At 49.5% G+C, this 112,172-nt stretch overlaps 1 protein-coding gene across 3 annotated transcripts; it reads right to left on the bottom strand.

The window, feature by feature from the left end:
* Positions 1–9,732: 9,732 nt before the first annotated feature.
* P3H2 (prolyl 3-hydroxylase 2) lies at positions 9,733–81,109 on the bottom strand. 3 transcript variants are annotated; one of them, XM_088131744.1, is made up of 16 exons: positions 80,307–81,109; positions 35,931–36,077; positions 34,572–34,761; positions 31,889–32,020; positions 28,469–28,611; positions 27,427–27,516; positions 26,669–26,709; positions 25,063–25,157; positions 21,521–21,648; positions 20,769–20,864; positions 19,758–19,908; positions 17,439–17,556; positions 15,575–15,650; positions 14,124–14,264; positions 11,729–11,791; positions 9,733–9,774 (listed from the first exon to the last, which is right to left on the bottom strand). In XM_088131744.1, exons 1-16 carry the CDS (start codon positions 80,733–80,735, stop codon positions 9,748–9,750), a joined length of 2,067 nt encoding a protein of 688 aa, XP_087987870.1. In that variant the 5' UTR covers positions 80,736–81,109; the 3' UTR covers positions 9,733–9,747. The 3 variants fall into 3 exon arrangements, with proteins under 3 accessions (XP_087987870.1, XP_087987868.1, XP_087987869.1); XM_088131742.1 differs by lacking the exon at positions 9,733–9,774 and adding an exon at positions 10,298–10,515; XM_088131743.1 differs by lacking the exon at positions 9,733–9,774 and having other exon boundaries at positions 10,563–11,791.
* Positions 81,110–112,172: the final 31,063 nt, after the last annotated feature.

Here is a 112,172-nt window from a genome sequence, read left to right as displayed (position 1 = left end):
GGGTGAAAAAGAAGTCAAATGGACAGACATACAATGGGGAAGGCTGGATTCTTGGTGTTCTTTGAGCTTGTTTTCCTGCAGACATGTCACTACCAGCGCACTGATGATGTTATCTAGCCTGGCAACAAAATGTCTGCGAGAAGCTAACCGAGCTCAGGGCACACCAAGAACCCAACAGCAAAACCCTGAGCTCCAGATAGTCTCAACTGTTGAAAACGGGGAATACTTGCATTGCTAATTGTCTGCGTGAAAAGGATCCGGGAATTGTAGCTGTGAGCCAGGAAGGTGTCCGGGCTGCTCAAAATGCAAAGACAAGGTGAGGCTCCTTAGTAGAAAGATCATTTTCAAATCACGGGAAGTAACTCTTCCACTATAACCAGACCCCAACCGTAACGGCTGTATTCCACTCGGGTTACCCTATTTTAAGAAAGAGGAGAGCAGCGTCAGGGAAGGGCAGTGAGGATGACCCGGGGACTAGAAACTCGAACTAGGGGGACTGAAGGAGCTGGAAATGTTTAGAAAAACTTGGGCCAAGTTGGGGGTGCGGTAGCCTTTTTCAGGACGCAGAGAAGACCACCCCCTATTCTTTCTCACTCCAGACTAGGGATTGAAGTCACAGGAAAGCAGATCCTGTTGGAATGTTGGAAGAAACGTCCCCAGAGTAAGGGTCTTTTGACAGCAGAACTGACGGCCTGATGCAGCGGTGCCCACCCCCCCACCCCAGGATGGGCCCAAGCAGAGCCTGGGAGTTGTCCCTCTGGGACAGAACATTGGGTTGCATGACTTCTGTGCCCCTTTGTGTTCCCACAAGGGGGACCCCAGCCAAGCCACCCTTCCCCGGAACCTGGCAGTCTTGGAGAGAAAAGGAGGGGCTGACAGGTGCCCGGCTAGCTGGCTCCTCTTGCTGACTTAGCCAAGCACTGTTCCGAGACGAGCTGCTCTTTTCCTTGGTCTCACTGCTCACTGCCATGGGTGAGGACGCTGTGAGAACAAGGCCGCCCATCGGACGGCCTCTGTCTCCCCCTCTGACAGGCTCTTGTCAGCTGGAGGCTGAGCTGCAGAGACAGAACGTCTTCTAGGTTGGCACCAAAGTGGCAGCTGGCAAGGGAACATTCCTGGCAGCCGTGCCAGAGCCAAACAGCGGCTGATCCCAGCAGGTAGAACTTGGAGACCACTTCAAAGGCATCGGTGGTGGGAGGTGGGAAGGACCACCGGTGTGCTGGAACGCGGGCTGCCCAGCTGCTCCGCCCAGCTGCGCTTCTGCTCCAGCCCCAGCGTGTGTGCCAGATCAGCCAAGCTGCTTGCCTCCTCTTCACCCTCTTGCGATGTGATTGCACAGGACATGTCACGTTATGAGGTCAGCCATGATTGCAAAGGAGTTCATATTGATAGGTGTGCCTACACAGAAGGGTGTCCACAGGTGGTGCAGCTGAAGCTCTGCTGTTTTTTTATGGGCTTTTTTGACCCTCCCTGCTGCATTTAGAAAATATGCTTATCCTGGTTATGGAATTAGCCTGTTTTCTAGGTTTGCACAATACAGTGAACCATCAACTCATAAAATGGGCAGGATTAGCATGACATGCTAAGTCACACTCAGAAGCAGCAACAACAAAATGTTACTCGTTGGTTCAAGGGCTATGGCACGTCGCAACATCGCCATAGCAGGCGTCTTTGTGAAGTGTGACTCTATTATTTTCGCACAAGTACGTCAATGGGGTTTGGAGTTTTCCAAGCAGTTTGTGTCCTCCCAAGCGCCGGCCACTCTTCCCACCCCACATTCGCAGTGCTAAGGAAGGTGGAAACTCCGAGGTCTTCATGCAGGGTGGCCTTCAGATGAGAGCTCAGAGTCTGGGCCATGGAACTCACCCTGCAATAGCCAGGATCCAAAATCGCAAGGGGCCAAGTTGGCCCCCTCTTCTGAGAGCCACCAGTGCTGAAGAACCCAATTCACAGAGGAGCAAAGATCAGAGCATCTGCATGGAAACAGGCAATACATCGACAGCCAGTGGGAACATGGAAGGGAGTATTGCAATCAAAAAGGGGGAAGAAGGATGTCCAGGTTGGTGGGGGGGGAGAGAGAGAGAGAGAAACAAAGCAATTTTGGAATCAGTGGAGTGAAACCCAGTATAGTAGTCAAAACCTGGGAATTTTTAATTTTGCACCTGGATCACAAGTGAACAATCAAAACCTTTCTTCTCTGACAGGGAAGAGGAACACAAACGACCTTCCATGGCCACAGAAAGTAAAACCAGAAAGAATGGGTGTGAGTTGCAGCCACGTAGATTTTCTGTAAACATAAGGAAAAATGTGGGTACAGAGGAAGAGTCTATCTATGGGGATTGTGGGTTCCCCATCTCTGGGAGTCTCAACGGTCCCCTCTTGAGGGTGGTTTAAATGGTTTTCCTGCCCATTGCAGAGGGTTGGACTAGAAGGGCCCTGGAGTTCCTTCCACCTCTGCATTTCTAGGTTCCACGACTCTGGAACGGCTGGTGCTTCTGGCCAGTCTCCTTCTCATTCCCTTCAGCCATTCACACCCCCGTTCTCCGCAAAGAAATGCTGCTGTTTTTGTTCAGATATTCTGGGCAAATGGAATTTCTGGGACGGAGCAAAAGCAGAGGAGGACCTTTTGGGCTCGGAGAACTGACTCAGCCCATGGAGGGATGCTGATTTTTTTAAAAAAAAGTTAAATTAAAAAAAGAGGTGAGGTGTTCTGTGGCCACTCCATACTGAGAGGCATGTAATACATGCAATGGACAGAGAGGCAGCATTCTGCAAACGCCCCCTCTGGCCCTCCAGCTGCAACCAGCACAAGAGTCTTAGACCAGAAACCAGAAAAAAAAAGGACCCATTGCATGCAAACGATGTGTCTGGATCATATACATACATCCATATAGTTTGCCCCATACTGTATATCTGGGTTAATCAAAACTGTCCAGGGACCTTTTTAAGGCCATTCTTGTTCGTGTAGGTAGAATTTTGCAGCTCAAGAAGTGACTACAGGATTTTGATTTCCCCACTCCTATTGAACATTTGAGGGATCGCCTCTCCCTGGTTACATCTACCCACCCCATCAGGTCTGGCAGGAGGGTTATGTTAAGGGCCTGCTGGCTGGGGAATTCTGGGAATTGAAGTCCACACATCTTAAATGTGCCAAGGTTGGGAAACACTGCTCAGGATGGCTGTATTGAGGGATGCCTGACTTGCATTTTCCCACTGATGATGTTTTAACTGGGTTTTTAATGGGTTGTTTTATTTTCACCTGTATATTGTTTATTGTCTTTTGCAGTTGCTTTAATTATGTGAGCTGCTCAGAGTCATGAATGTGAGATAAGCGGCTATACAAACTTGAATAAATAGATAAATAAATGATAAACATTTACGTGAAGCTGTTGGGAGAAGTCAAGGGATGGCATGGGTCAAGGTGCCATCAGCAGGGTGATGCTGTATGTTTCCATCTCAGGCTGGCCCAGGGATGCTGCAGATGGGCAAGAACAAGCTTCAACCCAACCCAAGCCAGACCGAGGGGCTCTGGGTTCAAGTGCCTCCTGGATCCAGCGATTTTCCATGTCTAGTTCTGCCTGGGGTTGCACTGTCCCAGAAAGAATCAGTGCACAATCTGGGGGTTGTCTTGGACTCACAGCTCATTCTAGGAGCTGATGGCAGTGCTGGCCAGAGGGCTTTTGCACAACTCGGTGTTGCATATCAATTGTGTGATTTTCCTGGATCCAGAAGCACTGAGCACAGCCACTCATGCTCTGGTCCCTGTGGGGTGGATCACTGCAACCCAGTCTCCATGGGGCTACCCTGGAAGAACACCTGAAAGTTACATGTGGTCCAGAATGTAGCCACGCGTGCAATTCTGGTTGTGCCTTTGCTCTCCAGAGGCTTCTTGGTGCAATTCAAGATGCTGGGGGTCCCTATCAAGTCCTCCAAAGCACGGGGCCGGGTTATTTGCAGGACCCCTCTTCCCAGGACCTGAGGATCTCTACCCACCCTCAGGTCTGGCAGAAGAGCATGCTCCAGGCCCCACTGATTAGCAAGTGTCGCCTGCTGGGACCCAGAAAGTGGGCCTTCTCTAATGATGGGCAGCCATACAAACCCAAGAAATAAATGGCAAAGAGATGATGTGAAACGCAGATGACTAGGCAATTTTTTCTTAATTAAAGGGAGAAGCCTTAATCTCAAACCTGGGGAAAATGTACAGTATAGCAAATATTCAACAGACTCGTTTTCATGGCTGCTCATGGACAGAGTCCAGGTGACGCTGAGAATCTATTGAATCTCTTCTGCAAGATTTTCGGGGGGCTGCATTAAAAGGGACTGCAAGAAAGACCCCAGCAATTCTTAGAGCAGAGGGGGAAGAAGCTGTCTCCTGAACAGGTGATGGACACTTTAGAGCTTGACTCAACTCCTTTGGAACCAGATTTGGATGTTACATACAGCAAATGACATGGCATTGGTTTACAACATGTTTATTTACCGTCACCAGAAAGAACACCGTTTATGCCTCTAACACACAGCTAGAGGGCACCATTCTGCTGAACTTGGGTGAGCTTGAAAAGGATTGGAGCCAACAGGATAGGTGACCACCAGGTGATCCCAGGACTATAGGCTAGATTAGGAAAGGGGAAAAGGCTTCCTGGAAGAACGCAATGGCAAACTCTTCCATATGGTGGCTAATTCTACTGAAATGCAAGATGGAGGTGGGATGTTGGGGACAAACTGCAGCTTCTACTCCATCCTGATTCAACCTGGATGGTATGTGAACAATGCCCTCAGCAGAATTAGAGCCTGGAGGTCAGGATTAAGTACTGATTGTTTTGTGGGGTGGGGAGGGGAGGGTATTATTTTTGCACTTCCTCAGTGGGCAAATCAACAGATCATTGAGCAAATCTGCCCAGAGTTCTCCCTTGAGGCACAGATGACCAGGCAAAATGATCCTCCTTCGGACACATGATGAGAAGACCCAGCTCTCTGGAGGAGGCTCTGATGCTGGGAAAGGGGGAAGGAAGGAGAAGAGGAGGATGACCAGCAGCAAGGGGGAGGGACCTAGGGACAGCAGTGATGGGAGCACCACTGGAAGACCTGAAGGACCAGGTTAGGGGCAGATTCTCCTGGAAAAGATCTATCTGTGTGGCTGCTAAGAGTCAACACTGACTTGATAGCATATAATCAATCCATCAATCAGTACAAAGACCCAGCTCCTCTGAGAGGTCCATAATGCTGGAAAAGGTGGAAGGAAAGAGAAGAAGAGGAGGACCAGCAGCAAGATGGACGGACTCAGTGACAGGGGTGATGGGGGCACCGTTGGAAGACCTGAAGGACCAGGTTCAGGACAGATCCTTGTGGAGAAAATCTATCTAAATGATCACTAAGAGTTGACGCTGACTTGATAGCACATCAATCAATCAATCAATCAATCAATCAATCAATCAATCAATCTGTATGCTCCACTGGAAGAATATATGCACAGTAGGAAGCATGGCTGAATAAGGTGGCTTCATACAGGCAGTTTGAAAAAGGTGTCGGCCAAGTTCGCAGAAGCAGCAAAGGCTACTGAAGGCTACTAGCAGTCATGAGGGCCGTTGGGTGCCTCTAGCATCAAAGGCAAGAAACGTCTCCGGGCCAGTGACTGGCTGGAGGACATAATGTTCTCCTCTTGCTGCTTTTCCAGTGGCAACTGAGTGGGAACAGTCATGCTGGAGAGCAGGGAGGCTCTGGTCCAGATGCAAGGCTGTTTGGATGTTCTTAAATGGTGCAAAGCGGGCTGCACACACCGATACAGTAGAAGACTGCAGAAGCCAACCTAGCAAGCTCCAATTCTGGGTCTCCTACCGAGTCTCCCATCTCTCGTGTGTCCCAAACCGGCACCTCAGTAGAGGCCACATTTTTCAGTGACCCAAACAGGGCCTGCTTCAGATGATGCCAGAGTTGGCCTTCTAAGGAGCACAGCATCCATGTCCCTTGACAGAGTCAAGTTGCTTGGTCCCACAGCTGAAACCTTCAGCCCTATCACCGGGCGTCCATATTTTAATCAGCCAACATCCCCCCCATGTTTCACTGAGTGGGTTTGCACAACGCACTTAACCTGGTTGCTAAATGAACCCATGTTCTGAGTTCACACAATATCGTGAATCATAAATGAACCAAATGATATACTGTAGATTCATCCAGCACATTAAGCCACACAAAACTAACCGAGTTCGAAAAGACTCAAGCTTAGCGTAGTCTACTCATGGAGCCAGGAGGCTTTTCTCAGCCTGCTGAATCATGTCGCGTGCACACAGCCAATAAATTACTGGATGGAGCTGAGCCTCCTTGATGGACGTTCAGAATATTATTCTGCCAGTGGATTTTCTGGGTTAAGCAGTGAGCAACTGTAATCAGTTTATCACTAGGATTTATCACCGCTCGGGGCAACGGCTTTGTGCTCATTGCCTGCATTCCCACAAGATGCTCAAACAGGTCACTTTGGCCAATGGCTGAATTGGCAAAACATAAAGAGTTTGGTTGGTTTAAACTTGCTTAGCCCAGTTTGTGGTTCAATGTGCCTGTGAACTCGGCCTGTTGGATCAGTTTATGGTTCACTGGATTGTGTGTGCTCAGAAAACGAGTGACTTCTGCAACCAAGAGAAGGGTGTGGGTGAATGAGAGCACCCATGGATGCGAAGCCGCAGCACGGGGACAGCCAAGCACAATGTCCGTCCCTACGCTCTCAAGACGTGTGGCAGAAGAGATGGAAGAAAAGTTGCACATCATCATGAAATCGTAAGAACCCAACAGCTCCATCCTGACATTCAAGTTGTGTGAGGATTCAGGCTGCTGGAGATGATGGGGGACAGAGTTCCCAGGAGAAAGTATTTCTCACCAAGCTGGAAATATTAGAAGGGAGGTTGCAACTCTCCTGATGAAGTGAACAAACTTGTTTCCCTTGGCAACAAGTCAGGATGTGATCTGATCCTCCCACCCTTTCAGAGCCATTTTTCTTCTGTCAAGAATCATCTCTTCGCCCTGGTTCTGCCACCAAACAGGGACAGGCAAGACAGGACTTTGGCTTGGGGGCCGCACATGCTGGTGTGCAAATTCAGGAGCCCCGGGTCTGCTGGGGGTCTGCAAAAGCCATGGAAAGAAAGGAGAGAGGGTGGTTTTCTGCTGACTGCTGAATGGCTCGACCAAACCACCTTCCTTAGCGAAGGTCAACGAAGACCTGCTCAGGAGGGTGGCTGCACCAAGATCCGAGCTGCTGCTGAGGATTGTGGAAGTGCAAACGTGCAAGGGAAGGGTTGATGTAGATCCTCTGGCAGAAGAGCTGAGCTTCTCCAGCGTGCAGAGCAGACTCCTCTCTGGCCAGCCCCTGGAGAACCTCAAAGGGCGAGAGGCTGGGACGCGTTACTCCTGAGATCCTTCGCTTCATCTCCGTTCCCGTTGGTGTTCCCAAGCCTCCCAAATGTGGTGGTTTTCCAGGAGCAGTACGATAGTTACCCAACCACTTTGGGTCCCACCCTGCCCCGTTTTCAGCCCAGGGTGGGGCAGTGTGTGGGATAAACTGGATTCCTGCAGCGCTGGGTAGTCCACCTCCCAGGGATAGATTTAATAATCCGTTGCCTTCAATCTCAAAGCTCCGTACTGTAAATAAATCTTTCATCCTCACAAGGTGTGGTAGACAATTCGGTAGGTTTCCCAACCCCAGCGTGAAGGTTGCTTTCCTCATCCTGAGCCTTCAGGGCTTTCGGCCTGGGGGCTCGGTTCACCAGGCAGCCCCGGTGCTCTGATCCCATCACGGGTTTAGCAAACACGCCCCCCCCCCCCCATGCACACAACATGCAGAGCGAGCCTGCCCTTCCTGTCCTCACAGACACCTCACCACCACAGCAACAACTATGGCAAGATCCCCACCTGCTGACCGCTCGGGGAAAACACACACACAGCCCTGGGAGGCCCTTTAGTGTGGTTCACTTAAGTACAAGGCACATTTCACGGATCGCTCCCAAAAGTGGGAGCCTGAAGCCTACGGGAGACCTCTCTACCAGGAAAAGCTTAGGGCAAGTATTGTTTTGCACTTGGAAGGGCTGATGTTAAAGAAAAGGAAAGTGAAGGAAAACGTCTCTGCACCTCCCACCTGAGACAGACCCACCTTGTTCTTCCCAGGTTTTCCTCCTCGTCCCTTGGGTCAGAGTTCTGCCACGTATCTTCCCCAATAGGCTTCCCAAATGGCCGTTTCGGGGTTCAGCCCTGCTAACTTCCTCTCTCCGTGATGAACGCTAATCATCGCGTTCTTCCAATTGTCGGGCACAGAGGTAGCCATCTCTCTCTCTCTCACACACACACACACACAAAAGCCGCTCAGCCGCTCCCGAAACAAACCATATCCTTTTCAAAATGTCTCCAGTTACGCCATCTACCCCTGAAGCCTCAGCGCTTGTTGCAACATTCTCACAGCATTTCCAACTTCCTTCTCATCCTTTGCTTTCTTGGAGCACCTCTACGCCCATCGTTCCCATGCAGATCTCTAAAATGCTCCCGCCAGCCTGCCTCTGCTCCAGCTTCCTCCTCTCCCTTGCACCCTCAACCATTCCTTTGGGTCTCATAAGGGGTGTGTAAGGAGGAAAAAAACCCTGGGGTTTGATTGCATTGTCACAACTGCCCTCTTGTGTTGACAACCCCCCCCCCAGCAGATACTCCACCAATCTGACTGTTCCCTCTTTCCCATCCTAGAGCCTTTCACGCCATACCCTTTCTCCTACTTTCTACGAATCTTATCTTCGCATGTATCTGGGGCGCTTGGAAACCTATTTTTTTATTCTATTCCAAGCAGCGCGCATGTTGCCTCCCCAACTCAGATACACGTCGGATTTTATCCCACAATTCTCAAGGTGGGGAAGACAAAGGCACGATTGGATGCTTCTCTTCCGGGTCTAGAAGTCTCCCTCCAAGCTTGGAAGGGAATTTTGCCCAGAATGATAGGCCTGCAAGGCCAGAGAGGTACGGAAGGTACAAGAGCATCTCAAGTTGCACACATCTGGTGAGTAGGCACGAGAAGATGATTTGGGAAGCACAACCTCCTTCAGGGACGTTTGCTGCTCAAAACCCACTGAAACAAATAGTGACTAATTCCAGTTAAATCCAAATGTCAACATCTGACATGAAATCTGGATCAAAAAGTACAGGAAGCTTTTTATAAGGACCCTGTAGGAAGAGATAAGAAAAAATCAGCTTGACTTAAATATAAATATTTCTAATTTGGTTGTTCTAAACCCATGCCCTGGAGGGAAAGAGGAGAAGAGGATGACCAGCAGCAAGGGGGATGGACTCAGCTGAAGTGGCAATGGGGGCGCTGTGGAAGAGCTGAAGGACCAGGCTGGGGGCAGATCCTCCTGGAGAAAATCTATCTGTGTGGTCACGAAGAGTCGATGGCAACCTGATAGCACATAATCAATCAGTTGATCAATGCAAAGACTCAGCTCTCTTGAGGAGTCTATAAAGTTAGGAAAGGAGGAAGGAAAGAAGACGACGACCAGCAGCAAGACAGATGAACTCAGTTACAATGGTGATGGGGGCACTGTCTGAAGGACCAAATTGAGGACAGGCCAACCCGGAGAAAATCTATCTATGTGGTCGCTAAGAGCTGACAACTTGATGGCACATAGTCAATCAATCAAACTGGTGCACAAGCTGAAATGCAGCTATACTCTGAAATCTGTGCTCCGATGTTTGTAGCTTGAAATTTTGCAACCTGCGGGTTGCCCATCAAGAACCATATCCACATTTTGGAATCTGTTTAGAAAAGAAGCATAAAATGCATATCAATATCAGACTTTTTGCGGCTTTTTTTTATGGTAATGCAGAAAAGAACCTAAGTTTGGGAAAAAAATAGAGCTGAAAATGGGGACGTTTGCCCTGGCTCAAGAAGTCTGTTCACAGAAGGCTTTTAACAGAAGGTCTCCTTGGTTGGCCAGAGGTCATTCTAATGTTTCCTGCTACAGGATGGCAACATTCATCCAAGTTTAATCTGAGTTAACCCACTTTCCAGATTCACACAATAGAACTGAACCCCGAACAAAGAGGCTGTTCTTCACAACCTCCTGAGGTCAAATGTAAACATCCACCAAGCGTCGCATGTTGTGTGAACGCAGCCGTGGGGTCTTTAACTCTAGTTACGTTTGCTGCGTGGATACAGTGGGTTGGCCAGCAGAGCTACAGAAGACGACCGACTGCCTATTTCTAGTCTTTTCCAGCTAATTTGATAAGAACAGAAAGGACAACATAGTAGAGGAGAAGCAGAACACAAAGACGGGTTTTGTTTTCTGAGTTTAGTTTATTCCTCCTGGGCTGAGACACAGTTCTGTGGCTAACATCCAACCCCCTCTGCACCCTTTCTATGCAATGCACCTGGTATTCCACCTGGAGGTATTGTCTCCTCGTAGACCCAAATCCCGTTCAGATGCTTCTCTATTTTCAAAGGCTGGGAAAAATCAAGAATGTGAATTTCCAGCATATTTGCACCAGGGGCCTGTTCTGCAGAGAGAATCAAGGAGGCGGCTTCAGGAATACAGAAATGGGGGGGGGGGGGGCAAAACACAGACAGTTGGTCCTGGAAGGATAATCCACTCCCCCTCTCCCCCCCCGTTTCCTGTTTTCCATGAAGCTTCTGCAGAAAATCATTCCAGATCAAAGCAATGCGGTGCTTAATGCGTTTTGATATTAATTTTGTATTAATGTATTTAGTGTGTATGTCGCATACATGTAGAAAAGGGGAGGGCTTGGATTGCCATGCTGTGACCACCATCTTTGACTCCCCCCCTCCTGGCCCCAGAGACTAACATTCAGGTGAGACTATCCAGAGTGAAATACCTTGTGGATTGAGGTAGGACCGATCTTTTGTCCTGATGCAAATTCTTCAAATCAGTTCAATTTGTGGGCAAGTGGCCAGTTGGGGAAACAGCTTTCCACCAGCCCTGACATAAACAGGGCCAAAACTACAGGCAACTTATAAAATAATTGAATTGCTCAGCCTGGAAGTCTCCAAAGACAAAGCTTTGAAGCCCACAAAACTCATTTTTAAAATCTTTTTCCCTTGATGGGGGTGGTGATGGTGGTGATGGGGAAATCTTCCTGCCTGCTCCAGGGTGGCTTAAATTTCGCCCCGTCTTTAGAGAAGCTGGGGGAAGGCTGCATTTGCCCTCCCTGGCAAGCATCTTTGGGGACTCTCCGTGTGCCAACATCGGAGCAAAGCAGTTTCCAAGGCTTGGGAATCAGAGTTTGCTCCAAAGGCTGGGGTCTTCCCTCCAGCACGGGAGCGGGAAATCCACGCCATCCAAGAATTCCTAGAATGTTTTTCAGCAGTGGGGACTCAGCCTGGCACGTGGAAAGCTCAAGCAGGTCTTTGGAGTTGGGAAAAGAGGCCACCGGGCCACCTGCCCGGCAGATTCTCATGGCAAAGGAAAATGGCTTTCTTGGGCTGCAGCTTAGAAGGAGGATCCAGAAAGTCCTGGAGAACCTCATCTGAAGGCTCTGGACGGGAGAACCGTCCCCCACGCAGGAGGAGATGGAGCAGGTGAACATGGAGGGGCCCCTCTGCCCGTCCTGTGCCACCCCTTCTTTAAATTATACCAAGACTCTGTACAAAAATAAAAAAGGTTCTCATAAGATTTACAACAAATATTAAATAAATATTCTGACAGAGAGTCCTTCGCCTGGTTCATAGCTCGTCCTTGGGGTTGATGCCCACCTTGATGGGTCCGAAGTACTCCTGGTCCAAAGCCGCAATGACTTCGTCGGCTTGGATTCGCTCCTGGAGGAAAAAGAGAAGAGACAAGCGCTGAAGGCCCAGCCAGCAGAGGAGACAAAAAGGAAGGTCATCCACAGAGTTTTCAGGGCCAGAAACTCTGACCGGGTCTGGAAGATGACCCTTGGGTTTGTGCCAGGAATAGGAAATTTCTTCTCTTCCCTTGTTCAGGGGATAGGAGAGCACATGACCCTTCCTTCGTTATTTCCTAAGGAAGTCTGCATTAATTATAATTAAAGTATCTCAGTGAGAGGTTTTCAGTGGCCGTTAAGCAGAGTTTTGAAGCCTTAGCAGCTTTTTCTCCCAACCATGGATGTCCCTGTCTTGAATCATCCAGGGCAGCGAAGAGCCTGGATTAATTGTCATTATTTTGTGGAGCTGATGAGAGAGGTTATCACAGTCTTAAGACCGACTCCAGCTGAAAAGAGACCCTGGGGAGCCTGTTCCTGGTTAATTCAACTGCTCAGAAACTGGGCCCAGAATCCCAACATTTCAGATGATGCCCACCTTCATGACTGGGGAGACGGGCATCAAATCCCGCTGGCTCACAGGTTCTGCCTCTTGCCAGTCTTATGAAAGATCTAGTTCCTTGTTTGGTTTATTCACACCCAAAATGGACCTCAGGATGTCGGGTTCCTCTTCTGTAGACTCATGAGGATCAAGGTCATAAGTATCCAGTAGAAGCCACAATGATGTCATGCCCAATGACGTCATTCCCAGAATGATGTCATGTGTGACTTCATCATGGGTTCCACTGTGGTACGCCCTTGAGCTGGGTCATAGCTGGCAGGCAGGAAAAACTGGACAATCGGACACTGTGTGGCCAAGGTTAATTTTGGGTTTAAAAGTTGAGTTGTAGCAATGTTTATATAGATGCAACTATTACATCTATATTGCAGCAAAGAATAGCAATTCAAATGTCCTTTCCTTTTTCTTTTTCTTCTTCTTTTTCTCTTCCTATTGGCTGGTTGGTTGGTTTTGCTCTATTTAGATTTCTATATTTTGTTTTGTCTGAACAGTATTCCCAAGTTGGGTTGTTTTATTTCCATTGGCAACTGTAAGAAAATACAATCACAATTTTTTTTTTTTAAATCGCCACCTCTGACAGCAAAATAAGTCAAAGAAACTCTCAAGCACCCCGAGAGTAAGACAGAAAAACAGAACTTCCTCTTACAGGGGAAGAAAACTTGATATATTGCAAGACAGATTTTGCGAAGGGTGTTGATTTTTAATCATCTTGCCTTGCGGAGGCTTCACTATCTTGAAGATGTTGAGCTGCTTCTGTGGAGCTCCTTTGCTCTATGTAAACCTTGAGTGGATCTAATAAAAACATTGCTCCGGACGGTTTCTTTCCCACCTCCATCGCTGCAAATCTGCTTTGCTTTTCCTTCCCCCTTTAGTCAACGCGTGCAGGGAAAAAAAATCCTGCTTAGTTTTTCAGACTGAAGAGGGGGAAGAACTTTTCATCCTGACCTTCCTTCACAATTGGTGCAGCTGTGAGAAGAGGCGGTGGAGGGAATCCCACCTTACAACCCCAACGGCCTGACGCCAGGTCCATGCCAGTTTCGCTGGGCTGGCATTGTTGCAGGCGGAATCTCTGCTGGCAGAGAGAAATCTCGTGGCTAGCTGCTGGAAGGAGCCTTCTTTCCAGCTTCTCTCACGCCTCTGAACCCCTGGGAATCTTCAACGTGCTTTTCTTCCCACAGCAACGTCCCAGGATTGTCCTGGCCATCATTCCATTTTCTGGAATAGTGTTCCCAAACTGGCACTAGCCAGATACATCTGGCAGCCATCCCCAAATCATCCAGGCTGGAGGACTAGCTGTCAGCTTGGGAGAGTTAATCTGGTTTTTTTGGAATTCCCTAGAAATCCTTTACAGGATGGCAGATGCTGGGTGCTCTGGGGGTATCGTGAGGACACCCCCAAACTGAACATTGGAGTGAAAATGAGGTCAGCCAAACGTCCGCATGTCTTAGCAGCCCCATGGTCAGAGATGCACACCAGTTTTTCACGGGTTCCCTTGGTGTGTGCTTTTACCACTTGGGGGCGCTCTTCTACAGCGGATATTTCCGCGTCCTCCTAATTATGATAAAAAGTCAGAAGTAGCCGTGACTGCAGCTGTTTATAAATATCATATATGTGTACGCTAAACATCAGAAGACGTCTAGGAGCATCTTTTCAGACAAACACACATTATTCAGAGGCATCAGATGCAAAAGCTTCCGCCTTGAGATAAAATGGGTTCGCCCGGAAAGCTGCTCCCGGACTCCTGATGTTTGGCTAACGCGGACGAAGCCGGCTCTCTTCCTACAGTGCGTCCCGTTGCAGTCCAACTTACAAGTTCCCGGTAAAGAGGGTTGAGGGTGAACCACAAAGCCACTGCGCATCGTTGACCTCTGGTGACGGCCTTTACGCCATGCGGATTCTCTCCACCAGAGGAAAAGCTGATCATCCGCCCGCATTTGGGCTTGATTGAGGCCTGGGAAGAAGACAAAAACGGTAAGAGGAGCTTGGGTTGGATCAGGCCCCAGCTGAGCAACCTGTTTCCTATCAGGTATGAATGGAGGGGTGGAATCTACAGACCTCCTTTCCATTAAAATACTGAAAAAGTTGAGCATAGGCCTCCGATAGAAGCTTTGATGACGTTACATGCATCATGATATCATGCAAATGCGTGATGACATCAGTACGCATATGATATCACTTGCCCCCTTTCTGTAGAGCAGTGTTTCTCAACCTTGGCCACTTTAAGAGGTGTGGACTTCAACTCCCAGAATTCCCCAGCCAGCTTTCAATTCTGGGAGTTGAAGTCCAACCTCTTAAAGTGGCCAAGGTTGAGAAACACTGCTCTAGACAACCATGTGGTTAAGGTGGCTGACAACAAAACACATAAACTTTATGTATTTTAAATCAAACGTAAATCAAAAGATTAGAATTCAAGCATAGAACGAGGAAACAAAATAACCTCACCCGGATTTCAACCATCTTCAACAGCTGGTCTGTTTGCACATGAAGAGTCTCTACACAAGAGCAGGGCTATTCCAGAAAAGATGGCTTTTCTGGGCTGGGAGCACGTCTGGGAAGGCCCTCTCTGGCGTCCCCACCAAATGGCTGACTTCACACCAGAGATTTAATCTGCTTCTTGAATTAACCCATTTTCTGGGTTGGCGCAATACGCTGAAGCCAGGATAAACTGAAGGAGCTGGGTTCAGACAACAGACTAAGCCTCTTCCCCATTAGAGGAAGCTTAACACAAACTAATCCGAGCATGTTGTGGGAAAGCAGCTGCTACCTCTTAAACTCCCCTCTCTGCAAAACATGCTTTTCCAGGCTAAGAAAAGACCTAGAGGCTCCATTCACACAACATTTGAGGATTGGTTAGTGATAACCGTGCTTTGCATTCCTGCATTCTTGTCACTTGCACCCTTGTCTGTTAGCAGCTTTCCAGGTGAACCTGTTTTATTTCAACACACAAAATCAGCATCTGTGTGTATGTGTGTGTATAGGGGGGAGTTCCACAAAACACCTGGCCATCAACATCTGGCAACTGACGCACCAGGTTGAGCTCATCACCTTTACACCAACATGGAAGGCAACCATCCCAGGGACCAATAACGGATAAATGTGTGTGAACATAATCATATCATCATATCATATCATATCATATCATATCATATCATATCATATCATATCATATCATATCATATCATATCATATCATATCTAATATAGGTATATTGTATAACTAGCCATGATACTTCTATGAAGATGATTTCAGATGTCTGCTCACCGTCACCGTCTTGGCATCCATTTCAGTGAAAATAAATTCGCCACCTTCAAAATCGCCGTTCATGTACAGAAGAGCACTACAAAGGAGAAGTAGAACAGTTGCAGGAAGGGGTGTCCATGGGAGGGTGTCCAGAAGGTCAAGATGATGACCATGACCTGGCAATCAAAACCCTGCCCTTTTTTACGGGTGCTGTGGATGCCATCTTGACTTTGACTCCCCCCACTCCTGTGGACGCTCAAGTTAAGGGGTGGCACCCACTGGGAAGTTCACTCGGTCTTCTCACTGTAGTGAGAAGAACAGTGGAGAAGCAAAGTCTCCAGTGGATTCAGGGGCACCAGAACCAGATCAGAGAAGATGGTCTGAGGAAGAGCAACTAAGCCCTAGGAAGATGGAAGCCTCTTGAGAAAAGATTACTTGGGGGTGGGGTGGAAGTGGGGGTAGGAGAGCAGTCTTGAAATATCTAAAGGAGCATCACGCAGAACCAGCCCTGTCCTCCCTCATTTCAAAGTGCAGAAGAAGAACAATGGCTGTAAGTCCCTGGAAGGCAGATTCTGACCAAACGCTAGGATGTTTTCTAAGAGCGAGAGCAGGAGGCAGGGGACCAATGGCACACACGGGGGGGGCGGGGGGGGCGTCTCCTTCCTGGGATGCAGTCAAGCGATCATCTGCCAGGGATGCTTGAATTTGGGTTCCCTCACTGAGCAGGGAGTTAGACTGGATGGCCTTGAGGCTCTGTCCTCTTCAAGGATCCAAGGATCCTTATGAAGGTAGAAGTTGCTGAGCCTCCATCCTTCTCCCTATCCAGTCCTTGGAGTTGGAGAACAAACATCTGCAGGAGGGGGGTTGTTGTACTTATAGGGAACCCTAATCCTGCATAATACAGCAGCCAGATCTTTTGGGGCCCCAGAGCATTTCCACAGAAGGCTTTGGGGCCACTTCTGAATCAATGATAGGCCCCTTGGCTCTCCCACTATGATCCAGCAGATTTCCTTCCTCCTTGGCTGCCCAAAATCTCATAGAATCATAGGATCTTGGAGATCAAGTCCAATCACAAATGATAAAACTTCAGTTTGGTGATCTGAGTACCTAAAGCTCTGAAGGCCCACAGGTTCCCCACTGGCAGAATTCACCCCATGGCTGCCTTTGGGCTCACTATTGTTCCATATCTCCATCTCAGATGACTTCAGAGGCCACACTGCTGTTAGGCCAAGCTACAGATCTTGGTTTTCTGTTTATTGTCCTTATTTCCTCAGGTGGTCAGGCACAAAACCTTGGGGCGGGGGGCAGGTGCTGCTGGAGGCCAGGTTTTGTGCTGTCCTCTTGGTCAACTGGAGGAATGGAGGTTTGGCCATTCACACAACATGGCTGCAGTGAGTCCTGTCACAGACTTGCAAAAATGGCCCTGAGGAGTGTTTAAAGCGAGTGTTGAGAGGTGAAAGACTGCGTGAGAGGAGGAATCCTTACAAAGGGAGAGGATGTGCACTGAAGGAGCAGAGGGAACCCATGGGCGCTGTCACAGAAGAAACTGGGTGGTCTCTTCTCTTGGGAGGTGCAATCAACTTCTGCACTAACACATATGAACAAGAAATTTAACCAAGCTGGATGAGAGATGGAGTGCTGCAGATGGGAGATGAAAAGATTATCCCAAGGTGCAGGCAGATAGGCTTCTGCTCCCACCTGAGAACTTGGGTGAGACTTGTGTAAAGAGGTGTGCATTGTACACTGGGGTGGAGGTCATACAGCAAGGCCTGGTGGTCCTTACAACTTCTCTTCAGTAGCATCATCTGGAGCGGGGGAGACCAAGCTCTCGGCTGGAGCACCTGAAGTTCCTTCTTACATTCAGGGTCATGAGTGACCAACCCACCTGTAATCTCGGAAGGTATAAGCAGGGGGCTCTTTCCAACACTCGTTGGCTTCTGGGTCCAGGAGACAATTGTCCGCATGGATTGGATGGCTCAGATCATTCCTCCGTTCCTGCTGACCTGAACAGGCCAAGAAAAAATGTGATATTCAGTCAGCAGCCTGTTCCTTCAGAAGAAGGTAGACCACAAAGGATTGTTTTCCAGACCAATTCCAAATCTCTAAGAGGGGCTGTGGTAGCTCCAGAGGTGCAGTCAAGAATGTTCCAGGGGGATAGAAGAGTCTGCAGTTGAACCAAACCAGAATGTTTTCGGGGCCCTAGAAGTCTGGCCAATGCCCAGAGGCAGAAGTCTTGGTGGACCAGAGGAAGATACCTTCTGCTCCACTTGAAGGGCAGGGAAGAGAATCAACCTCATTGTGCATGGAGGCCAAATTTGTCTGTTTGCAGTGAATCGATTGCCAGTTTCTAGAGCAGTGTTTCTCAACCTTGGCCCCTTGAAGATGTGTGGACTGCAACTCCCAGAACTCCCCAGCCAGCATGGCTGGCTGGGGAGTTCTGGGAGTTGAAGTCCACACATCTTCAAGGGATCAAGGTTGAGAAACACTGTTCTAGAGTAACTCTGTTGCTCCATTATCTTCTTCCCCAAACCTTTGAGAGCTGTATTGGCTGGGAAGAAGGAAGCAACACTCTGAATTGGAATTAGGGACCTTGTGTGGTAGAGACCAAGCCATGGCTTTATAAGACTGTATAAAATAAGCCAACGCCTGGAGCCATCCTGTTAGTTTTATCCTATTTCTGTCTGGGCATGCCAAGTCACATCACTGTAGCCACGAGGGTTGGTTTCCTGCCACGGAGGGTCTGGTATTCGCATCAACACGGTGTACAGTCATTGGAAAGGAGAACATCAGGTTGTTCATGTCTGAACGATGAATGGGACTCCCTCTGACCAAGGTGCTTACCATCAGCTGCTCAGCTGGAATCTTGGGACCATCCTGAACCATCCAGCAGGTGAAATGGCTATGGGGGTATTTGGCTGGCTGTTGCCCTTTTTGGGTGCAGACCAACTGGGTTCACCCAACACTCTATGCCAGTGTTTCCCAACCTCAGCAACTTTAAGAGGTGTGGACTTCAACTCCAGGCTGGCTGGGGAATTCAGGGAGTTGAAGTCCACACCTCTTAAAGTTCTTGAGGTTGAGGAACCCTGATCTAAGGGAAACTATTGGGTTCAACATACATACAGCTTAATCCCACAAGCAATTGAGTGAAACAGTCTTCTGCAACTCTCGCGGCTGCAAATTAATCCTTTCTCTTTCTCTCTGTCATTCCCATTATTTTGGATATCTGGTGGTCTTTATTTTTCTTTCCTAAATGGAACACCTTTGGTGTTCTCCGGTTCCTGAAACCACAAGAACATTAAAAGGCAAAGCCAAGAAGGGAGACCACTTTGGTTATGTGGGTTGAGTTCCTTGTTGATACCGTTTTGTGGCTGCTGCGGCTTCCTAAGCCACCTCTAGGTGGTAGATCCCCAAATAAGGCATAACCCTTATCTTCCTTCTCGGTCTAAACCCTTATTGCCTGTTCCTATTAGCAGTCATTCTCCAGCCCTCCACGAAAGAGAAGCAGCTGCCTTCTCACCCTAGGCTTTCCCTGGATTGGAATTAAACCATGTCTTGGTACACACTGGAATCACTGGGTTTGCTCCGCTCAACAAGCCAAGGTTAACATTTGCCAGTCCTTTGCCAAGAAGCAGATCCTCCAAGGATTCCACAAATGCTACTTCGCTGTTGTAGGGTATTATAACAGGAATTTGGAAACCTGCCAGCGTACCCCTCTGCCCTCTCTCATACCAAAGAGAATCAAGGAGGCATTATCTTGAGTCTCTTTCTCATACCTTCCCTTTTCCCAGGACTGAGTCATCTCTTATTTTCCTTTAACTGCTCTTGCACACCTTCATCAAGGTTCTCCCCCCATTCCTCTACCCCAGCGTTTCTCAACCTCGGCTACTTTAAGCGGTCTGGACTTCAACTCCCAGAATTCCCCAGCCAGCAATTTCATGAGTTGAAGCCCGGACCTCTTAAAGTGACCAAGGTTGAGAAAACCTGATCTACCCCAACTTACGCTGATTGGATGAGAGCTTACAGCTCTGTCCTTGGTCTGCTTAAGCGGGTTGGGTGAACCAAGTCCAAGGGAAGGACCCAGCTGCACTTCTGACCCAGAGTGGGGAGACCCAGCGTGCCAAGGCAGAAGGTTGTAGCAGGAGGGGTGGGGATCCTCCCAGCAAAAAGGCTGAAATCTGGGGCTGCCTTCTCACTCCAGCCTTACCTGAGAGGGCCGTCCGGCACACCAGATGTGTGTAAGAGAAATATAGGGTGGAATTGAGTCTGAAATAGGACTCCACTATCTTCCGGGCTTTCTCGCTGACATCGTAGAAGAGGCGGGCACTTTTCAAAGGGATCCTCCCCTCGTAGCCAAACTGCGGGCAAACCGAATAATGGAGTTATTTCTCTCTTTCTCCCTCTCTTTGCACCACCAACATTGTGGCGAGGAGCAAGCCTGGTATTGTTGGAAGGGAAGCACCCTTGCTAATGGCAACCAGGGGTGGGGTGGAGAGACAATGAAAGAGTGGGGCAAAGGGCTGGTCATAAAGGGGACAATGGGAAACAAGGGGGAAGGATCAGTGCTTTGGGTCTGAAGGGGAAAGGTGCTTTGGAGCATTTGGGGGACCACACGGAGAGTGTTTGGCAGTTCCTTAGAGCAGTGTTTCTCAGCCTTCAGAACTTTAAGACGTGTGGACTTCAACTCCCAGAATTCCCCAGCCAGCAAGGGTTGTGTTACACAAACCTGGCCAGGTTGGCTACTTGGGGGTTCAGTGTAGTCTGAAAACATGAAAATGGTTCAGGCAAGGACCAGGACAGGAGTGTTTTGCAAAGTGGAGACAAATTAAGCTCCAGCCTTGAGAAGGAGGAGGATGAGGGAGCAGGGAAACAGTGACTTAACCCTGGGGAATGTAGAAGGTGTGAGAAAGAAGCTCAGAACAGCCGCACCTGGTTCTTGCTGTCCGAAAAGCAGGAAGAAAAGGTCTGGGATGGCGTCTGAGATTCTGCTTTTCCACCTTACTCCAATAAAGAACATTCCTGGAATCTCTGCCATGCCAGTGTCTCAACCTGGCCTGCCTCAAAGGGCTAACCCAAAGCAAGCCGATGCTGGGATATATGAAGAGAGGTTCCTCCATCCACGACTTGCTGATGGACTTGACCTAAACTAGTTTTGGGGCTCTCCAGTTGTTCTTACCCCACAGGAGAACAAATCTAGCCTGGCACAGCAAATTCATACCTTTAGCGCTTTGAGGACAGTTGCTCCTTCAAACCTCTCATTGGGGGTGTGGGGTGAGGTTTTCCCCCTGTATCCATCACCAGCCATGAGAATGTGCTGCAAGAGAAGAAGATGGGCCCAGATTAGAGAGGACTGCTGTTAGACCCAGACTGAAATATGTACGTGGGGCAGGAGGAGGAACAATCTGGCGAGTGTCAAGATCTCTTCTTTCGTATTCCAGAGGGCAAGGGACGGGATGCTAGATTAAAGGGACAGGAAGGACCCTTCCAACAGGAAAGGAATAAAAGATCCTATGTGGAAAAGCAGTTCGTCAGCAGAATCAGTCCCCTTTCTTGCTGTGTTCAGACAGAGGCTGGAGTGACTTCTCCAGGGGTGCTGGAATTCGGGTTCCTGCCCTCAATGGCCTCTACAGCCCATTCCGCCTCCAGGGGTTATAATTCTATATAATTCATGCCTTTCCTGGCCTGATAGTTTTCAGAGGCATAGGGGCATCTCTGGCCCCAGAACAGCCAAGATTGCTAGGAATTATCAGAGAAATAATCCAAGCACTTTGTGGGGCCTCTGGTTGAGGATGTCTGGCTTCTGCTTCAACACGACACCTCCCAGGGGTTGGTCTTTAAGATGCCAGAGGATTCATGCTGATTTTCACTCCCAGAGATGGACAAGGCAGCTCTTTTGGAACTCAAATTGTTCCTAGTCACCTGCGCGGAGGTGTCCTCTGCTTTGGCACCCCCAGGTGGGCGGTTACTCACATTGGCAACGTGCTGCAGCTCCTGGCACTCTCCCTGCGAGATGACGTTGTCCAGTAGCACCCGCTGTGTCCCATTCAGCTGCTTGGAATTGTAGACAAACTGCACTTCGTTGAAGAGAAGGGGGCCTCCTGGACCGAGAGGAAAGGAAGGAGAGAAATCGCTTTTAGAAGGCCTCCCCGGTGATGCCCCCTGCGGGAAGAGGACCAGAGATGGCACCCCCTAAGACATATGCCCAAGAAAGTCCAGGATTCCAGATGGCATGGAAACAGGGCATCTTGCAAAGAGACAGCCATCCCCTTGCTGGGGTCCCACCTTCTCTGGGATATGGGATGTGAACAGGCATCCTGGAACAGAAATGGGGAGTCAGGTGGGCCAGGCCTGAACTTTGCTGCTAAGTCTGCACCAGCACTGCAGAAAGCAGCTATAGGAAAGCCAGGGCACACGGTGGCGGCATTCACACAACACATTTAACCTGGGTATTATATTAAAGCACCTTCTGGGCCATATTGAGCTTGAACTTTCCAAATGGGTTGGGTTCACACAACATGCTAAATCCGAATAATACCTCCAAGGTCCCTTCCAACCCTGTGATTCTATGAAAACTAGTCAGTGCTATTCAAATGATTCTGCTAGGTCTTTCCTTGATGTGGGTAAGCATGTTGCAAGAACCCAGCCCTGTCACTGTCCAAAGTCAAGTGACCAAGACTGGGCATTCACGAAGGGACAGACTTTTCCACACCCTGGAGAGGGAAAGGGTGGCCTTCAGACCGCCTGCAACGAACAGCACTCAAAAGCCAGGGGAGCAGGAAAGCTCTTATCTAAACATGTCGCCTTCAAGAGGGGAAAGCGGATCGTTCAAATATTTCTTCATTTCAAAGATGTGATGGGTAGGAGAGAAAATCATCTCTGCCCGTAGAAGAGTCAAAAGGAGAATAAAACTTTTTGCAGCTTTGAGACCCTAACCCTAAAATCCCCATGCAAAACTCTCCAATCGGTACTGTTTCACCCTGCAGAGCTTCACCCACTGGTCCTCCTTGAAGCTCTTCAGATGGCACCGAAGGGCGGAGTTGGGTGGACAAACCGGGGGTTCGCTCCCCACACAACAGCTCTTCTCAGGCCATTTCAACTGGCAATTTTTGACAGATCTCCCGGCTGTTAAAAGATCCGGGGAACTGCACAACATCCTCAGGGGCTGAGTGCAGAATTTCAGCATAAAGGGACAGTGTCTTCTTACAAGAAAGCTGGTGAAAAACAGGCTAGTTATTTTAGCAGATCCAGACACTTGAAGGAGGTGGATTGTGGAGGAAGGCAAGAGGTTGGCTAAACTTCAATCATTGCAGGTAATCATAGGGTTGGGGCTAGGGAAGAACCAGCCCTGTGTTTTTCTGACCACCGAGGGAATCCAGGGTTGGCACTGACCATCTTTGTCCCCTGGTGGGATTTCCAAGCACAGCCAAGTGAAGAAGCCGCCGGCCATCCCAAATGCAGAAAGAACCACCCCTTTTTCCCCTGACACTTTGAGGGCAAGAACAATGCAGAAGTTGAAGCAAATCCATCTGAGGGAGGAAGACAGAAACCAGGCCGCTGGAAGTGCCCGGCTGCCCGTGCTGGATGGCGCCGACAGAAAGCAAACCAGATGGAAAGCAGAAGAAATGGCTTTACGATACGGCACGGGCAATTTCTCTGCCATTGCAAAACAATAACGTTTTTTTAAGAGCGTGCGTGTGGGAGGGAGGGAAACAGACGAAAAAGAAGGCATCTGTGAAAATGGAGTTTCTACAGAACGCTTCTGTGAAAATTGCTCTGGCTCTGGCAACTCCGTTTCACTCTGAAGCCAGCAGAAGACTAATTCTCCAAGGCCTCCAATGGTCTGAGATCTTGTCTCCAAAGCTTACCCTTTGCAGGTTACGTATAATAAATGTTTTTACAGAGCTCTCAGATGCTCACGGAGGAGGGAGTTTTACCCATTTGTTTTTCTCCTGTCTCCTTCTGCTGGGAGGGCCGTGCCCAGCCTTTCCCTCCTGTCCTCCACGCCACCACTTCCACGCCCTCTGAGAAGGTGTGCTGTGGCCAAGCCAAAGCAGGAGAGCCCCCAAACCTTCACACCTCCTGGGTGCATTCACACAGCACACTTAACCTGATTCTTGAATTAACCCATTTTCTGGGTTTGCACAATACACCGAACCATAAACTGACTCAACGGGCTGGATTTGCTCACCATGCTAAGCCACTCACCACCCCTCATCCAAGCTTAGCATTAACCAAGCTTAGCAAAGTTACTTTGATGAAGCTAGGACTTTAAGGGGCCTGGTTAAGTGGGTTGTGTGAATGCAGGCACAAAATACTGGGATTTGAGGCAGGTCATGGGAGGGGCGGGGAACATTTCAGCCCCACAACTGTGCATTACAAGGTGTCCTGGATGAAGTTCTGCTTAAGGTCTCAGGGGCCCGACCTGGTAGAGGTCACCAGGGAAAGGACACAAGGTATATCTTGTGTCATGCGCATGATGATGTCATGTTCCATGAGGTCACTTCCCCCCCCCCCCGCCCCCAGCAGCTTTGCAGACGCTTGGCTACCACTTGGGGGTCTGCATCCTCGGCGGCTTTCTCCCTCTGAGCAAAATCATCTCTTCCTGCTCTTGATGCCAGAGCAAAAGGGGTGCTTTGCCCTTAAACCTCATCCCTTCATTCATTTAATGGACCCATGTGGCTGCCCATCTTGTAAAGGGCAGCTAACAACACATTAAAAGCAACAGGAAAAAACAACATAGGCAGAGAATAAAAGCCCGCAGATTTGCCAGGGGTAAATCCAAACAAATACGATCAAGAGAAACCTCTCAATGGGCCATCCTGTGTCACCAGAAAACAAAGGGCAACTGGTTTAATTTTCACTGAGGCTGTACAACTTCCTGCCACTCCTTCTGAGTCACTAAACTCTGCAGGAATTTAGATGGCCTTTCAATGCTCTGGATAAGTGCCTTAAAAACTGAGATTTTTTTGACCCCTTTGATGTCCTTCATACATTAAAGTAGGAGTTGGAGGAGTTTCCTTCCATTGGAGGGGGGGAGAGGGGAATTTGCAAACAATCATAATTTATAGGTAGAAAGAAGGGGTCAGCAAAGCCAGGAGTCGTCCAGGTTTAATTCCAGAACTCACCCGTTCAAAGTCAAGGCAGGCATGCTTCTTAACATGTGCAGAGGGCCTTAAGCGTCATTAAGACTCCACCACCCCTTGCCTAGTTCACGCGAGGGTGGGGGCAAGGCTTAAACTATGGCCCCCAAAGACTTTTATGCAGAAATGTGGAACAGGTGCCCAGGGGAAATGGGGAGAAGTGATGTCATGCACATCACCACTATGTTATGGAAATGATGCAATTTTGCAATGTGTGCAATGACATCACGGGTCATGGGTGGGTATGACAGCATTTTAAGGTCATCCCTTTTTCTAAGGGATGGCTATGCAGCTCGTGGTGATGGCGCTTCCTTCAGCCCCACTTGGGCACGTTGACCACAAAGCAGCCCCGGGCTGTGGATGGAGGCTTACCTTCCTGCAGCTGGTGGCCCACTTTGGCCAAATCCTTCTGGGCAGGCGTACTCCCAGGGCCATCCGCTTGGTTGCCCTGCGGCCCGGAAGAAGCCCTGCGGAAGACAAGCCAGGCGCCATTGGTTGGGTCCCCACAACACGCTGAACCCCAAGCTGAGGTTACGGAAGCACAACTGGATTTTGACTGAACAAGCCACACCAAAAATAAGTCAAAGAATTTTGGACAGCACATTATTTTGGTTCAGAAAAGAGGTGCGGGCCCCACCACACAGTTCATGAGGTCCGGTCATGGCCACGTTAGTGTTTTTGAGTCGTGAGGAAGGCCCATCAGCCTCAACTGCTGCCCTCCCCTCCCATCCTTCTCTGTGCCTCGGCCATGAGGTGAACCAGTGCTGTTGCCCACATGCAATTTAACCTGGGTTAGTTTCAGGGCCGAAATGGGTGGATTTCCCACTGTCCTTTCCACAGCCCTCCCTCTATCATCCAGCAGCAGGAAAACCAGCCCCTGATCCCCCTCCTGAACATGGACAGCGGGATGGACTTGGGGGTCCCATCTTTAATTGGCATTACTGATTGACTTAGCTTTAATTTTTAGAACTTTTTGCGTGCTTCTCTAGCCTGTCCACGGGGGGTAACTTGGGCATCCTCTAAAGAGCACCTCTGAAATGCTTCCCAGGAGATGAACCATCAAACAACTCCTCCCACCATGCAAAAGTCTGCTTGACTGATGGGGAAACCTGCTTTAAAAAGCAGTGGAGACCCCTGAACAAGAGCGAGAGGGTCTCCGTGCCCCCAGGCCTCTGGGACCAGCATCTGCATGTCACCCTAAGCTTGGTTAGCCTGACCTCTGATCAGGCCTTTGGTGCTTAGTGAGGAACAGTTTCATGAAACCAGGCCCTGAAGCTCAGCTGGGCTTCAGCCATCTGAGAAATGAAGCTCGAGGCACCTTCGAGCTGTGCTCAGCAATGGGCCCAGCCAGGTCATCTTCCCGGCTGCAATCCTGGATTGGTGTACCATTGTCCTGGGACTTCTTCTTCACCCCCCCCCGCCCCCGGTCTAGCCCACAGCCCTCCCATCCAAGCACTAACCAGAACGGACCGTCGTTGGCCCACAGAAGGACACCCCGTTTTCCCCTTTGGGGCTTTGAAAGAACCAGAAATCTCCCCGAGAAAGGAACCCGGAAAGCCCTGTGGGCGCATCAGGAGTGGTCCTTAGGGGTGGGGCCGTGGCACTCTTGCAAACCCCAGTGGGGTTGCGTAAGAAGCGTTTTTCTTTCGGCGAGATGGAAGGAAGGCCGTGAGAAAGACGGTGGTGCATTTTCAGCATCCGTTTTATCGCACGGACCAGGGGCATCTGCAGTCAAGGTGGTGTCTGTGACTGAAGCCCCCTCCCTTTTACACACACCTAAAAAGGGGAGGGGCTTTGATGGTGTGGTCACAACCACCGTCTCGACTTTTTGTCCCCTCCTGCAGACACCCCTGGCGCCAATGTAATTACCTTTCAAACATTCACAAACCGCACTGAGATTTCTGCCCCACACCAGACCCCGAACTGTTGTGCTTCAGTGTGACACAGTTTTCTTTCCCCGGCATTAGGTTTGCCTTACCTCTGGCCATCCTGCCGAGACCCAGAGATGCTCCAATAGCTCTGAAACAAGGAGGGGCTGGTTGGTTGAGGTGAAAAAGGAGAAAGAGAAAGAGAAGAAGAGAAAGAACCTTTCTCTCCCCCACATCCCCCCAGCGAAGAAGCATCTCCTTTTAACTGCATGCACTGAGTTGGAAAATGCATGCACTGAGTTCCCACTAAATCAGTGTTGTCCAAACTTGGCCACTTTAAGATGAGTGGACTTCAACTCCCAGAATTCCCCAGCCAGCATGGCTGGCTGGGGAATTCTGGGAGTTGAAGTCCACTCATCTTAAAGTGGCCAAGTTTGGACAACACTGCACTAAATCATAAATGCAGGTTAAGAATGTGCAATTGGTATATACATACAGCATGCAACGCTTAAACAGCGCACCGCGCTAGCACAAAGCCCTAGTCTGTATAAGGGACTCTGTATTAAGAGAGCAGCTAGCTTGTGACACCAGAAGGCACCCAACCCCATTTCAGCTGAGCCTACCGGGCTGTGTGAAGGCAGCCACACGTTGCTTGCACCGTAAGAGTTCCTACCACCTCCTTCACCTAGCTGGCCTCTCCATGCGTGCAAGGCCTTGCCAAAGCCGGGTTTATTTCATCCCCACCAGCACCCTGGACAGGATGCATGGCTGAAAGGGACGGTCCTCCAAGCGGCGCCCAGCAGAGCCAGGCCTGAGCTACAATTCTCGGCTCCGTCTGTCCTCCTGGATCCCAGCAGCGCATTCTCACCGGCTCTGTGTATAAGAAGCCCAGGTTGGCAGCTGCGGCCTCTAGCAAGTCTGCTTCCAACTTATGTCGCCTCAGGAACGTCGCAGCTTCCTGAAAACACAAAAGGAAAGTCCCTTGAATCTGCCGGTGGTGGAAAATGTCATTCAGGCTGACCCAGAGCTGCCTCCAAAATCCGGGAAGCCCCACGCTCCCTCCCCAGGAGGAGACCAAGGCCAGGCTCACACAACACACTTCACCAAGTTAATGAAAGACCTACCAGTTGCATTTACACGACAGGCCAAACTTAGTGTTAATCTTTGTTCGGCTTTCCATGGCTTTGCACATACTGCAAGCCCGGTCTGTTTGGGGCGCTCATGGTCTAATCAATGTGCAAACCCAGATAATGGGTTAATTCAGGAACCAGGTTCAATGCATTGGGTGAATGCAGTCAATAAAAATGCCACAGACTTGATGAAACACACACGAGTCACAGAGCCAATCCAATTATTGCCTTTTTAATGCATTTTCCTGGGAAACCTATGCACGCAAGCAACTTTATGAGAGCACACGTAGCAGATGTTATGTTCCTAGAAAACAGAGGTATGAATGGACAGACATGCCCGATCTAAAAATAAAATACAAATGGTAAGTTGAAAATGACTCTAGATTCCACTTGGGAAACTAGAATACTGATGACGGCTCCATGACTGAGAGGGTGATGGGTCTCAGCACGGCCCTGGGGAAGGGATGCTGTTGGGCTCCAAAAGCATCGGTCCCAACTCTGCTGTGAAGGCCCTGGTGTCCCCACTGCTTGTCCTCCTTAGGTGACTTCCCCACCCTCCTAAAAGACACCCTCAGAAACTGACAATGCAAACTCTGCCACGAGTGCCCTTCTTGGGGCCACAGCAGAGGAGTGTGCATGCGTGTGGAAAAAGGCTGCAGGCCGCTTCAGCCCTTGGGTTCTCCACCCTGACCTAGGCACTGGTGGAAGATGGCTGGCACCTCGCCCTGGCAAAGGATCCAACCTACCACGAAGCACCCCTTCCATGTCTCAGCCACTTACCTCTCTGGGTTTGATGGCCCGCAGGTCCACAAATCCTTCTAAGAGGCTCTTATAATAATCCTCATTCTCCAAGACAGCTTCGTCCTCTGGGTGGAACAGGAGGTACGTCTTGGTGCACTCCAGCGCTTGGACGTAGTCGCCCACTGCAACAAGATGGAGAACCACAGCTCAGGGTTTCACTTCCTTCTGCTGCAGCCTCGCTGATGAAGTCTCAAGGGAAGCAAACCAGAAGCTGCCAGAAGAGGTTGGCGCGAGCGGAACCTGTGGCACCCGGCCATTGCAGCCCAAAGCAGAGAGGTTGCTTTCACCCAACACTATTAAGTCCCCCTCCTCTACCCCGGTCAACATCCCATCCCATAACTTTGGAGCAGGCTCAGTTCCTCCCAGCGGTTCTTTGAGCCCCCCCCGCCCTCCCCCCCCCAACTGCTCTCTGCTGCTTCTACTTAGATTCTATATTTGGGCAAGAGCTGATGGCCAAACTCTGGATGGGTTCTCCGTGTGGGGAGGTGCAGGGCGTGTGTGTCTCATTTTGCTTTCCTAAGAGAACGCATTTCTTGTACTCGCCGGTACCCGGGATTGTATTTTTCAAAGCGCGTACTCTGGAAAAGGGTTCGGAGGGCATCGGTCTGGACTGAAAGATAGACCTGTATGAAGATGGAAGCCGAGCAAGTACATTTTGGCTCATGAAACTCGGACTGGGGAGAAACTTGCTTAGCTTCCGTTTTCAAACAAACCGATGGAAACAGCCCTTGCTATTCCTAAGGTGCTGGAAGCTGTGCCGTTCTGGGTATTGCGGATTTACGGGGAGGAAAGTAGGAATCTGCAGCTCAGTGAAACTCTCGATGACTAGAGATTGTCTGCCTCTGATTCGTTGGATTAGAGACACGCTGTACGGTCCTCCTGGGATGAAACTTCCACATCCTCCTTCTGCCTCCACATCTTTTTTCTTCTAGGTGCAGGCTGGAGTTCCATTATTTAATTTACAATATGCATATTGTTAACTTCCTTCCCTCCCTCCCTCGCTCCCTCCTTCTTTGTCTTACATTTCTGAAGTCTCTTAGCAGCCTAAATTAACAACCTAAAATTAAAACAGAAAACCAACGACGTAACCCAAATGACAAGAAAGCTCTGACGCAGTGTTTCTCAACCTTGGCCACTTTAAGAGGTGTGGACTTCAACTCCTGGCTGGGGAATTCTGGGAGTTGAAGTCCACTCCTCTTAAAGTTGCAAAGGTTGAGAAACGCTGCTCTGATCTATTGCCCTTTTGCAGCAAAATTTTCAGGGGTTCCCAAATGCCTTGCCTTAAAAATATAATAGGTGGAAGACATGACTACGTCATTATCCTTTGGGTTCACAGTTCTCCAACAGTTTTAGCCCAGATTGAAAAAGGCATATCAGAATTCATACAAAAGGCATTAAGTCTTTGGCAAGAAAAACACACACATTCTTGCAAGAATGCATGTGGAGGCACAAAAAAGGAGGGGAAAATGTGCATTTTCACCTGGACTACACGGGGGCAGACTCAGAAACGAGTGAAGGCGTATTTGGAAAATCGAGCACATGATAGAAAGCCAAGCCCATTTGGCGATCTGCGGCTAAACTTTCTAGCAGCCTTCCAATTCGCTCCACTAAATGCAGATACCAAGCTTAGCTTTTACAGGGACCCCTTCTCACCAAAACAAGAGCGGTCACTCCTCTTCTTCCAGCTGGTTTGCCCGGCTACCATTTTTCCCTCTCCTGCCCCCAACCGCTTGGCAAGCAGGACAAAGGACTTGTTGACTCAGAAACACAACCTTGAGGTTTCAAATGTTGTGGAGTGCAGCCCCAGGATGTTCTCCCTTCTAAAAACACAGCTCCTGCTAGGGCCAGAATAATAAAGTTGAACAGCTGCTTTGGAAGAACAGCTGCCTCTGGCAGAAGAGCAGAGAGGGCAGCTGTGTGTCCTGGTTGGTGAGACAGCCTGACTCTGGCTCGGTGTCCAAGGTTCTTGGACCAAGGACATTATCTCTGCCCTGAACCAGCTATCGGGGAAGCAACACCAGCTGTTCCTGAGTCCAGACACCCACTCCATACGTACGTGTGTGTGTGTGTATTTCTTGCAAAAGGCTTAATCTATGGCTTTTGCATGAATTTTGATTGCCTTTTTCAATCTGCTCTGGAAACCAACAGGCTTCAGTCACACAGGGCTGTTTTGCTCCCCATCTAACGCTTAACACATGTCCGTTTCCTAACATCAACAGCTGTCTTCTTTTTACATGAGCTGTTCGGATGATATCACTTTTCTATACAATTTCAGGGTTGTTGTTTTTTTAACAGAGATTTCATGAAACGGACCTTACGGAGAGTTTTTACCCAATTGGGCAGAAAAAGTGCAAATGGGTGAAATGACCCTAGCACAGATTATGCAGAGGTTAAAGAGTTGTTTTTTTAAAAAAACCAGTTATTTCCCAGAGATACTGAGTTGATAAGGGTATGAACATAACCTCAGCTCTGTCAGACCCTCCACATGAATAATCATTGGTGGAAATTAGAGCTCCCATATATAATAATTTTTAGTAGGATTTGCTATGTGCAATATTACAGACATTGGATCAGAGCAATGTTTCTCAACTTTAAGAGGTGTGGACTTCAACTCCCAGAATTCCCTAGCCAGCATAGCTTTAAGAGGTGTGGACTTCAACTCCCAGAATTCCCCAGCCAGCATAGCTGGCTGGGGAATTCTGGGAGTTGAAGTCCACACCTCTTAAAGTGACTAAGGTTGAGAAACACTGGATTAGAGTAATTATTCTCAGAGCCGAGCTGTTGCTCTATACAGCAAAGGGCACAGTTATTTTATCCAAAATAATGAACTAGAGTTAAACCGTGTCTGTGGATATCAGGCTATTAACACGTGGTGTCTGCAGAGGAATGGTCAAGTCCAACTGTGTGATTCAAGTCCTGCTCCTTTTTAATGTGCATCACAACGTAAGAACATTGATCCTGGCGTGCTCTGAAGTAGCCTCAGCAAAGTGGGCATTTCTTTTGGACAGGGGTGCCAAAATCATACGCCACTTCCATGACTTAGGGCACCACAAGAGGCACCTCCACAAGATGTGTCAGGGCATTGATTAGACTGGCTTTAAAGGAGACTGAATACGTTCATGGAGGAAAGGTCTCCTGAGGGCTCCTGGTCCTGAAGACTCCAGGTTGGGGGCCACCTGCCTCCAAATCCCACCGGCAGAGCATAAAGGTGGGAGAGGAGAAGGTCTCCCATCATCTCGTTGGCCACTATGGGGAAAAAGGAGGTGGGACTACGATGGGCTTGGCCTGACCCAGCAGGACTGTTCTTGCATTCCTAGACCAGTGCAGGGTTTAGCTTTTGGAGGACAACACCTTCCCTGATCTCCGTGCAGCAAAGGAGCCCAGAAAAACAAGACCCACCTCTGTAGTAGGCAAACTGCAAGAAGTCATAATGCAGGGGCAGGAAGTTCTCGATGGGCGAGAGTCGCCCAGGCCGCGTGGCGAGTTCCCGCACGCACTCGTGTTGACACAGCAGGACCTGCATGTAATGCTCTGCAAGGAGGCAGAAGGGGAGAAAACTCAAATTGCGCAGCAGAGAAAGAACCGATTCATTTCACTGGACAGGACCCAGATCCCTAGCACCCCGAGCCTGTGAAAGACCTTCCTCCACAGGAAAGAATAAAACCGAATCAGAACAATAATTTAGGAAGGGCTGAGTTCTACGCAAAGAACTTCAAAGGACCCTGCCACTGGTGCCTGCAGGGAGAGTCACAGGCTGTTTTGTAATTCAGCGTGCCGTGTCAGCACATCCCATTGTCTGGAATGTTAGGGTTCAACGTATTATGCAACCCCAGACGCTAGGAATGCCCAATCTCCGGGGAAGCGTGCCAGCACGGTGGCGCGAGTCACGAGACTTCCTCACCTGCCACCTTGGAGTCTGACAGCAGAGGATAAACGCTGCTCTTGGGTTTCGGAAGATTTGGTTTTGGTGTTTAAGGCGCAGCAAGAAGGGGTTGCAGTTAAAGTCAGCTGTGGCTCTGAGCTTTCTTCCTGGGTCACGATGCAGACCTATCAGCAGGAGCACGTGCAGAGGGCACCCTGGACAAATTGCCCATCACAGACAGTGCCATCACTGCCTCTGTACTGGACCCTGCCCAGCTTTCTCCCCACTTCTGCTCTTTGGCTGAGCTTTTTATCACTTCCATTCCTGCACACTTTCTATCTTTTCTCCATCTAAAGGGGTTTCTCAACCTTGGCAACTTTAAGACGTGTGGACTTCAATTCCCAGAATTCCCCTGGCTGGGGAATTCTGGGAGTTGAAGTCCACACCTCTTAAAGTTGCCAAGGTTGAGAAACCCTGATTTAATATTTACCCAGCATCAGCTGAGAAGCAAAGGGCCACCCACAGCCTTTCCCCCCACCTTAAACCCTTTCTGGGACTGAATTAATTTCGCAATTCTCAATTCCTGCTGCTGTGGTGACTTCAAGAGGAATTACTGACTCTGCTGCACTAAGATCTTTTTTGGCACCCTCATAGGAGGAGGGTGAGCTGAAGGCTTTTCATTTTAATTGAAGCTTTTTCGATTGCAAAAGAAAAGAAAACATAAACATGGAAGCAAGTGAGGAAGATCAGTCATGAGCCGATGAACAAAAGGAGGGGTTCCTTGGATTGTAGAATAAAGGAATGATAATAATAATAAAAAAGATTTGCACTAGGACTGGAGTTTTATACTTCTCAGCTGTTTGCCTTTTCTGTTGGTTGAACAAGATGGAAAACCCACAGGGGGGAGGGGGTCCATGAGAGGGCTCAAAAAAGGCAAGATGGTAGCCCTGCCTTCTTAGGACCATCAACAGTAAGGAACCAGCAGTCAAGAAATATGCCACAGACTAGCACTTGGTAGAGCAGCCATGAAGGCCTTGGAGAAGATATTCAGATGTCTACACAGATCAGAATTGTGCAAGCCTGTGACCCTCTGTGGAAGTGAAAGTTGGACTTTGAAGGAGCAGAAGAGGAAGAGTATTGATCCCTTTGAACTTTGATGTGGGAGAAGACTCCTGAGAAGACCATGGACAGCCAAGAAAACAAAGTGATGGATCATCAAACAAATCAACCCGGAGTTGTCACTCAAGGCACAAATGAGCAGGCTCAATTTATCCTACTTCAGATACATTATCCCAAGACCCAGCTCTCTGGAGAAGAACCTGATGCTGGGAAAGGTGGAAAGAAGAAGAAGAGGATGACTAGAGCAAGGTGGATGGACTCAGTTACAGAGGCGACAGGGGGACCATTGGAAGACCTGAGGGACCAGGTTAGGAACAGAAAGAAAATCTATCTGTGTAGTTGCTTAGAGTCAACAACAACTTGATGGTACATAATCATCATCAAAATAAACAACCAACAATTTCTACAGGATCCTGCAGGATCAAAGTGGCTGGGCAGATGCTATGGAGACAGCTGGTCCCTCAGAATCATGCAGCAATGGTATTTCCTGTGAAAATCAATTAATCAATGAGTAAACCTAGCTCCCTCAAGAAGTCCATAACACTGGGAATGGTGGAAGGAAAGAGAAGTAGAGGACCCCCAGCAGCAAGGGAGATAGACTCAGTGACAGCAGTGATGGGGGCACCATGGGAAGACCTGAAGGACCAGGTTGGGGACAGATCATCATGGAGAAAATCCAACTATGAGGTCACTAAGAGTTGATACTGATTTGATGGCACAAAATCAACCAATCAATTGATCATCCAGAAGTATAGTCACAGCAACTTTGTTCCCAGGCCTTGATGACATAACCAAGCCTTCACTGACTTTCTGAAGTATTTTCAGATAGTCTGTATCACAACATCATAACACACATGACATGAATTATATCATCTGTTCAGTTGTATGATGTCATGGTGAAAGTGATGTCATGGTGGCTTCAGCTGAACATTTCTGTATACAGGAAAGAAATTTTGCCTGTATTAACCTCAATCTTAGATAATAGGAAATTTTCTTGCTATTTAAAATGACCCTTTTGAATCTAACCAAGACATAATATTCTACCTCATTAGTTCAGAGACCATGTAAGTAATCTGCATCAATTTAATCCTAGGGGCTTACCTGCAATGGCTTCGTAGAGGGTGGCCTTATAATCCAGATATTCATATTCCTCAAACCTCTGGGGTCCTTCACACAAGACCCGGCACTCGGCGTCAGCCACACCGTATTCCTTCAGCGCCCGCTCTAGGAAGTCAATGGCCAAGTGATATTCCTCTTTATCGTAGTATCGAACTCCCGAGAGATAGTCCTCCTGGAAAAGGCCAGAAGACATCTCAGCCGAGGCTGGGTGGCCGCCTGTCCAAGTCCCTTCACTGAGCAGGGGGTGGGCTCGATGGCCCCAAGGATCCCTTCCAACCTGAGGATTGTTGGACTGTATGCAGACAACGTTGGAAGTTACACAGTAACTGCACTTTGATCTGCTTTGGCCAGACTTCATCTCAAGGATGGTGTCCAACGTATCACACCGACGGGGTGTAATTCTAAGATTTTATGACGCCGTGGGCCATGTCAGATGCTTCTATTGGACCCCCCTTACTTGCTTTCTTCCTAAGCTAAAGCCCCTGGCACTGGGGACTGGGGACCTGAAGCAGACTCTGCTGATTGCTGGTTTCTCTGGGTGGCCGGACCAGGCGCAGGCAGGCGCTCCCTTCCGCCTTTCAGTGCCCTTCAGAGGCAGGTGCCCTCAAGATGGCGTCTTTCTCCAAAACAGTCGCAACGCTGTATTCTAATAGCCTGAGCCCAGAGAAAGAACAGGGGCTGCGCCAACTCCCAACTGGCCAGCGCACCTTCGATGAAAGAGGGGGAAGCCGATCAGAGACTTCACCCCCACCCCTTCAAGACTTCCAGAGCATTCAGCCCAGCACTCCAAAGCTGCAAGGAGGTCTACCTAAATCAGGGAAAGGCCAACAGGTTGCATTCACGCAACACACTAAGTGTGATGAGAGTTCACTTGTGTGCCGTATCCTGGCTCGGCATGTTCTGCAAACCCGGCCTCTTTGATTGATGCCACGATATTACATGTGAACTCAGAAAATAGTTACAAATCAGTGTCTGGGTTAAAGGGCATTGAATCAACATGCCAATTTTTAGCAGGAGGCAAGAGAAAAAAATAGCTCGCTCATCACGGCGTCGTAGGCGCTTGGTAGAAACAAGATTGCATCATGGGTGTTATTTGTATGATGAGGTCACAAGGCACGTGATGTCACTGGCCTCCCTTTTGCCTCCCCAGCAGACACCCACACAGGGGACGATGCCAGCGGCCATGATAGTCTCTTCACCTGATTTAAAACCTGGGTAATTCTCCAAGGTTTGCTTTCATGTAAATGGGGGTGGGGAGAGGGAGACTGGGTTGTATCTACTTCTGCTCCATCGTAAGCCATTCCACACACACACACACACACACACACACACACCCTTTACCATGTGGGGCCGAGCCTCCCGGTCAACCAAGTCCACCTTCCCTGCCATTGTCTTATAATCGTCGAGGTCTTGCTGGATCTCCATGTGTTCTGGGTTGGCCAAAAAGAAGGTGTGCGCGGCGTCGGCTGCCTTGTCCAGCTCATTCAGCTGGGAGGGGGGAAGGAAAGAAAGAGGGCATTTAGTTCGGTATCTATAACAGCTTTTTAAAATCATCACAAAACAATCCAAAATACAAGAAGAATTCAAAAAGTACTTGATCTCAAATGAAACCACAGAGGAACGCAAAGAGAAGCTACTTGGGCCACGAACAGACATGAAGAGGATCAAACCTGCATCGTTCTGCTATGAGCACGTCATGAGCTTAAACTTGACTTCCTGCAAGGAATGGGTCTGGGGGGAAACCTGCACATTCCAACATGCTCACGCCATGCCTTGAGGCTTCCACGGCAGTTGAGCAAATAAATATAGAGAGATGTATGTTCACGCAAGCCTGCAGCGGGGACATGCAAGAGTAGTATGGTGGGGAGGGTTATGTTTGGAGTGAACCAGCCTTTTCTGTTCTCCACATCTACGCCTTCAGACGTGTTGGACTTCCCAGACAGGTTCATGAAGGCTGGAGCTGAGAGTGACAGAGATGGTCCCACATCCAGGGGCCTCCATGGCTCAAGGCTCAGTGTTTTCCTAAACCAAGGTGCATGAAGGTTCTGAACAGGTTCAGGTCCACCTTCCCTTCAGTTATGGACCCAATGCCATTTTAGTCTAGTCAAACATGTTCCGGGGAACCCAGCCACTATGGGGTGAGATGTCTGAATCCAAAAAGACTTCTAAACAATGATTTAGTCCAGTGCTTCCAACCTGGGCAACTTCCGGACCTGTGGACTTCAACTCCCAGAATTCTCAGCAATGGCGATGCTGACCGAGGATTCTGGGAATTGGTCACACATCTGGAGATTGGTTGGGGAAGGCTGACCTAGTCTAACCCCAATGGCCAAAGGGCTCACCATCCACCCTTAACACCCCAGTGGATCTAGGCACACCGCGGTCTCCGTGCAGAGCAAGAAGATCCAAATGCTTTCCTACCACTTAATAAAGGCCTCGACCTCAGAGCCAAGTACCAAAACCTATTTACTCAAAACGTCTCTACTCAACTATCCCAAGATTTATTTGACCACGGCCCTCCAGCAGCTGTTTTCACGGTGGAACGTGGCCCGTATCTTCTTTCAAGAGCTTCCAAAAGCTCACTTAAAATGCTGCCCGGCCCCTCCCCTCCCCTCGAAGAAGAGACGCCAAGACATCGTAGAAAGATTTCAAAGTTCCTCCCTGGGACTCAGAGAAATGCTCAGGAATTGGGAAAGGAGAAACGGATGGGCTGCGTGGAAGCCAAATGCTTCCCCTGATAAATGAATGAACCCGTCTTTGGATCCACACCACACGTTCATCTGGACCATAAGCCAACAGGGTGGGTTTGCACACCTAACCCAGATTCACACAAATCCTGCTTGGCATGTTCTGTGAATGCAACCACTAGGCCTTTTTCTGGCCTGCCGTGCCACCCACACAGTCATGCAGGAAGGGTTTTCAGAACATTTGTGGGACACCACTCTTCCCCAAGACCCCTCCTTTGCGCATCACCCTCCCTGCCCACCTGACTTCTTTTAAAGATTGTCTTAATGATTGAAACAGGACATTCGTCTCCTGATAAGGGAAGCGACGATTCTTGTATCTCACTAATCATTTACAGCAGTGTTTCTCAATCTCAGCAACTTGAAGATGGGTGGACTTCAACTCCCAGAATTCCCCAGCCAGCATGGCTGGCTGGGGAATTCTGGGAGTTGAAGTCCACCCATCTTCAAGTTGCTGAGATTGAGAAACACTGATTTACAGCAAATTTACAGTTTGTGAACCCAGCCTCCCAATTTCCAACGGTGACCCTGGCTTTAAAAGGCTGCTTTGCCCCAAGGCTTGGTGCAATTTGGCCCATCATTTCCTGAGCAGCCTTATTTGGGGCACCGAGTCTTGGCAGCAGGACAAACGGGGGTGGGGCAGGTCTTTGGAGGAAGCACCCAGTGAGTTTTGCCATAGGCAACTTCTAACAAGGTTTGGGCTCCCTCCGTCTCCAATTCCTCACTCGGTAAACCAATTCGCTCACAACGGTTAGCTCAATGTCCAGCTTAATTCCCCTGAGTTCCTGCCAGGGATTGCAAATCTAATCCTCTTTCCCCAGAAAAGCTGGGGGGGGGAGGTAGATAATGATCCTCAGATAATGATAGACCATCTTTGCATCCTCCCGAAATTTGGAAAGGTTTGGCAGCATCAGTCCTTCCTGCAAAGGGCTTGGCAGGGGTGGCTGCGAAGGAGCCCTGGAGCATTTCAGCTGCAGACTTGCCTTCTTCAAGGGCACGGCGTCCAGGTTGTGCCAAGGAAGCACGTCCCAGCAAGAACAGCCAGGAGAGCAAACAGTTCCCAATGCCAAGTGGTGCCCCACCTTGTACGTTCCAGGACAAGCAAGCCAAGTTCTCCTGCTCCTCCTCCAAATCTTCTTTGACTCACATGGTTTGCATTTTTGTGACCACTTCAAACAGCCCTCGGCACACTTTCTTTCAAGAAATCACCCAATGGCGAACACTTGGCGGAATGGGAGAAAGTCAAAGGTGGGGCACCAGGGAAGGGCAGGTTGTGCCAAAGGCCCAGCTCGGAGACCATCCTCACCAGAGACTTGATAACCTGGCTAATTCCACTTTTGCAGCTTGCCAGTCCACCCCCTGCTCTGCTCGAACCGAAATAAGAACAGGCAGAAATGGCTTTTTAATCCCAGCCTTGCACCGCCCAACCTGTGAGCAGAGAAATTGGGTTGGTGATTTTTCTGAGTTTCTCCACAGGAAGGAGAAATTCAACCCTTTCTCCCAAGGGCAGGACTTCTCGTTTGCGGTGACTCATTTGAAAGCCCCCTGGGAATTGATCCCTCCCACAGACTGGATCCGTAGGAAGCCAGGGAGGGTGCCAGGGACTGAGGACGGGGCATGAAAACCAGGAGGTTCGGGCACTCGTAAGCCAATTCCAACCCACTTAGTCAGGTCAGATAAAGACTTAGCAAAGCCATTCACACAATATGCCAAGCTTAGTTCACACAATCTCCTGTTATTGCAAGGCTGCTGGAGATGTGGGGCCGATCACATTCCCAGAGCTGCTCTGGGGCAGCACTTCCAGCCCTGAGCAGCCTCAGAGGGCAGTACCCTCTGGAGGAGAGGCTGTTAATCCCAAGGAGATGCGGCGTTTAAGGAGGCAAGCAGGAGCGCTGCATCTGCTCAGCTTCCCACCCTGACCCAGCACAACCTGGAAGCCCTCTCATGCCACTGCCCCACTTCGCTGATTTTTCTTCACAGGAAACAGATCTGAAATCTTAAACTCACCCAGGGAGGAAATACAGAGATTACATCTTTAGGGATCTGGTTAATCTATCAGGACTTAGCATGACCTTGGACCCTTCTCACTGCCCCAAGTTAAGGACAAGAAGATCTTCTGCTTCCAATCTTGTCTGACTCATCCGGTTCCCTGCTTGTCCCAAATTCTGGTTTAGCTACCATTCCCCGTCATAATGAACGGAGCGGTTCACTGCCAGAAGGACACGGTTACATTAGGACATTTTGCAAACTCAACTACTCATTATTCCATTTGGTTAGGAAAACAGAGGGCAGAAAGACTTGGAGAAAATCCGATGCTTGCTGAGAACTGTCAGAGGGCTGAGGTTCATCTCAATCTCCGGGGAGATCACCAAGCTCCTTTGGTGGGCAGGACCACCCCTACCGCAAAGGGGAAGCCATGAACCCTTCCACCCTCTCTCCTCCTAGCTCAATCAATGCCCCACCTGCTGGTGGATCTGCTGGAACCCAGTGATCGGTCATGAGAACGCCCGTGACTGTGTTGGGAATTGGGCCAGGCAAAGATTTTAGATCCTTTACAACCTATGCGGTATCTCAGCCTTGCGTATTACAAGCATGGATCTGGGCCCTGATGCAAAATGTACAGGTTCATACCTGCAAAAAAAAAGAAGAAGATATAGCCCTGATGGGGTTGGATGTATGGTGGAATGAAGGTATTTGGGGGTTGGGGCATGCCCTCCTACAGTAGCCCATCACATGGATGGAAGAATCTGAACCACACCAGATGCATTATGACATTGAAGATACTCAGGGAGGAGTGATCTGGTAATACCTGTGCAGATCACAACCCATCAGCCTCAAGGAAACTCTTTCCCTCCCAGGGGCGAGATCAAGGTGTAGCCCAGGTGCAAGCCAGGTTCAAGTTCTCCCTCACCCTAAAACCCCCAGGGGATTTTGCATTATTCGCCTTCAGCCCAACCAACCTTGCAGGGTTATTACTGTGGATAAATCAAGCTACTGTACAATCAATCAATCAATCAATCAATCAATCCATCAATGGCTCTGCCTCAACACAGCGAAGTTGCGCAGTGCACTGAGTCACGGAAGAACCCTGATGCGCTTGTGCACAGACTTATAAACAAATTTCATTTTGGGAGTTACATCCACGCGCCTGTTATAAACACGGGGATACTTTACTTCTTCATTTTATGCCGAATTTGCATTTTTACAGTTGCAAAAAAGGAGGATACTTCAGGGCTGGAAGGTACCCTTTTATCCTCCAGTATATAGTGGTCTGAAGAACCACTCTTGTATTATCTTGTTAACCATTTTTGCTACCTGGAGCTCCAGCTGAAGGATTGCTTCGATATTTGGACTGCAAGCATTAGTTTACGTGCCTCCTTTCCATTTCCCCCCCTTACTGTTAAGCAAAATGACAGAGGTTAATTTAATTGCGTAACATGACATGAATAGATATGAAATATTAGTTTTTACTGGAATGCAAGGTATGCATACTTTTGTGAGGGGGGGTTCATATAATATAAAAAATGTAAAAATAACACAGAGACTATGTGTAACCGAACTACAAATCTTGAACAAAAGAACTGCCATATCATGGAGGGATTGGAACTGTGTTTCTCAACCTTGGCCACTTGAAGATGGGCGGACTGGGGAATTCTGGGAGTTGAAGTCCGCCCATCTTCAAGTGGCCAAGGTTGAGAAACACTGGATTGGGAAGAATTTGAGAAGTGAATCTTGGGATTTTTCAAGAAGCATGCCCAAGAACATGGGATTAACTTGGTACTCAGGTTAAGCGTCTTATGTGAATGCAATTCTTGACTCTCCAGCCCCACAACATTAGAGAGGGTGGCCCTTTGACCACAGGACGCCTTCAACTCTGCCCCTTTGTAAGGGGAATCCACACACTCCTTCTCCCCCCAACTACACCTCGCAAACCACTATCACATCCTTTATTCCCCAAGAAGCAGGCTGCTGTCATCCCAGTTCAACTCTTCTGCGCTTCCCTGATCTCGTTGCAATCAAGCAAAATCCCACAGGAACCGAACTTGCACTGCTGGCTTCTAAAATTTAGCGTGCAAAATGCACTCGGGGGAACGGGACTGCAAGTTGTGAACTGATGTGCAAAAGGCCACATGCTTCCTGAGTCCAACATTTGCTGAATAGGGGCAATGCGTTGTGTCCTCACCCGCATGTTTTCTGCAGCCTGGGATGTAGGAGAGACGTGCTATGCCCAATAAAGGAAACAATCAAATATTCATGGTTAGGACACTGTATTTCGATGCCAAGTAAGATCAAACTTTCCTTGCTTAGCAATGCTGCCATAGCACTATGTAGGAAGCAGTTACACAAACAGCATTTGTCTTGCATTTTCTGCGCGTGATTTTTTTAAAGGGCTCACTTGTTTCATGCTGCATAATGTAAGGCGGCAGAATCTTGAGACAGAGCCTTTCAGCAATTTTCTAGGGGGGGAAAATAGGCTCCAGTAATCTTTCTGCTCCCAAATCAGAAAAATTAGAAACTGCCTAGGAGAGAGCAACGTTTGGAGGATTATTCTTTCCCCTGCCACCCCCCAAGTAGAATGCTACCATTTAATTGGTTCTGGTGATTGGTCCAGATGCTGAACGGAGTATTCCAGGGATGGAGAACCTTTTGGGCTCGGCGTGTCAAAAATTCGGAAAATGCATAACTTGACTCTGCTGGCATGCCACCCCCACGCCCACCTTGAACGAAAGAGAAACAAGTTTCCACATCCATTTATTTAAAAAAAAATACAGTCCAATCATGCGTGGTGCTATGTATTATATAAAGAAACCTCAAATAATTACAAAAATGAAATATGAGTAAAACAAACTCAGTTTCTTCGGGAGCTCAAATAGGGAGAACGGTTGTTGTTGGGTGCTGGTGAACACTGGCGAGCCAGCCAAAATGTCGTGGTGTGTCGCCTTTGACACGCGTGTCATAGGTTCACCATCCCTGGTGCAGGCAGTGCCCACAAAACCTTCCTCCTGCGTTTCTCTATGGGTCTGGAATGCAAACCCCGGACCGTCACTCGTGGGAGGCAGAGGCAGAACTGCATCTGGCTTCTAACTAGCTTCTGCCCCAAGCTTGGCAGCCCCGATCGTAGATCCCTTGTGTGGGGCCGAGTTAGGAAAGTCCCCACAAGCACCAGCAGAAGGCTAGGAACGCGACCGGAGATAAACCTGTTTTTCTCCATGAGCTGAGAGGCTTTTCTAGCGCCAGCTGAAGAACGGCTCCACCAGAAGGAGCACTGATTTCTTTTGCAAAATTCTTTTGCAAATAAAATCCACATTTTCAGAGGGCCGTGGGCTCCTTTGAGGGTGCCAGAGAGCAGCCCTCATGAGATCAAGCCTGAGCAGGTTCATTCCCTCAGCTGCATGGTTATTTAAGCTCGGTTTGGTTTTATTGTACAAATCAGGACTTTTTTTTTTTGGGTTACTTTATGGTTTCAGGTATTGTTCCAACCCAGAAAATGGGTTAATTCAGTACCCAAGTTAACATGTTCTGGGAATGCACCCACCCTTTGGAATTAGGCTTCTGAAAGCTGATCCTACATATGTTTATTCCATAGTACACCCCCTTGCTTGGCTAATAACTTTAACACATCTCTGCCAAAGTCACCATATTGCGGAAGCCAAACACCACCCCTTGCAAGCTACTTCTGCATCACACCAGGTCATGAAGGCCTCCAGATCATCAAAGCCCAGCTACGGGGCAACATCTCCTGAGCCTTGGCTAAGCTTGGAAAAGCTAAGCAGGGTCACAGCTGGTTAATCTTTGGATGGGAGACCACTCAAGGCCAGGGCAGAGGTAGACCAGGAGATCAGAGTAACAATAAAAGGAATCCAGACGGTGGCAAATCATTTTGATATTACTGTCATGAAATCTATAGAGTGGTCCATGAAGCCACCAGGACTTGGCCATGACAAGGAGGCAATTTTTATTTTCTTTTGTACACTCTGTTAGTGCTCTGTCCCCCCACCCCATACCCTGCCTCCAGCATTAAAAAGGTTCAGACACTTTGCATTGCAAGGAAGGGTCTCTACAAGGTTGACCCTTTCCCCGGCTTCTTTCCCAACCGGGTGGTCAACAACTGGGACTGGACCCTGTTGGGACAAGGGAAAGGGTCAACCTTGAAGACCCTCTTCCCTTTGTTTGCATCCACCTGGCCCATTCCCAAACACCTCCCCACCGATTGCGCAACCACAGAGGACTTGGGCTGGTTCTTCCTGTGAGCAGAACTGAGTGGCCAAAACAACCCATCGGTGGTTGAAGTTCTGCTCACTGGGAATCACGCCTTGCACCTTGCATTTCCTGCCCCTTGCTTGGCCTGCCCCAAGGGACAGCAGCTGTCACCTTCTCTTCCCCTCAAAGGGCCACTGACGAGGCTGGAGGAGCTCCATGAAGAGCCTTGTGGAGCTGGGGAAAGGCCAGGCACTCTTGGTGGCTTTTCCAAATGCCACCAAAGTCACGTCTCCTTGTGCCCAAGCATGGGAAGAAGGCTTTTCGTTTATTATCCTGAAGACACAATTGTCCCTTCTGTGCAGGACAACTTTCTCTAGCTCAGTGTTTCTCAACCTTGGCAACTTTAAGATGGGTGAAGTCCACCCATCTTAAAGTTGCCAAGGTTGAGAAACACTGCCCCAGAGGATGACCTCATTCCCAAAGGCCTCCATGCAGACATGACGTTCGGCCAGGGCTGCCCATATTTGCTTCCTCGTCCCCAGCTTGAGCCTGGCACTCCGAAGTCTGCTTTTCCGGGACTCTCCCTGTCCAAGAAGAGAGCCACCAACAGCAGACCTGCCGACGCTGGCTCCAGCCCCTCTGGTGCTTGGTGGCATCGCTGCGCTTGTAAACGTTCTCCGCCACTCCCATTTCCCAGCACTTCCTTGCTTCTTCAGCCCCAAATCCGTCTTTGAAATTCCAACCTGCCTCGTTCTGGAGAGCCTTTTGGGAAGACCTGGAAAGGCCATCAAGAGCTAAGGCACGTAGGGCCCACGTCTGTTTATGTCGTTGGCTGCTTCTGAACGTTGGCGGGCAGTCAACTTTTCCTCCCCTGCAAATCCTGGCCAGAGGGCCCCCCTTTGCCCAGAACCTTCCGGGGTTCAGCATCCAGCTTCCTTGGGGGAAACAAAACCCACAGGAGCGATTCCAATGAAACCAGGAAAGTTGCTCTCCTTCCCTGCAAATTCTGCATCACATCTCCCCACGGATCGATAAAATCCCTCATGTCAGCCTGAGAAGTCTGCTTTTGCAATAACGGCAGACCCATTTTTCACCAGGAGAGCAGACTTCCCGCTGTAGATTATGGTCTCGACAGCGCAAAACAGCCAACGCGCAGCCTCCCTTTTGCCCACCGCTCTGCAGATCTGCGGGCACACGTATGCATCTGTGGGCACAAGGGAGCCCTTGCTGTCACGCACAAGGGGGCATTTGTGTCTCAATGTCCCTTTGACCCAGGGTTTCTCAACCTTGGCAACTTTCAGAGGTGGGGATTTCAACTCCCAGAATGCCCCAGCCAGCCATGCTGGGAGTTGAAGTCCACACCTCTTAAAGTTGCCAAGGTTGAGAAACCCTGGTCTAGACTTTCACGTTAAGCCTCTCCGTGACATTGTTTGAGAAACACTGCAATTTACGAAAGCGTGGCTGGAGCTAATTCGGCAGAAGCTCTTCACACACTGACAGCACTTGTGCTTGACTGCTGCATTTGTTACGCACGGGGGTGCCCTTGCACGCGGTCTGGAAATTCTGATGGTGCAGAACACGGTCGCCGAAGCATTGACAAGCATGGACAAGGAACGCATCTTGCCGTTATTGAAAAAGCCGCCTGGTTTTAACCGAAGTTAACATTGCTCCTTCCATCTTGCACGAGGACCTGCCTGCCTCTCTGACGACACAGCCCTCGCTCACGCACAAGAGTCACCGCCTCGTGAGGCAGAGTCCTCTGGTGACCCGTGCAAACAGGCAACGACCAACCCTTCTGCGGTCACCTACATAGCTCATTAATTCTGCGGCAGCAGCCAAGCATTTGAACAACATGTTATGCTCCGTGTTGAGATTAATGCAAACCATGCCCCGGTCCTGCTTCTGAGAAGTAAAGCAATTCATCCTTCCAGGGGAAATAAAAGGTGGGGGAGCCGGAGGTGAATTCAGCCAGGAGGACTCAGGAATTCTTTATGGACCCAGGCGGCACATAAACACACCCACAAATCCAAATTAACTTTGTCACAGTGTCCTTTGGGGACCAGGAGGGGAAGGAGACAGGAAATGCATCAACAACCATGCTTTCAATAAGGCCACCTATGCTCAGAACGGAGCCCGGCGCATGACCTCCAGCCTGGCTCCTCACTCAGAAACAAGAAACAGGCCTGTAAGCCGTCCGGCTAGAACACCCGAGGAGATACCTGGACTTTTAACCCCAAGTTACCTCCTAGAATCTGAGAGGGGGGCACTTTGGGGCCATCTAGTCCAACCCCCTCTCAGGGCGGGAATCTGAATTCAAGCATCCCCGTTGGACACAGCCCGTTGGAAGACACCCACGAAGGGGAGCCCAACACCTCTCTGGGTCACGTTCGACTGTCCAGCTGCTCTCCCTCTCCAGAAGTTTCTTACAACATTTCATTGGAATCTGTCTCTCGGTAACTTAAATCTGCTATTCCACACCCTGCACTCTGGAAGGAGAGAAAACCGTTTTTCTGTTGTGGCATTCTTCTCTGGGGCATGCACGGTGCACCCCGGCCTTCCGCTCTGGAGCAATACAGAATCTCAGAGCTGTAAGGGGCCACGGAGGGCATAAGGTCCAACCCCCTGCTCCATGCCCATCCTCGGTGGCTCAGTGGGAATTCAGAGAAATGACCTCCAATATATCTGGGGGCCACGTCTGGGGAAAGACCTTCCCTTTCTTTAAAAAATCGAATGCAACCTCTGCTCCAGACTGTGCCCATTTTACAGCTGTAGGAGCAGCACAAGAGAGGTTGAGAGGCAAGAAAACCAGATGCAGTGAACTGACCGGCCTTTGCTCTTACACAGGATGGCCTGAACCTTGAGGCCGTCGGGGGAGGTCAGAAAAAGGGGAGGGTTCAATCAGGCCAACGTTAGCCTTACATCCTTCTTCCCATAATAGCCAATCTGTTGGAAGCAGGAGATACACGTAACCTCAGCCCTGCATTCTTGTGCCATTCAGAGGCAACATTGCCTTCATCCATCCATTCATTCATATATTTATTTATTAGAACTATATGCCAGGAGGGACCGCCTGTTAATAGATCCACAACCTCCTAATCCAGTCCAGCAGAGCTGACGTCTCCTTCCTGTCAGGGCCACGTGTCTGTTCATTATTCCGTGCCCCTTAATCTTCTGCAAATGAGGAGCAATAAGGACAAGCCCCCCCCCCCCAGCCAACCCGCTTGTTGGCACGCCCAACGTATCCTTCTACTGTGCATTTTCGAAGCAATGTTCCCTAAGAGGTGCTGGATTTCACACAACGATCTCACTACAGAAAGGGTGGACTGGGCCAGAGGGAGGCAACTTTCCCAACAATGCAGTTGGGGGTTCTCCATCTCTGGGGGCTTTCAAGAGGTGGGACTCTTGGGGATGGTTTCATTGCTCTTCCTGCCCAGGGCAGAAGGTTGGACTAGAGCAATATTTCTCAACCTTGGCAACTTTAGGATGTGAGAAATTCAGCTCCCAGAATCCCCCAGCCAGCATGTGTGGACTTCAACTCCCAGAATCCCCCAGCCAGCATGCTGGCTGGGGGATTCTGGGAGTCGAAGTCCACACATCTTAAAGTTGAGAAACACTGGACTAGACGACCCTTGGGGTCCCTTCCAACAGCGCACGTCTGTGATTCTTGCCCCTCTGCATGCCACCTTGAGTCTGAGGACGGGTGCTAGTGGTTTCCAGTCCGTCATATCCCTTCATGCTCAAAAGACATTCAACACAAACAAGATTTTTGGTTACGTTCCAGATCTGGGAGGGAGATGCTGGAAACACAGCCTCCGTTTGCTAACGTGGGAGAAAGCAGTGGAAGGTCAAGGCCAGGGAGGCCCAGAGTGGGGCCCTGAGCGGGTGAGAGTCGGACATCTGCATTCAGGGGACTGCCAGGAAGGCTGCGGAAACGGCGGTGCACTTTCACGGCAAGAGGTCTGGACAGCCCAGAGGGTTCCAGCCAGGCGGGGACACGCAGCTTCTCCTCGTCAGCCGGGAAGCACAAGCGGACCTTGGAAGGCCCGGCGATTTGGATCCCTGGAAGGATCCATGCGCCAGGGAGGATGACGTCACCGCGAAGAGCCCTAGAACAAACAGTCGCAAAGGACCCGGGTGGAGCAGCGCAGGCGGCGGGCACAGAAGGGTCGAAAGGGGCAACTCCTGCCGAAAGAGGGTCCCCCCTTCCTGCCTCTGCAGCGCAGCGAGGAAGTCCTCTCCCGGCCGGAGACGGGCGTCTTCCGCAGTTGCAGACGGGCCGGGCCACCATGCCCGCCGTCTCTCGCCGAGCGCCCGCGAACAGAAAAAGACAAAACCCCTGAGGTTTCGCTCTTTCCAGCCAGGCTCCCCGCGCTCCAGACCCCAGTGCCCTGCGCCGTGTTTCGGAGGATTCTGGTTCCCTTTCGTCCGAGGCCGAGGGAGCCCTTGGGCCCTGCTCCGCACGCGTGTCCAGTCTGGCTGGTTCAGAGCACTGGATGCTGCCGAACGGACTCGCTCCGGGGAGCAGAGGGTGGGCAGTGCGCAGCCTGCTCCGAAGCCAGCCGTGACTCATCATGTCCGCAGCTGCCAAAGTAGTAGTGTTGGATCAGGGAAGGGAGAGGAAGGCTTAAATTAGAAAGCAGCGGGGGGGCAGGGAGAGGGGCCTCCTGCCATTCTGGCCTCCTCACCCGAAGGCAGGAGGAATCCGAGCCGGGCAGGAAGCGCCAAGCCTGCTCCTTGCTCCACACCTGGAGGCCGAAATTCAGATAGAAACCGACACACACGTTTGCTCAGCTAGGAGTTTCTCAAACGTTTCAGCTCAGACTCTCTCCCCTGTTCACATTATCAGCAAATCTATCACCTAAAGCAGTGTTTCTCAACCTTGGCCACTTGAAGATGCATGGACTTCAACTCCCAGAATTCCCCAGCCAGCCCAGAATTCTGGGAGTTGAAGTCCACACATCTTCAAGTGGCCAAGGTTGAGAAATGCTGACCTAAAGGAGAAGGGAAGGGAAGGGAAGGGAAGGGAAGGGAAGGGAAGGGAAGGGAAGGGAAGGGAAGGGAAGGGAAGCAAGAAAGATGGGTGCTACATACGAACCCCAATGTGCCTTCCCAGCTCCCTGCTCTCATGAGGTCCACCGCCATAAGCAAGAAGCAGGGCTTCGGCAACATCAATGGAGCCAGTGATGAAAGCAATGGCCAGTTCTGCAATTCCTACAAGGAGGAAACCCAGCCCAAAGCGAGCAGCAACACATGAACAGGAGCCGAGGCCAGGAGGAAGCGTGTCCGGGAACCACAATCACTTATCCGAAAGGCATCGCTTGCACAGAGTTACCCGTGGCGCTGGCCCATGTGAGTCGGCCACCTGTTCTGCTGACGGGCCAGAGGCTGCTTGTGCAACATTACTGGTCTCGGCGTGGAGACCCCGGAAGTCCTCCATGCAAACAGGCAGAGGCTCATGCCAGCAGTCCTGTGCAAATGCTGGAGGAGAGGAGGGGAATCAGCACAGGCCTGGGAACAAGCCTAGGAGTTTTGGACGCTTGTTCACACATTTGCAAAGGCCCGGGTTCAAGAGATCTCCGAGACAAGCTCCATTCAGAGAACGGGCATTTTGCAGACAGCTGACTCCGATTCCTGACGAAGCGCTCGTGGCTTCAGAGCAACCCAACAGGCAGGTGCCCTCCACACATCTTGAAGTCAAACTCCCATCACCCCAGCAAGCGGTTAGTATACCACGCACGGAAAGCACCCCAGTTGGGAAAGTTATTTTTAAAGCCCAGAAGTTGCTAATTTTAGGTTTTCAATTATGGAGCCTCTGCAGCCTTTGGAGGCTGGATCAAGAAATCTTGCCCCCCCCCCCCCTTCTTAGCTCCAATAGAAGAGAATCTCTGCAGTTCAGGGTTGAACTCTGGCGTCTTTGTTGCTCTCTGACCTGGGTGGTTTGCTTGCAGACATTTCATTACCCAACTAGGTAACCTCATCAGGGTGAGGGAGGGTCAGGTTTGGGGGGAACGTGTGGTCTTTCTTTAGCCTCCCAGGAAGAGCTGGCTGTTAAAGTCGGTCTTGACCGCCATTAGTGAGCTAAGCGGGTGTTCAGAGAATTTCCCATTGCTCAGCCATGCAGAAATGGCAGCGTTTTTCTCTAGCCTTACAGTCCCCCCATTGTCCTAGGAAAAAGTTTTCCATTTCAACTGCTTGGAAAGGGCAAGCTTGCTCCAGGCCCAGCATGATGATGACAATGTCTTTCTTCTTCTTTCTCCACGGTCCCGCAAAGTTTCCGTAGGATTTACAGTCCTTTTCCCACTGAGGAGGCTCATCTGAGGTTACCACGCCCTGGCCTCTTCCTGGGTCAACGGCTGTCAGCAACATACCCTAAAGGTGCAGAATTTCAGGCGACTCCTCTACAAAGACGCAAGGTGGGGCTCCGAGGCCTGGTGAGCGTGTTTTGAACAGCGATTTGCCTCGTCCTTCAAGTGCCAAACTGAGGCAAGTTTCCTGATCCAGCAGGATCCAGGAAGAATCCGATTCACATTGCAACGCTAGTCTCAAGAGCGCAACATGCTGCTGGATGTTCTCAAAGGGGAAAAGCCAAATGTTCCTCTCAAGATGACCTCACGGCCTCTTTCCACACCAGTTCTGCTGCCCAAGGGCTGGATTTATACCCTTGCTTCCCCAGGTCACCCAAAGCCCAGGCTAGTCCCATCCAGGGGAATTTTAATCTTTCTTGGGTCCAGCTTCCTGCACAAACTGGAAGGGAAGGACTTCAGGGGTGCTCATCAATAGCGGCTTCTGGGGTGAGTCACAAAAGTCACAAAGACATCTCCGCAAATGAGCGGAGATGATGACCACTGTGAAGAACGAAAGACAGGCGAGTAGACCGGTCCTTTGAACCTCTCCGGAGAAGGAGAGGTCAGGAGATCGCCCATGAGTGCTCTGAATGGCAGCTCCTCATGAGACCGTAAAACAGCGGAGCCTTTCATAAGGACGCTAATCCAGCTGAACTCACATTCTAATTGCATTCAGAAGTGTTCAATTTAACCATTTTATGGATATTAGAGACCTTCAAAACCGTGAGCTTAATTTGACATCTGGTGAATTTTACCTTCCTCTTCGGATTTAAGAAATTTTAAACATACCCTTAAGAATTTAAAATAATATACCGTTAGCAAAAAGCAAAAAAAAAGGGGGGGGTTGATTTAAGAAAGTTTTAAACAGATTGGGAGACCAGAGAGATTTGAAATACTGGTTATTCTTGCTATAAGATTTGAAAAACAAGTATATAATTAAATAATATACTTGTGGGAAACAACTGAAATGGAACTATACCCTATTAGGAATTGAGACTTGATGAAAGTTGCAAATGGACACTAGAGGGAACTAAAGGTGCAGGCAGAAAAGAGTTAAAATGGCTAAGCCGGCTATAACTTTTTCTTATCTTAAAAAGTTTTTTGAAACGTGGACTGAAATATTAATAGCTAATATCTCAGAAAAGATACATATTTCAATGGATAAACTTTTAGAAGATGATGAGAAAAACTAACAAATTGTTACCTGAGATAGACATTACAGGGAGTCCCCAGTTTAAGACCGAGTTCCGTTCCCACGGTCTATCCTTAAGTTGAATCTATACGTAAGCTGGAACAGTGTGATTGTATAATACTGTATAAGCAGCACTGTGTCATGAACTTGAACCATTGTTAAATACCTTGTATTTAACTTAATACCTTGTATTAACTTAATACCTTGTATTTAACTTAATACCTTGTATTTAACTTGAGTCTTCGTGTATTTAACTTGAATTTTGCAACAATAGGCTCCGTTCTTAACTATGGGTCATCCGTAAGCCGGGCATTCTTAACCTGGGGACTCCCTGTATAGAGTTTGAAGGCATGGAAGACAACAAAACTGAGACAACCAAAGCGGGAACACAAAAGACAAATCAAGAAAAGGGTCTGGACGTGGAACTCCCAGACGATGCCTCTCTAAGGGATCTACAGCATAGGCTGGTGAAAGCTTTGAAGACTCCTTTTGAATGCCAGAGAGGGATGAAAAATCAAATCCTGCGATGCTGTAGGAAGGATTTAAAGGTCAAGATTGTGAATAGCAAAAAGAAGGAATATAAGGTTGGACTATTTGACCAGTGATAAACGATTGGTTTGATATTTCTGGTAACTCCTAATGGACTTTCTGCTGAACCAGGATTGAAAAGAGGTTGATTTCTGGATTGTATGTAGATAAAAGTTAGGCTGTGGGGAGAAGAGTTTTTTTTTTTTTTTACAACTTTTAGAGAGGGTGAAAAGATTATATTAGCTGATACTCATTGTGATGAAGGTTGGAAGCGACTTCTTTATTGTCTTTGTTGTCCTTTTCTTTTCTTTTCTTTTTTCTTTTCTTCTCTTCTTTTTTCTGCACCTTCTGAACTTCTCTTTTATTTTTCTTTTTTCTTCCAGCTTAGTTGTATTTGTCTTTACTATGCTTATTAAAAACTTCAATGAAACTATTCACAACAGCGACAAAAAAGGAGTGCTCGCTGACAGCATTCAGCCCGCTCGGCTTCTTCCACCTACAGGAAATGAGCCTTGGAAAACGCAACGTTGCTGGACCGCGCCCAGGAGCCAAGGGCTGGCCCAGGAAGCTGGAGGCGGAGGGCACGGAGCGCACCGGGGCCTCAGCTGGTGCTCTTCTGAACCGCTCCCCCGTCGCACTGCAGAGGTCCGACGTACCCAGCGCGGCTGGCATCGCTCTGGGCTAATTCTTTTCTTTTTTGTGGCTCGGCCGTTGCGCGAACCCCACCCATTTGATTCAGTTATAATCCGGTGCATTATGCCAACCAAGATCAGGAGTTCATTCACTAGAATAAGGCATCTGAGGAAGCGCGCTGCAGCTGATGAAAGCTTCTGCCTCTGTCTGAATAAAACGTGTTTGTCGGAAAAAGGGCCACCCGAGCCCTCCCGGTTGCCGGCCTGCTTGGATTCCTTCCTCCCCACCGTCCATCCCCCCATCTGGGTTGGGGCTTCCTTGCTGCAGAGAGGCCACGGAGCAGCTCCAGCTACATGGCCCCTGAATCTGGCGCAGAAATTGGCTGCCGTACAGCTGGCGGAGGCGGAGGAAGAAGAGGTGGCTCTGGGTCCCGAAAGAGCTGATGCCTCCAAAAATAGCCGCAGCCCTCGTCCACAACCCCTGCAGTCCGGCCGCCTCCGGCCCTGCTTCCGTTTGTCGCTGGAAGCAAGAGCAGCGGCTCTTTTCTGCCGTCGGCTCGGCCTTCTGCCTCGGGCCCCGCTGCTTCCAAGGTGCGTCGCTCCCCTCCGGCCGGACAGACTTTCGGCAGTCAAACGCCCGAGGGCCAGCCGGGACCTTTCGCCAGGCTGAGCTTGCAAGCCTGGCCGTGAACCCAAAGAGCGGGACTGGGGGATCGTGCTGGCTGGGAATGACGGGAGTTGTAGTCTGCCACCATCTGCAGGTTCTCCATCCGTCCCGGCTTCAGAGGTTTTTAGCAGGATGAAAAGAAAACCCCCTTTCTGGTTTTCGTTCCCAGGAGCTGGTGCGCAGACTGATCCTGCCCGGGTGTCTACACTGTGGCTTTTATCAAAGATGGGCAAAGCTGCAGAGTTTGATTACACTCAGCTTCTCATTTTCCCAACCCTTTTCTGCAATCAACTGCAAGCTTTTAAAGTTGGCACAAAACTTGGCCCAAAGTGGCATGCATCTTCATAAGCACTTTTCTTACCATAACTGTTTTTTTTTTAACGCTTTCTTTCTAACAAATGCTCCTTTTTTGGTAAATGAAACAAAGTTCTTTCATTCTTTCCTTTAACAAAATGTTGCGCACATATCCCCTTATGCCTATACGATGCATATTTTTCCCCAAATATATCCATTTTTCTTTATCTTTCTGTCCAGCTGCCAACTCAATTGCCAACTCTAGAAAAGTGAGGTTATTGGCACATAATTGCACTCTGGTTCCCATTTAGGTTAAGGAATTGTGAACCGGAGACACTATTGTTAAATTGTGAAGCAGACACAATTCTGTTTTGTGCCTAATTTCTACACCAAAGTGCTTTTATCGACAAAACTCTTTTATTAGGAAGCAGGACCGCTACAGATGGAAGATATCGCCTGGTGCAAACAGCAGGATCGGCGTGGCCCTATGTGAACTAAAAAAAAGGGAAAAGGGCTATTTCTGTAAAGGAAGCAGAAATGGCTTAAAAGATGGAGCAGTACTGCCGTGTTCAGAAATACTGAAATTCCAGAGTAGACAGGCTGCAGAGATGTTTGGATTTTCTTCCAACAGTCCTGTAGAACAAATCTTGGTCTTGACATACGCAGTTAAGAAGGGCTTCGAGGCTTACATAAACACCACTTCTCGAGTTCTTCCAAAGATTTATGAGGTGAGCGTTAGCCTCCTGCAGGATACATAAAAATCTGAAATCTTTTCTTATTATTTTAGTATTCGCAGGGAACATCACTGAAGGTTCTACGAGCCTTACCCTCTGCAAATGTTGAACTCTAAATATTTGCTGGATATTCTTGGAATATTTACTGGTAAATATGGTACTGGTAAATACCTTAATTTCACATCCAATCCAATCCGATTCAGTTTCAATATTGAAGAACTGACTCAAGCCATCCTTCCACAGTCCTGTATCCATGCAAATGCAATTCCCCCAAATAAAATTCACTGCAGTTTTGTTCCAAAAGCAGGCCTGGTGTCTGGGTTCTGTCAAGCGGTTTTCTGATATAGATTTTCCAGTGAATAGGCCCTGCTGAATACAGTGGGCTTTTTGTGATGAATATACCTCAAATTCCAAGCATTTTGGTCATGCTGAGAAAGGATTTTCCTTCACTTCCAGGGAACTCCCAAACTCTCAAGAGAAATTCGAAGCAAACTATTTTTCATCTCAGCTCCCCCAGGCGAAAGCAAAATTGGGGGGGGGGGGGAAGAATTGGCTTGAAACATCCCTTAATTAAGCAATACAAACTGCGTAATGAATTCTGTGTAAAAGATCTCCGCACATCTGCTCCGTGTCACAACAGACAGGAAACGTTGGCGGACATCCGCGCATTGGCTGAGGATCCTGGATTCTTCTTTAACGAAGAATCCCAACACATAAACAGGCTCACAACGAACGGCCCCAGGGCCGAAACCTCACTGCAGAGGCAGCCACCCCAGGCTGCCTGGAGCGAAAGGTGGGTCTGCTGTGCTCCTGACTCAGAGCAGGAGCCACGCGAGCCAGAAGGGTTCAGAAAGACCCCACTCCGCAACTCAGCCTCCTCCCCCCCGTCCAGATGCACGGACTCGGTTGCGGGGTCTTTCTTCCACAACGCTTGGCTTGGGCAAAGGGACATCATGCAGCAACATTAGGGTGCAATGAAATGGGAAGCAGAAAAGGTCCACTGTGGATGTCTGTGGGGTGTGGTCAAAAACATCAAGATGGTGGCCACCATGGGTCAGTCAAAACTCCCCCTGCCCAAGGCACATAAAAAACAGGTGGAACTTCAAACATCCCATCATGGCTGCCATCTTGACTTTTTGACCACAGCCTGCAGACACCCCTGGGTGCATGGGAAAGGAAGCAGAGAACGCCAATCTGTACCCCATGGGCATCCTTAGGAGTGAATGATGTTGCATGCTTCAGGATGGTCATGATGGGGGTGACGCCTTCATGGCTTCTATCGGGCACCTGCACCTTGACCTGTTCCCACAGTCTTGCTGGTTTTTCACAACACGCAAACCACAGTTGGCTAATAAAGCAAAAGTACCGAATAATGCACAGCTGCCTAGTTTCGTACAGCAGGCCACAAGTTACATGTTCACTCTGGCTGGGTCAATCTAAGCCACAACTTTGTTCTGCATGAATCAAGTTCTGTGGCGGCTCAAGGTCATGTTTGAACCAGGCCATGGAATGCACTGCTAGAAGCCACGTCTTTCACTTGACTTTCCCTTTCACGGGAAGGTCTGCTTTGAGGGACCTTGGACACTGCCGCCCCATGCACCCAGTCCTTGCCACAGAACACAGACCGTGAACGTACCACCAAACCACGATTTGCCACTAAGCCATAACTCATGATTCACAGCCAAACATGGGTTGATTGATAGATCATGCTAAGACAACCCCCGCAAAAACCCACCTGGTGGCTTTGTAGACCTCTCCCTCTGTTGGGATGAGACTCAACCCAAGCTTTGAGGAAGAGGAATCTTGACTTGACCCCATCCCATTCCAAGAAGCCCCTCTTGACGAAAGAGCAAATTGTGGCGGAGAGATGAGCTGCGCAGGGAACCCAGCAAGGGATGAACAAGTGGTGGAAGGAAAGCCTTGGATGGCCTTGGAGCCCTTCCTTTTCTCCCCGGGACTTTCAGGCGGCCCAAAGAGCATTGCACCACACTTGGTTTCCCATGATGAAAGGAAGACGCTGAGATCACCAGGGTGGGGAGGAAGGTTTGTGTGGGAGAGCCGAAAGAGGAATGTGTAGCCGAGGGAGGGAGTGGGGCAGCGTTCAGCGCAACAGGCAACTGAGGGTGATGGAGGAGCAGGCTTGGACTTCACCCAAGCAGCAGAGAAACTGAAGGACGCGGCAGAGCCTGACCCCTTCCCCACTCCAGCCGCCAGCTGGTAAAGCCCCTTCCTTTCTGCGCCCCAGCCCAGTTGCCAGGGCTTCAGCACCAGTTTAGACCAGCAGCTGACAGCAACAGAAGCCAGCTGGAAGGTGGCTAAAGACTTTGGTTTAAGCTTAGACAACCAAGAACAGAACTGTTATAGACCAGTGTTTCTCAACCTTGGCCGCTTTAAGATGGGTGGACTTCAACTCCCAGAATTCCCCAGCCAGCAAAGCTTTGCTGGCTGGGGAATTCTGGGAGTTGAAGTCCACCCATCTTAAAGCGGCCAAGGTTGAGAAACACTGTTATAGACTGTAACACAGGGAAGATTCAAAAGTCTGTCTGTTGTGGGTCTGCACCATTTCCCCAAAGGACCTCCCCACACACATTTGCTCCACCTACAATCCTGACTTCCACGGGGCCTCCCCGCAGCCCCCCTTGCATAACAAAAGCGTAGGGAAAGTCTGCAAGCCCCAGGTGCTGCTTCTTCTCATGGCCCACAGCGTGATTGATTTGGAAATGATTTGGAAAGCGCTTCCAAACAGACTGAGTAAAACAAGGCACGCGAATGTGGATTACAAGCTCAGGGGAAGAGCGAGCCCTTCCCAGTTCCAAATTCTCGAGCTGATCAATGGGTCCTCGGCGGTGGTTTCTTAATCGGCCGTGTGAGCTTTCCCAGAATTCATGGAGCAAAGAGGAAACTTTTGCAAAAAACCTTGGATTGTGCACGTTCCAGGCTTGGGGGGGGAAAAGAACTGGGATGAATGCCATGTTTGCTACAAGAACCACAATCTGGATCAACCTGGGATTATCAGGGAGTTTGTTCTTTTTATCCCTCGTAGAAGGAGAGCCAGGTTGATCTGTGGTGGAAAAAATATCAGGAGGGGTCTGAGCTCACGAAAGCTACAGCCTTGGAATAAAATTGGCGAGTCCCGTAAAAGACGCTACCAGACCCCTCCTGATTCTTTCTATCCAAAAGCTCAGAAGTGGCTTTAATGGGGATTAACTAATCAGCCCCACCATCAGCAAAAGACGGTCTTATTCAGGCTGTTTCTCACCGTGCTCAGAGGCGTGTGTCATCAGGAGCTGGCTTGATCTCACAACTCTGGTCCAAGCGGGAAGAAAGGGGGTGAAAGCCAGGCTCCCAACTGGATGAGAAAGCCCCGAGTCAAGGGCCCAACTTGAAAAAGACAAGGACTGAAATGCCGCTCAGGAGACCCGCACATGTGCTGTAAGACGGCAGAAGCGCTCCCCACACATTTCTTTTGGCTCTTCCAGAGGAAATCTCCCCAGTTCTATTTACTCAACGGAGACACTCCGGTGGCCGAAAGCTGGAAGGGAGAGCGCGTGCAGACGTCTGTCCGAACATCATGCAAGAGATTTCCCTTGGAGGAAGAAATGCCGAAATACCTTGGGAAGAAATTCTTTCACTCTGGGGTTTTTTTTGTTGCTGAACAGATTATTGAATTGCATTAAAGAAAGAGAACATCTTCGCGCGCCCACTGATTTCAGCTGCCGCTGATCTTCTACAGATGTCTACAAACTCCCTTCCACTTCCCCGAAGGTTCTGCTTTTTTTCCCCCTTACCTAAAATCGGTTGTTTTTAAATAACACATTTGAAAAATGATTTCACTCCCTGTCGTGCTTTTTGAAAGACTGCTGGAGTGGGTGGCCACAATCAATTGAAATCATCATCATCATCATCCTTGTCTCACAAACTTCTCAGGGCAGCCGTGAAATTCTCCACCAGAAGCTCCGTTTCTGGATGGAAAGGTGGGGTATGGACAGGATGCACGAAAGCGAAGGTCTTCCATGCGGCTTTTGATAATGGGCAGTCTTTGATGGGTCAGCGGTTGGTTCTCGGTACAACTAATCACTCAGTTGCAAGGTGGATCCAAGTGATCCAGCTACCTTGGTTTCTGCCAGTGTCATCATTACCCTGGCTTTCATCCGAGGAATTTGGGAATGCAGAGGTTGGGAGATGCAGAAGCTCATCAAACTGGGACCTCAACAACATCTGTATCCCACTAACCTCCTGCCCATTTAGGGAAGTGTTTCTCAACCTTGGCCGACTGAAGACATGTGGACTTCAACTCCCAGAATTCCCCAGCCAGGGTGCATTCTGGGAGTTGAAGTCCACACATCTTACAGTTGCTAAGGTTGAAAAACGCCGCTGTGAGCCACTGGTGACAAAGGGGCTAAGAATGCTTGCGGAGCACACCTTCTGGGACTGGCCATTCGTTGGTGGGTCTGTGTGCATGGGCAAATGTAGGCAGGGTGCAGACCCTCCGCTCTGGGTCCTGGGACTGGAAGGGAGGGGGCATGCCCAGTCGCCCCGCCATAGAGATGCCTGAGGGACCTGCAGGAGGTGCACTTTCCTCTGCACCCCCAGCCAGAGCCTGCCATTTCCAGACACAACTTTTCTTTTCTACCCCAAATTGGGTCCCATTCTGTTCAGCTTTCAGAGCTTTATCCGACCGACAGGCCCACCGAGTCCTCAGCTGCTTCCCGTCACTTCTGCACAACATTCTGCTGCGCTGAAAAGGATAAAAGCCAGTCCATCTTCTCCCTTGCCAGAGAAGATTAAATATTTAAAGATGGGCCTCCAATCTCATCCCTTACTGGTCTTTTCCCCAAGTGTCAACCTTTGTTGACGGGACTTTCTCTCCAGGCCTTCGCCATCACTGGTGCCGTCATTTTTGGGAGGAATCCCAGGGGTTATGTCCTTCCTAACGGGTGGCCCAGAGTTTACACAGGACTCCAGGGAAGGGTTCCTGCTGCGCATCGTCTACAAATGCAGCCTAAAAGTTTAGCTGAGGACTAGCAGCTAGATCTTGTTGACATATTCCGGGCTACGTGCTGAACGCTCCATGGAATATGCTTAACCCGGTTACTGGATTAACCCTTCCTCTGGGTTAACTGTAGACCAAGCAGTCGAGGCTCCCCTGGCAAACCAAGTCACAAGGAACCCAACCAAGCTGAGCACAGGCAAGCAAGTCGGACGAATGCCGCAGTTCTTAAACTGGGGGTAACGACCCCCAGGGGTCACCTGGGCATATCCTGGGTGTAATGGAGCATTTTGTAATTGCTTGCTTGTGAATCAAGGATCCGGTTTGGGACTGCTGTTGTTGAGACACATGTAAAATAAGTCTTTTTTTTGTGTGTGGGGGGGGTCGTAACAGTATTTGAGATCGGGAAAAGAGATAATGGGGGTCGAACAATTTAAGAACCACTGGACTAATGCCCGTGGTTAAGCACGTCATGTGAACACAACGAGAGAGGGGTTTTTAGTCAATCACACTGTTTGGGAGATTTTGATCCTGCCTTTCAACTAGAAGTTTTGCGGGGGGGGGCTCCACGGCACTCCCTCCTCCAAATTTTCCCCACCACAGCAATCTTTTAAGAGGGGCTGAGCTGAGAGAGAGCGATGGGCCCAAAGGAGCTTTCATGGCTGAGCGGGGCTTGAACCTGCCCCCCCAGAAAGTCCACCACCCAAACCGCTCTGCGCTCTGCCAAGTCAGTGGGAAGGAAGGTTCTCATTCAGGTTGCCAAGGCCCATTTGCTCGGTCTGGATGCTGTCGAAAGAAGCCAGCGCTGCGGGGGGGCGGGGGGGCGGGGAGGAATCAGATTTCCCACTGACACGCACTTTTTCCCACTAGCTTCAGTCAAGGTTGGCAAAGGCCCTTCTTGACGGCCCCGGTGCTACCCAGAGGTTCTCGTCCCGTTGACCGTCGGGCGTCCAAAAAACCGGAGCTGCCTTGGAGCGACAGAGACTTCTGCGAGCCGGTCCGGCTCTGCTTGCGTTGCAGCAGGCGGCGGCTTGGCAAGGCGCTCTGCCATTCCCATTTCGAACCGCAGCTTCTGTCTCTCTGGGGGACCCCCACTGGCTGCTTGCTCCCGCCCAGGGTTCAAACCCTCAGGCAGCGCTCCCTCGGGGCCCCTGACGGCCCCTAGCCTGTCTCTTCCCCTTCTCCTGTTTCCTGCAACCCCCTCCGCCTTTCCATGCCTCTTTTTTTCCCCATTCCCAGAAACCTGCAGGTCGCCTTTAAGGCTGTGATGGATGGGTTCAGGGGTCAGGAGTGGGCTGTCTGGGAGGGGAGCGGAAACGGAGCAGCATGAAATGATCCATCGGTCTCGGCACTCCAGCCACAAGCCAGCCCTCTCGGTTCCTTCTCCTCTCTTTCAGATCCCCTCCTCTGATTAAGGACCCCGGGGGTGCATTCACACAAGACGTTTAAGCAGAGGCAATCATAGAACACTGTGAGCTACACTGGGGGGGGGTGTCGGGGGGGAAGATGCTGCAAGTTGTGTCATCCCAGCCCCCTTTAGGAATATTTATTTATCAGATTTATACAGTTGCCCATCTCCCAAACGTGACTCTGGGCAGTGCACAATAAAACAACAAGTTAAAAACAAATCTAGAACGACAATGAAAAGCAATTAAACACAAATATAAATAAGTCTGCCGGAGAACGGAGCAGCATCCTACACACAGTGTAACCATCTCGCAGGCTCCCTTGGAACTCCATGCCAATGGGTTCAACATACGGTGCAAACAGCAAATAAAGTTTAATTGGATGTGCAGGAAGTCCTCGTTTAACAACCACAATTGGGACTGGCAACTTGGTTGTAAAGCAAAGCAGTCGCTAAGTGAAACCACGACTGTGCTTATGAACTTATTTCAGCTTTCCTTTGCTGTACAGACCTGCAAAGGTCATGAATGCGAGGATTGGTCATAAAGTTACTTTTTCATCACCGTAGTAACTGCAAATGGTCACTAAACGAGGCAGTCACTAAATGAGGACTGCCTGTACTGATATCCATGAATCACAGGGACAGCTTCCCTGACGGAGGAATGGCCATCTCGTGGCTAAATGGGAGTGCAGGGAGGACAGGCTACAGCAGAAGAGCAGAACCATCGATGGACAGGCCTGTGGCTTGTCACTAATGAAGGGGAAAGGAAGACCTGTGAACAAGGGGGGCCGCCTTTCCCCCCTCTGCTCACAGCAGAACAGAGGACATCAGGATGAGAATCACAACCTGATAGTCTTGGATGTGTGGACAATCCCCAGAGAAAACTTCCTGGACCTCAACAGCCAAGATGGGGCTGCCAACTTAAACACCCCCAGCACTTCTGAAATGATCACAACTTCCTTCCAAGGAAGACGTCTTTCTCTGAAAGCACGGGGCCAGCCCTTCGCAGCGGCTCCTGGAAGGCTCCCTGCGCGAGCGATCCAAGCGTGAGACACTGGAACCAAGTCCAGTTTCCAAAAAACAAGAGCTCAGCAATTTTTGACAACCGAGACTTCCCCCCGCTTATTATAAGCTACATCTGGATCGCATTCACACTCAGGCAGTTTAAAAAGTATGTTTCAGGGATTACTCTACTCCCTCACCACCAGGTTTTTCCACTCTCAAGCTTTAAATGTTCTCAAACAATGCCATGACCACATTTAAAAATACAAGCCAGCTCCCGCCTGCCTTCCCTCCCTTCATATCACTGCAATGGTAGAAATGAGAATGACAATGTCTGGACCCATCATGACATCATGGGGCAATGATGCCAGTGATGTCATCTGCATGGGTTCCACCATGCAAGGACGCAACGCATGTTGTGACGCACACACACAGTGCCATCTTGATGTCCCCGTGGCCTCTATCAGCCCCAGCCACATGGCGAGTCCCTGCACAGAGACATTTTAACAGGACTATCCGTGCACCCAGGTTGGAGTGGGATGCAAATGAATCATTGTTCCCAGCAACGCTCTGGCAAGCCCCTCTCAGTCTTCCCTCCGCCCCAGCTCAAGAAAACCCAAACGATCCCTTCCAGCTGATTACAGTAATATTTACAAGGGTTTAGTTGAACCTCGACTGACACTCCTGCTGCTGAGCCTCCCTGGATAAACTTAGATTCCCACTCCCGGGGTTTAGAGTGCATCAGGGAAGGGAGCCCTTTGGGGGAGAAAGCTGTCCTCCATCTCAAGCCGTCTTTCCTGGTTAATGAGGTAATGAGAACGCCGCAGCAAGGAATCCCACCGTGCCCTAAAGTGGAAGGAATGCAAGGCATCTACTCAAGAGGACTCGGCCGTGAGCAGTTTGAGAGCTGTTCAGTTCTCGAGTTGGCTGCCAAAACTCCACAACCACATTCCGAAGCATCTACGGCGATGTTTCTCAACCTTGGTGACTCACTCTCAGATCTGTGGACTTCAACTCCCAGAGTTCCCAGCCAGTATCTGGGGAAGAAGAAGTCCACCCATCTTCAAGTGGCCAAGGTTGAGAAACACTGCTCTAGGGAGAGATGAGAAGGGTCTGAAAGGTTATGTGGAGAAGATGGGGCAGAATTCTTCAGAGCTGTTCCAGACAAGAAGACCACGAACAGCTGGCTTCAATGACAAGGAAGCAGATTTTGGTTGGATCTCAGGAAGATGCTGCTCAACAATGGAAGAGACGCCTGGCGAAGGTGGCTGAACAAAGGCTGGATGGCCATCTGGCCTGGATGCTGTACGGGTGGATTCCTGCCTGGAGCAAGGGGCTGGACTAAGTGAAGTTCAGGATCACAGCCTTACATTCTGTGACTCTATGTCAGACAGCAACGCCAGCACCAGGACAGGGCAGGCCGCACTGCCAAACGATGCCCAGAGAGTGTTTCCCATTCCTGCGTGCCCAAAGTCAGCCAGGCAGAGGGAGAATGCCAACCTTAACTGGCCAGCCCGGGAGGTGCACCCCTTGGCATAACTCCAAGAGCAAAAAGCCCTTGTTTGGAAACCAAGCCTGCCAATGGCTCTCTGGAGTCCCCTCGCAGATTTAGGGCGGATGACAACCGAGTGGACAAATGTTTCCAAAAGGGGAGCGAAGCTGCTCCAGTTTGTCGCTGCTCAATGCCACCTCACGGACAGATGCCCCTTTTCCTGAACACGTCCTGTTACTAGCGGCAGGAAGGCCTGCACCGTCAGGAGCAGCGTCCCCGCATCCGTGACCGCCATGCATGAACCCAGGGCAAGCGAAACACAAACATGGGTCCTAATGATGTTTTTCTGATGAGAAAAACTGATTCTGTGCTCATGCCCAAGAGCTGCCCTTACGTGGAAATGTTCTTGCTAGAAACCAAACTGTCGTGGGCTGGGAGAAATTAGAGCCCTGCACTGTTGCTGCTGCTGCTGCATGATTTGCATCCACACTGCAGAGGTACCAACGCACGCTTACTAGGTGGGGCAGATGTGGCATCCTGACTCACAACCAGTTGGACACTGGGTGTGGGACAAGCATGCTGGCTGGGGGGGGGACAGCAAGCCTAGCACATCTGGAGGACAACGGGCTTGGAGGAAGGGCTTAGCAAATAAAGCTCTTGCCGGGGGGGGGGGGAATGGGAGGGAAGTCACGGATTTTTCCAATGGATGTTCTGACTTGTGTGGATGCAAACCCAGACAGGACTGAACACAGCGTTTCCCGCCAAATCCACCAAGTTGCCTGGCACAACATGGTGTGGTGAATTTTGCAAATTCAGCTTCTTCCTTCGCAATCCTCACCATCTGCCAGTGGCAACATGATCTGGCAGTCTGGGAAAATTCTCCGGTAGAGTACTTTAAAGCAGATAAACGCGTCTGCAGACTTTTGAACCACCTCAGTACAAAGTAAAACGGGGGTTTCAATTTTTTTTCAAAGCAGGGAAGCCGTTGGTTAAAAATAAATAAATAAAAATGTCAAACCCCTATCAAGAGGCAAAGCTCTGAGAGAAAACACTTTTTTTGCCCCAAATCTCTCGCAACACCCCTGGGTTCCATGGAACACACTCTTAAAAAAACCCCGAAAACCTGAAGAAGGATATCCTCTTTTTTTCTACTAAAGAAGTTGGGGGACCTGGGAGTCCACAGCAAGTCATTCGTGACATCATACATGTCACCTCAGTTGCAATTTACTGTTGCTGCAGCTTCCAAAGGTTGCTTACGGTGGGGGAAATTCCTTAACCAGGAAGCGATCCTGCAAACCTCTTAGTGCAATTGACAGAACCGGTGCAGATGGTGGTTGGGCCCTCCGAGTCTGACCCGCGTGCAACTCGCTGGGTTTAGTACCCCCGCAGTCACTACCCAAAGTGGCAATCGCAACCCCCATGTCAGCCAAAAGTTTGTCCTGTGCAACCTTTCCAAGGCACTTGGGTGCCTAAGAGTGCCCCCAGCCTAGCAGCTTAGCAGTGGTGCTCACTAACAGCTTAACAGCTTTGCCAGGCAGAAAATCCCACCCTGCCCCGCGCTGATGAGGTTCCCTAGTTGCGTAATGAAACGTCTGCAAGCAAACCGCCAAATTCAGAGAGCACCAAGGACTCCGGAGGCCAGTGCACTGGGCCAACCCAGGAAACGGATTAAAAATGAGGTTTGGCATATGCTGTGAATAGAACCACAGGCAAGCTGCACGGTCATCAAAAGCATGTGATTTTGGGGAGAGGGGAGACCTAACCATTCAGTCTTAATGAGAGGGCAGCATAGTTTGGAACAGGGTTTCTCAATCTCATCGACTTTAAGATGTGTGGACTTCAGCTTCAAGCCCACCTTGAGGGAGCCGCTGCCCCGCCCTTTCCCTCTGGCGCTAGACTGCCCGCGCTCGGTGGCCGGGCATCCGAACCCAGCAAGCCAGCGCTGCCGGCTGGAGCCTCCCTGCTTCCGGGGCCGTCGCTCTCCCTGGAATATTCAGCGTGAGGGGGGAGAAGGGGAAGCTTGTTTTCAGCAATGAAACTGCCCAGTTCAGAGCAGACTTCCTGGAACTGAAAGCGGAGAAGACCCTGGAGGGAAAATCTGAGACCAGCCTGGGGGGGGAGGGGGAGGAGGAGGAGGGGGGGGGAGACTCCCCCCCCCAGCTCCATCTGAGCGTGTCTGGCAGAGAGAAATGTCAGCTGTTTCCCTGCAGCCCCCCTCCGTGTGGTTTCAAAAGACCAGGCGAGTGCCCCTGCCCCAGTCGCACCCTTCCCAACCTCCGGCCGGGCAGGGTGCCCGCTGGCAAAGAAGGAGGTGGCTCCTCTGCAGCACAATGCAGCAACTGACCTCCGCCCCTCGCCTGCTTGCGGCAGCCCGGTGCCCTGGTGAGGGGAAGGGTCTCCCAGAGTAACCGGATCCGCTCCTGCTTTGCAAAAGCATCCACACCCTTCCTGGAGAGAAGCTGAAATGGGCTGATTTACCCAGCCCTGATGCAGACCCCACCTCCCACCCAAAGAACAGGGTCTCCTTGGGAGAGGGGGTTTGCCCTGGGGGAGGAGAAAGGTTGGGACCCCTCTGCACCGTGCCATCTACCTTCTACAACTGCACCTTCGCCCAGTGACGCCAACGTTGCTGCCAAGACAAAGCCAACACCATTTACCTTTTCAGAGCAGCAATTTTTCTTTTAAAGGGAAAGTTGATTGCGCAGTTCACAGATCAGCCTGTTCCCTTCACCAAACCAACCTCCGGGCTGATTCACAAAAGATACACAGTGATTAACCGTGAAGCCTGGTCCCAAAAGCAATGAAAAATGGATGTTGCGTGAATGTGTCCACTAAGCTTTACCTGCCCCAACTGCAAAAAGAGGCAAAATGGAGAGCTTAGAAAGATTACCATTATTGCTAATAGCGATGTCTAAAATTGCAAAATGAACGTTTTTAAAAAAAGAGCACACATTCAAAGAAAGCAAGCGTGAACCATCTTGGTCGCCCAGAAAACTGCACGGACCGGGAGTCGAGCTACTTGAGGATGTTTTGGAAAATAAATCTGTCCCTGATGAGCATTTTGAACACTGCCACGGCTTGCCGCTTGGCGGTTGAGCCCTGGTGGTCAGCCTAGAAGTCCCATTTGCTCCCGAGGGGACCCCAAGGACAGTGACTTTGGTTTTGCCCCAGAGAAAGACTCACAGTCTCTCTAGGTGACCCTGGAGGAGGAGGGCCGGGTGGGCTTCTGGGGGCAGCTGCTAAGTCAGCCTTGCCGAAAAACCCCGATTTCAAAGCGAGGCTTCCCCGCGGCTCCTTCTCTAGAAAGGGGCTTATTACTTTGCACTTTTAGGAATCCCCAGGCCCGGTTTTAACTGTCCCTTGCAATTCAAAGGAGCAGAGAATAGAATTCCAGAATTGGAAGGAAAGCCAGAGGTCGCCCAGTCCACCCTCTGCAGTAAACGAATCCCCGTTGAAGCCTCCCAGGCACATGGCTGTTGAGCCTCCGCTTCAACGTGTTTGCCCCCACCTCTCTGGGCCATCTGCTCTTCCTCTTCGCAAGTGTTCCCTGACCCTGAACCCAAAGCCCCCTTCCCATTATTCCCTCTCCTGGACTCTGGAAGGAGAGAGAATGTTATCCTTGGAAAAACAAAACCCAAAAACAGAAATCACACTTCGCAACCCTACTTCCCTGGATGGAACTTCATTGGGATCAGCTGAGTTAGCAGCTGGGTTTTCTCGTTGTTTCAACACTCCACAAACCACACAACCTCTCCAATGAGTGGGAAGTCAGACCCTCAGAAAAATGAAAGGCTGGAGGACACCCCTGTCCAATGATGCTGCTCTCTGGGACAACGGCGGGGGTGGGAGGCAGATGGAGAAATGGGGGTGACAAACGTACCACACGGGCACAAGTACATCATGCGGATTCGTGCACCAGCGTTGCCGGACACATTCTCATTTTGCCGTCATCACAGCTCGTGGCAAGTACGCAACTTTGAGTGCCTGGAAAGCAGACAAGTTTGTGGGCTGTGTGAATGCATCGGGAGGGGCTTTAACACACCCGGTTCGGTTCACAACCTCTCTTGATGAAGAACCAGCCAGCTGGATGCCCGGTCAACAACGGATAAAGAGGGAGAGAGATGTAGGGCTGTAAGACCCCACAGCTCCATCTCGATCTTGAGAACGGGTTGCCAGCCCTTCTCCTTTCAACTCCCCTGGCTCTCCCCAACTACCCCACAGCAAGGTTGCTGTTTCAAGCTAGCAACTCCAACCCTTTCAGAGGACATTCTCCGCCTGGGTTCTCATATCAGTATATTGGCCTGGAAGTGACTGTCTTGGAAAGAGAACAGACTCTAAATCTGTACAGGATAATTCGAAATTCTGGAAGGAGACAAGCTACAAAAACACAGAGATGCCTGTTAATTTCTGGCTCTCGTTAATTGATGTAACTCAGTGTTTCTCAACCTTGACAACTTTAAGATGGGTGGACATCAACTCCCAGAATTCCCCAGCCAGCCAAGCTGGCTGGGGAATTCTGGGAGTTGAAGTCCACCCATCGTAAAGTGGCTGAGGTTGAGAAACACTGGTGCAACTTCACACATGTTTGGAGTAGCCTGGGAATAAATCTCTGCACTTACGAACCAGGAGCCAGCCGAAATGGTCATTTGGGATGGAGTGTTCTTGCAAGCTTTCTCAAAAGCCAGAACTCTTCAAAGACCTTTGCAAAGCATTTTTGTAACTCATCCAGGACAGAAGAGTTCTGGAAACAGCCGTGGAAAAAAAAAAGTGTGTTGATTAAAATAGCAGGGGTCCAGAGTTTTAAAAACAAGCCTACGTATAAATTCACTCTTGGGGACGAGTTATTTTCCAGTGTTGTGTTTTGCAGAAGAATCAAAGCTTGTGGAGAAACAGTGTCCCAGAAGACAGGTCATTCCTTAGCCAATTCGAAAGAAATTCAGTCTGCAGATATCTCATCCCGAAGCCTTAGACCGACACGGGCAGAATCGGAATTTTTCTCTTTTCTATGCCCTGCCTTTTGGCCCAAAGATTGTTCGGTGGCCCACAAACAAAATCAAACACGATGCAAAGAGAATTACAGGCCAGTGTTAACCAGGAAAGGGGCCGACAGCTAAGACTCCCATTGCCCCAACCTTCCAGGAGTAAGCCTGCTTATAGGTATGGGAAAGTAGGTAGGAAGTTAACAGATGATCATCTGTTAGGATCCGGGCACCTCTACATTTCCATGGTTAACGTGACACAGCCAAGATGGGTGTGCGATCCTTTCTTCTTAGACCCTTCCCTGGTTTTGAGGCAAAAGGCTTGAGCCTTGGATTTTTCCAACTGTGCCAACTCCGAGCAAGCAGCAACTTTCACAACTCATCAACCCTGCCTGGTTGCAACCTCTGATGCCTCCACCTAGTTGAGCAACTGTGCTTCTAGTCTCTAGAGCAGTGTTTCTCAACCTGGGCAACTTGAAGACTTGCTGGCTGGGGAATTCTGGGAGTTGAAGTCCACCCGTCTTCAAGTTGCCCAGGTTGAGAAACGCTGCTCTATAGATCTGCATCCATACATATAGAATCCCTGAATATGGAAAGCCGAGGAGGTCACCAAGAAGGATTCTTCCTGCCACGCTGGATAGATAGATGATGGATAGACAGATGAATTTTTAATGTAATAAAAGTATAGAAAATGTAAAGAAGATTAAGAGGAAAAAAAGAATAGAGAGAAAAAGAAATAAAAAAGAGGAAAACACAGAATTATGGCTTCCACCCTTCTTTTATCAAGCAATTGCCATCTTATTCTTTTCCCTCCCTCTTTAATCCTTTCTCATCCCCAAATCCATAAATCGACCATTCATCTTTTCTTCTTTCAGCAAAAAGTCCACGTAAGGCTTTTAAAAATCTAGATGGTTTTTTCCCTGACCAAACTGGTCAACTTGGGGTTATAAAATCAACAGAGCTCGCGGAAGGGACAATCTTCTACGGTGGGTATTTCCTTGCTGGCATGCTGGGTTTCCACGTGGGCCGATGGATCTGTTTATTTCTGCGAAGCAGACCCATCCCCAGTTGCCACCCGGAGGGTTATGGATGCGAGACGGAGCCATTCAGCTACGATGCAAAAGAGGGGATACCTGGAGTAACTAAGGGAGCTTCACGTCCTCCGTCGTGACAAATGTTCCTACGTGTCTGACTGCAGGTTCTGCCTTCCAGAAGCAATGCCTGGGCCTGCCCAGCAACCCACCTGCCCCTCCCAACCCACCCCAGTGGAAAGCTAGCTTGGAACAAACACAGCTTCTCGTCCCCCCTTCCCTGCCTGCCTGCCAGCAGCCTCTTCCTACAGAGGCTCTGATCTTGACTCTCTTCCCCATCGAGGAGGCCCATCAGGGCTCCGCAGCCAGCAAGCCACAAGCTTTCCCACCGGCTGACGGGGATGCTCAGCTTCATCTGCAGCTGCCAGGGGGGTGCCCAGCACGATGGGAGAAAAGGTCCAGGGCTGCCCAGTTCTGATATCCTGAAGCGTGGCCAGAAGGAAGCTTGGCCACTGGAAAGTTAGACCAACATAGTCCAGCCCAAGCTTCAAAGGGGGAATGTTATTTTGGAAAGGATGCGTCGCTGGAATCAAATCCACACTGGGCCAAGTGTAAGTAGAAGGCAGAACTGATTTGGGTGCTGGAATCCAGTTCTGGAAGACTCCGGTGTGCCGGAACGACGGAGAACATATCTTTTCTGTGACGTCCTTCCAGGTATCTGAAAAGCGCGAACATATCTCACCCCCATCTTCCTTCTCAAGACCAAACACGCCCTGCTGCTTCATTCTCTTCTCCTGGCAGTTCATTTCTTGTTGCTTCTTTTTGAACCTGTTCCAGTTTCTCAAAGTCCTTCTTCAGCGTGGCACGAGGGGGTCTGGCACATGGAATTCTTGCATTTCTAAGGCTAGGCGGTTTGCACCTGGCATGAGATGCCAAGGCAGAGAAACAGAACGAAGCCTTGAACGAACAGGTCAGGGGTCAAGCAGACGTTCCACACTCAAGTACAGAACTGTGTCTTTGTCACCTCTGCCACGTGGAAGCTCAGTCTCTCCGCTATCCCACCAACTATCAAATACAAAACAGTCTTTGTTCCCAAACCCAGCCTGGTTTCCATCTCTGCTTTGCAGGAAAACTAGTTTGTGCAAAGCATTCTTTGTTCAATCCAGCCACTGAGAGGCCAATCTGGGGCCCCAGAATGAGCTTTGGGGCCCTGGTGGGGGGGCCCACCGCCACGCCAGATCGCCAACTCTGCATGCCCCCTCCGAGCTCCCAAAGGGGCAAGAGCTGTGGCTTTCAGACCGAGCACCACAAGGCAAAGCATCATGAGAACAGTGGTCTACTTGGGAGTAGGCTGTTCCTCATAATTGCAGCGATAACCCTGGTCCCACTTGAGAAGTCCTGGCACCGTTTGGCCGAAGACTGGGAACTTCTAGAATAAAAGCCATTGCCGGGGTTGGAAGACTGTCTGTCAATGCTCTTTATCTTTAACTTCTGTCTGGCAACCTGAACACGAATTTTTGTCAGAACTGATGCCAGAGCAATGGAAAACGGGAGTTTTGCGCTCTTATTGACAGAAGGTAGAACTTAAGGAGGTGGAACTTTCCTTGGCATTTTTACTTCCTAACAGAAAAAAACGTATCTTATCATCAAACATCTCCTCAGAGAAGTGTCTGAATATTGAACATAAAGAAGCCAGGGCCTTCTGATAAATGATTCATTATTAATAACAAAAAACAAAACCAGGAAGTCATTCTGAAAGAATTTCAACGACAGCTGAGTCTCAAATGCAAGTCCTATGTGTAATCATCAGATTTCTTGCATCTTTTTTCCTACCCGCTTTATGCAAAAGACTAGAAAATATTATTTTTTTATTTTTATTTGGTGAGTTTGAGTCCTGCCTTAGGCACGGATGCTGGCCGGGTGACTTTGGGCCAGTCCCTCTCTCTCAGCCCAGCCCACCTTGCAGGGTTGTTGTGGGGGGGAAATAGGAGGAGGAAGGAGGGTTAGGTACGTTCGCCACCTTGAGTTATTCATAAAAATAATAAAGGCGGGATAAAAAAATTCTAAAAAAACCCAACACTACTATAATATAATCAGTACAAAATATCATAAAACATCACAAAATCTCTCCCGCAGAAACACAAATTGCTTCATTATTTGACTATAGAAAATACGGCCTCTTCCAAAACAGACAGATCAGGCACTTCCCTTAACACCTGGAATAATGTCATATTCCCAATTTCTCAGTATGATTCGTTCAGCCACCCCCTGCTCCGTACGACCATAATTCCTGGCCAACAGTCCACTCCAAGCTTCGGAAGTGAGTTCAGGCTGGCAACCGCGCTCGCTCGGGCCGGAGACGCAGCTTCCACCTGCCCCGAGGTGGCACCAGGCTCCCTCCTTTCTGGCCACGCAAGAGGCGGCTTCCACACCCCGAGAACGCGGACTTTCGGGCAACTGCGGAAAGCAAAGGAGCAGCTGCGCCACGGGGAGGCGGAGGTGGCGGCCGCGGCGGGGCAGAAAACGCAGCACGGAGAGCTCAGCCCGCGAGGCACCTTCTTAATGCGCGCACCCTAAAGCGTGCGGCGTTCCTAAGCTGGTGGTCTGATTAGCAGTTTTTTTAAGCTTGTTTTGAAAATCCCATTTATTCTTTTCCCGGCAGATTTGGGTCTGACTGCTTCCCTTCTTGTCTGATTTCTTTTCCCTTAGCTTCCCCCCTTAGGTTATTTTAACTGCTGTCCGCCGCAGCTGACCAGAACTGGATGACCTTGGCTGTCCTCAAGAACCTAAGTGCGCGACCTGGTTAGTTCTTAGATGGAAAACCAGAGTAGATGGGGACAGCTCTGGGAAACCATATTTATTTGCCTGCCTGCCTGCCTGCCTACCTACCTACCATCTATCTAATCTACCTATTTATCCCATCTATCATCTATCCACCTATCTGTTCATCTATCCATCCATCATCCACCATCCATTCATCACCAGTATCTCTCTCTCTGTCTTTTTCTCTCTCTACCCACCCACCCACCCACCCATCCATCCATCATCTCTCTTTCTCTCCCCAGTTACTTGCCAGGGAGATTAAAGACCGAGCTGAGTTTTAAAAAGGAGCCAAAGCAAAGACACGCTTCTCCGTTGCCTTCCCTGTGCGCTCACAATCATCTGTCACCATGACTGCAAAAAAAGCTTTTGATTTTATAAATGAAATGCTTCAAATGCTCTGACTGTGGCTGAAAACCCTCCCTGTAGGGCGAATGGTTTCATTAACTGAAGACAGCTACACTGTGCACAGTAATTTGGGGGTGAAATTATGGCTAATTTGCTGCGGTTCCCAGATGGTTTCAAATGGAACAGAAAGGGCCGAGAGACGGGAGAAGGAATTTTCCAAACCCCGATGGAGCGGCATATTATTTTAGGAATTCAGATGTCTGGGCATTTGGAAAGCAAAGACGACATATGGTTATTTGCAAATAACCCTGTTTAGCGTTTCAGGGGCAATTTTGTGCTGGAAAGGAGAAGTCTGATCCTTAGTCCCTGAATCGACCCAGGCCCAGCAGAGGCCTCCAGCAAGGGAGTCTCATTCTCCAGGTTTTATTTCTGTCCCGCATTTAATTTTAACTCTCCCCAGCACGGTGCTATTTATCCCAGGCTGAGAAACGCCAGTCACAGTTGGGCTAAGCTGGGGAACAGCCAGGAATTCCTCTCTCTCTTTCATTCTTCTATTGCCTGTGTACAATTATTGAAGAACGATTGCCAGCGAATTACATAAATTCTGTAACAGACACACAATTACTTGTTTTCCGCAGCAGAGCAAGCAGAGCCGACGATTTGGAACAACAGGTCAAGAACCAAAGGGAAAGTCTCCGGTTAACCTGTAATTTTAAAAGCCTCAAGAAAGTTCAGTGTTAAATTCTCATGAAATACCAGGAGACGTTGGAGTTATGAACATCCCATCTAGTGGCCTGCTTGCAAATTTCACTGAAATTTGCCACTGTTGGACTCATATCACAATACTAACGGGGTCTGTGCGCACAGCACACTTATAATCTGGTAACCGAGTTAACCAATTTTCTAACTGGCTAAGTGAATGGGCTGGGTTCACACAGCCAATTAAACAAGCCAAGTTCCATCCTAAGCAGGTTGGGCAAATGAGCCACATGGTGAAGTGAGTTGTGTGAACGCAGGTAATTAATACAGTTTATCATCTTTGCCTTCCCAATCTCCCCTTTACAGGAACACAGGAACAAGTCTTCTGCCCAACATACCCAAAATGCTAAGCCATGGCTCGTATTGATAACATTTACTGAATAAAGCACAATTGGTTGGGTTCGCACAACCCTTGAAGGGGCCTAAAGCAAACCAATCACTCCACGGCACAGCGGAATAACGCCAGTGTGTTTGATCACCCGTTAAGGTGAAACTGGGTTGGGTCAGATGTCCTTTCAGGATCCCATTCAGTTCTGCAATTTTGGGTTGCCTTTGGGATCTACTGAACAGACTGATCTGCTGGAGATCATCATCCAGAGTCTGGTGTTCTCTCTCGGTTAAAGGGATAAGCTTAGTTTCCTTGTGGAAATGGCAGGATTCTGGCCCACGCCCCGTCCCTTGAGGGGAGATCGTCTGGCGGCCTGCAAGCAGCCTGTTGCAACTCCACCCTGAAAGGCCACAGGAAGGTGGCTCTTAAGAAGCTGAGGGCAGAGGTCTCAGACTGGTGGGATTCGGTGGCATTGCAAGGCCTGGGTTGTCCCACCGAGAATCTGGCATGGAACCACCCAGTGGCACCATTCACAGGGCACACTGGCTCCGGTTCATGCCTTAACCCATCTTCTGAGTTACGATCTATGCTGAGTTATCAACTAACCCTATGGGCCACATTCCCCAACACCCAGAGGCACGAGGCACAAACCAGGCTAACACCCATCAGGCTTAGCCTGTGTGGTCCAGGCAGCCACCGGTCTTCCACTAACCTGGAATGCAGCTTTCCTGGCCCTTCAGCTCTGCCCAAAGGATCTATTTGTAAGTAAAATCCAGCCCCTGCAAATCTCAGGGGTCTCCTGCCATATCCTTCCTTCCAGAGGAAGCTGAGTACAGAAAAGCCCCTGAACATCTAGACTCTTCCTCCTGTATCTCCACGGACCAAGAAGGATTTTCTGGACCAGCTTGAGGGTGCCTTGGAGATGCTCCTGTGGGCCAAATGCACAGATTTGGGATGGAGCTGCTCTGCTGCTGGGTGGAGCTCCGTGGCTTTCTGAAGGCATTTCAAAGCCCTCTCCTCCAGCCTTTCTAGGACCCTTCATGAGAGATTTCAAGGCCTACTTTGACCAGTGTGCAAACCAGCATGGTTTACCTTGATCTCAGTCCAAAACTGAGATTGAGATGACACTTGTTTGACAGCAGAACAAACAAGACAGACCTGAGACTCTCTGGAGACCACTATTTTCTTGACAAAACTATGAAGAAGGGTTGCCTGGCCTCCTCTCAGTATGTTTTTCTTAGCTTCTCTATCCAGGCTGCAGCCACATTTGACCTCGCTCAGCCTTTCTGGGATCAGCCAAGGGTAGCAAGGTGCTGACCCTGCCGTGATAATGCTTAAACAGTGTGCAGGAGGTGTCCATCCCTACAAAGTTCAGAATCATGCAGGCAATGGTTTCACTGAAGGACTAGGTTGGGGACTGCTCTTCTTGGAAAAAATCTATCTATGTGATCATGAAGAGTCGACAAGAACTGATAGCACATAATCAATCAATTTGGTCAATTACTGGCAACCATTTGGTTTTAGCAGCTCTCTGAAGATACCATGGATGGCCATGAATATAAACCAATCGACTTAAACACATCATTCCAGAGTTCTCACTCAGGGCACAAGTGACCAGGCTCCAATGATCCTCCTCTGGACACATGATGAGAAGACCCAGCTCTCTGGAGAAGGCTCTGATGCTGGGAAGGGTGGAAGGAAAGAGAAGAGGATGACCAGCAGCTAAATGGATGGACTCAGTTACAGAGGTGATGGGGGCCCGTTGGAAATTCTGAAGGACCAGGTTAGGGACAGATACCCTGGAGAAGGTCTATCTATGTGGTTTCTGAGAGTCAGCATTGACTTGATGGCTCTCAATCAATCAATCAATCAATCAACGTGTTGGGAAGTGGCTGAACTAACAGTCACATCCTGGTCAGGCCTGGAGGAACTGGGTAAGGGAAACTCAAGCACGATAAATGCAAAGATCAGCTCCTCTGAGAAGAGACCTTTCAACTTTCCCATGAAAAATCCCTGCTTGTTATCCTTGGCTGAGCGCCTGCTGACTCCAGGGAGGCTGTGCAAATCATCAGACCTTGGGAGAAACAGCTGGGGACTCCCCCCCGCCCCCGGGTGGGGACCTGACATGCTGGAGAAAGCCTCTCTGCCTTTCTGGGACATGCAAAGGGAGGCACCCAGTTTCACTCAAGGAGACAAAGGCTGAGAACAGTGCCTGGGCCCGGGTGCAGCCGGGGCCAGATGCAGCTGAAACGGCTGCAGAAACCGTGGGAGTGCAGAGATGGCACCGGGCAGAAAAGGGAGGCAGCCAAAAATAAGGGGCCTTGGCAAATTAAGGGGCTGGGGAGAAAGCTTTCAAGGAAGCGGGGGCTTCCAGATCCCGATGTTTTTCCCCACCCTGGTGGGAGGAGAAGACTTCAGAAAGTTTGCCCTACTCTGGTTTCCTGAAAAGCAGCTAAACCCCAGAGGCTCTGGGGCGAAAAGAAATTCTGGAGCTCTTCTTCTGCAAAAGGGTTGCCAGTGGGGAAGCGTGGCACCCGGAAAGGGAAGGAGCAGGTCCTGCCCCATGCAAGGACACACGGTGGCTTTTGCGCCCTTTCCGGCTGGCCCGGGAGGGTCACGGTGGCCTCTTCACACAGGGGAGAGGGGCTGCTCATTGTTAGCCCTGCCCTGAAGCTCTTGGGGCAGAGGCAGTCTACCTGAGAATCTCAGGAGTTGAAGCCAATGGCCGTCCAGAGCTTCCTCAGGGCCTGAGCCTCATGCCCACAACAGACCCAGCAGGCTGTGTTCACACAATACCCTTCACCCGGTCTCGGGGTTCCCCACACAGACTGCAAGGCAAACCGAGCCACACAACAGGCTAGGCCCCAAACAAACCAGGACTGAGCCCAACCCGCCTTAGTCCTCTGCCTCCTCTAAGCTGAGGGTGGCACTTTGCAATCATTCAAATGTCTTTGTTTTTACTGGACTTGATTTATACTTTGTTTTAACTACTATCTTCCTTCTGTGTCCTAGAGGTAGATTACAGACTTTGCAAAAAATGCAAACAGTTTTTTTTCCTCTCAAACGACCAAGAAAGTTTGGCATAGTGGCTGGCCAAAATTTAACCCACAGAGCTGGCGGAGGGGGGGGGGAGCGGTTTCCAAGACCCTCTTTTAGAAGGGAGGAAATCCTCAAGACCACCCCACTGTCCAGGAGAAGCCACAACACCGGAATGCTGCAAGTCAGGACATCATCACGTTGTGCCTCAGGAGGTCATTGCTCCAGACGTCACAACACCCACACACATCCATACACGGGCTCAAGACTTTTAAGGGGCCTGGAAAAGTTGCACCGATACATTCCTTACGAACTGGCCCATAGTTGTGCAGTGTGGAAGAGCCGGTCACCTCCGCTCCATGCCTGGAGGACCCACTCTCAGGACGGTTGAACCGGTTTTCCTGCATACCGCAGAAGGCTGGACTGGATGATCTCGGAGGTCCCTTCCAGCTCTGCAAGTCTAAGGTTCTACACATGCCAGTTAAAATGCAAACTTTAGAGGCTGGATACAAACCTATCCAGCTGCACCCTGGATGCGGAACGAACCCCTTTGCACACTCTCCCCAAGGTTAATCCTATTCAAACTCAGTATGTTGTACGCTGTCTGTAATGGAGCTGGTTAGCACATTTATTCGTTTAATTTTGGTGCTGCTGATTCCAACCATTTCCATAAGAACGGGGCTGTGTACAGAGGTTAACATATTGGACTAGGAGTCCCAGGTTCAAATCTACCCTCCAGCTGGGGCACAGAAGCCCCGTGAGCAACTTCTGAGTATTCCTCTTTCTCAGCCCAGTCTCCTTCGTTGGCTTTCGTTATGGGGACGGAGCTGGCAGAGGAAAAGTAGGCCACAGATCTAACCCATAAATGTTTTGGAGAAAGTATATTAACTCTATTCACATTTCCTGAACTTGTATGGAAACGATACAGAGTTTGATCCATATCAAAAGACATCCTGTTGCGCTCCTATGGTTTCACCTGGATTTGCCTAGATCCAAAGGTCGCCACAGCAGGTGACCCATTCTTCTCATCAAGGCAACGCAGCCCGCCAAGTGGGCGACACGAGGCGCTTCGTGTCCCCCAGAAGCCTCCCCTCATTGGAGCGGGCAGAAGCGGCAATGCCCCACGCGCCATATGGCCCACGCAGCACACCCTCCCCGTCTTCCAGGAGTTGACTGCGAGCCCCAAACTGGATTCTGTACAAGCTCTTGGAACCGGCCGCCGTGGCCAGCAAAAGCCCCGAAGCTCTGCTCTGATCGAATACGAGTATTTGCAGGAGACTGAGGCATTAAGGCAGGACAGGAGTGAAGAGGCATGGCCCAAAACAGGAAAAAGGAGAACCGGAGCGTAACGTAAACATAATCTGACAGATTTGCCCACCCCAAACAAAGGCTAGAAAACCAAAAGGGAGTATTAGGAAGCTGTTGTCCTCCCCAAAACCATGGAATTTGCCTGGATGGATCTCATTAAGTTGGAATTGCTGCTTTTCGAAAGACAATAATCTAAATGAGAAACAGTCTTTTCATCAAACATGTGCTATTAAAAGAAATCCTATCTTGGGGCTGAACAGTTGGCCTTCTCTTGTGAGGACATCAAGGATGACATAATGAAAATAGTAATTACACAATTGCAGACGCAATATCTGCTGCGCCTCCAGCAACTCTCCAAATCATACATTAGCCCCATAACCCTTACAACAGCCTTGCAAGGTAGGAAAACAGCACTCCCAGTCAGAGGTCTAAGGAGCTCAGTTAGGGGTCTGCAACAAGTTCCCAACCAGAAAAAATTTACATCTGTTCTCTGTAACTGTAGGGGGTACACTCACATCACCTGTCTGTCTGCAGCTAACCTTGGTTGATTTGCTTAACCTAATTTTGGGTATTTACCTGGCACAGAATTATAAACTACACAGACTTCAGGGGAAGAAATGGTGGACCGAGGACAGCTTTATGAAAAGCAGAGCTGACGACCGTGGCAGGACGAAGAGCTGGCAAGTAGACCACCTGGCGAGTAGACCAGCTCTTCGATAATTCCTCCGGACAAGAAGAGGACCAGAGATTCCTCACAAGCACTCAAGATACCAGTCTCCGGTGGGCTTAAGAGCTCTGGGAGACAAGGTAATAGCTATCTGGCTCAAATAGCAGTCAGCGCCCTTGAAAGGACACTTAAGTTTACACACTTCCTCTTCTGATCACTTTTGGAAATTGCTCGTTAACTGCTTGTCAGCTCTCCGGAACCTTTGGATCAACAAGTTTGATAGCACCGGGTGAGTTTCCTTCAATCCTTAGCGAAGGAAGTTTTAACTACAAATTTAAGAACTTTAAAAAACTTTTTTTTTTGGATTAAAAAGTAAAAAGGTGATTAAAACTTCAATTTTAGAAAGTTACAAATGGACTAAGGATCCAGATAAATTAGAAATGAGATTTTGGGATTAATTATAAAGAATCCTTCCCATGGAAAAATATTTTTGTTTTGAATTTTTTAAAAAAATAATAAGACTTTAAAAATTGGACACTAGAGGGAACTAGAAGGAACTAAAGATTACAATAAAAGGAGAACACTCAAACTCGACTTACAATTACAGAATGAAGCAAAATATTTTAACATTGGGCATACTGAAGGGTATTTTTGAACAATGGACCCAGAAGTTAATTTTAAGTGTGTCTGCCTCTATAGAGACTGACATGAAAGTGGATTTAAAAATGACAGGCTACAAGAATGACATGGAAAAAGACCGGACATACAAAAGAAACCGGCTGATGTCTCATAATTAAAAAGGAATATTCAAACAACAAACCAAGAGAGTAAGCTGGATAATTTTCCTATATTGGATTTACAAAAGGGACTTGTTTTGAGTAATTTTGTGAGAAGGGACAAAGAAAAAATGAAAAGAAATCAAGTTCTAGGACATTATTTGAAGGGACTAAAGATCAAGATTGTTAGAAGTAAAAGGAAGGAATATCAAGGTTAAAACAGACGTGTTGTTATCTCTGGTAAACCTTAACTGACTTTTGCTGACATCAGGACTGAAATGATGAGGTTTTATGGATTTGTTTATAGATAAGATATGGGAAGAAGAGATCATTTGTGGTATTTTAAGAGAAGATAAGTTACACTGTTTTGTTTATACTTGTTTATACTTGTTGTAATTGTTTATACTTGTGACGAAAGTGGGAAGTCACTTTATATATATATTTTTTCTTTTTACTATATTCTTATTTTTCTTTCTTTTCTCTTTCTCTTTCTCTTTTTTCCTTTCTTTTCTGCACCTTCTACTTTTTATTCTTTTAGAGTTTTTTGTTTGTATTAATTTTTACTGTTGTAATAATCATTCTTAGTAACATTACTATAAAATATCTACAAACTACACAGACTCTGTGGTGCAATGCTATGTGCATTGCTGGGTGGGGAATTCTGGGTGTTTAAGTCCACACAACTTAAAGCTACCAAGGTTGAAAAACACTGGACTGGAGCTCTGGCTAATTTCAAGGCTGCGAATCTTGATCACACCCTGGCTGTCTCAAAAGCTGAGCAGGACCAAGCCAGGTTAGCTCTTGGATAGGAGGCCACCAGGAAATCACAGGGCTTTGGGCTCGAGGAGGAAGGGGAGAAAACATTCTAGAGGTGGCGGCGGCGGTAGACCATGTCCTGGAAACCGCGTGGATGCAGCCATGAGCTTGACCCAGGGGTGTTCCCAGCTAGCTGCCTCTCCGCGCGGCTGGAGGGGCCTGGGAAATATCCAGAGAAGGTGCGGGGCGCATCCAAAGGTTGCAAGTGCCCGGGAGGAAAAGCTGCTTGGGTGGGGCAGAGAGACCCGGAGGCAGCCAGCAGTCCTGGGTGGGACGGGCGCCCAGCTGGGAAGAGGGCCCCTGGGCCAAACCTGGGGGACCTGGGGGAAAGAGAAGGGAGCCCCTCTGGGAGCAGCCGAGCCTTGCGGAGCGGCTGGAGGGGGGCGGGGCAGTCGAGGGGAGGGGCAACGTGGAAGCAAGGCACCCCCCGCCTGGACCCACCTGGGAGGTCCCCAAAGGCGCCCGGGGGGGCGGGGGCCTTCTCCTCTCCGAGCTGGACCACCTGGGTGGGCTGCCCTCCTCAGCCCCCAGCTGCATCCCCACGACCCTTCGCCCGCGACCCGCGCCGCCTCGAAACCCGGCAGGGTGGCGCCGCCGGGCTGCAGCCCCCCGCGCGCCCCTTACCTGGATGTAGCCGCGCTGCAGGTAGCTGTAGGGCAGGCGGCGCTGGAAGTCGGCGCGCACCTCCTCGCTGGCGGCGGGCCGGGCGGCGGCGCCCAGGCAGGAGCGCAGGCAGCGCGCGCGGCGGAGCACGGCGCCGGCGAAGGGCAGCTCCGCGCGGCCGGGCGTCAGCGGCGCCTCGCGGCGGCAGCGCACCCCGCAGCCCGCGCGTCGCTCCCGCAGGCGCCGCTCGGCGCTCAGCGCCCGCTCCAGCCAGCGCACGGCGCCCGCGAAGTCCGCCCGCGAGTGCGCCTCCACCCCGGCCGCGTAGAGCGCGTCGAAGGGCGGCTCCGGCCGCGCTGCCGGCCGCCCCGGCGGCGGCAGCAGCAGCAGCAGCAGCGGCGGCAGCAGCAGCCAGGGCGGGCGGAGCGGCGGCCGGAGCCTGGCGGCCATTCCCGGCGGCGGGCTGGGGCGCGCCGGGCAGGTGCCGGCGGCGCGGGCAGGGCCGGGAGGCGGCTGGGCGCGGCGCCGCCCGCGAGGCCGGTTGCGCGGGGCGTTCTTCCCGGGCGCCTCCCGCGAGTCTCGCTGCGCCTGGCCCGGAACAGGCAGCCCTTCGAGGGCTCCGCTGTCCGCACGCCCGCCCGCCTGCCTTCCCCGGCTTGCGGGAGGGACTGCCCGGGCCGCCGCTGGGGAGGAGGCGGAGCCGCGGAGGCCAGCGGCCGGCTCGCTCGGCTCGGCTCGGCTCGGCTCCTGCCCTCGGCGCGGCGCGGCGCGGCGGAGACGAGCGGCTGCCCCGCGATCGGGGCGCTCGGCGTCCCGGAGTAACTTCTCTCCTCCCCCGCCCCTCCCCGCCCCTCCGCTCCCCCTCCCGGCCCTTCAAGCCGCGCGCCCCTGGCAGGCGGGCCACCTGGGCAGCGGGCACTTCTGCGCCGCGAGTCGCCGTTGGTGGCCGGCCGTGGAATCGCTTCCCGACTGACCTGGGGAAGCGGAGAAGCGCGCTCGGCTTCCGGATCGCGAACGGGCCGCGCTGAAATCCCTGCTCCGTTCGCAGCTGGTGGGGCAGCGAGCCCGCGTTGATCCCCAGGCTAACCAGGGCCAGGTACAGGTAGCCCTTAGAGGAGAGACCACCGGGAGATCCCCGGGCTGTAGGCTAGGCTAGGAAGGAAACCAGCCAACCCCGAGGCGGAGAGGCGAGCTGGGTTTCTGCTTGGATTGCTCAACCTTAATCCCCCAAACCTCAGCAGAGCTCAGCTGGTGACTTCTAATTTGCTCATCCCGTTTCTAGGGCGCCCAAGTCCCAGGCGGCTGCAGGCAGCTTCACAGACTAAAAGCACAATAACACAATAATGTGGAGGGAAGCCCCCCAAAGACACAAGCCACAAATCCACCCCACCCACCGCTCGAAGGGGACCCCTTCAGGCCCAGGGACCGTGTTTCAAAACATCCCCTGAACACCAGGGGCCAGGCAGGGCCATGCAGCTCTCCAGTGGGATGCTGTTCCACCAGGTTCCTGGCGCGACAGAGGGGCCCGCCTTCTGGGTCCCGCTCACTGGCACTCCTTAATTGAAGGGTCCCGGCTCAGGGCGGCCCTGTGGGGGCAAACAGGAAGGGGAGACACCGCAAGAGCCAGGGGGCCCCTCAGCCAAGCCCAAGCGCCAGAAGAGCCGTGCAAGTGGTGGACAGCACCTTGAATCACACTCAGAAGCAAGCCGGCAACCCGCGCAGCTCAAGATCCAGAGGTGTCGCAGGGGCAAACCAAGGTGTGCCCATCCCTGCTCCTGTTGCTGCGTTCTGGACCAGCTGCTGCTTCTGGGTGATGTTCAAGGGCAGTCTCATGGAGCGTGCACGCCAGAAGTCCAACTGTGAGATGGCCAAAACATGAGTAACGGTGAAGAATGCCTCTTGATCCAAGAACAGGCAAACTGGTGCAGAGGCTGAACCCGTGCAAGGCCCTCCTGGCCACAAGCCGAAAGTCCAGGAAGACCCCCGGCACACAAGTCCTGGAGCAGGGCAGTGTGGAGGTGGAAGATCCCCAGGGCTGGGAGGACCAAGCGCTGAGAGTCACTCAGCCTTGCCAAGGCTGAGCCCGAGACTGTTGCTCCTCATCCAGACCCCGACAGGCTCCAGACACTGAGACAAAAGTTCAACAGCATTGTTGGTTGGCCAGGGGTTGCGATGTACAACAGATGACCTCCTCCCATGGCCTCGTGTAGATGACCTTCTCCCATGGCCTAAACCAACAGATGACCTTCTCCCATGGCCTCATGTAGATGTTCAGAGGTGAGAGAGTTAAGCCCCAAGGAACCCCCCACACTAGGGGTTTGGGTTTGATCCCCCCCCCCACATTAGCACTATCTGGAGCTGGCTCAGAGAAGGGAGGTGAAGCGGGAGTCCCCTCTGCTCCCAGAACCCACAGAAGCATACCATGGTTGATGGTATCAAAAGCTGCTGAGAGATTTAAGAGGGCCAAAGGTAATTGACAAGCGCGACCAACACCGTCTCAGTGCTATGTTGGTTTACACCCCAAAAAATAGTATTTCAGATTTATAGGACGCCACTGCATTTGCACAGAAAAGGTACGAGTAAATAATCTTGTTGTTGGAGACACAACCGGAATAAGGCTTAATGAAAACATATGTTTTTGCAATGTCCTAAAGTTACGTTCTGGGAAGAAGTAATTACACATACAGTATTAACTTGATTTGGAAACAAAGTTGGACATTTTCAGATGCATGCATTCTTTCGAGCGACATATGGGAACTGACAGCTGGGCAGCGGAAATGGATTCTCCGTGCCTTGATTCTTGCCAAAAGATTAATTGGAAAGACAGATTTAGGGCCCTAATTACCCAGTGGATTGAAAAACTGATGCTACTTGTGACTTATGAACACGTTGCCTATAGACACGGATTATGTATGGACAATTATAGTGGAATATGGTCATCTTTTCTTGAAAGTGTTATGTTGACTTGCCTAATGCACATCTATATATGCATGAGAAGCTCTTCCATATGTGATTTACTTTGTGGCAATTGCGTTTTCTCTCTTTTTTAAAATATTTTTTTTTTATTTTTCCCTCTGTTGTGTTTGATTAAATCTCAGGCAGACCCCAGATTGATTTTCAAGACCCCTTTGTAGAACCACAAAATCAATCATTTAAGTAGCACCTCGGTTGTATTCACACGACATGTTTACCCAGTTGAGGTGAATACCTAGCATATGCAATCAAATTGCATGCTAAATTTAATCACTCTTAATCTTTGTTTTTTTCCTGCTTAGTTCATGGTTCTGCATACAAACTCACAAAATACGTAATTTCAGCAGACAGATTAGAGAGGAAACTTACAATTCTATTTAAAACTTGGGAAAATGCAGTAATGTCACATTGGAAAAGACCCTCTGAGGATTCACTATTTTAAATCAGTGTATATTATTGAAACAAAGATCATGGGCATGAGATCTGGGTTATACGCCCCCTTCTCCAGAAGTGTACACTCCAGCTGTGTTCACACAACCACTAAATCAAGTTAGTTACGAACCTAATGGCTGCATTTATACAACTCCCTAAGCTTGGCTAGTTTTAATGGTTAGTTATTTTGTAACTTAGTATCACCCACAAAAATCAACCATTTTGGTTCAATGTACGACCCGAGAAAATGGCTTCATTCAGAATTCAGGTTAAGTGTGTTGTGTGAATGCCAGCCTGCAGAAGACAATGTGCACAAGCACACAATCCAACAAGGCCACACCCTGTTAAGCACAAGAGTTCACTGAAGCAGCTCGGGCTCCTTTATCAATAAAACCAAGGGAAGAATATTGTAAACAGAAGGAAAATCTGAGCTGTGCATACAGGTAGTCCTCGTTTAGCGACTGCCTCATTTAGCGACCATTCACAGATACGACAGTGATGAAAAAGTAACTTTGTGACCAATCCTCACATTTATGACCTCTGCTGGTCTGTAAAGCAAAGGAAAGCTGAAGTCAGATTATCAGCCCAGTAGTGGTTTCACTTAGTGACTGCTTTGCTTAACAACCAAGTTGTCAGTCCCAATTGTGATCACTAAATGAGGACTACCTGTAAATATTTCTCTCCACAAAATCTGAAGATTAACCCAGAAAGCTGCTGGGATCAGCGGCTCTGTAGGAAGTCTGGGTGGCCAATAGGGAAATTCCCTGAGGGTTGACTCTGAATTTAAAGCCTCTGCAGAACTCCAAAGTAGTGAGAGACATTGATTTTATTTCTTTACTGGGCTTATACTGAGCGGTTTACGTATTCGATAAAGGTTTCCAATTAAAGCAGTATCCATCAGAGATATACAGTACATACAGTATTTCGAAATACTCCAGTCACTGCTAAAGACGTGTTCCAAGCCACGCTTCCCTCTGCAAGCCAGGTGAAGCTCTTCAGCGCATCCTGGAAAAGCCAGGTCTTAACAGCTTTCCAAAACTTCAGGATCTGATCACCAGGAAAATGCTGTTCCAGAGCAGGGAGCTAGCAAGTGAGAAGCTCTACTCTTGGGTCCCTGCAGAAGATGCTCCTTCAGGGAGGGGACCCACTGGAGCTCTCCCTTGCAGATTTTAATTGATGGGTAGAAACCATTAGGGGCAGGTGGTCCTGAAGATACCTGACCCATGAAAGCTTTTCAAGAGAACAACCAGCATTTTGAATTCCAACTGATAACCAGTTGGTTATCAATGGTGTGGTGTGAGTAAACTGACCTGCATTTACAGTATATCTGCTCAGTCTGCTATATTATGGATCAGTTGTAGCTTCCAGGTGGTTTTCAAAGGCAGCCACATGTAGAGTGCGTTGCAGTAGTTTACACCGGAGGTGTCCAAGGCATGAATGACTGTGAGCAGAGTCTCCCAATCCAGGAAAGATCATAACTGGCACACAAGATGGAGTTGTGCAAAGGCCATCCTAGCCACAGCTGTTACCTGCTCTTCAAGCAGGACCTGTGAGTCCAGGAGGACCCCCAGATTATGAACCAATTCTGTCTGAGGAAGTACGCCCCTGTCCAGCATTAAATAGAGAATATCTCTGGAATCAGGAGACTTCTGCACCCAAAGCCACTCCATCTTCCTGGGACTCAGCCTAAGCTTGTACTGTTCCAGATCCTAACAGCCTCCAGGCACTGAGACAAGGCCTCAACTGCATCACTGGTTTGGCCCCAGGTGAGATGAAAAGATGAGTGTTATCAGCATACTGATCATACTTGACTCTGTACTGATGGATGACCTCACCAGTAGCTTCATGTAGATGTTACACAGAAGAACCAAAAGCATCAGGAACTCCATAATGGAGCTCCCAAGGATTCAACCTTTCCTCTCCCACCACCAACTGGACCCACCCATGCAGGAAGGAGGATAATTGACATGCAGTGTCCCTCAACCCTTCCAGACAGTCCAGAAGGATATTTAATCAATGGCATCAAATGGCATTGAGAAACCCAACAAGACCAGGAGGGTCACCCTTCCTGTGCCACCACAGATCATCCACAAGAACAATTAATGTGGACTTGGTCCCATGCCAGGGCCTGAATTCAAACTGAAAAATCTCCAGATAGTCCATTTCTTCCAGGGCTGTCTGCAACTGCAGAACCACCACTGTCTCAACAGCCCTCCTCCAAAAGGAAATGTTGAAGAATAGCTGAAAGTTGTGCCAACTTGCTGGGTTTAGCGATGGCTTCTTGAGATGGAGGTGCATCTCGGTCTGCTCCAAGGCAAGCAGGAACAACTCTTCACCCAAAAAGCCTAAAGGCACCCTCTCGTTACTGCCCTGCAGACTTTCACAAGCCAGGAATGATTAAGCTCCAGGCTACAAGTGGCGGGGCTGAGATCTTGCCCACTTCCTCGGAAGCAACAGACTCAAGCTCATCCCAGATAATTTGCACGGTGTGGACTCGGTCACCTGTACAGAACCTGTCCAGCTAGTGGGCAAGTGACTCTGTTATCCTTCAGGTGCTCAGAAGACTCCTCACAGCAGTTCGCCAACCTTCCCCGAAAGGGCCACTTTAAATAGGACCACTACGTGATTTGGGCCCTGAGACAGACTCATGGTGGCCATGAACTCCTGAGGTCCCTCTGCCAAGGAAGGTAAGTTAAAATCCACGAACAGCATAAAACGGGGGAGTGTCATGTCCAACCTTGAGGTAAGATCCAGCAGCTCAGGCAGAGATGCTGTTGTGCAATAGGGTCACATTTCCCAGAGGAGTACACCCCCTCCACAATTATCCAGTTCTTGGAAATGCAAACCAGGTCCACCCTCTCCTCCACAATCAAGTCATGGATGAAGAAAGATTCATTGCAGACAAATAGGAGATTCAGTAGCAGCCAGAGAGCAGAGCCTCCAAGGATGTGGGAGCCTGGTTTCAGGTTAAAGAAAAGGGACTGGAAGTGGGGACTGGTTGCACCCAACTCCCTCCCTCAAGAGTAGCCTGCACCCTTCCTCCAGCCAGATCTCCCCATCTTCATTCCTTCTCCTGCACTCCTCCCAACCCCTCAAACCTTGAGGAAGTGTCCTCCTTGTCATCTTCTCTGTTTCTATCTTGTTCCAGGTGAGAACAGAGTATATGTATCCCCAGTAATGATCAGCGGACATGTTTTACTTTTTAAGGGAAGGGGAGGGTGGAGGGGAGGCTGGTGGGGTGGTTCCCCTCCTGCACAATTCCTCTGAGTTGGAAAATGAGCTCTCAGAAGGAAAGCATTTGTAAAAGGCAGGAAAATGCAGGTTGACTCCATTCTGAGTAATTCCTTGGCAGTTGAGACTCCATAGAAGTTGAAAGGGAGAAGTCCAACAAGACTGTGGATGGATATGCAGCTGAAGAGGCCTGGAGTCAGATGTCTCTCAGATTCCTTCCTTCTGTGTCCAAGCCTTCTATGATTTATTTGGGGGTGGGGGAGGATGAAGACCCTCAGTTCTGTTCTGGAGAGATGGAGAGGAGTCTGGAGAAGCCAAAAGCAAAATTTTCCAAGCTGTTGTTTGAAACACAGAATTCAAGGAGGCTGCAGTCAAGAGGAATTCATGTGCTCCCAGTTGGGATGGTTTGGGGGAACATCTGCTAGAAATATTGCCTTTTTAACTCCATCCAATCCCATCCTGAGCATGTTCAAAAGGATTAATGGCTTTCGGCTAACAATCGACTCTCTCATAGTGCTCACCCCCTGTTCTGCCACTGCCCACCCCCATGTAGAATCTAATACTTGTAAGAAACAGGTGTTCTTTAATTAGCCCCCCTTTCAGCTTCTGAGGCATATTCATCCCATAAATTAAACTCTGCGCTACATCCATGCCATAAATCTCTATAGGGAGAGGAAAGATTGTCATCTGAGAAACTCTTGTTCTCATAGCAGAAATATTCATTTTTCATACCCAGATTTGGATGCTGGACATCCCAGGACACATTAGCTGTTCAGGGTTATGCAATGGCACCATCTATTTCCCTTGACTGGTGCAAGATGAACAGAAGTTCTGTTGGCCCTAAAATCATTTTGGATCTGGATGAGCACAGTCCAAGAAGGGAATACAGCCTTCTCAGGTATAAAAACACCAATTCCTCAAAAGGAAAACTCATGCTTAAACTAAGCGCACCATCGCTTTTGGGTTATTTCCAGGTAGTACGCAAGGTAAGATGGGTAATGTATTTCCTTTGGGAACACACTCCACTGAAGTTAAGTATTAATTATTAGACTGTGGGAATGCTCTGGATGTAATTTATCTTGATATCAGCAAAACTTTTGACAAACTATCCAATGACATTCTGATGAGCAAGTTGGTTAAAAGAGGGATGGACTGCATAATAATTAAAGGGTTCAATGGTTCCCGTGGAATACCAAAAGCTTCAATTCTGGGTCTTCTTTTCTTCAAACAATCTGAAACAGCTTCCAAGAAAGGCAGTAAAGATGAACAGGGGACTAGAAAGTTCATGAAGAGAGTTTGAAGAGAGTTTGCCTAGAGAACACTGAGGGTGAGTTATCAGCTCTTCAAATGGCTGAAATGATGTTCCATTAAAGGTCAAGATCTGTGTGGTTTGAGAGGAGAATCTGGATTAATAGATTTAAGGTACAAGGAACTTTATTGCAACTGAACGCTAGAAAAAAACTGTCTAGCAATCATAGCACTTAAACCAGTGTTCCTCAACCTTGGCAACTTTAAGATACGTGGACTTCAGCTCCCAGAATTCCCCAGCCAGCATGGCTGGCTGGGGAATTCTGGGAGCTGAAGCCCACATTTGCCAAGGTTGAGAAACACCGACTTAGACCATTTTAAGTTAATTCAGGAATAATGCACTTAACTGTCTTATTTCCAGAATTAAACATAAAAAGGATTGTGCCATTCAATTTCAGCAGCATGATCTGAGAGACTCTGGGAGAGGAAGGAAGGAAGGAAGGAAGGAAGGAAGGAAGGAAGGAAGGAAGGAAGGAAGGAAGGAAGGAAGGAAGGAAGGAAGGAGTGAATGGAGGGAGGGAGGGAGGGAGGGAGGGAGGGAAGGAAGGAAGGAAGGAAGGAGGGAGGGAGGGGGGAGGGAGGGAGGAAGGAAGGAAGGAAGGAGGGAAGGAAGGAAGGAGAGAGTGAATGGAGGGAGGGAAGGGAAGGGAAGGGAAGGGAAGGGAAGGGAAGGGAAGGGAAGGGAAGGGAAGGGAAGGGAAGGGAAGGGAAGGGAAGGTCATCACAGTTGTCTTACTTCAGGGGAAAATTCCTATCCAGAACAGATCTGAAAGCCGAGTTCAAAAATACATGAATAGAGAAATGACACTGACACTGCATTTATGCTACACCAGTTGCAAACATTGCAATACAATCCATCAATCGTTATTTTGGGCCAAAAGGCCCAAATAACACATTGCAATATTTCTATGTTGCCTTCAAGGCGATGATGCACGTGGAGTTTTGCTAGGGAAAACACACAAAGCCGCTTGAGCGTCTCGTGTTCAAATTATCGGGAGAAGAGACGTCTGATCCAAGCTAACCATCAAGGACAAATTATTTTAGGAACAAGGTTCTTCGGAAGCTTAATTCTCTTGCATGCTGCTTTGATTAAACGCGTCTGTCTGACTGGCAGCAACATTGTTTAGAAAAGCTGAACGAGAAACGAAGCTGTCGTGATAGGAACTAAGTTAAGGGGCTGCATTTCAGTATAGCGGAGGGATCTGTTCCGAACTGGATCCCTTCTGCTCCTGATGGGAATGGAAAGAAATCTGAGCATTTTAGTCTGGCCCTTTGCACGGCAACTAACCCGTGCAAATTAATTTGGAAAGGAAGCTCTCCGTCTTCAATAGCATTGCAGTCCAACGCGATCACAGAGTGCGAGTCTCTTGCGGCAACTGTCCTTCCGTAGCCAATTATTTTAAATGATTTTATTTTAACATCTGGGTATTTAATTTTAAAATATCGGTATGTCACCGTTTGGTCAGAAACAGGACTCCAGGGAAGATACTGAGAGCTTTTGTTGGGGAGCTGTATCCTTTTAAGCAAACACCCATTTCCATAAAGAGTGCTTTATCCAAGCAAATAAGGATGAAAAGGAAACAGAGTGGATCCATTCACACAACACACTGAACTGTATTGAATTAACCCATTTTCTGGGTTCATACAATGTGTGGTGTGCAACTACATGCATCCCAGGCCTGGTTGAGCATGTTGTGTGAACACAGAATGCAAGTAGTTAAAATAGAAGGATCCAGACCAGTGTTTCTCAACCTTGGCCGCTTGAAGATGGGCGGACTTCAACTCCCAGAATTCCCCAGCCAGCCTTGCTGGCTGGGGAATTCTGGGAGTTGAAGTCCACCCATCTTCAAGCGGCCAAGGTTGAGAAACACTGATCTAAACCATTGCACTGGTTGCTAATAGTCTCCTGGGCACGACGTGTCGCTTTTTGGCCTTAAACAGTGGGTAACCGAGGCATCGTGTATCTTGAAATGAACCTGCCCTAACACTCAGCTCAGCAGACGGGTCTCTGATAAAGGCACCCACTTTCTGCAGTAGGTTTGTGGGGGACCCAGGAGAGGACTCTCCCCCAACTTTGGAAGGCATTTTCTCTGGAGCAGGGCTCCAGGCCTGCTCTTTCCATGCCAAGCCCCTGGCACGGATCAAGGAAACGTCGTTGGGCAAAGCGTGGTGAGTTTGATTAGGAGGACTTTCATCTGAATCCAGAGGTCAGCCCCCCCAGGTAGACCAGACCAGGAAATCTGCTCCACAGGAAGGCTAAAACTCCTTTTATTGAGATGGGCTCTAAGAACAGGATCTGGCTGGTCTGACTGGGCTGTTGGACCTCCTCCTCCTCCTCCCCCTTTTATACTCCTGTGAATCAGGGAGGTATCTGCCGGATCCGCTTCCAGATGCTACCTTGTTGCTCTGGACTTAACTATGTTTAGCCCCTTTTGTCTAAGCCACGGTTTTTGCATATTTCCATCAAGGTCATCCAGAGCAGCGGTTCTTAAGCTGGGGGGTAATGACCCCCAAGGGGGTAATTTGGACATGTCCTGAGGGGGGAGGGGTAATGGGGCATTTTGTAATTACTTGCTTGTGAGTCGAGGATAATCCCCCAGTTTTGCAGGAGGATTAATGACATTATTTGAGACTGGGAAAAGGGGTAATGGAATCCAACAATTGGTTTCAAGGACCATTGTTCTACAGTGTGTGTGTGTTTGAGAGAGAGAGGCAGAGGCAGAGACACAGAGAGAGTGTGTGCTAGAAACAGATCCCCTAAAGAAAGGACCTCAGATAAGGAGATTCAGGAAACTACAGACATCTGAGACACGGGAAGATCCTAAAGCAAGCCTTAAAGAGCTTGATCCATAAGGACCTTCATCATCATCATATTTATTTCGGTCATTGACCAATAAAAATAGATATAATAAAACAGGCACAATATTACCCCTTTCATCAATAACTAGTAGCAACCATTTGTGGGTGAAGCTTACACGTTACGTGGCAAAATTTTGCAACTTTTAAAGAAATAGATCTGTCTTGATTATTTAACAAATAATGCAAGTAAAAATTATCGGAATGCCCGGGGAATTTAAATAAAAGAGGGGTAATCAGCTGAAAGCGAATGTCCCTACAATACTGACAATACAAGAGAACATGGACTGTGGTTTCAATGGCACCTGTACCGCAGGGGCAGTATCGAATATCGTAAGGGATTTTCCTGTATTTTCCTTCTAAAACCGCTGTAGGGAGAGCGTTAAATCGAGCTAAGGATAAAGCTCTCCTGAATTTTGGGACTGTAATGTGATACAAGTATGAGACTGGTTTGTTCACTAGAATTTGGTTATTTGCGATTATATTATGGGTAAAAACAGCAGTTTCTGCTTGGCCTTCTATATCTAAGATCCTTTGCCTTAGTAGTGACCTGGCTCGGTCAAACTCTAAAGTCAAAATGGCATCGTTGGAAACCCCATAGAGACTCAGTTTCTCTTGGATAGCTGTTTTCCAGGTCGTCTCAAAGTTATCTGCCAGTATTAGATGGGTCAGTCCACTGGGGCTATGGTGTAATTTTAGCCAGTGGGTAAAGATGTTAATCCATAGATTGGTTTCAAGTGTACTGACTCCTGCTTCCCGTCGGAGTACTGCATTTGGAACACAGCTGGGCACCTGGAAGATGTTTCTTAGAAATTTTGTTTGAACTCTTTCCAAGGTAATCATGTTGTTGTATGGTCCTAATTGGGCCCCATATAACAGTTGTGCTCGAGCTTTGGCTGCAAACAACTTAATTGCAGCGGGAATAAACTGCGCTCCTCTGGAAAAGTAATAGGTTTGGATGGCTAAGGCAGACCTCTGGGCGTTACGGGTTACATAGTCCAGATGGGCATTTCTATTTCCTGAGGCTTGAAAAACTATCCCTAGATATTTGAAGACTTTAACCTGCTCAATGGACTGTCTGCCTAAATTCCAACTTCTTTGTTTGGGGCGCTTAGAAAAAGTAAGGATCTTAGTCTTGGTATAATTTATTATCAATTCCTCCTCGATACAGTAATCTATAAGTGAGTTCAAAGCTCTCTTAAGGCCAATAGAGGTTAATGATAGAATTACTGCATCATCAGCATACAATAATAAGTTAATATGTCTTTGAGCTAATTTAGGGGGGTGGAATTATTTAAATAATAATTATTTTAATTATTTAAATAAGAATTATTTAAATAAGAGACTAATGAGTTTACATAATAATTAAATAAAACTGGGCCCAGTACACATCCCTGTCTAACTCCCCTCCTTACAGGTATTTCTTTTGTGCCATGGCCTTGAGTGCTGCACCTAACCTTCAATCTGGTGTTCTCATGGATTTTAATAAGCAGCAGTAATAGGCGTTTATCTATTGTGGATTTTTTTAATTTAAGCCACAGTTTAGTTCTAGAAACAGTAGCAAAAGCTGACCTAAAATCAATAAATGCTGCGTAAAGAGATTGTCGCGATTTATGAGTGTACTTCTCAACTAAATGTTGCAGGACCAAGGCATGGTCTAATCCAGTGTTTCTCAACCTTGGCAACTTTAAGATGTGTGGACTTCAACTCCTAGAATTCTCCAGCCAGCCATGCTGGCTGGAGAATTCTGGGAGTTGAAGTCCACACATCTTAAAGTTGCCAAGGTTGAGAAACACTGGTCTAATCCATAAGGACCTTGAAAACAATCCAGTAATTGCCAGAAGTCAGCACGGATAGGTCAAGAATAAATCTTGTTACACTAAACCTCATCTCACTGTTCATGAATGTTTATCAATCGGATGACTTCCTTAATAGATTATGGGAATCTAGGGGACATCGTACACCTTGGCTTCAACAAAGGATTAACAAGTGCCTCACAGGCTATGAGCAAGCAAGAGGGCTACGTCCTCTGAGTTGAGGTAGCTATCCGACTCCTTTGGGCAAATTCAGACTTAGCTGAGGCTTCCAACTAACTAGCCACGGCAAGGCTAGAACTGAATCTTTATTATAACATCTGAACAGAAGCCCTTTTATAACAGCTGATAGCCTCTGATGGTTAACGCTGACACCCTACCTTATTTATTTATCTATCACATTTATAAAGCCACTCATCTCATTTATACACTCTGGGCAGTGTATAAATCTGGCACATTCTCTTCCCACATTCTCCACAGAAAAACAGTAAACCCACCATATGTTTCCACAGTCATTTCTAAAAGGCAGTTGCCTGTTTACATTCTCGGCATTCCAGCCCCGGGAAACTCTAGCTGTTAAGGAAACTCCAACTCCAGACACATTTATCCTTCAGAAAAGATAGCTGGGGGGTATGTAAAGGGAGGTCAAGATCCGTTCTGCCTTATTCCAGAATTCAGGAGATGAAATAACAAATTCCAGTTACTGGAAGAGAGATCCCAGTGAAATGTCTGGAAAAACTTCCCAAGAGTAAGAGCAATTGGGCAGTGGGACCCATGATCCCGAGAAGTAGTGAATTCCTCTGCATTGGATGTGCAAAAGGGAGGCCAGAATTCTTGGATTCTACAGAATCAACACCTTTCTTTTTAACCAAGTGTTATTGATTGTCAGATTTCTCTCCTATCTGTTCTCTATGAAATAAGGCAGGGAATTCCTTGCGAGGTAGGTTGGGCTGGAAGAAAGGGACTGGTCCAATGTCATCTGGTGAGCTTCTGTGGCTGAGGGGGGAGGAACTCGGGCTTCCTTGGTGCCAGTCTAACCCCTTAACCCAGTGTTTTTCAACCTTGGCCACTTGAAGATGAGTGGACTTCAACTCCCAGAATTCCCCAGCCAGCATGGCTGGCTGGGGAATTCTGGGAATTGAAGTCCACCCATCTTCAGGTTGGGGTGGATTGTCCTAGGACACTGGATGTGGGGCTCATTGCAAGGAAGGAGATTCTTAAAGTTAGACAACCCAAGGAAAGGGATGGAAGAGAATGGGTCAATGCATGGACCCCGAGGGTGTCCACATTTGGGAAACTTAAATATACTTCTGTCCTTTCCCATGAAAACTTTAATTCGCCTTCTAAGTTCCATGGGGAGTTTCTGCTCTGATGTTGTGGAATGATTTGACTTGACAGCGTTTGCTGTCCGGGAAGGGGAGGGTTGATTTTTTTCACCTGCAAAGCTATAGGCAGTGGTGGAAAAGGTGTGACCTGGATCCCTGGCAAAGGAGTGAGAAAGCAGATCCCCTCTCTCTGATCTCAGAAGGCTTTTAAAGTTCTATTTTATTTATGTATTTAAATGCATTAGCCCCCCAACTCCACTGGACTCTCTTGCCCAGCTCTTGTTACAGCTGCCCCAAATTAACTCCCTATGCTTAGTGCGTTTAGGAAATTTGCTCTGTGTTGTGCTAGGACCAATTTAAGGTGATTCTTCTCCCAGATCCTGTCTCCACTCAAGCTTTCTTCCTGCAGCATTTTTATCTGTGTTCCACTTACCTTGAAGGACACGTCGTTTTCGCTTCCAAATCCAGCCTGCTCTTCTCTTGCCTGAAAACGCTCCTTCCTCTGTACTACTGTACGGTGTTTGGAAAACAGGAGTTTGTGGTTACTGGGACCAGTTCAAAGGGAGGTTGAACTCCACTCCCCAAACACTCCTTGGGACAGAAAGGAAGTTCTCTCTGGCGCCGGGGGTTGTCCTCGAGTTACCCACTGGCGAAAGAAAGCGGGTTGGGAATCTGAAGAGCCTCTTTGAGCCTGGGTTGGACTCAAGATTAAAGGTTAGGAAAAGCTGCCTTAGGGGTTTTTCCCCCTCTTTGTAAGCAGTGGTAGCAAAGAAGGGGGACCCAACACCCAACTTCTGAGATCCTCTTTCAGACCAGGCACTACTTGTTTTTCCCATGGGTGATCCATGTCATGTCTCCTCACACCAAGAAACCCTCTAGACAGTGTTTCTCAACCTTGGTAACTTTAAGATGTGTGGACTCCAACTCCCAGAATTCCCCAGCCAGCCATGCTGGCTGGGGAATTCTGGGAGTTGGAGTCCACACATCTTAAAGTTGCCAAGGTTGAGAAACACTGCTCTAGGGAAGCAAACATGGTGGTGGGGAATAGGGAGAAGGGTCCTGAAGCAGGATCAGACTAAGGAAGCCTCTGGTCCACCTCCTACGTCCTGCAAAAGCTAACCGAGGAACTCACGTGGGAAGTTCCTCAAGCAGGCTGAGAGCAGAACAGGGCCTCCTATTAGTGTGCTCCATCCACAGATTCTTAGAGACAGGCAACTTCCAATACTGCAGGCAAAAAATGACCCTCCTGATTAGGAGCTGCTGATTTTCTCCGAGAATTTGTCTCATTTTCTTTGAAATCCATCCAGGTTGGTGGCCACGGCCCCATCTTGCGGTTGCAAATTCCGGCAAAGAGCAACGTTTTTGAAGTCTGGGTGTAAATCACCTTTCCCTCCTTTGGGCACGGCTCCCCCCTCGTCCTGCAATTTTCTTTTTTCCCTTGGAGAATAAAATTGAATTCCACTTCCGATCTGATCCTTCTCGTCATCCCCTAAGAGCCACGGCTGCCAGCGGTCCCAGTGATGCAGGTTAGGTTGTCATGACACAGTTCCTTGGGTATTGGAACAGTGACTTTTAGGAAAGAAATAATCATCTCTGTCTGGGACGCATTTTTTTTCTCTCTCTCTTTTTGGTTTGGGGAAGCAGGAAAAAACCCTCTTTACACAGAGTGGCTTTTGTGCCCAGCTGTTAAGAATTAGAGCGTGGTTGCTGGCCCCGACAATATCGCAAGCGTGTGGGGATGTCGGTGCCCTTGTTTCAAGTCCAATTCTGGCTACATTATGGAAGGGGGATACAGAGAGATCCCCCGGCACCGGAAGGCCCCTCGGACGGTCTTCAGAGCACGTCGCCAGAGGCAACGGAGCGACTGCCAGTCCCTGTAACCCACCTTTCAGCTGCGTTCATCCATCAGCCGCTGGGGGACGCCAGAAGAGTGCCAACAGCTGGATTTCTTGGGCTTATGGACGGGGTGTCTGTGTGGCTGTGTGGGTGATGAATGCGGAAGGAGCACCTTGGAAGTTTTGACTCTGCAGCTGAGGGGCTTCTGTAAGGAGAAGGTGCTCACCTTTCGTTTGCTTACCAGGGCTGAAAAAATTAGGCTGACTTGACTGAAGTGGGGCAAGAGGCCGCCGTGAACTGGTATTGGAGGAGTTCAGGAGCTTATGTTAGGATTTTCTCATGGGAAGAAGTGCAGCTCGTTATCCTCAAAACGGATTGTTATGGCTAAGCAAGTCATGTGAAAATTGTTATTGCTGGTTTGCACGTATGCTGCCATTCACTGCCACCCATTGGCGTCTGTATGCTAGTTATTCAAGGGGTGGCAATAAAACGGGAGGATCATATGCCCAGCCTCTCAGTAGGGTTTTAGCCACCATGTAGTCAGTTTTATGGGTTATGTAGTAGTAACTAATAACCAAGTAGTGTACCTCTTCTCTGAGAGTTGGTTTAGCTAGAGACTTTGTTATACCTGTGTAGTTGTTAAGTCTTGGATGCTAAATACATGAGAAGAAGTGTTTTTTCTTATATTTTGTATGAAACCTGTATTTTATGAAGTTTTGCATTTTTATCAGTAAACAACCAGATATTTTATACTTTCTGGCTGGATTTCTTTGGAGAACAAGATATGGACATTGCATTTTGTAAATCTCTCATACTGGTGTGCATTTTTGCCAATTTCCTGGGAGTATTGCTGCACTCTTAAGGTGCTTGGAAGGTTTTCTCCATGTCTCTAAACTCTGGGACTGGGGGGCCTCCAGTGAAGCTGATGGGAAGAAGATTTCGAACAGAGAAAAGGAGGCCATTCTTCACATAGCATATGCTTAACCTGGGGGATTCATTGCCCCAAGATGTGATGATGGCCACTAACTTGAACAGCTTTAAAAGGGAATTGGATAAAGCCAGGAAGGACAGGTCCATCAAGGTCTACCAGTTCTGAAGAGTCCATCTTGTCTCTGGGTTAGGGGCAAGTTGCCTCCAAATCCAGTTCCAAGGGAACAATGGCTAGAGAGGGGAAGGTCTCCATCTCTTGCTTGTGAGTGACCCCAGAAGCAGCTGGTTGACTTCCTCCCTCCCTCCCTCCCTCCCAAAGAGGGACTTATTCTCTACTGCCCCCACAGAACCAGAACCAAAAGATTAAAATTACAAAGAAGGAGGTTCAAGCTAAACATCAACAGTTCACATCCAGTGGAACCAGCTGCCACCTGAAGTGGTGAGCTCTCATTCACTGGAGGCCTTCAAACCAAGGCTGGATGGTCAACTATCAGCGATGTTCTAATAGATCCTGCCCAGAGCAGAGGGTTGGACCTAGTGACCTGTGAGGCCTTTTCCAACCCCATGCTTCTACTAAAATGTTGTGGTGCAAATTCTGCTCAAGTAAGTGCTGTGATCCTAGACGTGAGGGATGTGCAGAGCCTTGACGGGCACTTCCCTTTCTCTGAAGGTCCACTGAACAGCTCTGCAAAAGACTGCTTCCATAAACTGTCAAGACATGGCCGATCAGGTCAGATCGGCCACACCTTGAAGCTCTGCTTCACCATCTGTGCAACTCTGTGAAGGTGTGTGGCAGGATCAACATGTCCACAGAGGGAGCCAATCAGCAGAGGCTGAGCGTGAACGCGATGCACCTACAGAAGGAAACTCTTCAGCACGCATTGTCCACCCCCCACCCCGTGCATAAACTCTTTTCTCTTCCGGCCGCCCACTTCCTTTGGTCTAGTCTCACAAAAGCTTTGGGGTGGGAATACACACACACACACACGCGGATGAATGGGTGGCGTAGCAGAAGCTTGATTTGTTCAGCTTCATTCAGACATTGTTCAGTGGCTGCGTCATCTTTCTCACTTACGCCTTCTAATATTTTTACTAGTGAAAGTTACATTCAAGGCGTACCAGTTGGTGATGTTATGTTTGCGGGTTCCTTTCTCTCTGGCAGCAAGAATTTCGCTGTTCTGCCCTGTCTGGGAGGAAAAGGGGTGGCTGCGAATGTCGGGGGCCCAGGGAGATTCTGAGCATCTCTGGGGAAGATACAGCCTTAAGGTTAATATCAGTTTTCCTTTTATTACCAAGTTAGCATGGGGAAATGTCTTCTATTTGAATTTAGCTGTGGGTTCTTCTGTGTCCTCCTCACTGGTGTACTTGCCTCCCATCACAAAAACTGAAATCCCACCATGCCTGGCTGCATTCAATGGAGGTTTGTTTGGGGATGAATGGGAGGGGGGGGAGGCGTGGGGGGAAAAGCCTATGGAAGCCTTGGAAGACCTGGATCTGAGGGGCCCGAGGGCTAAACTAAGCCAGCCCTAATCCGCTCCTGAACCCCTGAAGATAAGGTGGCTTTCAGCCTGGTGGGTCTTAAAATATGCCAAAGACCCCTCCCCACCCCCCACCCCTGGCTGCAAACTCAGACCACGTGGGACGGAAGTGTGTGCGTGCTCAGCTCAGCTCAGCTCAGCTCAGCCAAGATTCTTGCCACAGGAACAAGTCAAGGATCACGAGTGGCTGACTGGCTTGTCCACAGACCCCTTTGCAGCGACTTCTGCTGGGGTGGTCTTGGGTCCAAGAGTCAACAGGATTCTTGCTGCACATGAAAGATAAGACCTTGTTGGGCTCTGCTCCTCCTCCAGTCCCGCAGTATCTTTTTTCTCTTCTCCTTCTCCTACTTCTTCCCCTTCCACCCTCCCTCCCTCCCTTCTTCTCACTCCCATCACCTTCCTTCCTTCTTTTTCTTCCTTCCCTCTGCTTGCCTGCCTGCCTGCCCGCCCTCCCTCCCTCTTTTCCTTCCTTCCTGCCTTCCTGCCTTCCTCACAGCTTTCGGGAGGGGGGAGCACAAACCCTGGTTCCACTTGCTCAGCCCTCTCCAAGAACATTTTTCTTCCTTCCCCAAAAGCTCTTTCCTCCCTTTGCATCCCACCCGCTCCCCCCCCCCCCGTCACGCTGTGCAATGCTGGGGGTGACCTCTGAGAGCAGGAGGGGATCAGCTTACAGGTCTGCGCATTGTAGAGGAGGGGTGGGGGTTGGTGCGGTGGGGTGCGGTGGGGTGCGGTGGGGTGGGGTGGGGTGGAAACAGGATTCGCTACAGCCAAAGCCACCCAGACTCTGGAGTCTGGGGTGGGGGGAGGATGCCAGGAAACGCTCACTGGAGATGGGAGGGGGGAACTGAGGAATTTTCTGACCCTGCAGGATTCTTCCTGACTTCCCCCCCAGGGGTTGTGGAGTGGGGCACTATGGGGCTTTTCCAAAATCTCCACCGGCTTTCTAAGCAGAATAACCGTGATGTGTGTGTGTGTGTGTGGGGGGGGTGATTGGCCTGCATTTCTGCAGCAGAAAGAAGAAATCTTGCATGCTTCCCCAGGGCTGGTCTTCCCCTTAGTGAGGAGGGGAGCACCGTTATGGCAAAAGGCTCCAGGATGTGTGGGAAGCCTAGCCAGGGAGGGGGCAGGTTGCTGGATAGAGGGTTTGGGCATTCACACATACCCCCCCCCCCTTTGGAAATAAGGGCAAGGACGCCACATTCCCCCAGGAGAATTTCTCCCCGATTCTCCTCTGCTTGCAAAAGCAAATTCTCTTTCCAGACTGCATGCTCGGAAGCAGGGCCTTTTAAAAGCCAGTGTGCGTGTGCGTGTGCCTGCTCCAATCTCATGGTTGTGGCTGCCATCTTGACCTTTTTGACCCCCACCCCTCCCAGGGGCACCACTGCTGGTACGAGAAAAAGCGGGAGAGTTTTCCTGCCAGGCTGGGCTCACGCAATTCAACTAAACGCTCAAGGGGGGCTCACGGCCCTTTCCTGCGGTGCTCCCGGAGCATCAGAAGACCCTCTCGCCCAACACAGAAACCCCATCATGGCCTGGCAGAGCATGCCAAGACGGTGCCTGGGTTCCCACAGCACACTGAGCCATGCCCTACCCAAGGACCAGCCCTTCAAGGTAGTCCCTGTCAAGAAACAGACCCTGCAAGGATTCCGAAAAGGCCCTTTCAAACTCAAGTCGAATCTTCAAAGCCAGCTTCTTTCTGCCTCATCCTATACTAAGTAAAATCAAGGTGGGGTCATTCTGAGTTTCTTTCTCATCCTTTCCCCTTTCTCAGGGGTGGGTAATCGTTTTTGCAACCCCCCTTGACAGCTCGCTGTCCGCTCCTTTACTCCAGTGTTTTTCAAGCTTGGCCGCTTGAAGATGGGTGGACTTCAACTCCCAGAATTCCCCAGCCAGCAAGGCTGGCTGGGGAATTCTGGGAGTTGAAGTCCACCCATCTTCAAGCGGCCAAGCTTGAAAAACACTACTTGACTCCAACCCATCTCAGACTAGTCAAGCACATGGTGTGAATACGCCAAGCAAGCAAAAGTGCCACCCCAAAGATGCAGCGTCCCCATCCTGCTCCCCGAGGGCACGGTGGGGTGCAAAAGGAGGGGGCCGTGGGCAGCAGCAAGGTGCGGCCGGATAAAAGGGGGAGCTGTGGTGTTAAGCAGTGTGTCATTCGTGCAATATGTGACTGCATCGTTGCATGTGGAGAAAGGACAAAGTGCTCCAAAACTCCAAATAACAAACTGTTACTCAGGAGAGTCGGGGGGTGGGTGGGTAAAAAAGTCAAGATGTCGGTTACATGCAGTTGAAGCTCCATCCTTTTTTTTTTTTTTTTACACGCATCACAAAGCTTTAATTGCACGGCGGTGATTGCCATCTTGAATGTTGGGGCCTGTTTTGCAGGCACCCTTGCATTAAAGCGGAACTCCAAAGGGTTATGAAACAGGGAAAAAACATCTCCCTCTATTTTAAAAAATAATTTCAGTGACATACAGTTAAAAAAAACAGCGCTAAAGACACTAAAAACCCATGCTCAATTAAGAAGACAATTTTTAAACTTCAGAGAGAAAATGAATAGAGATTTCTTTTGGTTCTATTAATAGAGAACAAATCAAACCAAAAGGGGGGGGGAAACCAGAACAAACTAAGAAAGAGAAGAAAAAAAAAACTGGTGTATTTTACTAAGCCATCATTAGCTGGATTTATTTTATCTCTTCCTGATCAGACCTGGATGGAAAAGGGGCAGATCTCCAACCCTCGTCCCGGGACTATGCTGACACCTGGCGGACGCTCCCTGTAGCGCTGCATCTGCAGGGGCGGCCTCTGAAAATCCCCGTCTCCAGGTTTTGGGGAGGGAGCCGAGGGAGACCGGAGCTCCCTTGGAAAGGGGCTGGGAAGGAGCCGGGAAATTCCAGGGGCCCCAGCCAGGGGGGTCCAAAAGCCATGTGGGTGTGGCTTGCAGATGGGACGGCCTCAACGCCCATGCTCAGCTTCCAGCAGAGAGGAACGTGCTACTCTGGGGAGCGATGCTCGGATGGTCCTCTAGTGGCTGGCAAATGGTTTAGGAGGCTCACTGCCTCTCGGGGGGCGGGGGGCTGTGCATGGGGACTTGGTAAAGTGGTGAGCAAAGAAGCAGGCACGCAGATGCACGCACACCCATGCCCCCCCCCCAATGCTTTCTGTATAAGGGAACAGAAAATCAGAAGGGGTCTGGTAGCGCCTTTTCCGACGCACCAATTTTATTTCAAGGCTGCCTTGGAATAAAATTGGTGCGTTGGAAAAGGCGCTACCAGACCCCTTCTGATTCCTAGCCCCCGTAGACTAACCTGGCTCTCCTCCTCCAGTGGGTAACAGGGAGCAGATTTTCCCCAGCCACACTGAGAACTAAGCCCGTGATGGATGGCCATTTTATATTTTGAGGCTTGATGGTTCAAGAAGGCCAAAGGCGACCGAGTCGTTCATGCTCAGGGATGGGGACCCTTCCAAACCCATTTTTCAGAAATTTCATTTTGCCCTCTGCCTTCCAGACTCAGTCCTCAAAAGGCCTCAAAGGAATTCACCATTTCACTAGTTTAAAATGTTTCTGTTGTAGCCCTGACTGTCGAAAACAAAAAGTGCCTTAGCAAAGTCACAACAGTGTTCCGGGGGGGGGGGGGTTGGGGTTGGGGGGGAAACAAAGTAAACCCTAGATTAAGACACAATTAAAACTGAGGATAAAATGAGAACCTCTTATGGGGAGGAGATTCAGTGGCTGTGAAAAGGTGTGATCGTCATCTGAAATATTTCCTAAAGATTTCTTTTATTTATTGTATTTATTTATCATATTTATACAGCCGCCCATCTCACACTAGGTGACTCTGGGTGGCATACAACAATTAAAAAATAAATACATAAAAACAGCTACCCATAAAAAACAGTAAAAACACACAGCTTTGAAAATCGAAGCTTCGAAAACACGACGCTTCGGTTTTCCAGCTTCGATCGCCCTGTACGCGGCTTCGCTGGGTTTTCTAACTGACCTGGGAGTCCAGGGCCAGTGTGGCCAGCCAATGTTGTTCAGAGGGGGCCAAAGAGCTCCGTAACCAATTGTGCACAGCCCTTGCTGTCTGTCGGTTGTTCTCACCTGTAAAAGTGCCGCTTGACAATGTTCCCTTAGCCTGCAGAGGGCGCTGAGAGAACAGCTTTTCTTTCAGAGTGCTCAGCCAAGGATGGCGAAGGGTTCCTGCGCTTGACTATGCTCTGTTGACCTAAGCGCATAAGCCGCGCCCTGCTGCATCAGACCCCTGGCCCGCCTAGTCCAGCAGCCTGTTCTCACAGGGCCCAACAGATGCACAGGTTGTGCCTGCTCGCCTCTTCCTCGGGTGGGCAGCAGCAGGGAAAGAGGAAGGTGCCCCCCCCCGAAGTTCCAGCCAACCTCATCTGGGAAGCCTGATCCAGCCTGGTAAATACCCCTCTCTGCTGGGGAGCGAGGGAAGCGGAGTGTCCTGTGCCCCCCTGTTCACTAATCTTTCAATCGTGGCCAGGGCCTAAGCCAGCAAGCCCCTAAGTCTCTGCCTGGAGCGTTTGCAAAGCATTGGTGGCAACAGCAGCACAGTGCACAACTACGAGGTTATTGTGGTTGATTGATTAGGAGCCATCAAGTCAATGCTGGCTCTCAGCAAGCATGTGGATACATTTTCTTCATGACTATCTGTCCCCAACCTGGGCCTTCAGCTCTTCCAACAGTGCCCCCATCACCACTGTGGCTGAGTCCCTCCATTTTGCTGCTGGTCGTCCTCCTCTTCTCCTTCCTTCCCCCTTTCCCAGCATCAGAGCCTCCTCCAGGGAGCTGGGTCTTCGCATCATGTGTCCGAAGCAGGATCATTTGGGCCTGGCCATTTGTGCCTCAAGGGAGAACTCTGGGCTGATGTGTTCATCAGTGTGTTTTCTTGGCTGTCCACGATGTTCTCAGGTGTCTTCTCCAACACCAAAGTTCAAAAGCTCCAAGGCTCTTTCTATCCTGCTTCTTCATAGTCGAACTTTCGCTTCCGTAGTTTCAGATGTTATCGTGCATGTCTGATAGCGATGCAGCTGATCTCTTGCAGCATCTTCAGGCTGCCAGAAGGCCCAGTGGGATGCTAGGAGCTGCAGCAGCCCCTCCCTGTTCCATTGCCGCCACCCAAAATATTGGGTCCTTCCCTTTTGGACCAGCCATGGTTACAAATAGATAGCCTGAACTGTAGAATGGGTGTGAGAAATAGTCGGTGACGGTAAGCGTGGTGCACATTTGATGGCTCAAAGTATGTATCGATGGTCCTCAATGCGAGGATCAACAGCCACACCTCTGGGCAGCCACAACCTGACTGAGTGGGTTGTACTTACAGCACAATTATCATATAGATAGACAGTAAAAGAACGAAGACGTGGTCCCCTAACCACCGTGTTCACACAACGGATCTTACTCAATTCACTCATCTCCTGGATTCACTCCTGGTTCAGGCACTGAACATCATCATCATCATCGTCATCTTGTGCCAGGAAAAGCCACACTGGCTGCCTCACCCCAGAGCTAGCAGTTAGGAACAGGCTGGTTTCACACAACATGGTAGGCTGCAAAAAGAAACTAACCAAGATTAATTGTAACCAAGCTTAGCATGCTGCGAGAATGCAGCTGCTAAGTCTTTGACTAGCAGGGTTAAGCATATTTTCTGAATATACTGTAGTAAATGAATGGTTAAGGAAAAGGAGAACAAAGGTTCTTTTCACCCTCCAGAAAATGGCTGTTTTCATTTTCTCTGGTTTTGGATATGTTTAGCCTGGAGAAGAGAAGACCGCTGGAAGACCTTCTAGCTATCTTGAAAGATCTAAGAGCTTCTCACGGAGAAGACGGGACCAGAAACAAGGAAGCCGATTTTGGGTTGGACATCAGGAAGAGGCTCCTAATGGGAAGAGCTGCTCAACAATGGAAGAGATGCCTCGGGAGACGGTGGACTGTCCTTCGCTTGAACATCTTAGAAAGACTCAGCTATGCAATTGCAAGGAGTGTGTTATAACTACAAGCAAGGTTCACATGCAGTTCTCTTTTCTGTGCAACTCCCTGTTGCACACCTCCACCTGATCATGAAGGAGGCAGCGGCCTTTCCTTACAGCTGAGCTGGACAGCCCTCCGCCCACCCTGACCCTGAAGTCTCCACTGGCATAAGATGAGTTGTCCTCCTTGCCAGTCTCTCTCCTGCCTCTTGGCCTCTGTTCTGGCTTGCCGCTGAACTGCACTGCCCTGACGTTGCGTGCCCGGGGTGTGATAAGCAAGCAGCGGGTGTCACCCTCTGGCATTGGTGCCCCCCATTTCTGAGGGTCACCAGCTGTAGGAAACAGCCCCCCCATGCTGTCAACACAGCAGGAGCAAGAGCACAGGGTGATGTCCAGTTGGATGATTGAGCTTCTTCACGGTTCCTGTTGAGAAATAAACACTGGCCGCTGAGGACAACCGCAGAAGGAGCCAAATTGCCCAAATGTGCAAGCGCACATGCCCCTTAGCTCCCCTCTTGTGCAATTTCAATTCGCATAAGAGCTGTGCTCCAGCATCTTCAGGGCCCGTCCCGACAGCTGTGCAAAGCTGTTCACTTTTGCCACCCATTCCCTTCTGAGATCTCCTTGGACCTCGTAGCCTCCCTGCCTATGGGATGAAAATTAGCTGGCTTTGGGAAATCCAAGATTTTCAGCCGTGGGTGGGAAGCGGGTGAGCTCTGAAAGCCCTACCGCCCTGCCTTCCTCAGAGCTAACCGAAGAGCAACAAGCTATGCAAATCTATGCAAACGAAGATGCATATACTTGTGCTTTCCCTGAATGAGACTCGGTGCTTTGCCAGTTACAAATGGAATTGATGTGGAGTGGTAGATTAATTTTTGGAGTTATTGTTCTATTCTTTTTATGTATGCAAGCCCCCCTTGGAGGGCTTGTACTCTTAATTAAAAGGGTGCTTGGAAATATTTTAAATAGAGGGATAGATAAAACACCCTGGTCCTCGGGCAGCCCCCCCCCTTGGCACAGAAGCGGCATCGTGCCTGCCATCTGAAACGCAGAGGACGTGCTCCTCCGTGCAGGAGGCTTCCTAACCCCGCAGAATTACAAACCGGGTCCCTGACGGTTGCAGCAATAATTACTCTCATCCATGGAAAAAAGATCCCGGTTATTAATATTTCCTGGAATGGTGCCTGGAGGGTGGAGCCCCCCGGGGAGGAATTTAATCAAGAGCAGGCCAGATGCTCTCCGGCTCCAAGGTGCGAGGAGCGGAGAAATGAGGTCACCTCTGCAGATGCTGCTCCCGGACACCCCCTGCAAGGCATCACTTTCCTCAGGTGCTCCTCCGAAGCTTCCCATTCTGGCATCTGGTTTCTGGCGGGGAAGAACCAGGGGCGGATTTGATGGTCCTTTGGGCCAGTCCGATGCAGGCCCTTGAAACGAACCCCAAGCATCAGGGGTGTCTGTCGGGTGTGGCCAGAACGTCAAGAGGGCAGCCACAAGGGCGTGATTGAAATTCCACCTGGTTTTTATGCGCACCACCATCTTGACTTCTTTAACCCCACCCTGTAGATCCCCTGGACAAGAATTTAGATGTTTGGCTTCTCTCCTTGCCTCTCCATCACCACAGTGATCTTACTTCTTTCTTTTCTCTACAGCAGCGTTTCTCAACCTTGGCCACTTGAAGATGGGTGGCCTTCAACTCCCAGAATTCCCCAGCCAGGCTTGCAGGGCTGGCTGGGGAATTCTGGGAGTTGAAGGCCACCCATCTTCAAGTGGCCAAGGTTGAGAAACATAGCTCTAATGTTTCAGAAATCATCTCTTTGGCTCCTTCAATGAAGCTGAGACTTGACGCCAAAGGTTTCCAGCAGCATTGTCCCTGATCTTTCTTGCTCTCTCTGACAAATCATAATTCCCCTTTTTATGCACAGTGCCATAATCTGTGTCATTCTTCTTAGGTGCCCTGTGTGTGCCTCACTTTTCTGAGCCATGCACGGAACAGCGTGTGAACGGGCACATCTAGCCAGCCCACCGATTTCCCAAGCCAAGTGTGGTGGCCACCATCCTTGGGCACCCTTGTCCCCCAAGAGCTGGTGATCGGAGCCAGACCGTGTGTCTCATGTTCCTGGGATGGGATCGGCTGTGGGGGATTCAGAGCATGGATGTGGAGGAGATGCTTATCCCCCCCTCATTTTGAGGGACTCACCTAGGGTGGAGCATGGATTCTGTGTGATTTAATAGCAGGATCCTGGCCAGGCTTGGATGGACAGACGGATGGATGGAGCTGTGGGGAAGGCTGAAAGGGAGGACAGCCCTTTGAAGGGCCTTCTGAAAGGCAGCAACCTTGGTCTTGTTAGTCGAATCATGAAGGGGACAGGCTAGGCTAAAATTGTGGTTACCCCGGTTGGGAATGGGCACTGCAGTCCAACAAATCTGAAGGTCCCAGTGGGGGAAGGTTGAGCTATCCTGACCACCAGGACGGTTGCCCAGGATTATGGGAATTGCTCCTGAATCATTTAGAAGGGATACCCCTCCCCTCAAGACCAGAGTGCTGGGGTCCCTTTAGCAGGGGCCCCTTGCTATACCCAGCCTCACCCTGCACCCCCCACCCCTGTGTCCAGGCGTGCACCTGGAAAGTCTCTAGGCTGGGCAGGGGCTCACCCTCCACCGTCCTGGGATGGAAGCACCCCCCCCCGACATGCTCCGTCCCCATCCTGCTGGCTGGCCTCCATGGGCTGCCCTCCCTGGCCAGGAAACAGGCTTTGGGGACTCTTGGGCCCACCACTGCAGGTATGATGCCAAGACCAGGGAAGCCAGAGTCCACAGGTCCCAGAAAGGCGCCTCTGATGTTCATCTGGGATAAATCCAGACTCTTGGGGCCTGCAGCCTGGTTTAGAGTGAGCCTCTTGGGAGTATCTGAAAGCCTTCTTCCCAGCGGTCTTGCCCCCCCCCCACACCAACCTTTTCCCATCTCTTCATTCTTCAAGTATCTTCTAGCTTCCATTCTTCTCCCAAATTGCTCACCCAGAAGGAAGCCCCTTCTGCCCCCACCAGGTCACCCCGGGACCCCCCTCGACTGGCCCTGGCCCTGGCCCTGTCTTGATCGGCAGCCCCGGAACGAGGGGCCTGCCTCCTCTGCTGGTCCCCCGGGGTCCAGCTCACCCTGATTCTGCCCTTCTCAGAGGCGGCAGAGCCTTTCAACGGCCGGTGGGCACGATCCGGGACAAGCACGCTCCCACGGGAAGGCCTGCTGGGCTTGGCTCCTGGAACCGTTGGGAGGGTGGTGGGTCCTCGTGCTGTGTGTGGGTGCCCTTGTGCCCTTCCAGGGGTTACATCTGCGGGCCTTGCGTGCATTTTTGCATGGGGAAGTGCGTCCCATTCTGGTTCACCTGACCAGGAGGGAGGAGGGAGGGGGCTTAGAAGGGAGGGATCCGCAGCGCGTTCTGCCCGGCAGCCCCCCATCGGAATGCGGGGGGGGGGAGTTTTGTGGATTTTACTTTTGGGGGGATGCGACCCATTTGTTATCTTCTCCATTCACAAATTGGAGAATTTGGTCCTGCTTTGTTTACTTTCCAAGGGGTATCCTGCTGATGGACAGAGTCCTGACACACACACACCCTTTACACAATTTCTTTCCTACACGCTGCTGGCTGGAAAAGAATAAAACTCTTTGCTCCTTCGTTCCGTGTCGCAGGGGATCCGTGTTAGCGCTGCCCAAAGCAGCTCTTTCAGATGGGGCCTCACCATAGCCCAGATTGCTCGTCCTTCAACCCAGCCAAGCCTCCTTAGGGAACTCCCCACGTCCCCACACCTCCACCTGCTGCGTGCGCGCGTGCCTCGTTGGCTCCACTCTGCCTCTTGCAAGCGGGCACACCTGAAAATCAAGGTCTGCGACTTCGCCGCTTCCCGAGTAAACAGGCCCCGACACGAGACGCATCTTACTCTGGCCACGAAGATTCAGGGGAGGGAAAAGGGTTGGGGGGAGAGGCAGAGTTGCAACACGCGCACACGCGCGCGCACCTGCCCCCGCGCACAGAACGGGGCGTAGGGAAGCCCGCGGCGAAACCAGGCGAAACTGCGGCTGGACGACCAGGCTGCGTCATCCCGCCGAGCTGCCGCTCGCTTCCTGCAAGGAGATGCCCGCTGCGGGGTGACCCACTTCTCTCTGGGCTCCCGGCCCTGCCCTGCCCGGCCCTGCCCTGCCCGCGGGCTTCTCCTCCAATTCGCCGACCCGCGCCGGCCCGACAGCGTGACGCAGGCTTCCCGGCCCCCGCCCAGCCGCCTCGCCTGCGCCTCCCCTCCCGGCTCAAGGGCGCTGGGCGACCCGCGGGCTCAGCGGCGCGAAGCGCGCTCTCTGCGCTCGGAGAACCTCCGGGGCGTCGCGCTGGGCCGCGGCTCTCCTCCACGGCGGCCCGCAGAGATCAGCCCGCGGATGGGTCTGGAACCCCCAGGCGGGCAGGACCAACGTGGCCCTTAGGCACAAGGGCCACAGGGCGTAGGGCCCTAGGCAATCTTATTTCCTCCTTAGCTCGGAAGGAATAAAAATGGAGTAGATTTGTGTTCGTGCACAAACAAGAAAGAGGCAAGAAAAGCACACGCTTTGAACACCAGACGGATGATCTTATTCGTAACCTATAGGCATAGCAGGGATGCTAAAATTGAGTAGCCTTGATGGTACACAACAGGTAGCATTACCCGGCAACAAATGATTATTACTACAGTACAAAATAATATGTATCACGTATTATTTACTATTCCCTATTCACATTATTATTACTATTCCCTATTATTTACTATTCTATTTGTATTTTACAGAGAAAATATTGAAAAGCATGAGAAATATAATTGTTAATAAATTTTTTACAGAAGAGACCCACAAAGGCAAGAGCTGTCCTTGAGACCCAGAATGAACTGAAGGCCACATTCAGCTCCAAAATCAGTTCTTCTCACATGTGGCTGTTGCCACGCTTCTAAGAATATCTTGCTACTCCCAAATATGATTTTCAGATGACTAAAAACTCAGAAGAAGATCTCGGTAAGCTTGGACCTGGGCTGCTTAAATCTTGCTAAATTCTTGTGACAACTCATGGAAATGTTTGCAGAGTTTTGGCCAATCTGGATACCAGATCTGGAAACAAAAAGAGGAGCTGCAACAGGTGTGAGTCAAAACTGGGCAAACTGCAAAAGAATTAAATTAAAATAAAATAATAGAATAAAAGACAAGAGAAATGGAGAAGATGATCATGTTCTACCGAAGTGTCTAGAAGGAGATCACCTTGGCTTGATCTACAGTTTTACCTGCAGAAACCTTTGCAAAATTATGAAATCCTACAATCGGGGGAAGGGATTTTAGAGACCATCTAGTCTCTCCTCCCAGGGTCAATTGCTCATGACAAAGCACACATTTTGAATGCAAAAAGGGCTCAAAGCCATCCCAGCAGCTCCAGTTGTGTTTGGGAGAGAGTTTTGTCAGAAGTCCCAAAGATCTTTGAACATCAGGAGAAATGGTTTAACCATGGAAGAGATGCAAAGTTCTCTCTGGCTTTGTCCACGGCTTTTCTCCAAAGGTTTCGCTCATGGCTTGTAGGAGAGACTTGGAAGGAGCAACAGAAGACCCTGGTTCAGCCTCTGGCTGCAAAAGATTCCTTGAATCCTTGGAGATCTGTTGCTCCCAACCTCTGGCTACGTTTGCACCATCTTCATCTGGTTCCTGAACACATCTGTTTTCGCACAGTACTGTGAACTATAAACTCATCAAACAGACTGGCTTTGCACAAGACACAACCACAAACAAACACTGACAAACCCAACAAAAGTAAACTGAAGTAAACAGTGCAACTTCCAGGAATTCAACAGATTTGTTTGTTTATTTACTTATTTATTTTAGAAGCTGCCTGACTCCAAATGACTCTGGGTGGTTTACTTTAAAAGCAAGAACAATAACAATTTTGAAACAGATCATAGAGATTCAAAAAAGGACTGAAACCAAACAAAACGGGGGGAAAAAAACCCCACAACTGCATTGCTGTTGTGTGAACACTGTTCTGGACTAGGGAGACAAGTGGTCTGATTCTGGATTTTTATTTATTCATTCATTTACAGTATTTGGGTGCTGTCCTAGTCATGGAATCTGAACAGCTCCTGACAATAAAAAAACACATTAAAACTCATAAAACATAAAGACATAAAAAAGAGGCTATGATGCAAATGTGCAGCAAAATATAACCACAGCCTTTGGTACCTGAACCTTCCTGTCAATGTCTGGATGGAAAAGGAGAATCTTTGCTTGTTTGCTTAAATGTGGTAAAAGGGGGAGCCCTCAGAGCAGGGCAGCCGCGGAGGAGGCCGACTCTGCATTCACGTCAGGCACAAATTTGGGGCCACATCATCTCAAGCCCTTAGCGGTCATTTACACGCAAAAGGCAAGATTCTGACTGAGTCTTCTTTAACCAGATTTATTGAAAGGGAAAAAGGATTAGGTCACGGAAATCTTTGCAACTGGATGCATTTATTTTGTGAATTACCCAGTATTGTTTGGAATTTGGGTGGTGTACAGATGGAATAAATAATAACAATATTTTAGCACCCTATTTATCTTGACTTTTGTTAGGGTAAAAATGTCTTGGACCTTTAGCTAATCACTGATGCACTGGGGAGATGGCTATCCCTTTTCCAGATCGAGGACAAACGTGCAGATGGTGCTTACCTGTAATATTTGGGAGACCATCATCCTCTCACCCAGGTTGTGAGAAGCCCATCACAGCTGGGCAAAGAAACTAAAGGATGATTTTTCTGAATGCCTCCAGGGAGAGCAGAAATCCTCCAACAAATTCTTAAAGGTGAGATGATTCGTTCACAATGGCTGGAACTAAGTAAAAACTTCTCAGAATATAGGTAGCCCTTGACTTACAACCACAACTGGGACTGGAGTTTCTGTCACTAAGCGATGCAGTCGTTAAGTGAGTTGTGCCCAATTTTATGACCTTTTTTGCAGTGTTTGTTAAGTGAATCTGGCTTTCCCCATTGACTTTGCTTGTTGGAAGCCCCCTGGAAAGTCGCAAATGGTGATCACATGACCACAGGATGCTGCACGGGTCATAAATACATGCCGGTTGCCAAGCACCTGAATTTTGATCATGTGACTGTGGGGACGCTGTGATGGTCATAAGTGCGAGGACCAGCTGTAAGTCACTTTTTTTCAGCACCGTTGTAACTTCAAACAGTTGTTAAATGAATGGTTGTAAGTCGAGGATTACCTGTAGTTGATTTGGAGTGTCTTCCCGAAGGGTTTCACAAAAACAGGAGAAGCTGCTGGGTGGTGGGAGGGCTGCAGAATGCTGGAAAAAGGATTTAGAATCATAGAACTTCAGAATTGTGGAGGTGGAAGTGATCCCAAGGATCATCTAGTCCAACCCTCTGCAATGTGCAGGAAAATCAAATAAACCATCATGAGAGCTTGCTTTCCAGCCTCTTCTTCAAAACCTCCAGAGATGGAGAACCTACAACCTTTGTAGGTCAACTGCTCCACTATTGGACAGATCTTGCCCTCAAGACATTTTTCCATACAGCGTAATGGAAGAGCGTTCACAAGGCCAAACACAGGCAAGAACACTGAAGGGCCCTGGTGGAAGCCACCTTGCTGTGCAAGGCATAATGTAC

The sequence above is a fragment of the Python bivittatus genome, unplaced genomic scaffold (assembly GCF_059951505.1).
Source record: "Python bivittatus isolate LINGU-HERP-01145 unplaced genomic scaffold, Pbiv_v1 ctg000980_np1212, whole genome shotgun sequence".
Lineage (NCBI taxonomy): Eukaryota > Metazoa > Chordata > Lepidosauria > Squamata > Pythonidae > Python > Python bivittatus.
Note: the sequence above shows the minus strand (reverse complement) of the source record. Positions and strands in the feature narration are given on the sequence as shown.

What these genes read in the sequence shown, in the direction of transcription:
- P3H2 (XM_088131742.1), bottom strand. Translation starts at nt 80,735, where the DNA reads ATGGCCGCCAGGCTCCGGCCGCCGCTCCGCCCGCCCTGGCTGCTGCTG. An exon ending in TGCAGCGCGGCTACATCCAG is followed by an intron (nt 36,078 to 80,306) that starts GTAAGGGGCGCG and finishes CCCCCCTCCCAG; the next exon opens with CTGAATGAGCTGGACAAGGC. An exon ending in TCTCGGCAGGATGGCCAGAG is followed by an intron (nt 25,158 to 26,668) that starts GTAAGGCAAACC and finishes TGTCTTCCGCAG; the next exon opens with GGCTTCTTCCGGGCCGCAGG.